Raw genomic sequence first — 144179 nt, 5'->3', positions numbered from 1 at the left:
CGGGGTTGCAGCACGGGCGGGTTTCACTGTAATTAATCCCTAAAAGCACAAGAGGCTGGCCGCGGCACACGTACCGGCTGGTTGAGGTGTTTGATTTGACAGTGTGGATGTAGCAGCAGCTCAAGTCTTTGTTGCAAAAACTTCTAACTGAGAACTGATTTAATAAATCAGCAATTTCTTCACTTTGCAGAAAAGATCTGTGTGAGAACATTAACACAGAAACAAACACAGACAACCAGAATATACATTTTACTCTACTGTGCATAAACTTGGATGTGTGATGGAAGTTTTTTTTTTATTCTGCCTCATTCACTAACAGCTGGGACTGACTCCAGACCCCCCCCCCCCCCCCCCCCCCTCCTGCAGCATGAAGTGGGTTTGGAAAGTAAACAACTGAACAAGTGCAGCTTTTTTTCCTACAAGCACAAATTCTTCTCTATTCATGCATGAACTTGGATTTCTGAGACGGATTTACTTCAGAGAAATATTCGATTTACAAATGTAACTTGTGTGATTCTTTGTGAACATTAATGTAGCAGCTTATAATCTAAAAGGATTTTAGTCTGAGCCAAGTGGATATAACAGGGCAGAAATAGTGATCTATTTAATTCTAGATATTATTTATATTAAAACTTTGGAAGGCTTTTTATTTTTGTACGTAGAATCTGGCTAAGCTTTTAATCCATAGCCAGCTAATCATTTCACAATCTTGCAAAAACACCCCGTTTCCGTCTACTCTGGTAGAGCACGGACTCATAAATATACAAGGAGGGGTTTTTGTCTTTTTTTCAGGAAGGAAGTTTACAGATTTCAAACAGCTTTTCCTCACAGAGTGAATGCATATCAGAATAAATTAATAAATGCTTCTTGTGTAGAAAAGTTCAAGGAGATGGCTCACTTTAGCTGGGAACAGACGAACTTACCAGAGAACCAATATAGCTAAAGATGTGCACAATTTCCATTAGTAATTACACTGAAATGGTACATGCTATGCTTTTAGCACAGGATTCATCTACTGATTACAGACTGACAGTATTTCAAAATGTTCTTGTAGCACGTTGCGAATGACCACAATCACCAAGTCTTGTCATGTATGTATGTCTGATCTTAGAATTGTGTGCACTGAAACAACTGAATTTCCCTCTGGGATGAATAAAGTATTTTTGAATTGAATTGAATAGAATTTTTTTCAGAGGGTCTTGACTGTGTCTCAAGTTGTTGGTGATGCATCTTCGTCTAATCGCAATTTGATCACAAAAATATCAACAAAATTTTTTCCCTTTTTCCTCTTTTCTGATTCACAGAAACAAAAATGAGAAGGACATTTTAAGTGGGCATACACTTGTTATTTCAATAAATCTGCTATGGTCTGAATGAATGCCTTGTGAGTCGTGTTCTGTGGAAAGAAAGCTCTGGCACTCTTGTTTCAGGAAGTTAGTCAGTCGGAGTAATGGGGGGTGGAAAACAGCAGGGTGTAAAGATTTGCTCGTTAATATTAAAGGCGTGCAACACTGAAAAAACATTTTCTAAATTCTATTTCTGATTATATTTGGTCACTCTGTGTTTTTAATGCAGGCATAACATGTAAATAGTCTCCTACATCAATCTCCTGAATTAGCTTCTGATAGAGAATAGACGGTGAAACGATTTGAAAAGCCTGACAGATCTACATCACACTGTCGCTTAACATTCGTGGACTCACGCATCTTGACTCGCGATGAAGGAAGGCTGTTGTTGGTAAGGCATCAAGCAGAGAACATCTCGACTTTTAGAAGCTAACCATCAGTGTTGGCAACTCCACCACACAGCTGAACTCCTCCAGGCTTGTGTTATTTGTGGAGTCAGTGGTAGAGTTGTGTTGCTGTTATCCAATCAGAAGAAAGATGTCCAAATATCAGGAAATAAGATTCCCAAACCTGCCATCTGAACCTCAACTGTGTGGTTCACTTCTAGTTCCTGGGAATGGTGCACCAGTAGATTTTACCCTGCGAGTACGACTTAAAAGGCATTAATTCCTACTAGAGACCACTGAAAATCTATTGATTAAACGAGTATTCCACACCTTTAATGATATGCAAACATCTTGCCTCTGATAGGCTAATAGCAATGGGACTCTTCCACCTTCGTTTGCTCTTCTTTCCTGGGTAAAAAATGCCATTTTACGTTTAATCTCTACGAATAGCACAAGCCTGACATTTTCCACCCTGTTGTGGAGTTGCTAATGCTAACAGTTAGCTTCTACTAGATGAGATGTGCTCTGCTCTCTTTTAGCCGCGAAATCAACACCGCCGTCTGCGTTGAAAAGCTACACTGGACTAGTCCATGAATACATATATTTCCCTGTGACGAAGAAAGAAGTGGCTTTTTCTGACGCGAGCATTTCTTCATCTTTTTTTCCTTGAGCGGCTAATGCAGGAAATAGGAGACATTGTTACATTCAGCATGCCTGTGACCAATCGCATTAAAAAAACAAGTATTATACTTTTCTAAGTACTTTTCTGGGAGCCTTGTAGCAGCAAGAGGATTATCTCTAAAACACTAGTAACGTCCTATTAAGCTTATTTTCTGACCTATTTTTTGTGTTCATTGTGTCTCCAGGTGATAAAGGTGACAAAGGAGACAAAGGCACTCCTGGAAAGCCCGGCCTGGAGGGCCCTTCTGGCCACAGAGGACCCATTGGGCCTAAAGGCAGCAAAGGCCAGGCAGGTGCCCCAGGAGATGCCTGCAAGATACCTCACTCTTCCTTTTCTGTGGGGCGTCGCAAGGCCCTGCACAGTGTGGACTACTACCAGGCGCTGATTTTCGACACAGTATTTGTCAACCTGCACGAGCACTTTAATATGTTCAAAGGCAAGTTCTACTGCTACGTACCAGGGGTCTACTTCTTCAATGTCAACATCCACACCTGGAACTTCAAGGAGACCTACCTCCACCTGATGCACAATGACAAGGAGCAGGTGATTCTTTACGCTCAGCCCAGCGAGAGGTCCATCATGCAGAGCCAGAGCGTCATGCTGGATCTGGCTCTGAACGACGAGGTCTGGGTCCGGCTGTACAAACGGGAGAGGGAGAACGCCGTTTACAGCGACGATGTCGATGTTTACATCACCTTCAACGGATACCTGGTGGCACCCAGCATCCAGTAAAAGCACGAGTGGGAATAAAATCCAGATTTGTGTTGGATTATTCACCGTTTTTCCCCCACAGACATCATTAATCGGAGGTTTAAAATGACACTGAGTATTTCCTGCAGAGTGGAGATTAAAGGAAGGGTGCTTCATGTTCAAACCCAATGAAATATTAAAAAGGAAGGCAGCACATCACTAAATTAGGGACAAAAGGTAAAATACTTCTTTGCACTACTATGATTGTTGCGGCTCAAATATTTTTTGTGGGAAAAGACATGAACATTTCTGAGATCACACATCTTTGTGACTTCATACAGATTCATGATTCACCCCTAAATAATGTTTGAGTGGTTTGGACGATTCCTGTGTTAGTTCAGATGATTCAACTTCTCAGAGAAACAGATCATTAGGTGTTTTTCCACATATCTATATTTTATATCTATATTTTATCATTTGCAGATGTGTGCCACTATTTCCCATGGTGAAAAACCATGTGAGCTGGCCATTTGAAGCACACCAACATAACGCATGTGCTGTTTTCCTACATGAGCACATGAACACCAGGGCTTCGAAAATGACACGTCGCATGTTTTCTTTTTTTTTTTTTTTTTGGTGTAAACTAAAAACTGCAGAGCAGTTTATGTAAATAATTGTATATTAACTATTTTAGCTAGTTTTCAGATGTCATACCACTAATGCTGTTGGGGCTGTAAACAATTTGAAGTCATTTTTAATCGCTATTATTAAAGTAATTTTGGGTCCCGTTGTCAATAAGCAACAAATAACGCTCTTCAATATAAAAAATAAAGGTTTTCTTAATTTCCAAAGTGTCTTTACTTTTAAAAACTAATGTTTTTATAACCAAATGTTCATCACATCACTGCTTTGACTGTTTCTTTATTTTTTTTAAATTCCTTAGATCTGACACCATCCAGCTTAGTGTTTGAGCTCACTATGAAGCCGGTTAAAGCCGAGAGGGAAACAGTGTTTGAGATTAAACCCTTTAATTTGGCAGTTTTTCCAAAATAAACAAACAAAACTCATCTCAAACTCCCAGAAGCAGCGGATGAGTCTGCAGCTCCATCTGTTTGGCCATACCTCCCTCATTAGCTGTAATTCCATCTACAGGGAGGCTTTGCTAGGGAAACACACACACACACACACACACACACACACACACACTGCAGCATTGTAAATACTTTAAGCTCTCAGTGGAGATCTGCAAAGCTCTGTTGGGAAAAAAATGGGGCATATTTCCTGGTTCGTGGACCCAGGATGATAGAGACTGTTCCAACAAGCTGTGAGCTGAGGTGAACACAGGAAGTGTTTAATCTGACCTAGTTTGGGTTTGTATAACTTTGTCTTGGTTTTGGAGATAAAATATTGATGTGGCTAAAAAACTAACAATCTAAATATGCATTTAAAGAACAAGTCACCCCCAAATCAACGTTTTCTTTCCTGATAAACTATATAAATGTGTGTCTAATTGTGCTGCAGACACGTGTTGTCAATAGTTTTGCACTTTAGTGCATTTTAGTTGAAATTTTAATTTTCTGCCTGAAACTGTCAGTGTTGTGCCGTTGTCAGGTAAAAACTGTACTGCAGTTGAATGAAAAATCTGCCATCGCTATTGGCTAAGAGGTACCCTAGAACGTTAGCTGGTACCATATGATGTCACAATGTCGTTGTGAGCCTGTGTGTGTATGTGTTAGCGGCTCTGCCCTCTCGGTCAGCTAGGCAAAAACATTTGTTGCATTTTTCAAACAGGAAGCGGGGGTTGAATAAGAATCTGGTAGGGGGTGACTTACTCTTTAAGCAGCAAAAAAAAATTCAAAAGCAATTAGATGAACTTGTGTGATTGTACTGCAGAATAATTTAGGTTAAAAAGACAACAACAGAACCAAAAGCAAACAAAAAATTTAAAATATCTTTTGGATATGTATGCAACCATCATGTTTGTTGAAAATGTTGGGTTATTAATCTAAAACATATGGCGGTGTATTACCGTCAGTTCGAGGGGAAAAAATGAAGTGATCTTGTAATAACGAGAAACTTTCTTGTTACAAACTGATGTATATATTATCAGATATAAGTTTCTCAAAATAACATATTTAATAACTTGTAATAATGAAAGATTATAATAGTAAAATGGCGGTTCTATGTTTTGGAGTTCTACTCAGAACGAACCAGGCGACTATTCCAGTTCCTGATGTTAAAACTTTAGGAAGTACAACAGCGGCAGTTAAACAACAACCGGGATAAAAGTGTCAAACAGTGATGCTTGAAACAACAAGTTACGCTCGCTAGTTCTCTTCTCTGCCAGCTGCGCCATGTACATCCCGTTGCCAAGGCAACAGAATGGCAGTTCTTCATACCTATTGTTTTTAATTGTAGGCAAATAACATTAAAACACCCACAGACTTCCCACACAGAAAGAACATGCTAAGGTAATATCAGGACATACATCATTTGTGACTGTGAAAAGATTTCAACGTTTTTAAATGTGAAAGAGCACAAACAGGAAGTCAAATTTCATGTTGAAAGCTGCATCTAAACTACAAAGCAGAACTACCGCCATTTTGCTTGGACAAGAAATCGTGAGGACTCGGGCTGTTTTCTCCGTTGTTTTCAATGTGGAGGACGAAAGTGTGGAGGAATACGTTCTTCTGACTTGTTACTGCCTCTTAAAGAAGCTCTTTTTGACTCCATTTAATTGAGTTTCTTCTGGACGGGATTCAAACATCCTTGCAGGATGTCTGTGTTTCACACGTTAGAGTTGTCTTATTATTACGAGAAAGTTTCTTGTTGAAACAAGATTTATATCAAGTTTTAATGAGTTTCTTGTTTTTACGGAATAATGACCTTTTAATTTTTTCCCCGCACTGACTGTAATATGCTTCTGCACAAAAGCATATATGGAAGCAACCAAGTAAAATTATTAAGCATTAGCAGAAATGATCTTTAATTTTCTCTGTACAACTGCCAATTTTGACTCATAAATAAAATTAATTGGTAATCCTCCAAACTGCTTTTTCATTTTCTCCTTCAGCTTTGCTCATACTGTGACTCAAAGAAAATGGTAAAGAAAAGGATATTTAATAAGATGAAATTTTCAATAAACACTCCAGCTAAAAGTGTTGTCATATTTGAAATTTAAAATTAATTTGCATAAATGAAATGAATAATAAGTCGTCCAAACATTTTTTTTCTTTTTCTTCAACTTTTGCTATATAGAAATTGATGCAGTTTTTTTATATTTGTTTTTATTTGCATTTATTCAGTAATTTTTTTAGGTTATTTTACTTTAGCTCTGGAAATAAGCAACATAAGATAATAAGTATCCATCTCCAGACAGCAACAAAATAAATATTTTCAACAGATGATTTTTTTATTATAAAATGAGGACGCACAACTGGCTTGTTCTGTTGTGTATTTGTTTACTTGTCTCTGACACGGACTTGTAAGCATTTTGAGAACTCGGTCATTAAAAAGCATCCTATTATTGCAAGAAGTTTGGGATTTTATTGCTGTATTAAAATCACCCCCATTTGTGGGCTTGATAATTGGTCTTTCTGAGCCGATCCTGGGTTTAAAGGACCATCATGTTGTTGGTCCATTTGCCTTTTAGCTTCAGCTTTCTCACAGCTGCTCTCCTTTTTATTTCATGCAGAAATCAGGAATAAAACAATGGCTGTGAACCTTTTGGTCCCAGGGGCAGACCAGCAGTTCAGACCATAACATTTCCCCAACATTGCTTCCCAGATGGTTTCAGGTCTCTTTTCTGTAAAATAATTGCTTTGCAGCAAACACACTACTTTTCTCGTAGCTGAAAAACCTGTCTTTGATTTGCCTGTCCAGAGCACATATTCCTAAAGGACCAGTCTGTTCCTTCATGTTCACTAGAAAACTGGTTCAGCTCTATTGTTTTTTGGAAACAAAAACTTTTTTACTCACAGGGTTTTAAATCGAATAATAACAGCTTTAGACGTGTTTACCATGCGGGTTCTGTGCAAACCTTGCAAGGAAATTCCAGGGATTTCAGTTAACTTCTTATTTGCAATAGAAAGTGCAACACTTAACCAAATGTGTAAAACAACCTGCTCTGGACAAATTGGCAGTCCTTTTAAAAATGCATGCTAGTTTACAGTGGAGAATTTACCAGTAAACTAAATCAGACTCATATGGAAAAATCAGTTATGTAGTCCTCTTCATTCGCCAGTCTGAACCCTTTTATAATGGCTTTATGCATCTGAAGGTGTAATAAAACAAGGAATGTCATTAATCTGTATTTTATTCCGTTTTTATATGAACATATAATATATATAACATAGTGCCACATCTAAAAGTCAAAAAATGTTTGATAAGTGTAGTGACCTGATTCCAAAGAGTATAAATTTTAGGTAATTTAGGCAAGGCAGCTTTATTAATATAATAACATTTCATTCACAGAGACAATTCAATGTGCTTTCCAGGAACAATAACAGAAAACTCAACGTGACAACATAATTAAAATACACAAATACATTTTGACCAAATTAAATTCTGAACAGAGAATCAGAACAAAGGCAAAGTTAAAGTGTCATGTTGTGATGGTGGAGATGACGGACCAAGTGTGGTGGAGCTGACCAGGAGGCAGGAATGCAGGCACGGATAAAGTAAAAATGGGTTTAATGACAGGATACGGCAGGAACGAGAACAACACGACAAACAACAATGATCCGACACAGGACATACGAGACGGGAGGTATAAATACACTGGAGAAAATCAGGAACACATGGGCATGTTAACAAGGGCAGGTGAAACCAATACGCAACTAATCAGGGCAGGAGAGAAACAGTCAGGAAGGCAGGGGCAGATTGTGACATAAAGGGTGAGCAGTTGCAGTGCAGAAGGTGCAGATGAGAAACATTCATTCAAAAGCTGATGAATACATGAAAGTTTTCTATTTTGATACTAGAGTTGAGGCACATTTGAGGTCATAAGGAAGCTGATTGCATCTGTGTGCAGCATAGTAGCTAAAAGCAGCTTCATCCTGTTTGGTTCTGACTCGGTGTTCTACCAGCTGACTATATACAGGAAGGAGATTCAACATGTATTTTGGCCCATTGCCACTGAGTGATTTTTAAACTAGTAGTAGCACTTTGAAATTGATTCTGTAGTTTACTGGTAACCAGTATAGAGATTTAAAGAGCAAGTCACCCCCTACCAGAGTATTGCTCCACTCCCACTTCCTGTTTGAAAAATGCAACAAATGCTGTTGCCTAGCAGACCGAGAGGGCGGAGCCGCTGACAAATACACACACACACACAGGCTCACAATGACATTGTGACATCATATGGTACCAGCTAACGTTCTAGGGTACCTCTTAGTCATTAGCGATGACAGATTGAAATTCAACTGCAGTGCCGAGTTTTTACCTGACAACGGCACAACACTGACAGTTTTAGGCAGAAAATTTACATTTGAACTAAAATCCACTAAAGTGCTCAACTATTGACTACACGTGTCTGCAGCATGATTAGACACGCATTTATATAGTTTATCAGAAAAAAAGTTGATTTAGGGGTGACTTGCTAAGTACAAGAGTGATGTGCTCGGTTCTCTTGGTTCTTGTTAAGACTCTAGCAGCAGTTGGATAAGCCGCAGTTGCTCCACAGTTTTTTTGGGAAGACCAGACAAAAGACCATTTGAATAAGTTTAAACTTTAAAAGCTTGTATCTTTTTATCTGTTCTTATTCATCTCAAGCGAGCTTCTCAAACTAGGTGTAAATCATTCACAAGAAATAAAGACAATTTATTTATTTAAAACTGTGATTGAGAAGGTGAAATAATGCACCACCAAGGTAACAAACTCAAACTTATATTGGTGTTATACCTTTGCATACACACATCAACAGTGTTGAAGATGCTAACACATTTTCGACATCATCTACATGCTTTCTAAAACCCTGAAATTCTTCTCTTTGAAATTTTAATTCAAGAAACTCGTCACCTGCTTCCATCTGAACCAAACTCTCACATTGTGGCTCATCAATTTCCTCCCTACTAGAGGCAGGAGGGTGTTTGTGAACAACACCTCCTCTGATGCTCTCTCACCTCATCTGCCCTTCCATTAGGCTCTTCCTTGTCACTGACGACTGATGGTGGCTCACAGCTAAAGCTAGTATAAGCAACTCACACAGTCCTTCAGTTCCTGCTTTCAGCAGAGAGTCTGAAAGGTTAAAAAAACTCCCATCTTTCATGAATGATCATGAAACTGTAGATAAATCCATGATCTTCTGAGACTGAGGTTGTTGCTAACTGCTTCCATTCAAAGCACAGAGAAAGATTTGGAAAATAATTACTGTGGCACAGTTCTTGAGAGCCTACCCGACATTCTTCTCCAATGCTGAGAAAATCATCAGAACGTAGCTTGAGTGATATCTGATCAGCTGAGGTCATTCTGGGTCAGAGGCTTCTCTGGGAATTTAATGACATCCTCTGCTGCTTTCACCTCATCGGCCAGAAGAGCAGCCAATAACTGTCTTCCAAACACTGTCAACGTCTGCACTGAAATGATCAACCACGTGTAGAAGCCTGTTGCATCTCATGCACCTAGTGTAGCGTGAAATCGGTCTGCAGGGTTTTACAGGATTTCTCATTTTTCCTTTTCCCTCTGTTTCCTTCACACTTTTGCTGCCTGTGTGGCAGAGTAAAATGAAAGTAAACACCTTTTTAGCCATGACCCCAGTTAGTGTAAAAAGTGGACATTTTTTGTCATTTTTGTAAATTACAACAGTTGGATGATCTATACGAAACACGTTCATCACATGAAGTGATTTCAGCAGTTTAATCATCGACATTTTCAGTACCTTTCAGAACGAGTTTCAGGGTTCTGTCACTTTAAAAGTGTGGATTACCCATTTAATCATTCATTTCAATTCAATTCAATTCAATTCAAGTCAATTCAAAAATACTTTATTCATCCCAGAGGGAAATTGATTGCTGTGGTAGGTCAGAATAATAATAATAATAATAATAATCAAGTCGTCAAAGAGTTGTTGTATGTTACAATGGCTGTTGGCAGGAAGGATCTCCAGTAGCGGTCAGTGTTGCAGCGAAACTGAAGAAGCCTCTGACTGAAGACACTCTTCCGTTGTCGGACAGTCTTGTGAAGAGAATGCTCAGGGTTGTCCATCATTTTCTTGATTCTCTGGAGAATCCTTCTTTGCATTATCTCCTCCAGCGGTTCAGAAACTGCCGAAACTCTGGCTGAGTCCTTGAAAGGGCTTGGAGTTCCTCCATCTTGTTGGTCAGTGATCTCACGTTGCCCGTTATGATCGATGGAAGAGATGGTTTGAATTTCCTCTTTCTCTGTCTCCGTTTTGCTCCCGCTCTGCACCCACGCTTCTTGCGTTTTAGCTCATTTGGGATTTGTGGCTTCAGTTGAGGTATTATTTCAGCCTTTCCAATGTTAATCATCAGCTGCTCCCGATTGCAAACCAGCTTGTTGCTATGGTTATGCATCATAACAAATGCTCAAAAAGTGAAAAAATAAAAAATAGCTGTAAAAATCCCCCAAGCTTCACAGCACCAGAAACAGAAATATAAAGTGTCCAAAAAAATGCCGTTTTTCTTGAGAAACCAAAAGAAAAAATGCCCAAGAAAAGGCAAAACTTACAAATAGTCAAAAGAGCTACTCCAACATGCAGCCACCCAGAGCAGCACAGTTCCGGAATAAAAAACCTGGTCTCTAGAAGGAAGGAATGCCTTGCAGGCAGAACTCAGGGCACAAAAAAGCTCACCGCGACATCACACCTCAGCTTCAGACAACAGAATTTGGAGTCTTATTTCCTGATATTTGGACATCTCGCCGCAGATTGGATAACAGCAACACAACTAACACTGACATGCAACATGGATGTTTTATCTCCACAAATAACACAAGCCTGGAGGACTAGGAGGAGATACCCATGTGGCACAAAATGATTAAAAGAGTGAGTTTTTCATAATGTGGCCCCCTTTAAAATGCATAAGATACAATTTGTTTACTAATATAACTGATCTTAACAAATCCAGGTAGACAATAAATATTCAGCTGTCCTAATTTGTAAAATTTCATGTTTTTAAACTTTATATATTGCGTTTTTTCTCTAAATCTCTGATTCTGTTACAAACGATATCCCATTCCTTTGCCTTTTCTGTTCCTGCTCATAACAGTTCAGGGTCTGTGGAGGCAAACCAGAGTACCTGGAAAACATGCGGACTGTTAAAGCGGTCGCGTAACGCAATAGTGGCGCTCCACCTGTGAGCTCGTTCCCAACCGGGAGCAATCCTGATGCAAAACGGGAGTGAAGGCGTTCCACACAGCTAATCCTGTGACATTACAAAATCAGGGGAGGATTGCAACAAGAAGAAAGACAGCTGCATGCATGAAAAATGTCCGTGTGTTATTTTCTGTCACAGAAAATCACAGGAAATGATGTACTGCACCCGACCTTTATTTTGAAGGTTTTGGGATGTTCATCACTGCTATTGTGTTTGACATCCTGTCTGGCTCAATCTAAACTGCGGAGTTTGATGTGTTTGGGAAGCGTAGCTCATCAAAAATAGACTCAAAATGTAATGATAGCGCTTCTGGGGCACGTCCAAAACTTCACTCTTCGCTGCCGGTGGAAATGAACTCATCCACTATAATGGCGGCTAATTGCTGCGTAGTACGTTTCACGGCCATTTCGCAGCGCTTTGACGTGCGGTGCAAAGTACGGGTAATTCACCAACTTTTTTCTGCAAAGTAGCAATGCTGCCAACTACGTAATTGTTCAGACCATGTCCATGATCATGATCACAGATGACTTCCTTTTAGTCTTTCAAATTAAGACAACCTGGCAGAAAAAAGAAAAACCTTTAACTTCCTGCTTCATGCTGCAAAATCAGTAAAAAAAAAACCCAAATGTCCAGCTTTCAAACTCCAGTTTTATTGCTTTCTATTACTTTTATGCAAAGGCAGAATTGCTTCTTCTTTCAGACATTTACTTTAAAGAGAAACACTCAACATTACAACCACAGAGTGCTCTTTCAGAGATTAAAACGTAAATTACAGCCTAATTGTTGTCATATTCTTTATGGGTGCATTTAGCTCTGAGCTTCATTTCTGGCCACTATGCAGTTCTATATAATCTGGGCTTTTGATATTCTTCCCCTGGGATGACTAAAGTTGTTTGAATTAAATTAGAAATGTCTGTGCATGCATGCATGCGTGTGTGTGTGTGTGTGTGTGTGTGTGTGTGTGTGTGTGTGTGTGTGTGTGTGTGTGTGTGTGTGTGTGTGTGTGAGCTATTTGAGGCCTCAGACTAAAAGAGCTTAAATACAGTTTTATTTCAGTCAGAGACTCTGAAGACTGAGCTCGAGGCTAACAGCTGTTCGCTGGGCCGACTGAACTGCAAGATGATCTCTCGTAGTTGGGAAACAGGAAGCAGCAAGGCCCAATTCGGAGGTGGCGCTCTTCCGATTACACCCACATGGCCTCTGCTCACACTCATCTGTGAGATAGATGCAGGGCTCCGGCTGCAGATGTGAAGAGAAGTAAGATGAAAGCATGCAGGCAGCAACTTGGAAGTTGAAAGCAAGAAAACTGAAGGGAAGTTAAATGAAATTATGTATGCAAACCAAATTCCTCACAGATTCCTCAAGTGCCAGAATTAGTTCTCATGGAAAACAAAACCTCAGGATATAAATGTGAGCCCGGTAGATCTACAGTGTAACTCTGCAGCATAAACAGTGCAGACAGTACAGGCAGCTAAGCTTTCATACTCCCGCCAAAGTAAACATCATTTCTGAGCATTGGAGAGTCATACCCCCTTCAGGATGGAACACAAACACCAGAGAGCGACTCTGTTTGTTATCTAATGGAGACACATTGAGGTCAATTTGACTCCTATGTTGGCTCCAGATCGCAGCTGTTTTCCTTGGGTTTGTTTTTAAACTGGCAGCAATGAATGTTTAAATTTTCTGCTGCATGTGGGATGAAGGAGGAGGATAGTGTCACATCGTGATTAGGGCTGTTGGTTACGTAAGTCTAACACTGGGAGAAAAATGCACAACAAGCTCCGTAATTGCATTTAATCTCAAGTTTTTGGAGTTCTGCTATAGATTGCAGATTTCAGTTTTTGCTAATCTGTTTGTACGTCTCAAAAATCATGTTTTGCTGGGTTTGGATTCCAATTATTTCGGTGGTAAACATCTTTTAGCCAGAAAAACAACATGGGATTGTTTTGCGAGGTGGAGTGTGTTTACCCAGTTTTCTGGGGTTTTATCTCCATGAATGTTTTCAAAATGACAAACAATGATAACCAAAGAACTTCACAGCTAAGCTATAAAGTTTGCAAACCACGACATTAACTGTCAAACAATCATCCATCCATCCAATTTCATCTGCGTATCAGGGGTTGGGTCGCAGGGGGAGCGGCCTAAGCAGGGAGGCCCAGACTTCCCTCTCCGCAGTCACTTGGACCAACTCTTCTGAGGGAATCCCAGGGCGTTCCCTGGTCAGCCGTGAGACATAGTCCCTCCAGTATGTCCTGGGTCTTCCATTAGGTCTCCTCCTGGTTGGATGTGCCCAGAAACCTCACCAGGAAGGTCCTAGCCTGGCAAACCAAACTAAATAAACATATTTATTTTATTAGAATATATATATTCTCCCACATGCAGATGATTGTTTGACAGTTAATGTCGTGACTAAATGAATATATTTAATCTAGCAATGCTTCATTGACGGCTCTCGGTCATGGGGCGGGCTCTACCGTTGTCCTTCAAACAATCTCTGCATGCTACTGGACAATGAACAACGTGACGGGCTCACCACAACGGATGTCGATAAACGAGGCAGTCTGATGTTGAAGAAGGCAATAATAAATCATTTTTTCTAAAAAAAGAACTTTAATACATCTATCTGCTCCTGATTCTAATAAAGCCCAAGTCTAAATTGTCCTAAATTTATGTAAAAGTGGTTTCACACGAGCTGTCGCCATCTTGTTCCACTATGTTGCATCATTCTGCCCACCAGACGAATAGAGGGCCCTGATAGCCCACAAAGTGGATAAAGCGCTGTGATTGGCCCACCATTATGGACCAATCACAGCTCTTTGTGTTTGAAACCCCTCTAGAGAGCTGTGATTGGCCAGCCAGAATGCTGCTAGGGGCTGCAGAGGTTCCAATGGAGCGTTCCTAGACCAAACTTTGCAAAGCAAGAATTTGGTCTTGTTCACTAGGCTAGGGAGGTCCAGGAGACATCCTAACCAGATGCCCGAGCCACCTCAACTGGCTCCTCTTGATGTGGAGGAGCGGGGGGTCAACTCTGAGCCCTTCCTGGATGACTGAGCTTCTCACCCTATCTCTAAAGGAGAGCCCTGACACCCTGTGGAGAAAACTCGTTTTGGCTGCTTATCCACAGTCATATTCCCAAAGCTCCTGGCCATAGGTGAGGGTAGGACCGTAGCGACCGGTGAATCGAAAGCTTTGCATTCCCGTTCAGCTCTCTCTTCCCCATGACAAGACGTAGCACCAATCTGCCTGTCGATCTCACGCTCCAGCTTTCCCTCACTCATGAACAAGACCCCAAGATACTTAAACTCCTCCACTTGGGGCAGGACCTCATCCTTGACCCGGAGAAGGCATCCACTGAATAAAATGGAGGAACTCACAAATCTTGTTAAAACATTGGATGTATGACAAATTTGTTTTCTATGCATTTTCTAATGAAATTCAAACAAATGAGGATGGATTTTTACTGTTGTCTGCAAAAAAAATGTCCTTTTTGTACAAAGTTCACACCAACTCTTGCAGTCGACCCAATTGAAAATGGCCACCACGTCCACCTGCCTTTGTAAAACACACAAATGATAATATTCAGCTGCAGTTTCATACAGTAGTGGCTGAGAGTAAATCACAATTCTCAGTGCTAACAGATCACTCAAGGTCACACAAATTTATTTTAGATGCTTTACCTCCATCAAGACATGTTGACATTTTTATGTCAGTAATAGTCGTTATAAGATCTACAACATGGTCATGATGGTTTTTTGCACTAAATCTCTCACATAAAGCGATTTAAGCAGTTTTATTCTTGGCGGTTTCAGTACCTTCCAGAATGAGTCATCTTAGGACTCTGTCACTTTAAACAAACAAGCTGGAGCTGGCCACACCCACCCCCCACTCAGGCTGCTATAAGCTGAGAAGCTCCGATACCAAGGAAGGGCTCAGAGTAGAGTAGAGTCGCTGCTCCTCCAGACTGAAGAGGTTAGAGGTGATTTTACATTTGTCTTCCCGCTTTTAACGTCACAAAAGGGGACTTATTGAAATGTTTCTGGAAGGTTGTTTTAGGCACATGATTCCGAAAACCAAATACTGAAAGATGAACGGGTGTTTTTCAAGTTTCAATTGTTTGTAGTGGCAGTGGAGACCCACACACGGCAGCACAAAGAGTTGAAAAAGGTGAGATTTGAATAAAAAAAATAGATCTTTCATTTTCCTGCTTTTTGTGTTTCACTTTCTACCTTAATATCTCCATTTCTGGTTTTTGTAATCACACCACTGTTGAAAAGTCTCAACCCACACATACATTTACTTTGTTGTCTGGAGCTTTTTAAATTAACTTAATTCAGGCGTCCACTCTGAAACCCAAGAGCCTTTTTTGTCCTTGTGAAGTTGTTGATGATCCTCACATAACACACATAAAAGCACCAGAAAAAAATCCACTAAGAGGAACATTTTTCCGTTGCGCTCTTTTTTTCTTGTCTTTCCTCATAAAACCCTCACTACATAAAATCTGGGCGATCCCTCTGAAGAGCACTGCAGACTGCTGTTGGGTGAGTCAGAAACAGGGAGGGGGAGGGGAGAACACAGTGCTGACAGATACTGCTCCGTGCTCAGTTAGCTCTATTTCTTCCTGTGGGGAGGGGGTCAAGACATGGTTCAGTGCCGTGTTCACGAGGTGGAATCATCAACCAGCAGAATGAGTCAGTGGTCGGGGGAGGAAATGTGCAGGGAGACTTCTTCAAAGCACGACTAAAACTTTTAATAACAAAATCTGAAGTCCGCTCACACTCAGCTCAGCTGCTGCTGCCTGGTCTGAAATGGCTTTTGATTTGCGGGGAACCTGCATTACTGGTTACTGAAAATCACCTAATAACAGATTTATTTGTTTTACTAACCCTGTCTGGTCCACACTTCCTGTAGGAAAGTGCCCCTGCTCATATACAAACCTCCAAAATCAGATTTCTGCTAGTTGTCTGCCAGTTAGTGGTCATAATTAAATGGAAATGACACATCCTGCAGAACCCTGGAAAAATCCAACAGATTAAATGTCTAGCAGTTAAACTTTCACTAAAATACAAGTTATTTAATGGTACAGAAGTATGTAGTCTGATGAACTGTGTCAACTGGAAAATTGGGCCAGTTTTTTTTCTCTGCAGAAAAGAAACTTTCCCTTAGGCTGATGTACAGCTGGGAGGGGAAAAAAGCAAACCAAAATATACATTTCTGCTCTTATCTCTCTATCAGAGGCTAATTTAGTTGTTTGGCTTTCTGAGCCAGAGAGAGCAGCTGACAGAGCGATCCTCTAGGAGATGGTTCCCCTTCTGATCCTGGCCCCAATCTGCCCCCAACGCTCGATCTCTGGGATGAAAAACAAGATGTTGGCGGTGAAAAACCGGCCCCAGGTCAAAGCTCTCATCTGTTTCCTGCATGGCGTGATTTACTGAGGTGGGAAACAGAAAAAGAATAAATCTGTGGTCGAGACAAGAAGTGGGTTTATCCATGGGGGTTCATCCATCCAGTCTGTGTGGGGAGTCCAAGGGCATTCGCTCTGGATCAAATGTTTGTCAGATTAAAAAGGCTGAGTAAAAGACTGCGGGTTTTTTTTCCTCAAGTCTTTCAAAAGTCTCAAATCCTGTAGGAACCTGCTATGTCTTGAACCAGTTAAACCTTCAGTAAAATGATCCAGAATAGGTGTTTGAAGGTAAACGTAATTATGCAGCCCTCAGTGGGGGCGGTGGCGGTGTGCAGGGCGCCTGGAGTTGTTGTCGAACACCGGAATGGGAAGACGGCCTTTATCTGTGATGCGGTTTGATAGGTTGCTGGTTGTTTGCGTGGGATATCGGGTTTCTTGGACTGTCTACTGCCTCAGGGTTCAATCCCAAATCTGCTTGGTTCCACCAGAGTTGTGATGAATAGGGTCCAGGTCAGGGGTAGGCCATCCTGGTCCTCAAGGGCCACTATCTGGTCTGGTTTTGTTGTTTCCCTGCTAATTCAGTGGTTGAATCACCTGTTCACCTGGTCATCAAGCTCTGCAGAAGCCTGCTAATCACCTACTGATTAGAATTAGTGTTGGGTATTTTTATAATTGTACCTTTTTGAGGCCTAAAAGCTGCCCATTTTGTGTTATTAACACTTCATGAATCTCTGTGTTTTGCCAACTGTGGCTGTTCATGAAAGGTTGAGCAGAGAAGCTTGTTTGCACTCAAGGATGTTGATTGTGGATTTCCAGGATGTTGATTGTAGATTTCCAAGGAAACCTCTGTACCTCTGTAACCTGAGGAGGCCCCGCCTTCTCCATCCTTTGCTGAATAAAGCCCCTGGGAAACTGAGGAGACTTGGGAGTAACGGGGGGAAAGCCTCGGAGGAGGTTTTTCCCTGCGTTAACTCTCCTTTATTTTGGGGACTCAGCGTAAAATGTCTTCCAGTTGTCAAGAGTGCTTATTTCAGGTTCCAGGGTTATGGAGATTAAATATTACCTAACATTAATTACCTAACATCTTGGTGGAGAATGTAGGCATGCAGAGCTGGAAAGCTGAAGGCTTTCCCCAGGAGCAGAGGGGGCCTGGGTAGCTCCATGGAGGGGGTTTCTGTGCCCAGCTCTCGCATGACGATTCATGGACATTACAAATAATCTCTCTCTCTGTGTGTGTCGTCCTTTAAGGTAATATGGGATAAATCTAAAATTACCTATCAATTAGGTCTGATTGAATATGGGAACAACTCAAACTTGCTGGATAGTGGCACTCGAGGACCAGGATTGCTTCCCCCTGGTCTACAGCAACAACAGAAAGCTTCCACATATGTTTGCATTCATCCAATCACTGAAAATCAGGCAGCCTCATGCTTTAAATTAAGCTAAATGTTGCATCTTCTTTTCCCTCCAGGCTGCTAAATAAGTCTCAGGAGTTCACATCTGTCAAGGCTGTAATTTACTACCATCACAGTTATCTAAAGAAAACAAGACAGGTGGTCAACACAGACAGAAGAAACCTTTAGGAATATAAAAGGATTAATTCATACAGAGCTTCAATTTGGACAGGACCTCACCAGCTAATTGTAATAACTTCTGACATGTGTGTGCTTGTATCCATTCAAGCCAAAGTAATTATTGTCTGATGTTAAAAAGTAAAATAAGATTTTGGTCAGGTGTGTAGAACTCACATATTTGCTTGAGTAGGTGAAAGACTGTTGTGAGTGTAACAACGTCATGGATGAACAGGGAGTACAAACTCATCAAGTATGCGGACAACACGACCATCGGAGGCCTGATCTCAGACGATGTTGTGGTTCCTGAGTAACTAGTGCCTGGACAACAACTTACATTTAAACATTACTAAAACCAAAGAGACACCTGTGGACAACTGGAAACAGCAAGGCCAGGAACATGAGCCCATTTGCATCAGTGGGGCAGAGGTTGAAAGGGTCAGCGTTTTAAGCTACTTGGAATAACCAAGGACCTCAAGTGGACCTCCCATACAGACGAGGAGGTCAAGAATGCCTGCAGAGGTTGAGGAAACTGGGCATGAACACCAACATCACCCTAAACCTCTACAGAGCAGTGGGCAAGAGTCTGTTGATGGGTGGCATTACTGTCTGGTACGGAAGCTGCTCTGCAAACAGTCAAAGAACAGCACAGAAAGTGAAGCACATCATAGGGAAAATACCACATCCAACTAAGACATCTATCTTCAATTGTGCCAGCATAAGGCTGTCAGTATCATCAAGAATCACAGCCATCCTGACCCCATTATCATCCAGCAGGGGTCTAACTGTCTGGACATCTAGGAATAGTTTCTACCTAGGCTTTGGGCCTTGAACAGCACCGTCCATTTACTACTGTCTGAAGACTTTTCATATGAAGACTTTAAAGAGCAAGTCAACCCCTACCAGAGTCTAACTCCACTCCCACTTCATGTTTGAAAAATGCAACAAATGCCGCTGCCTGGCAGACCGAGAAGGCGGAGCTGCTAACAAATACACACACACACAGGCTCACGACAGCATTGTGACATCATAATGTACCAGTTTACATCATAGCATACACCTTAGCCAAATAGCGGTGGCAGATTTAAATTAAAATACAGTGCAGAGTTTTTACCTGACGACGGCACAACACTGCCAGTTTTAGGCAGAATATTTAAATTTTAACTAAGATGCACTGAAATGCCAAATTATTGACGGCATGTGTCTGCAGCACGATTAGACACTCGTTTATTTAGTTTACCAGCAAAAAAAGTTTATTTGGGGGTGACTTGCTCTTTAAAGTCGTTCCTTTCTAAAAATGTTAACTTAAACTGAACATTCCTGAGTGACCTTGTTTACACAGAGTACAGAATGGATGCAGTCCGGATAGAGCAACAATCAATGAGTCCAATCAGATCCTTCACACAGACTGCAGTGTGGTGCTAATCTGGAGATCTGGAAAGTTTCAGCATGGTCCAGGTTTTACGAACGCCACATGTGGATTTCATGAAGTTATAGAAATGACATGAGCCAGACAGGAAGTAAGGTGTAGTTCAGTGTGGTGCATCTGGTATATTTCAAGGTAAAACTTATATTGCACTTTACCTTTCCAGCTCTACTTTTCATTAGTAGTGACAAGGATTTTCGTTTACTGTTTGACAGTTCACATTATTTTTACAGGTGCACTTTTAAACTTATGTCCAATTTTTAATCAGTAGGGACCTTTGTGGGACCTAATTTCTGGACACTTTTAGCACACAGCCTGCAGCTGATGTAAATGTTAGTCTAGACCGTCGTTGCAGAAGGAAAATGACTTTTGCTCTGCATGTCTGTCTGGCCACGCTCCGGGTGACCGGGGCTGCAGATTCACAGCACTCTGTTTGGTGGACGTGATATTACTGCGACTGAGCGAAACAATGATGGCTCGTTAGAAATGGCTTTGGCATCAACTTTGGACTATTTAGACTTGGGCTTTTCTTTGAGTTAAGAGCAGTTAAAGTAACTTACGTTAATTTAGAAAAATTATGTATTTTCTTCTTCTTTAACAGTGTATGGCAGACTGTCCCAGCTGACATCCGTAGAGGTGAGTACCAGTACTTCATGTTGTTGCCCAATAGAAGAAGAAGAAGAAGAAGAAGAAGAAGAAGAAGAAGAAGAAGAAGAAGAAGAAGAAGAAGAAGAAAATGTCATTTCTATAGCACCTCTCAAGAAAAATCACGAGGCACTTCACAAAAACAAAAAATGTAAAAATATAAAAAATAATTTAGAAAATGGTTAAAAATATATTTAAAATGAGCAGAAAATAGACAATTGTGATAAAAAACAAAATGTTAAGAAAGAGAGAGAGTGAATAGGAAAGAGGGAAATCAGTGGATCCTGAGGAAGGTGGAATAGGTGGGGAGAGCAGAATAAAGAGAGAGAGGTGAAGAAGGTCATACAAAAGCCAGCTTGAACAAGTGAGTCTTCAGCTGCTTTTTAAAGGAGACCACTGAGTCCACTGATCTCAGGCTCAGGGGGAGAGAGTTCCACAGTCTGGGGGCCACAGCAGCAAATGATCTGTCACCTTTGGTCTTTAGCCTGGTGCTGCACAACCAGTAGGCTTTGATCACTGGACCTCAGGGACCTGCTGGGGGTGTAGGGACTAAGAAGATCACCAATGTAAGATGGTGCTTGTCCATGTAAGGCCCTATAGACCAGAACCAGGATCTTGAAATGAACCCTGACATTGACTGGTAGCCAATGAAGCCCGAGGAGAAGCGGGGTGATGTGTGTGTGTTTGGAGGACTTGGTCAGAAGCCGAGCACAGGCGTTCTGAACCAGCTGTAGACGGTTCAGGGAGGTTCTGCTCAGACACGTGAAAAGAGAGTTACAGTAGTCTAAGCGTGAGGAGATGAAGGTGTGGAGAACTGTCTCAAGTTCAGAGCGGGACAGAATGGGACTCAGCTTAGCAATGTTCCTGAGATGGAAGAAGGAAGAGCGAACAAGAGAACTGACATGAGAATCCAGGGTGAGAGCTGGGTCAAAGGTCACGCCAAGATTCCTGACAGAAGGTTTGGTGTGGGAAGCAAGCTGACCAAGAGAGTCTCTGACTTTGGGAACCAGCTTGTCTGGGGCACAGATGAGGATCTCGGTCTTATCTTCATTCAGCTGAAGAAAGCTCCCAGCCATCCAGGTTTTGATAGAGTCTAAGCAGGTGTGTAACAGCTGCAGCTTAGACATCTCATGGGCTTAAAGGAGATGTACAGTTGGATGTCATCTGCATAAAGATGGTAGGAGATTCCTTTGAAGGAGCTCAGGATGTGCTGAAGAGGAAGCAGATAGAGGAGGAAGAGCAGAGGCCCCAGCACAGAACCTTGTGGGACACCATGGGTAAGAGAGGTGGTGGAGGACCTAAACTTGGAGACGGCCACAGAAAAGGAGCACTCAGAGAGATAAGAGGAGAACCACTCCAGAGCAGTTCCTGATAGGCCTACCCAGTCTCTCAGCCTCTCCAGTAGCAGGTGATGGTCAACAGTGTCAAAGGCTGCAGTCAGGTCCAGCAGGACCAGAACAGAACAGTCCCCTGCATCACTGTGGGTCAGAAGGTCATTAGAGACCCTAAGAAGAGCTGTTTCAGTAGAATGAGCTCTACGAAAACCTGACTGTAAGCTATCATAGATGTTATGTTCATCAAGAGCAGCTGTGAGTTGTTTAGCCACAACCTTTTCCAAGATCTTGGAGATGAACGGAAGTTTAGAGATGGGTCTGAAGCTGCTATGGAGAGAGGGGTCAAGACTCGGTTTTTTAAGAAGCGGGTGGATTACAGCATTCTTAAAGTAAGCAGGGACCTGACCAGAAACCAGAGAAGCATTAATTATAGAGAGCACGCTGGGACCGATGGACTGAAAAACACTTTCAAACAAAGACGAGGGTAAGATGTCGAGGGGGCATGCAGAGGTCTTCATAGAGTTAACTAGTTTGGTTAACTCAGGCAAAGAAACAGGAGCAAAGCTATCTAGGATGATGGGCCTGGTTGGAGTCGGGAGAGGCAGCGATAAGGCTGAAGAAGAAGAAGAAGAAGAAGAAGAAGAAAAAGAAGAAGAAGAAGAAGAAGAAGAAGAAGAAGAAGAAGAAAATATCATTTCTATAGCGCCTCTCAAGATAAAAATCACGAGGCGCTTCACAAAAACAAAAACAAAAAATATAAAAAATTGTAAAAATATAAAAAAGCACTTAGAAAATGTTTAAAAATATATTAAAATGAGCAAAAATAAGCAATTGCGGTTTAAAAGATAAAATGTTAAGAAAGAGAGAGAGAGTGAATAGGAAAGAGGGAAATCAGTGGATCCTGAGGAAGGTGGAATAGGTGGGGAGAGCAGAATAAAGAGAGAGGGGTGAAGAAGGTCATACAAAAGCCAGCTTGAACAAGTGAGTCTTCAGCTGTTTTTTGAAGGAGACCACTGAGTCCACTGATCTCAGGCTCAGGGGGAGAGAGTTCCAGAGTCTGGGGGCCACAGCAGCAAATGATCTGTCACCTTTGGTCTTTAGCCTGGTGTGCTGCACAACCAGTAGGCTTTGATCACTGGACCTCAGGGACCTGCTGGGGGTGTAGGGACTAAGAAGATCACCAATGTGAGATGGTGATCTTAATGCTGATGGTGATCGTGATGGTGATCTCGCTGAAGGAGAGATGCTAGATCTAACCTTCTTGACTTTGTCCACAAAGAAAGACAGAAAGATCTCACAGTCTGCAACAGAGTGGAAGGGGGCTGTAGGAGAGGCAGGAGACACGATGCTGCTGATGGTGTTAAACAGCACCTTGGGGTTCCCTTTGCTCTGGGACACCAGGTTGGAAAAATAGGAAACCCTAGCGTCTCTGACTGCAGAGTTAAAGGATGTCAGAAGCTCCTTTAGGTGCAGCAGATGGATGTGGAGATGGGTTTTCTTCCACAAGTGCTCAATTTTTCTGCATTGGCGCACAATAGCATGCAGAGATGGTTTGAAAGACAACAGTAGATCCCGCCCCAAAACGGAGAGCCGTCAATGGGTCATGGCCAGACTTTATATTCACGTATAAAGGATGGCTTGTCAGTCTAAGACCTGGAACCGTGAGGAAACCGGACTGTTTGCTCCATACATGTGAATGAAGCATGATTTTTTTTGTCTTTTAATGCCCTTTTAAACCAAGCCAACTCAGAGCTGAGACTACAGATCAGGAGTTACACTTTATATGCTTCTCTGCAGCTTCTTTGTTGCGGTCACCCTCTCATAACCCAGCTGTTGGTATTAATGAGAAAACTCCTTCAAGCTGTTCACATTTTCACTCAGACCGAAGGCCAAGGAGGAGAAGCAGCTGGTCTCCAATCAAGTTTCGCACTCAGCCTGATTTAGGTTTGTTTCTGTCATGCTGAGCTCAATAACACCATCATCACGCTGTCAGCTAATTAATGTAACAAGCTTGAAAATTTTTCAAAAAGCAAAACTAAAGCTAATAAATTCACTTAGAATGCTTCACCCTAATAGATGTTTGGAATAAATGAGGTGAATTTATGACAATCCTGCAGTCACAATAAACGGGTTCAAACCAGGCCCCCACAATGCAGCTCTGAAATTGAGTCAAACCGGAAGTGAAATAAATTGCAGTTCCACCCTCATCCACTGGGGGCTGGTGCCAGAAACGAGCAAATCCTCATTGACTCCCAAGTTAAAAATACCAATTTCACAGCAGAAATAAACATGTTTACAGCCTGGTACCAAAACATGTTTTTGGTTTAAATGATCTAGTTTACACTCAAGACAGCTCTGAGGGGGGTGAATTTTTTCCTCACTCTTCTGTTTAAGTGTATTAAAAGCCTAAAATTCTGTATAATTAATGAGCATCAGACCCACGTGACCACAGAGCTAGCTCCCAGGAAAGGCCTCAGTAGAGCCTCGGTCTGGCTTGGAAACTGTTCCGGGATTTTGAGTCTCTGTGTTTGTGTATTCTTGTTTGGATATTTTTTGTGCAATTGTTGGACAAAAAGACTTGCTGTGGCATTAATTGCACTGATAGAGCGTCCAAGGAGTCTCCACTTCATTTTTTTCGGTAAGTAAAATTATATTTATGTATTTTAGGTCACTGCCGAGCTGAGCTTAGATTTTAACATGTACTGTTTAACCATGAAATTTAAATGTAATAGGGTAAAACCCAGTGCATTTAACATAATGCTGCACTTTAGAAAATGGGTTGAAATATAACATGTTGGTGGAGCTGGGTTCCCACTATCGGCTTGTGGAGCTCTCGGGAGACCGATGTTTTCCACCCTTATCCCCTCCCCGCAGCCCGGTCCATCTCTGTCTGATCGCGGCTTCTGTGTGCTGCGCGGGCTGACGGCTGGTTCTTATGGCAAGCCAGAACCGCCAAAATACGCCACTTCTACCCGCAGCCCGGTCCATCTCTGTCTGTTCGCGGCTTCTGTGTGCTGCGCGGGCTGCCGGCTTGTGGAGCTCTGGGATGGAGACCTTTCCACCCGGTTCTCCCCAGCGGCAGCTCTGCGCATCTCAGATCGCAGCGGCGCTTGTCGGCTTTCAGCAGCTCCCCCTGCTGCGTCCGTCTGCTCTCGTCTGTTTTCCAGGCGAGGCGCTGCTCAACTTGAACAAGGCCATTGACAGAAGTGGTATGATGCTACTTTTTAGTATATTTTCTGTTTAACTTGACATGTCTTTCATTTGAATTAAGACTTTCACTTCACTCAGTGTGATGGAGAGATCCTAGATTTAAAGTAAAATTGTGCAACAACTTGTCTTAATCCACAAAACAGCAAGGAACCCGTTAGCTTAAGGCTAATTCACAATGGGAGTTTTGCTGATGTTTTATGTACTTTACAACTAGAAGTTTGTTTCTATAGATGACTTCAGATGTTTGATGGTTCAGTTTATGTGAGTTATGTGGTGTTTTTATATTGTTGGGCTGGCAGTTGTTACACCCTGATCCTTTGTGGCTCATCTGGAACTGAATCTGGACCGTTAACTAAATGTTTGGGCAAAAAGTGGCGCCCTTGTCTCACGCCACGACCTTAAATGACACCATCTGGTTTCAGAAAAAGCACATCCGTACATTTTCTCATAACTCGGAAAGCCCTCCCCACATCCTCCAGCTTCTGTTTTAGGGCTGTTTGATTGTTCTGAAAGTCTTCCTTCAGCCGAGTCTTCAGTTTTAACAGCTGGACTTTTATCTCCTCAGATCACAAACTAGCTGTCATTACCAAAAGCTAACAGCACAGGATAGCTGCTGTTAAGTGTAAAATAATGACTTTGTTTACAATTCATTAATTTTTGTGTCATGCAATCAGTAGTTGTTGCACTGGGTACCTTCAGATGAGTGTGAGGACACACACAGATTACCTGCAGAGTTTAATACATTTAAGTTGCTTTAAAATCAAATATTTTATTAATGAGCAGAAAAAGCAGGTGCCAGTGACCAATTAAAAAATGTTTCAATACATATCCTTCTTTATTTATCTCTAAACAGCTGAAACTCACTTAAGTGTTTGTGCACAAGCACCAAAGAGAGTTAACAAATGAATTATTTGTAAAACTGTTTTCTGCTGAATGCATTAATTCCATTTGAGTTTTCCAGCTTCAGTAACACAAATAACACCAACTCATGTTAGCTTTAAATCAGTGTTTCAGTCTGCAGGTCGAGTTGTTCAATAATACTCTTCTTGTTTAAGCAAAATCCTTAAAAACATGCAAATAAAAATTTAAATCATGTACATTCTGGGACTCATAATGAGATGCAGCAAAGTGTTTTACGGTGCTGCCCTCTAGTGACATGACTGATGATGCAAATCACTGCAATGTGAAACACACACACACACACACACACACACACACACACACACACACCAAAGGCAAAAACAAACACTGAAAATTTTAAAATTAATTTAATTATATGTCTTTGTCATAGATCTCATTATTTTTTTTCATGGTTAACATACAGCCATTCGTATAGAGAAAAAATATGTTTTTATTCATCTTTAATTAACTTAGAAATGTACACTCATCTTTTCCGACCCCCACCAGAAGAGAAAAATATCCTTTATTCAAAAGTATCATCTCTCAGTTGTCTTTTCATCCCCCACCAGGAAAAAAAAGGTTCTTTATCCTGTTTGTTCCCCTTTATTATTATTTATTATCTTACATTTCCACGTGTTCTCCTGTTCTGTATTTGGATCAGAGGGTAGAGAGGCAAGAGAACACCTGAACACACTGGCACAACGATGAACTGGTGTGGAACTGGGAGGCAAACACTAAACAACACATAAATCTCATTTAGTCGTTTACACAATCATACAGCAACACATACAAACTCTCGTTAACATTAGTTCCCATAGCAACCCATCAAATCAAATTAAAAAAATATGGGAATCGGCACAAAAAGGGAAAAAAATATCAGTCATAAAAAAATAAAACTATACAACTATTCTCAGTTCTGTTCAGTGCACAGGGACAGAGCAAGGCAAGCTTTCAGGTTTTGTATATGAAAAGAAATCAAACATTTTTCTTTAATTGGAAAAGAGCAACAGTTTCTGCAAAACAACAGTAAGACGTGGAGAAATCTTTACATGTGTAGGTTCAACCTGCTCTCATCTCAGACCAATCAGTTAAAAAAGAAAAGTGCAAAGATTTCAGTTGAAATCATATTTATCCAGGAACACACCTAAAGTCTTCCTTTTGCACTGCAAACATTTCCTTCACAAATTTGTCGTTGGTGTAAAGTTATTTCTAGCAAACCAGTTGGATGGAGAGCAGGTTTAGATCTGGAAAAACCATTCTGCATATGTCACGCTATGTGTATTTCTCCCAGTGTTCATTTACTCTACAGTTGGACAAAACAAGGAGGAAATGTTGATTTGTATAGGAAAGGGCCCCCTAGTGGTCGCTGTATAGGAACTGGCCATCGTCTTTGGGGAGTCGAAACAGCAGCAGAAAAAAATAATAAAATGCAAGAAATGGGAATTATATATATTTTTTCTACAAATTTGGAGACAAAATGGTTTTTGGTGCATCTGCATTCTCTTCAGATACCCTGAATGGAGCATATGGGTGAACATGGTACAGAACGGAGAGCAGGTGTGTCCAAAATGCGGCCTGGGGGCCATTTTTGCCCCTCGGATTGATGTTGTGCAGGCTCGATTTGGATTTAGGAAATTATGAATTTTTAATCTATGTTCAGATTTTTGCTACCATGAGGCCTGCTTTTGAGTGGAATAATAAACCAATAAGCATAAAATAATTTTTGTATTTTTTTATCCTAAAAACTTTGGACACCCCTGCCATATATGTATTTTAAATGGCATACACTGTAAAAAATAAAAGGATGAAATTATCTATCCAAGTTATGTTAAATGGTTCCACGAAACCTAGTTGCTTAAATGTAAAGCGTAATATACATTTACTTAACACAACAACATATAACAACGTAAGTTACTGTTTATATTTAAGCAGTGGAACCAGTTGGCATAACTTTGTTTAGTAAATTCAACATTTTATTTCTTACAGTGTACTTAAGTCATCTTTAATCAAAATCCAAGTACTGCATTCATAAGCAGCCTCATAATTAAGTTCTGGGCACACTCATCAGACACTGAGTCTAAATAATTTTTGGTGCTGCTTTGTGATGCTGAGCAACATAAAACATCAGTGACTTAATGAAAGTTTATAAATTATAACCCTGTACTTGTCTGACAAGCTACTGCAGCACACATCATCCATACGTATCTTTTATAAAATCATGTATGCATAAAAAAAAAAGATAAGGTGCAATTCATAAATCTGCAGGCAGTTGAGCTGTTTCTTGGCATGCACAGAAAAAGGAAAACGTTGTTTATCCATTTCAGGGGAATACAGAAGAGGATATATAACCATGTAAAGATGAACGACAGCATTTTCTTTTATCTAGGTCAAGCTTTGACCCAAAAAGTTCAACGTTTTTGGGTCACTCAAAGGCAAACCTTTGTAAATATCACATCAGAGTGAGGGCACAGACCGAGTGCCTACAGTAGTCTGGTAGTCAGACAACACACACACACAGACACGAGGTTTGTGTGTAGTGTGCCTGCTGCAATAACCTGTATTTGCCATTTCTTTTACAACAAATAAAATAAGGTATCACTAAATTAAGCTGTATGCTGTTACTGTAATGTGGACAGAATGATGTCATCAAATGAAAACGTAGGACATCAGAAGAACGCCGCGCTACTGACTCCCCGCTGCAACATCAAGGGAGGTACGAGATCTGAGAGGGAGCGAAGTCGACTCCGGCAGTAGGCGGTAACAGTGCTTACAAACGTTAATTTACATACACACACGCATGCACACACACACACACACTGCCTCAACAAGACATTGTTTAAAAAAAAGCTGCCAACTGGATAAAAATAAAGTACAAAACCAAACACCCATCCCTTCTTCTGTTTCCCAAATGTCCACCAGAAATCCACCATAAAGGAAAAGTGCAAACCGAAACAAAACGAGGAAAAAAAGACTAAACAAGTCTGTTATTGTAAGGAACATTCCCTCCCTCCATAACTCTTTCCATGGCTGCTTGTGTTTCTGTTTCTGATTGTAGGAATCCAAACCCCTCTGGAGGCTCCCAACCCTCCTCTAACCCCCGCCACCCTTCCCTCGTGCTGCCTCGGAGTCTCCGTTCAGGTCCGGCTGCCGCAGGAGAGACCGGTTTCTGAGAACTGCAGGGCGGCTCGGGTTACGGGGAAACTCTTAGCCGTAAACAAAAATTCAAATGTCTTCTCATTCGATCATGGATGTTTAGTTTGTAGCTGTAATACAAAAGGAAGGTAGAGATCTGACATACGGCAGTGACGGCTGCCCTTCCGTCACGCTTCTTTCCAAGACTGAAACAAACTTTTTTTTGTCTACAAATGATAAAACCTGACGAGCAGGAATAAATAACTAAAACAATCAGATGGAGTTGACTAGCCAGGATCTGGGTGCAGAAACAAATTTGTTGATCGATCTTTGTTTTTTTGTCCTCTTACATAGACAGGAGTCACAGGACATATAGGATAACAACAGTTTTTTAAAGAGCAAGTCAACCCCTACCAGAGTCTAACTCCACTCCCACTTCATGTTTGAAAAATGCAACACATGCTGTTGCCTGGCAGACCAAGAAGGCGGAGCCACTAACAAATACACACACACACACAGGCTCACGACAGCATTGTGACATCATAATGTACCAGTTTACATCATAGCTTACCTCTTAGCCAATAGCGGTGGCAGATTTAAATTAAAATACAGTGCAGAGTTTTTAGCTGACGACGGCACAACACTGCCAGTTTTAGGCAGAATATTTAAATTTTAACTAAGATGCACTGAAGTGCCAAATTATTGACGACACGTGTCTGCAGCACGATTAGACACTCATTTATTTAGTTTATCAGCAAAAAAAAAGTTTATTGGGGGGTGACTTGCTCTTTGTTGGGTCAAACAGTAATGACCTAATTAAGTCTCAAAGTGTGTTTTACCGTTGACTTCTATATTTGTAGAGACCTTTTTAGGACATTTCACGGCTAAAATAATAAAGCCTCGACTCGAAAAGTAAATAAAACACGCTCAACTGAAACAGGAGCGTCTGTGAACTCGAGCCGTTGCGGGTATTTTCAAACACAAACATGCACTCCGCGCTCACCTCCTGGTTTCTAGTGGCATCTGATTTGCAGCCAGGTGTCGGCCCGTCTGCCTGCCCACCTTTTGAAGCGCGTATGTGTCACCGCGCCCATCTGTCTCCGGTGTCTCACTCTTGACTTTCATCTGCTGTGTCAGAACATACGGGCTCCTGGTCGAGGATCTGTTTAATCGCCACCCTCCCAAAAAGCTACCAATCTGTCCTGGAACACACTTGGAAGTTTTATGACCAACAAACACAAACTGCACATCGCAGACACCCTCAGATGGTGAGACCGGAAGTGTTTACGGAGATGGAGCTTGGCGATCGATGATCACCGTTTCATATTCAGCGCAGCTTCGTCCAAACAGCTTGATTTAGAGGGTTTCTTGTCTGACGTGACGCAGCTTTTACTGAGGGAGCAAATGAGTTTTTATGAGCCTTTAACGCCAGCTGGCTGGTTTGCTGAACAGAACCTGACAGAGGCCAATTCATTTACTCATTAACAAAGCCATAAACTGAGGTTTTACTTCTGTCAAAACCACACTTTTAGATTATTCTTTAAGGGTTCTTAACATTTAAAATTATTTTTTTTCTCCCTCTAATGGCATCAAGCCATAGGAGTAGTTTGGATTTTGATTAGTGAAGGATTTGAAAAGTCTGCAGTGACCAGTGAGGAAAAAAATCATCAAAAAAAAAAAAAACCCTCAGCTTGAGCGTATTTCCAATGAAAAGTCAAATTACACCAAATCTTTAAAAGTTTTAAGCTCCATATTATGATATTCTACTCTAGTTTCCTACAATAGCAGCAAGAAGATGAATTTCTTGGGACATTTTACCAAATCAAAGCCTGAGAGGGATTATTTTTGAAGTGTTTCTGACTACTTACCCATTATATATCCAGAATACCCTTTATCTTAAAAAATAGATTTATATTCAACAGGATTGATAAGCTAATGGTTAGCTAAGGCTAAGCTAGTGCATCACTGCTGTTGAAAAACCTCCCATCTTAAAAAATCCATAGCAGTTCATTTGATGTGAAAGAAATCTATTTCAAGCTCAAATTAGCATTACGCCATAATAAAATCCTGTAGGACTTGCACGTGCCACATTTAGATGCTTCTAGTGATATTTGTGTTGAACACTCATTTAATCGATCCATTTGAAGTGGTCTCTAAGTAGGAAGGAACGCCTTGCCAGTCGTACTCTGAGGGAAAAAGCCCAGAAGTGCCTTTATTAGCGTGGTGAAGTCAGCTGGAGGAGAAAGCAGCTTCAGACGGCAGGATTTGGAGTCTTATTTCCTGATATTTGGACATCTTCCCTCTGATTTGCTAACAGCAATGCCACTCTACCTCTGACTCAGTTTGCTTTGCGGCGTTAATGCTTTATCTCCACAAGTAACACAAGCCTTGAGGTGCTCTGCTGTGTGGTGGAGTTACTAATGCTAACAGTTAGCTTCCGCTAGTCGAGACATGCTCTGCTGTTTCCTGGAGATTATAACAACAGCCTCCCCGTCGCGAGTCAAGACGTTTGAGTCCATACATTCTAAGTGACATTTTCACGACAAAGCGACGGATTATAATCAGAAATAACAATCTGAATGTTTTTCCAGTGGTGTACACCTTTTACACCACTGGAAAAATTACCAAACTGATGCTGGTAAAAACATTCATAAATGAACGTCGCATGAACTGCTACTAAAATAAGAGAGTGGAGCTGGTGTATGACAGCAAACACACTTTGGCCAAATGCTTTTATAGATTCACCCACCTTAACCTTTTTTTTTTTACCCCTAACTTTCTTTTAAGTGTCTATAAAAACAATTCAAGACCAGAACTGGTTTATATTTTAAGCAATGCAATGTTTAAATGTGACTTCAAGTTTGTTAGCCTTACTTTTTTTTATTAGTGCCTTCACGCTTTCCAGAGAAATCTTAAGAACCATTAGACGCAAAATAATCATTTATATTCCAGCGAACAAGAAGCCACCACGCCCTTTTAACCCTCTGATGCATGAATTATGAAATCTTCAACCATGATTTTTTAAACAATTTTTTTCATTCATCTTTAGGTGTGAATGAAACAAATTTCAACAAATATTTTTTGTACCATTTTGTTAATTTACAAATAATTTATTACATGTCCATCTCAGTGGACGGCGTGCATTCTGAACATGAAATATGGTGGCTTGACTTACTGAAGTCCAAATGAAGGGGCTCACATGCAATAAAGTCTTCAACAGCTGTGCTTAATAGCAAAAATAAAGAAAAAACAATTTTGAGTACCTGTCCACTGTAGTGACCATTATGCATCAAAGGGTTAAATAGGATTTCAGGCATGCTGTTGGCTGCCAATGTTTCTTGGAAAACATCAATTGGTGGAAGCCACAATGCTGGCAGGGGTCCATAGCCATGAAGGCATGTGAGCTCAATACATGGACCCGCTCTGTGAGCACAATAACAGATGGGGGTGTAACAGGCAGGGGGGAGCAGCACAGTCATGTAGTACATCTGTAAATAATAAACATACGTGCTGAGAGCTGAAACAATAGTAATAAATAAAAATGAGGAGAGGATGAAAGGCCGGTCCAATTAAAAACAGCTTTTGTATTTTCTTAAGTTGAAATATGAAGCATTTCGCAATTAATTAGGAAAGTATTTATTAAAATGAATGGACTCTGCTCAGGTCCAAAGTTTAATGATACTTTAGAGAATCAAGCATCTGTGTGGAAAGCACTTCGACTAAATTTAGACCTTAGAATGGTAACTTCCTGTTTGCTTGGTATCAAAGCAATTAAAGCTCAAACAAAAGTGTTTCCTAGCAACGCAACTCCAAACCTGTCTGCAGAAGTTGTCTCTTTTTTTGGGGGGGGGGGTAATACCAGTGCACCATTTCTGGGACCTAACAGTTACACAGCTGAGCTACAGGGTTTTGGAGTTATATTTCCAGATATTTGGACGTCTCGCCCCGGACTGGATAACAGCAACATGGCTCTACCACTGACTTTCAATGATGATGTTTTACCTCCACAGGTAACACAAGCCTGGAGGAGTTCTGCTGTGTGGTGGAGTTGCTAATGCTAATGGTCAGCCTAAACTGGTCAGGATGTTTCTGGATGCTAAACCAACGGCAGCCTTCCCCGTGGTGAGTCAAGATGGGTGAGTCCATGAATGTTAAGCAACAGTGTGACGTAGATCTGTCTGGATTTCAAATCCTAGAGTTTCACCGTCTATTTTCCATCAGAAGCTAATGCAGGAGACAGGTGTAGGAGACTATTTTCATGTCCAGCCTACATGAAAAACTCAGTGACTGATTATCATCAGAATAATCCTTAAAAAATGGGTTTTCAGTGAACTACACTTTTCAGGAGTGCGTTTTAAAACTCGGGCGACATGAGTCACAGAGGAAGTGTGTGGTGTCGACACGAGGAAGGAAAGTTGTGGTGAAAGTGCTGATTAACAGTTGTCTAAAGCCTGCAAGCCTTTGAGACAAACTCTAATTTAAACTGAGCCTCGCTTATTATGAAAATGATTTTTGGTCTGGTTATGACAAATATGACAACAGTTGGCTGGGAGCTGCGATTAGACTGTCCACTAACATACGTCTCTGTGCCTTTAGCTTTGCTGAGTGCCCACGATCTGCTCTTGAGCAGGACAGACCCTCAATTTGGAAATCAGCCTGTTTAAAAATCACTAGACCACCGAGGCAGCACAGAAGGCCCAAGAAAATCACGTTTCACTTGCTGAAACTTTTTCTTTTCTTTTTGCTCTATTCATCTCTGCAAACTGCAACATTTACCAGTTTTATACTCGTGGTAAATTATGCGTGGAATTAAGTGGGAAAGTGGTTCTTGACTTCTTTGACTGGTTTATCCACTGCACTCTCTCACCTCTTAAACTGCTGGCCTGCAATCTTGGCGAATGACCTAAGGCAGTAAGGGATCTCAAGAACTCATCATGGGGATTGTTACCATGGTGATAATGAAGCAACGGGCCAAGTCGAGAAATTCTAGTTCGTGTTTCAGCACCAGCCTCGCCTCGCCGTGAGCCGCTGTGGCGCATTCAGCAACCCAAACGTGGGTTCTGTTAGCACATGTGCAGCCTGCAACAGGTTCAAAATGAGGTGTCAACGTGAAATAAATTCTCCCTGGCAGGATGTAAACACAAATATGAGAAGGCATTTAGATGAAATGCATACTTTTTCCTTATTTTGTAAAGTTCATTGTGCAGATGTTGGGATGAAGTCACCACAGAGTTGGACAGAGAATATGACACGCCTGCCGTCTGAAACCACAAGCTCAGAGGGAAGGGAGGGAGGCATGTTTTATGTGTGGTGTGCATTAGTTTAGACTGTCTTGTGTTGACGATTCATATAAAACTAACCAGAGGACACATAATTGGTGTTTTCCTAGAAAACCAGTTCATAGATTCAGTAATGGATGTTCGTCAGCTTGGATGGTTGCCATAAAATCTTCAGAAAACCTGATGAATGAAGGGCTTTCATGCAAAATGTCGCCTTGAAAGGATTCAGCACCAAAACCTGCAACGCTCACTAGTTACCAAGCAGCACAACCTCATTTAAAAACTGAAAAGCATTACGTGGAGAATTCTTGACGATTTCCTTTTGAATTCAATACACAGCTATTTTCTCTGTAGCCTCCTTGAATTCAGACGGTGTTTTAGCTCTCGAATGCAACTCCAAACCCCCAACAGCTGCTGTCGCAGTCTGCACCATCATCGCAGCAGCAGAACACAACAAACATAACATTCAGATGCCTCCTGGTTGACCACATTTTCACCGCCACGAGTGTGTGTGCTGAAGGGATCTGTGCCAGAGCTTTGTTCCCAAATTATATCAAAGCTACAAAGCAAACTTTTGTAGTTCCAACCCTTGTTTTCATCCCTCAGCAGCCCCTAATTACCCCCTTGAAGTATTTTTTTTATCCTCTCTTCCTTTGAGAAGCATCAATCTTAAAATAGCTGGTGATAACCCTCAGTCTGCTCTTTATAGAATAATCCAATGTCTGTAATTTTTCTTGAACTTTGTCCATTACTTGTAAACATTCCTGTTGGGATTTCTTTGCCTTGACAGGAATAAACCCAAGAGTTACCCCACTGGCTTCAAATCACATCACGCACATCCACGATATCAAACGTTACTCACAAAATCTCCACCTGAACCACTTTTTCAGGTGGGGATTTAGACTTTCAGCCACCGTGACAGCTGTTTATAGAGGGGCGAAAGGTCGAGAGGCATGAGCACTCGTGCCATAACAGTTAAATGTTTGTGATCTTGGGGCATTGCCATGAGAGTGGTTGTCTCGTTCTTCCAGGGCAGAGGGAGAGAAATATGATGAAGACAAGGTAAACAGATGCCTGCTACTGAAAACTAGAGAAAGGGTTTGCAACTTTAACCTAAGGCAAAATGTTAAGTACAGAAATAAAAGGACATATTGCAACAATCGATCAAAAACAAAAGCATTAATGATTCATCTCTGAGAGGGAAATGCCGTGATTCATTCGGATCCGTCTGTAAGCTGTGGCACTCATGGATGTAAAAGCTATTTTTCCTCCCCTCTCCATCACCGCGTGATCCTACTTTTCTGTCATCGATCTTGCCCCCTAACTGCCTGTTCACAGCCACAAACCACACGACACAAAGACAAAGCACTCACACAGTTCACAAACACGCAGAAAAGCATAAGGTGCATGAAAATGAAGGTGATTTTTGTATGAGTGAAAACCTCTCCATTTCTGAGACCCAAGCTTAGTATAATATCTGAATATGAGTCTGGTTCTGGAAAGAGATCCCCAAAACTGATGGAGGCAGGAAGACATCTGAGAATGGAGAGTGAAGCAGGAATATCGAATTGGTCTGTAAACTTCAGTTAAAGCAACCCGAAACAAAAACGCTCTTCGCTTTCAAAGGCTTCGTTCACTGTTAAAATATCCCTGGCTTTTTTTTTTTAATAAGCTGCCTGTTTATCACAGAGCACAGGTGTGTCAAGTGGCAAATGAAGACACCAAGAAAACTGGCAAAGGGGAAAAAGCTGTCACCAAAAAAATAAAAGAAAAGGAATGAGGAAATCCATGACATTGTTTATCCAGTGGTTGTATCCTTTTTGATGCTTTCTCTGCAGATCCATAAAGGACGTGATTCAGTGTTCCCTTTCTACCCCACATTTTATTCTAAGAGGTTTTAAATTCCTGCAACATCAGTGTTGCTGGTTGGAGGTACATTTTGTTCATCAGTACCATTCCACCTCCAAAGCTCAGTGCCAAGGCCTCAAACAGGCACTACATGTTTAGTGTATTGATCTCCTAGACATCCTTTGGTCTGGGCACTTTGTTATAAGGGTTCTCCAGGAGGTAGTGATACCTGTCGTAGTGCTCCAGCATGTACTTGGGTGCGTACATATGCTCTTTAGGGTCTACGGGCGGGTATTCCTGCACGGAGCCATCAAACCAGCCCCCTGTCCGGATCAGGTCCCGGATATAATTGAGGTCGCGTTTGTCCTCGTAATCCCCCCACCGAGGGAAGTCTCCATTCTGAGCCGACACTAGCTTGAAGTAGATGCCTTCGGGTGTGAAGCACCAGGAGCAGTGCCATCCAGCAAAGTGGAAGGGGCTGCCAACCGACCACTGGACCAAGATGTGGCCAGTGTTGTTCTCGTACTTTCGGAATCCGGGCATTGTGTAGTATTCCCGACGTCGCAGTTTGATGCCGTCATTATCATAAACATCGTGGAGCATCCCCAGGGTGCAGCCAGAGATCACCTCAAGGGACCCAAACTGCTTCCAGAAAAATCCATATAGAGACTGGACACAGAGAAAATACAACAAAACACAGTTACTAACTTGCTTGACTGTCCAAGTTTCATTTAACAGCAGTACACAAAAGAATAAGACTGTACAACTATTGCTAAGATGTCGCTACTACCTTGCGCATGTGTACGGCAAAAGGTTCCGTCCAGCCATCAAACAACTTGAGGAAAATGAGGCCCTCACGTGCTGGAATTTCATCTGCATCGTTGATGATGAAGACATCATCGACTCTCCCTCCTATCACCCTGGACATACCATTACGTGTCAGGAAGGTTCGTAAGTAGTCATCGGCGATCCAGCCATCCTGCCGACCACCCTCCGGGAAATGGTCAAGAAACACATACAGGATCTTGTGACGTATGTAGTCATAAGTACCGTTAAGTAGAAGGCGCAGAAAACTAGAAGGACAAAAGGGAGAAAAGTTTATATTTTCCCTCTGTGCCGAGCAATATTTGGTTTGTTTGTTTGTTTTTACAACACAGTGGACCGATTTGTTAGTCATTATAGAGAACATACATGAGTGGATTGTGTGTATTTATAAATGTGTTTTAAGACTTGAACAGGTGTTTTACTGATAAAACTGCAACACTTTTTAAACCCAACAGCTATTAAAATGGTGGGGCAGTGATTACATTGTAAAGCCTGATTTATACTTCTCCATGAGCAGACGCACACGGAGTGTCGGAAAGGTTTATAGGTGCGCACTCCAGCACAGGCAGTGGAGTGTTGCAAAACAAATCCCCGCCATGACAACAGAGGGCGTAGCTCTTTTCTGTGGTATCCTGCCACCATAACTCATGTATCTGGTCCACGATAGTGTACTTACTAATGTTTTTTAATATATGTCAGAGACTTTATACCATGGCCAAATTTGTCCTTCATTCCCCTCCACCTGGTCATGCGATCGCCACCTCTGAACCCACGTTTCCCGTCATTTCCATCCATGTTTAGTCCGTGTTTCGTACTCCTCCAGTCACAGGTGTGTGTGTTTTAAGACTTGAACAGGTGTTCAATATATATGCATATATATATATATGTACGTGTGTGTGTGTGTGTGTGTGTATATATATATATATATATATATATATATATATATATATATATATATATATATATATATATATATATACACACACACACGTACATATTTTTGGACTTTTTCCGTGATGCGTTCTTCAATCTGTTCTGGGTCTGCTGCTAAATATCTTTTTACTTTTTAATCTTTTTAATGGGGCAATGGCGGTGCTGGTGAAGAATATACAGGACGCACCATCCTAACCAATCATAAACTTGCGGTCCCCGTCATTTTCAATGGATGTTTAAAATTTTGGACATGTCTCCGTCACCCCCTGTGAGCCCATTGGAGAGCCCTTGCGCCAAGGCATAATGGCGTTGCGAGTCTCCGCACCGATGCAGACTGATAAGTATAAATCTGTCTCATATTTGTTTTTATATCATGATTTGTGCACATTGAAGCCACACAAATGTACTAGAGGGTGTAGGCAAGCCTTTGGACAAGGCTGGAAGTGGAGGGAGGGACTTTTCGTCAAACAATCCACTATTGAAATCAATTTCTCATAGGACGGTGGAATGTATTTTTCTGAAAAAGTTATAAACAATTGATAATTTATCAGTAAACATTTTACATTTCAGCAGAGTAAAGGCTATTTTTCAAATAAGCATTTGCATTAACCACAATGAGTGGGATTGGGCATCGAGAATCGAGCATTGATTGGAAATGGGACCAACTGTCTTTAAACTGTTTCCCAGAATTGTTCAAATATTTTAATTACGACTCTAGTTTCGATTCCCAGTCCGCCGACCGAAGAAGAATCTGTGGCCGATGCCCTTGAAAAAAACATGATCTGTAAATTCTGTTCAACGCCTTTCAAATCTGATCATACCAGCTGTCTATCGCTCCTACTTGAGCCTGCAGATACCCTGAGTGCAGCATCGTCTTTTCCCTTCCCTTCACTCACACCAAGTGCCCAGTGGGTAAAATGTAAACAAACGTGTCTGGCGACTCCGCGCAGAGCAAGCTTGTTAAAATGCGTCAACACGGTGAATTAAATACAGGTTTTAAAGAACAAACTCCAGGCGGTCTGAGATGGGTTTTTGAGTTTCTCTTTTGACTGAATCACTGCTGCAGCACGTTTGTGTAGATCCTCAGTCATCCTAGACATAATCAACTTGAGAGTTTTACTTGTAAACAGCCGGACTTTTCTGGTTATCTTGAAGACATTTTGCTTCTCATCCTAGAGACTTGTTCAGTTCCCAAACTTTGGTTGTGGTCAGAAACAAACAAATTGTGCTTCCAAGTCTTTTTTCTTTCTTGAAAACTGTTTTTTTGTCTAAATTAAGGTGATGTTATTGTTCATTAGGGATGTGTATTGGTGAAATCATGGCGATATGATACATACAGGGGAGATGATACAATATATCACGATATATTGTAATGCATTCAGTCAGTCGATATTTGTTGTAGGAAAACTCAATAAACAGTCCAAACTGATACCTAACATATTTAACATGAGGCATCTGAACCATAATGGAGGGATTTACATTTAAATGGTGGAAACAAAACTCGTTGCACACTGCTTCCAACTATCGGTTGGCGTTTGAATAGCACCAAAAGAAAAGAAAATACACAAATGTTTGCATGAAAATTCTTTCAAAAATTAGATACATGGCTTTTGAATATCGATGTAATATTACATGGGGGGAAAAATCATGATATATTCAGATATCGATATTTTCAATACACAGCTTTTGAATATCGATATAATATCACTGGAAAAAATATGATATATTGCCAAATTGATCTTTTTTACATCCCTATAGTTCATAGAATTAAAATTCTTGTTGAAGTTCAGATTATTTAATCAAAAAGGACTTATGGTTAGCTGCTCATTTAAAACATGTATTGTTTATGGATCCTGCCTCGGAATTGGGAATCGAAAGAAAGAATGGTAATCAGAGCTGGAAAAATTCAATTTTATATGATGCCCAACCCTAACAATGAGATATTTGAGATTAGAGGTGTTTTAGGATGGCAGAAGCCCACTTTGGAACCAGCCTCGCTACGACGAGTACCATGCACCTATAATGTGAATGGAGACTAGGTAATCACTGTGCTTGATTACAAAGCTCAACACGTTTCAAATGCCCCCTCCCCCTGGCTCTTACAGAATGAAAACCAGTGCCTTGTGGAAAGTGAAACAGAAGAAATCCATTCAACCCATACAAACATTTGAAATACAAACCATCATGTTGCAGTGAAGAAATAAATCATGTCAGATAAAGCACTTGTTTGACAAATGGCACCTTTCAGCACAGAAACCCACTCATCATACAAAACACTTAGTGAAAGAACAACTCGATTAACCTGTTGATATGCATAGCAAAAGATGATTTTCACTGAATGCAGTGGCTTTCATGCTGTGTCACATCCTATGATTGAACACACCAATCTCTCTCCCTTCAAGGCTGCACGCAGAGTCAATCACGTCGCTCGTCACAATCTCCTGTAAAATTGCCTTCAAGGCGTTTCATGTTGTTGCCAAAAGAACCTGATTGTAATTGTTATTCAGCAGGCTGATTCTCAAGAGGCATGAAGGTAGCTGTAAACAAATGATGTAATCTGTAAATAACTATACAAAGTAACAGTAGCGGTAATTATGTCCCATTTGGAACTTATTAATATGAAAATAGAGCATAAAGTGGGCCTCTCTTGTGTAGAAGCTCAACTGATAAAAATTAACTCATTGGCCCCAGTTCAATTTTAATTTGGGGATTGATATTTTCAATCTATGCTATTTAAAAATGCACATACTCCAACAAGACCCAAACTAGGAAGATCCTAGTTCAAGCTACCAACCACCCCCATCAAATAAGTAAAAATCATACCTTAAGGGTCGTTTCTCTCCATAGGCTGTAAAGTTTGATTCACACACAAGGAACAAATCTACGGCTTGTGCAAGCTCATGAAAGCGTACGTGCAACAGGTCAAATTCATGATTGACGTTAATGGCGTTGATCACCCTTCGTGGGTTCTCTCTTGGTGTGAGTCGCTCCTTGGTTGGGAGGTTGGAGTGGTACACCATGGTGGGAACCCCACAGTAAGGTCCATGCCATCCCGGCCGACATACACACTTGACCAGCCGCTTTCCATTGCCCCTGGCTTTTGCTTTGGCCTTTGGCATTACGGACGGCTGCTGCCGAAGCTGCAAGGCTTTTCTCTGTGCGGCTCGACCTCCTTCTACAACTTCATTAGCTACAGCCCCTCCAATTTTTACAGCATATTCCTTTGGGGTAGCCACTTCAGTTCCCTGTCTGAAGCAAAGGGCTCCAGCCTTTGTGCGAACAAAATAAGATGTTTTATCATCTTGAAGTTCATGAGTGTGGGTGTGAATGTCCCCCATCAGTTGTATAGGGTCTGATGGATGACCTTTGCCTCCTAGTCGTGCTTCTGGGAGTTGTGGTCCAACAGGTTGAGCATGGTGGTCTTTAACTAGTCTCTGAGGAAAAAACAAACAAAGACGTGACCAATTCTCCAAGAAATACCAGACATCTGTAAATGTAATGAATGCCTCAACAAATGGCTCCCAAATTATTGGAGTGAGTTGTTTACAACAGTGCCCTGGCCTCCCAATGGTCACACTATAACACCACTCAAACTACATTGCATTCCATGCAAGAAAATTCATACTTTACCAACAAAAAGGCAATTTGTGTGTTTTTGTATGTATACGTGTTGAATTATTCTATAAACTTAATTTGTCCTGATGTTGTATACTTGCTATTGCTATTACTTGCCATACAGGACTTTAAAAAATAAATACAAGGCCCAATTTAATAAGAATTCCCTAAAGTTGATTTTCTTACACGAGTTAATTAATGTTAGTATAATCCTATTTATATATGGTGTAGTGGTGTAGTAGTAATGATGTATATCTTTGTAAAATTCGTCCATGTTTCCTACGACAAACTCCAACCATGAAAACTTCTACCCCAGGGTAGATCTGGCTACCCAAGTATGTTACGTACCATCAGAACTTCTGCAAATTGTTCGCAATGATTTCAACATGCCAATGTCGAGCCATTCATGTAGTCTAGCATCATTGGCCCGGCCACATCGGGTACCTACACTGGCTATGTTCAGAAAGAGACCTAGCCTAGAAATCTAGATAGACCATAACAATAGCAAGCAATAGCGGGTAAGTCTAGTCACGTTCCATTATAGCCTTGGCAGGTCTGCCATTGGCCTGAGCAGTTTTGCATCTTACCATTACAGCGCTCTACATTTGTTGGATGGGCTTAGCACTAGTGTCTCAACAAAGAAAAACTTCAAAAATGGCATCAGCTCAAGAATGGTGCTCATTTGAAATGGCTTAGGTTTACTCAGGCTTGAGCTTTTCTTTGAGACATGAGCAGATAGGCAGCCTAAAGCCGGGCATACACTGTGCGACTTTTTCACTTTTTTGAGCCGATATTCCACTCGTGCGAGAATCCACGAGAACGGGGCGAGTTTTGCGCCGAGCATCGTGTAGTGTACAGGGGGTTACGAGAGGCGATTAACACCACGTGACCAGCTACTGATCAGCAGTCGTGAGCTCGCACGGACTTCTGGCGTGTTTGATATTTTGCTCGTCCCTCGTGAGGGTATCGCACTGTTGAAGCGGCGCTGCGCGCAGCTGCGACCCAAAAAGTATCAGAACCGCTCACGGCGCATGCGCAATCCTGCATCAATGCCGCTCGCTATTTCCCTAATAACACACGCTGTTCGTTTTTGTTTCTACACGTATTTTTTACTCACAAAGATTGCCAAGAAAGCGTGTTTGTCGTGTTCATGTCAAATTAAACTGATCACAACACACAGATTTACTTTCTTTATTTCGTTTTCCTCATCCAACCCCCATAAATCCCTGTGTGTCCTCCTGCAGCACTCCCGAAGGACAACAGGCAAAACAAGACAAAAAAGTCTGACGTGTTGTGTAAAAACTGCTATTTTTAGCATATTTTTAGGGCCGACGTGTTGCTACCAGACGTACAGTGTGAGCAGTCAGGTCGCATCCGAGAACTGGGTCGTACAGTGTGAGCACATGACTCGTGAGATCTGCCCTGTGAGGAAGTCGTACAGTTTGAGCTGAAGCTGAGTGCTACGAGTGAAAAAGCCGCACAGTGTACGCCCGGCTTAAGTCTCCTCCCTTTCCAGTCGGCTCATGGGTCCCCGGAAGAACGAAAAAATTAATGCAAGTCAACGCGGCTAAAAGAACAATTTTCTAATCCGCTTCGCCTTAGACCCTGGATCGCACATATGCTGTACTGCAAATTAAATGAAACATAATGATGGGTGTTTCGACCATGCCAGCCACATACTTTGAGATTTATCACCTTGTAAAAGTTAGCAATTAGCATGACTACAAATTAGATAATGGCATGTCGCATATATGACATCACCACAGAACCTCTTCTCCTCTAGCGTAGCTGCTACTTACCAAATGGCAAGATTTATGATGTTTTATTTTTCCTCCTAAAGGAAGGATTTTAAGTTTGCTAAACTAACGGCCATTTTCCCTCTGTTTTTCTCTGTGTCTGGTTCAATGACGTCACTTTCGCAATGCACATGTGTAGTCCTGGACTTATTTTCACACAAAACCTAAAGTAACATTTCCTCCCATTGAAAATAAGCACGTTCTTGGTGACAAAATGTGCATTTAAAATTCACGGACATCATATGTGACATCCATGGGACACAACAAGCGGAATTAGAAAATACCATTTTTAGCCCCATTGACTTGCATTCATTTTTTCGTTCTTCCAGGGACCCATGGTCTGGAAGCAGATGGGTGTGACTTAGGCTCCCTAAAGAGGTACGTAGGTCCTTTATTTAGAAAATGGCTTTATTTGCTTCTTCTTCAACGGTGCATGATGGACTGGCTTGTTGACTATTTGACAAAGTGATGAATAGATCATGTTGCTCTTATTGGTGTTAGTGCTGTCCAACTGTATGTGGAGAAAGTTTAGATTCTGCCCGACGACTGGGTCGTGGCCAGACTGTATATTTACATTTGTAGGATGTCAGGCTAAGAGACCTTCGTGTTGTGAGTTAACAAAGATGTTTTTAAAGGGGATCAAATGTAGTTTTGGATACATGGTATCCACTGGATAAAAGTATGAGAAGCCAAGGTTCAGAAACTGTAACTGTAGCTTTGTTTTGGTTAGATTATACATTACTAAATCCCATGTTTTCTTAATTAATCTGTATCAGCAACATAGCTTTCATTACGTTTCACTAACTCTCAGAATAATCAACAGAGTTAATCATTTGAGCGTCTTAATTTTACCCTGCTCAGGCAGGAGTCAGCTCTTAGTTTTCAAGTTTTTGGTGATTTAAGGTATTTCTCTTGGCATAAAACACTAGATTGTAAAATATTTCTATTGTTTTTTATTTATTTTGATAGGTTTCAAGAGGAACTCATGAGCAGAGCAGTAATATGCTTTGGAAAATCTTCTGGAACATGTCAAAACTCACAAACCAGACATTCCAACACTGGTGCAGCTAAATCACTCACATCAATAAATACTAAGTTACAGCTGTGGGTTTGCAAGAAAGTCAAGACTGTTGGGGCTGGTTTAACGTTCTGGGAACTTGCAGTAAATGTACTGATTTATGTAGACATCTTACCTCATTTGATAGGTCTCCTATCAAGCTTTCTTCTGGTTTTTCCCAGGGATGTGGAGGCTCTGGTTGATCTTTTAGTCTCTCATCAATTCCCCCATGGCCAGGAATACCAGGACCTCCAACCCTGACACTATCCACTCCCAGGTCTAGGACTCCTCCTGCTCCACCTCCTAAAGAGCCCACCCCACCTCCATTTTTATTGTCTAGCTGACGAACAGGCGCTTCTTCGGGTGAGGCAGGACTGAGTGGGGTGGCAGCCACACCCTTCTCTCTCCAGAAAAATCCAGAGACCATGATGAAGGACTTGATGTTGGGGTATGGAGCGGAGAGCTCACGCAGCAAAGAAACGTAGTGGAGGGCCTTGTAGTAGTGGAGGAAGGAGATGACGCACAGACCCACCGTGCACAGCAAGAACACTCTGTGCCGTCGCATTTTCATCCTGGAAGAAAAAAAAACAAGAAGAATAAAATCAAGAAAATAATTATCTGACATATGGGAAAACACGGTTTGAAGAGTTGTTAAAACACACACACTTTGAATGTTTTACTGGGCTAATTTTCACAATATTTGAATACTGGTAATAGTCAAGTCAGATCAGGTCAAGTTTCAAGTCAAATGCAAGTCAGCCAAACAATTAAATCCTAAAATCCAAACCATTTGAACAGATCTAGCCCGAAGAATAATAACACATTCCTGACTCCTCATTCTCAACCTTGCTAACAGCATCACAAAACTGGTGTATCAGTATCCGTCGCATGGGAAGTTTTGTATTTTTGGCAGGTCATGTTCCTCCTAATTTGTGTAACTTGACACACACTGTGAATAGAGCAGCAGAATGGCGTCTGCAAGCACAAGGGCTTGTATATGCACGTCTATGACAGGAAAAAACTCAACATAGTTGCAAATTGTTGCAAAAAACCCTCAAAGATAAGTTCAATCCGTGAAGATACCTGCTTTGTGTCAATAATATACGTCATGTAGTGCCATTCCTGCAACGGTGTGGTAATATTTGCCAGTCTTGTGTGCTTTTGTGTAAAAGTAATAAATTGTTAAAGAAGTGGATTACTTGTTTAATCAACACATTTGCATTGGTAGGAATGAATGCCTTGTAAGTTGTTCTTGGGGGAAAAATATACCGGTGCACCATTTCTCTCACCTAAAAGCTGCCCACATCACAGCTGAGCTTCAGACGGAAGGTTCTGGAGTCTTATTTCCTGATATCTGGACATCTTGCCCCGGACTGGATAACAGCAATGCAACTCTACCACTGACTTGCAACATGGATGTTTTATCTCCACGAATAACTCAAGCCTGGAGGAACTTCTGCCATGTGGCGATGTTGCTAATGCTAATGATTAGCTTAAACTAGCTTTAACTAGACGTCTGCTGGTGACGTTAAAACAAAACACAGCCTTCCCTGTCGTGAGTCAAGATGGGTGTGTTTATGAATGTAATTCAGTGTGACGTAGATCTGTTAGGATTTAAAATTTTCGCTGTCTGTTTTCTATCAGAAGCTAATGCAGGAGAAAGGTGTTGGAGACTATTATTGTGATCAGCCTGCATGAATACTCAGAGATTATAATCAGAAAAAAAAATTTTTTTCAGTCAACCACACCTTTAATGAATTACTCTTGGTGTTAAGCTTCCTGAAGAGCCACTGCTGGCGACTGCTAAAATGTATGCTTAGAAATAACCACAAAGTCCTATGTAAATAACAGTAATTTAAAACTGATAATGGATGTGAAGGCTTTAAAGCTAGTGGGCAAACACTAGTTCTCTGAAGAGAGGCCATTCCAGAAATCAACCTCTGTAATCTACAACTTTTACACCGTTTGTGGAAATAAAACTCTGGATTTCTGTTTGACTGCATGTTTGAGTGTTTTAATGTGTTACACTGGGACCCTAACATTTGCATATCGTAAAAAGTATAAATCTGCGTCGTTTCCAATGAGCTGCTACATGAAAATCTTTAAGAATACTCATGAGAGTAACATACAATAACTTTTAAGTAGCAGGAGAAAACAAAAAACAGAAAAATCTCTCAACATTGTATTTATTAACATTAATTATTACCAGTAGGGATGTAAGAAAAATTGACACAATGACATAATAGCAATATTTTATGTTATGATACTGAATCAATAATGAAATGGTAAATGGCCTGTAGTTGATTTAGCACCTTCTAGAGTCCTGGAACCGCCCAAGGCACTTTACAACACAATCAGTCATTCACCCATTCACACACTGGTGAGGATGAGCTACAATGTAGCTACAGCTGCCCTGGGGCGTACTGACAGAGGCGATGCTGCTGAGCACTGGCGCCACCGGTGCCTCTGACCACCACCAGCAGGCAAGGAGGGGTTCAGTGTTTTGCCCAAGGACACAACGACGATGACAGACTGAGCAGGGCTTATCAATCAGCAGTGGGTGTGTTGGCCCTGGTCAGCCTGATGCAGACCGCCTCAGGAAGAGGGCTGAAAAACAGTCCGGTTGCACCCTGAAAAAAGGCAGGCTATGAAACTCTTTATGGCAGGGGTCCTCAATTATAATGGTTCGAGGGTGTGTGTGTGTGTGTGTGTGTGTGGGTGGGGGGTGGGGGTGTGTGCTGCTGCTGTTTGGATTGCTGGCTGTAATGCACATAACACACAAGCTTGCAATGTAAAGAAGGACAACACCTGTCCCCCTCCAGCTCGGCTGTGTGACTGCACTAACCTGTCCTGTGTGACCCTCACCATGTGACCCTCATGTCCGTGCTGTCTCTGGAGGACCAGATAGGAGACAAGATCTCCTGTAACTTAAAATGAACCAAAGCTTCCTCCCAGTTTCTCTTTAAGGTGAATTTAACGTCAGTTTATCATCATGAAACAAAAGAATAAAGTGGAACAAGAACTTCGATCTTCCATTTCTCTCTCCTTTATCTTCTCCGTGTCCCTAAATAAAAGAGACAGATGTTTACGCTGCAGCCGCCGTCACTCACCCCGCTCCCTCCCCAAGACCGGACCTCCCGACATCACAGCACTCGGTCTGACTGAGCGCATCCAGGAGAAACAATGCGTGTTTGGAGGAGCGTCCTCCGATCCCCTCTCTTGTGTGAGCAGACAATCTCCCGCTCTTTCTGTCTCAGTCGCTGATCAAGTGAGCGGAGCGCGACAACCCGCTCAATTAACATAATTTACGACCCAAATCCAACAGAACTGGTCGGGCTGATTCGATTCAGGTTCGTTCTCAGATTATAACTCCAGCGCTCAGCCCTGCAGTACCACATAAAGGCAGATCAAAGTTTCCTACCCGGTAAATGTTGAGAACACCGCTCTGACAGATTTGGATGCTGCACTGGTGCCGCTGTTGAAATAACACAACTACATTCCACTATAATTGATTCTGGTACTCGTCTATGATGCAAAACCGTTTATGCCCGCATCTCATGCATTGATTATTTGATTACTTTCCTCAGCTCAGTTAAACCTCCCGGTCGGCCGTCGGGAGTGGGGGTGGGGGGTGCGCACGGGGTTTGGGGGCCACAAAGAGAGGGCTCACGGGCCGGACGTGGCCCGCGGGCCGCCATTTGCCGACCACTGCTCTATGGTATCCAGACCCCACAGAGCCGATGCTAGTGTGAAAGGGGCATTAATTTTCAAATCACTCACAATCCCTAATTAAAAGATAGAACATTACTCAATAAGTGAATGACTGAAGGCAAAATCTACGTTCTGATGAATGTTTTATTTTATTTTATTTTGTAGTTGTGTGACAACACATTAATAAAAATAGAAAAATGGTGTTTTCCACATGTAGATCCACCACCAGAGGACATAAAACAAGTGAAGGACTGGATATAGTTGTTTTCATGAGAAGTTGTGACAATACTTTACAAGGAGTTAACCTTCCAGTCTCTGCAAATGCTGATTTAATCACAGAAATATATGTAAAACAGGCCTTTGTGTGATGGTGCAGGAATGTGGTTGAGCTAGTTAGAAACCACCGCAGGTGGCCCGTGCTGCACTACTGTCAGAAAGGTTTCTCTGCCCAAACATGTGAAATCCACACCATGTGAGTTTAATGAGAAAAACACAGTAAAAAACAAAATGTTTAGTGTTGGATGTTACAGAACCAGTCCGGTTTATACCTGAATGATGACCTCCACAAGCATCAACCCAAAACCCAAGTGCAACGAATCAACCAAATGAAAGGCAAGGAAGTAAAAAACATGCTAAATACGCCACAAAACACACTTCTTTAGCATTTCCATCAAGTATAAATTTATAACAAAATGTTTCAACCCCCCGGTAATCAATTATCATAAAATAACAAAATTTAATACAATAAAAATGTTGAATCTTTTAGTTTAACTAGTTTTATTTATGCCACTTATCCAGGTGACCATTTTTATTTTGGACAGGCAGTGTAGCATATGTTTTTATTTGCCTCAAACAAATCTTATGATCATTCTCCCGGATTTTTGTCACATTTTACTACTGGAAACACGCTGAGGCGACGCAGTTTTCATGTGTTGCCGTTTATGTTGACACTGTGTGCTTAGGAGCCTCAAACACTTCACTAACAGTTCAGGGATCATTTGGGGTGTTGGGGAATTGTTTTCAGATGAAAAAAGAACTTCAAGAGGGCTAAAAGTAAAGAGGAAAAATACAAAACTCAGTTTAAGTAAACTCTTTGTGAAACATTTTCACTGACAGAAAAAAAAGAAGGAAGATTAGTGAAAAAAGGCCCAGAAAGAGGAACACCAAATGGATACAGCCCTTCACCAATCCATATACAAAAAGCACTTACGAAAGATGGTGCCGTCGCCATTTTGTGCGTGTTGTCTGGCTGCAGGGCAGGAGTAACCCTGCCCCTTTAAGCCAAGACATGCCTGTCCAAATTAATCCAATGTGATCATGCCAGCAGTCGTTGTCAGACTGTTGCTGCAAACCTCGTCTCTCCTGCGTTGCTGCCTGTCAGATAATGCACAGGGTGGAGTTTTACAAATCACATAGTGACTGCATACCTGTGGCATTGTTGAAAGGAAAACTCAAACGCCCTCCTGTTCTGCTGGTACTTGAATGATTATTTACATGCATGTGCTTAGAATCTTTCCGAATTTTTAACCATGAGCAATGCATGAATGTTCTTTTGAAGCGCCTTGTGATTTTTAAGTTGAGACGTGCTATATCAAGAAGAAGAAGAAGAAGAAAAGATCTTTTCTATGGTGCCTCTCAAGATGAAAATCGCGAGGCGCTTCACAAAAACAAAAAAGTTGAAATATAAAAAAACAATTTAGAAAAATATTACAAATATGTTTAAAATTAGTAAAAATAGACAATTGTGATTCAAAAATGTAAAGAAGAGAGAGAGTGTGAATGGGAGAGAGGGAAATCCGTGGATCCTGAAGAAGGTGGAATCGGTAGGGAGAGCAGAATAAGGAGAGTGGTGAAGAAGGTCAAAAGCCAGCTTGAACAGCTGAGTTTTCAGCTGCTTTTTAAAGAAGACCACTGAGTCCACTGCTCTCAGGCGCAGAACTGTTATTTCTTCTTCTAAAAGTGTGTTTTTATTAGATGTTTAAATATGTGTATTAAAGTAATGTTAGCATTGGGTCAGCTGTTTGCAGGACAGCGGACATCTGCACCAGTAAGCCAGGTTAAGCACTAAATCAAGGCTGAACCGAAGGAAGGGGAAACACTTGTTTGTTTTCATTAAAACCAGCTTCAGTTCCTGTATTTACACAACTCAAAGCTTTCATTCGAGGGATGTTTGATGTTAGGCTGACGTCTTCTCCTGCATCAGTGTTTGATAGTGTTCCATTCAGATTTAATCAGACTGTAGTTTTGCCCCTGTGGGATTCTTTGAAAAAAAATTTCAAGCTTCCTCGTGAAACACTGGTACAGTTCAGAAAAGCTCAGGTCGCGCGCAAACTTGGAGAGTGCAGTTGAAGTAACAAACAACCACATAAAGTAAGAATCTGAGTATGAAGAAGAGGAATCTTTCCACTTAACTTCCTCTAATTACAGCTCGGTCGGAGTACGTGCCTTCCATGGCTGACCTTTTGCAAAATGCACTGTCACTGGGAAAGTTCAACAAGGAAATAACTAGAAAGTTCAGAAAAGATTCAGTTCTCATCATTTTGAGCCTTTAGTTCATAAGCAAGAACACATTTCAAGAGGACCACATTTACTGTAAATATACCACATTGTTTTTTTTATTTTTTGGTTTTTGAAAAGGTCTGCGGACTTGACACTGTGAACATCAAAAGTCAAGGACTAAAATGATAAAACAGTCGTATTCACAGAAAACAGCTTCCATTCAGAGAGTTTGTTGTTAAGGACTGATACGCTAACAGCTAGTACAACTAGTGATGCACCGATATGAAATTTTTGGGCCAATATCGATATTAATATCACAGTTATGGTCGATAACCGATATTTGCCAACAACAATGTACTGACGCTAATGCTTCTAAAATCAGCAGATTTTTTTATAGAATGAACATTATTAAATCTGAATTTACGTTATTGTGTACACACACCTCACACATTTATGCTTCTGAGATGATCACAATCACTGTCACATGACTAAACAAATGCACATAATCCCCCTCACCCTCTGAAACAGGCAAACAAATGGAGACAAGATGGAAAAAAATATCGGTTGTTAAGATCGGCCCGGTTTTATTTATCGGTTTTAAGTTTAGCAAACTTAAAATCCTTCCTTCAGAAGGAAAAAAACCACCATAAACCTGGCCATTTGGTAAGTAGCAGCTACGCTAGAGGACAAGAGGTTCTGTGGTGACGTCATATATGCGACGTGCCGATGTCTAATTGGTAGTCATGCTAATTATGAACTTTTACAAGCTGAAAAATCTCAAAGTACGTGACTGGCGTGGTCGAAAAACCCATCATTAGTTTTCATTTAAATTGCAGTACAACATACAGTATGTGCGATCCAGAGTCTAAGGCCAAGCGGATTAGAAAATAGCTCTTTTAGCCCCGTTGACTTGCATTCATTTTTTCGTTCTTCCGGGGACCCATGAGCCGAGCAGAAAGGGAGAAGACTTAGGCTCCCTATAGCCTTTGGTATTGGTGTCGTTAATTTATCAGTGATTATTTATAACTTTTACACAAAATCACACTAACTTAAAATAGATGAAAACTCTTAAATTTCAAAACACTTGAAAAAATAAAAATGGTGCTGCTATTCTTATATAATTTGAAGAAACACTGTTCTGAGAGAGAAACAAACTTCATAGAGTCATGCACCATTACATTCTGAACGCTGTGAAAGTGGATGGTCCATGAGAGCTGAAGGGCCACAAAGTGAAAGCCGTCTACTAAATGACACAGTTGAAAAAACTCCAGAAAAACAGAACAATAAGGCTTCCTAATAATAGACCCATGACTACATACACACACACACACACACACACACACACACACACACAAAGGGAATTTGAAGAATCTAAACAAGACTTCGATCTGAGCACCACACCTGTAGTGTACAGCGGTAGCAGAGGCGTGTCCAGATCTTTTAAAATGGGGTGGCCCAGGCGTGGCACAACTTTGTGCATGGGTGGCACCAATGGTTATGCTTTTTTTGTTTTACCCCCAAGCCTTTTGTAGACAATGAAAAGCCTATTTAAAGGTAAATTAGTGTGGTGGCACCTGGGGTGGCCAGTCAGATTCCAAGGGTGGCATGTGCTACCCCAGGCCACTCCCTGGACACGCCCCTGAGCGGTAGAATGGAAATGCAGCACACACAAACAAGAGCAGAGACACTTGAAAACACACAATCTCTCGCTGAGTGGGCTGCAGCTCTCAAAACATTGATGTGTTAGCTAAACTGTTTCACGGATGAAATGATTAAATGATCTTTCCAAAACGCCCTAAGGCATTTTTTTTCTTCATATGAAATCTAAAGGGAGATGCTGTGTGTGTGCATGCACTGTAAAACATAAGCTACTTCTGAATAAAACTGTTTATTTTTAATTCTGTATATGCACAAGTACACAGTTTTAGAACACAGGAAACTCAGTTGAGATTGTTACCGTTTCATCTAGACTCAAAAATAGGTTACACAACCACACCTCACCCAACGAGCAGACTGGAGGGACGAGGAAATAAAAATCACAACTAGGCTCCTCGGGTAGTGAGACCAAAGCTGAAGCAGAATAATCATATCATCCGACAACACTGGAGAGCTTTTTAGAAAAACAACACAAGGGTGGATCATGAGGTCCTTAACCCTCACACACTGCTGAGCACTCTTATTCCTGCTTTCATGTCAGTTCATGTGATTTTCTGATGGTGTTTTTTTTTTTGTATTTTTACATATTAATCAAACAAGATTATCAAGGGGAAAACATTATAATTTATTTGATATTATACAGGTCATTTCACTGGCTTCACAAAAATGTGGAGTGTCTGCAGACCTGCCCTGTCACACTTTTTAGTTCAACCAGTTGGTCAGGAAAACTCTTCAAGTGGGTGTTGTAATGGGACTGACTATTCTTAATCTCTTTTGCTGTCAGACTTAAGTACAAACTGTAAAATTTATTGTTACTATATTCATAAGGATAAGATAATCTGGTTTTGCTGTTTGGACATGCAAAAACAAGTTCGACTTGTTCTAAGAAAAACAAAACCTGACAACAGGGTTCATCACATCAACCTTTATTTATAAAGCACATTTAAACGGCGACAACGCCAACCAAAGTGCTGTACACGACAATACATCACCAAACTAGATATAGCAACATAAACTAGATTAAACAAATAAAAACTATAATAACAAAAAAAAAAAAAAAAAAAAAAAACAGGAAAGCACAAGGGTTAAACAATCTCAGCTGGGAAGGCCAGGGAATACAAATATGTTCAAACGTACTTTAAAAGTGGTAAGGGAGGGGGCAAGTCGGACCGTCAGGGGGAGTTGGTTCCAAAGTTTAGACACTCAAACTGAAAAAGCCTGTTCGCCACGGGCCATATAGAGGGCAGGAGGGACAAGCAGAAGGTGCTGGTCAGAGGACCTCCGGGTTCGCGCCGGAACATAGACACTCAAAAGATGTGCCTAATAAGGGGGGGGGGATTTCATGAATAGATTTGTGAACCAACAGGAGAATTTTGAACTTAATTCGAAACCAAACTGGAAGCCAGTGTAAAGTTGCCAAAACAGGGGTGATATGCTGCCGTCGGTCTATGCCCGTAAGAAACCTCGCAGCAGCATTCTGTACCAATTGGAGGCGTACCACTGAAGAGGAAGGAATACCATATAAAAGAGAATTGGCATAGTCCAGACGTTAGGGCTGGGGGTAAACGATTATTTTTAAAACGATTATTCTGACGATTATTTTATCGAATAGTCGACTATTCTAATGACTATTTAGAAAATTAATCTAATGATTATTTTTCTATTGCACAATTAACAAAAACCAGAAAATCTCAAATAAATTCCTCAAAAAAAATAGATAAATTCTTACTGTAAGAGAATAAACACTACAGGCCTTCCATTCTGTATAACACTGCTTTTATTGTGTTGCGGTTGGTTATGTTCTGGTGACGTGTAGAACTTGGGAGTGCAGGCTGCTGCCTGAGAGGTGGTTGAAGATGGAGTGTCTCCATGCTGCTTTGTTTTGGTCACTTATGTGCGTGAGGCGAGTGGTCTTACGGGTTAAACCAAACTCAGGTGATATTTTACACTAAACCGAAAACCCACAACACTCTAAATGTAATAAAAGGGAGATCTACACCACAAAAAAGATGAACTCTAAACCAAAACGTAACAGCTTATCCCAACGCAAGAAGCTGTTAGCGAAGATGCTAACAGTAGCTTTACCAACATTAAGTTCAAGTTACCAAGTTTAAATAAACCAAAAACACCCAGCAGCAAACAGACCAGCACGGAGGAGAGACTGCTACCACCAAAACAGCTCTCCTAATGTCTGAAAGAAGCTCCTTAATGAAGGGAGAAGCGCTCCCGGTGATTTTCTACATCTGCGATAGACACGAAGCAGCGCATCTGACCCCGGAAGTTGTTGTCCGTTGCCGGGAGACGAAGGGGCAAAACAGGAAAATAATCTAGTAGTGGACGGACGTTGTTCCGGGTCTTCGGTATTTGGCGGAGATGTTAGTGAAGGCGGAGAAGAGGGCGAACTAGAGGAAAAACAGGCAGATTCCTCCTCTATTTACAAACTCCTGGGGATGCAACAAGTGGGCGCGGTGCGTCGACTTCCGGATCTGACGTCGACAAATCTTTAGAATCGAGCCGTCGACTTCGTCGAGGCTTCGCTACAGCCCTACCAGACGTGATGTTACAAAAGCATGAACAACTGACTGAAGATCTTTTTTGTTCAGGACAGATTTTAGTTTGGCCAGCCGGCGAAGATGAAAGAAACACGATTTGACTACCTGATTTATCTTTGCATCCATCCATCCAGTCAGTCAGTGGTTGCACAGGGTCAGCAGATTTTAGGGCCATATAAAGCTGACAATCGTCAGCGTAGAGATGAAAATTTACCCGGAATTTTCTAAAAATGGCTGCCAAAGGTAAAATATGTAGATTAAAAAAGAAGCTGACCTAAAACGGACCCCTGGGGAACCCCACAAAAAAGCTGTGCCACTCTACAGACGCAATTCCCCAGGGCAACATTAAAACATCTGGCAGTGAAATAGGAGCGAAACCACTCTAAGGCTGTTACACAATGCCAATTAACTGCTCCAGTCGCTGTAATAGGATTGCGTGGTCGACAGTGTCAAAAGCGGCAGATAAGTCTAAAAGCACCAACAACACCAGAATAAGAGGCAAGCAAAATATCGTTAAAAACACGAATAAGAGCAGTCTCAGTGCTGTGGTGAGGACGAAAACCAGACATAAAAATATCTAAAACATTGTTGGACGCAATGAAATTAAAAATCTGGATAAAAACCATCTTCTCCAACAATTTGGAGAGGAAAGAGAGCTTAGATTTAGGACGGTACTTGTTCAAGTCCTTAGAGACCAAGCCTTGTTTTTTTAGAACAGGCTGGACCACCGCATGCTTAAACTCCTGGGGAACAATCCCCGTCCTAAGGCTTGCATTAAGGATCTCCAGGATCAGTTGAGCAATTACTTGGAAGACTTCCTTCTGGAAGCGAGGGGGCATAAAATCACAAGGAGAGCCAGAGGGCTTCATAGAAGCCACTGTCTTCCATAGGGAGGAAGAAGAGACGGGGAAAAACGCTCAAAGGAATATAATGGAGAACAAACAGGGGCTTCTGAGTGAGAGGGAGGCAGAATCTGAGCCCTAGTTGTGGCAACTTTAGAGATAAAAAAAAATGCAAAAATTGGGTGCACCTTTCCTCAGACGTATTAAGCAGAGGAACGTTGAGTGGCAAAACGGCATTAACAGTGGAGTAGAGGACTCGCTGGTTACCCGAATATTCGGTAACAATAGCAGCAAAATAGTCAAAACGGGCCTTCCGAGTGACGCGTTGGTAATTCCTCCAGGCCTCACGGAGAAGCTGGAAGGAAGCCAGAGATTTAAGCTTTATCCACCGCCGCTCACATCTCCTACATTCCCATCTAGCAGTACGGGTATGAAGGTTGAGCCAAGGGTCAGAGCGACAGCGGGAACGTCGGGATCTTAGAGGGGCAATCTGATCGAGCACGGAAGTGCAAGAGGCGGAAAAGAGGGATAGGAGAAGGAGACAGGGTTCTGCGTTTGTGGGTGGAAGGTAATATTTCCCTGCAAATGGGCAACGTAGCATGGACGTGTAGATCATGTCTACATTGAGTCCGTCGGTCCAGACCACGTCTGTAGGACGTCCAAACTAGGTCTTTGCACAGTGGGTTACTTAAAGTTCTAAAGATGCTTCTCTTGTGTGTTCTGAGTCATGACCAAGGGGCAATCTCTGCATGCCGTATCTTCTGTAGTAGCTAAAGCAATCTATTGTGCAGGGATCGATTAGTTGAGTCTGCTGAAACCTTGACTTAGTCGTGACTTAAACTTCTACTTCTGGAGCATTAATGGTGTTTAAAGTAATTTTTTTTCAAACCCGCTGATGTCTGGGATAACGTTTTACATCCTGCTCCTCCAGTGGGTAGAGATCAGTGTTTTTCCCAAATGTTCCCCTTAGCAGCGGGTCTCCCTGGCTGCCTTGTGGCTCTATTCCAGCCACTAATTGGGAATGGCTGTTCATCTATTCTTTATATTGAGGTTAGAGCAACCTGCTTTCATATGTTTTTCTATCGTTCGATCACCCAGCCCTAGCTATGACTAGGCCCGGGCGATAAATTGATTCAATGAATTAATTCTAATTTTTTGTTGAGGGCGATTAAAAAAAAAGTAAATCAAATTTTTATGCAATAGCGCCTTTTTGGTCCCCCAGAGCTTCTGTAGTGGTAGTTTCACATAACTGTGACAACAACGTCACAGCACTACACACGAAACAGCAACAGCAAGCGACTCAATGGCCACCAGTGAGAGTAGGAAGTTTGTTCCTAAAAAGGAATTAAATCATCCTTTGCTTGGAACTGGTTTGGGTTTGCTCTAATGGACGTGGAGTGTGGCACTTTTATTCCAAGAGGGTGTTCATTTATTCATTATTCATCTCAGAAACGAGGGTTACATTTGTCTTGCTTGTGATTAAATTAAAAACAAAATGTGCTTTAAGGTGCCTTCCATTTGTACTTATTGCAGTTCTTAATAATTGAGGGGGAGAGAGAAAATCGTAAATCAAATTAAAAAAAATAAAATCTGAGATTTTATTTTTAGGCCGTATCGCCCAGCCCTAGTTACCACACACACCAACGTCAGCTACAATGGCTGATGCCACAGCTAGCAGTTTGACTCGCTGATACTAAGTTTGGTTGCTTCAGCCAACGTCAACAAGGTTAGCGTCTGTCTGACAATGTCTCACCAATCAGGAGCTTAATTCCCACCACACATAGTTTGGTAAGAAGGCAAGCACACGAGTAGTTGAGGAGTAGTTTTCACTTCAGTAGTTGAAAAATTTGCCCAATGTTTACGTTCCCAAAAGGTCAGGTCTTCTGGAAGCTAAAACCACCAATCTCTTTGGCAGCAGAATTAGGAAATTCATTTCCTCTGAGCTTAGCGGTCACTGCTTTGGTGAATCAAATGTCAGGAGAAAGCCAGCTTGATAAGTGGGTTTCAATAATGCAGCAATGTTAAAGGCCTGCATGAATGAAAAAAGCTGAGAAAGTAGGGTCGAGCTGCTGTCTGAGCATCCTGGTTGAACGCGAGGACTATCACTGGTTTACTGGGCACGGGCATGCATGCGCTTGTCTTTGTGTGTGTGTGTGTGTGTGTGTGTGTGTGTGTGTGTGTGTGTGTGTGTGTGTGTGTGTGAGCTGCAGCCATGCAAAAAATGCCCACACTGAAGTGGGAGGACAGGAAAAGCCAAGGGAGTGCCTCCATTTCTCCAACCTCATCTATAATTCAGCACAAGGGCAATCCATGAGGTCTTTCTATTCTTCCATCTTCACTACAGTGAAGGTGAAGGCAAGTGCTAAAAGGCACATCTCATTGTCTCTACCCAGCTATCTACTCCAGTGAACTAGTACCTCTCCAGGGGGGCCGGCAAACATGGCAGCAGCAGTTTGGTGAACTTTCCAGAGAATAAGTCATGTTGAAGACATTAAAAAGGTGGAGAAAGTTCTCAAATACTAAATGGGAATGAAGAATAACAACAATTAGGTTCTCTGTTTATTATAGAACTGTAATGTTTTACTGTAATTTATAGAACTGTATGACAGTATTACTGTAACTTAAAGTATGAATGAATAGTGGATTATCTAAAGAGCTTTGGGTACCTTGAATTTGGGGTGCTACACAAATCAAACACACAATAATAATTATAATAATATTAAATATGGCTGGTCGATAATGACTTCTTACTAATATCTGATAAACAAAAGAGAAAATCTAACGCTTCATTTCCGATACCACAGTGCCTCGGTCTCACTGTGGAGGAATGCAGGGAATCCCTTCATGAGCTGAGGACATAGTGCGACCAGATATGGTTGGATGCGGACGTTTCAGTGTCTAAATGAGTGAACAACACAAGCACCTGGGTACGCACAAGTGGGAGTTATCAACAGCTGTTTGGAGAGGAACATGTGTGCGAGTGGCCACCGCATGTTTCATAAATTAGGATTTTGGCTTTTCGTGCGAACGTTCTAAATTCATGGGATGGAATGTAGGACAGTTTCTACAAATGTTTGATAAATGAAGGCCTAGATCTTAGATCGGTCCTATTTTGAGAGAGAAGAAATGTAAATAAAGAGTTTGATGCATAATATGTGTATGGTATGTAAAAGTTGTCATTAAAAGAGAAATCTAAAAACCAATACCGATAATTGTGTGTTTTTCTGGGCGATGGGGGCAGTAGATACCTAAATCATTGCAAGCAAGCAGTATTTTTGTGCTGGGAGTAAGACCTTACAAATGGATGCCTATTAGGGTTAAAAAGCCCTGGTGAGTGCAAACGTATAACAAGCATATATCCTTTCATCACCGGCATCAAGTAAAGAGGTATATGTGTAAAACAACAACACTTAAGAATGACGAAAGCTTTGAAACTATTTGTCTTAAATCAGTAAATGCATTTTGTCCTCATGAGCTCCCGTAGAAGGAAACATGGCCTGTAATATGACGTCACCCAGAGACTTAGACCTGCTCCCATGTATTTTAGACCAGATTTTTTTGGTTATGTTACAAAGCCGCCAACATTTTCCAACAACTGTGTATCATTTCATTCATTTTCAACAACATTTTGAAATGGAAATTTCCAGAAATTAATGGTAAACACTACACATTGTCTCTTTAAATGCAGATATAGTAAGTTGATATGGTCAGACATCCCTAATTATTACCATTAATATTGTTTTTATTCTGAGTGGTCATTTATCCCATCAACATTAGACTCAGACACGTAACACAGAAGTTGACCCTGCTGCTATGACGGGTTAATGGGTTGCACGTAGTGTGAGTAATATGGTAAATATCACAATCATGTATTTTTATTTATTTATTTTTTTTTTATAAATTTGCAATTCATTAAACAGTTCAACCAAACTGTTTTCTTGTGTGTAAAAATTCTTAAATGTAAAAATTCTTAAAGAAATAATACATAACACTGCATTTAGGCAAAGTAAAATATCTGACCAGGTTTAAACCCATTTGTGCAAATTTCCTTCTGACAGAATATTCTATTCTCTAGGGCTCATTCTATCATTGGCCAACGATCAAACAATCCAATTCACCCACTTCTAAGTGTTATAAAGCAAATGGAGACTTTCAATGGCCACATGTAATTGGAGCAGTCTTTAAAGTCTGTTTCATGCGGTGAACTCTCTTTGCTCGTAACAATACTCTTTGATTAAAAAACACCCTGTTTGTAAGAGTATTCCACTCAGACACGTAAAACACCCAGTTTCACTTACGGCGGTCTCTAGAGAATTCTCTCAGACAACAAAACACAAACAAAAGCAAATGCTTTGATGGTAGATATAATTTCAGCTGAATTGTACTAAAGACATTATTTTTCTTTTCCAGTGCATGCTTTGTGTTTGCTCTGTATAAAACTGTACTGTAGTCCCACCGTAGGGGCAGTCAAGAATATTCCCTTTTTCTCCATCAGGGCTGATTCAGCTGTTTCCCTTCTTTCTTTCCTTCCTTTCATTTCAGCTTACTCTCACTGATCTGATTCTTTGACACCAGCAGTTCACACTGGCAGCCGAGACGTCTTCACACCCCGTCCTCCCTTCAGCGTTTTTACCGTTTCTTTTCTGCTATCGGTTTCTTTTGCGTCATATCTGCAGCGTCTCAATCCTGTTGAGAAAGTAGTTTTCGCTCTGATGACACATCACCGTCCTCATAATTACATCACTTCCATTTTATAAAGGTAACTGCTGAGAGGTCAAGGCCATTTGGGAGTAATAGTTAAGAGTGATAGTTATTGAGGATGTTATAATATCTAGATGGTTTGATCTGAGCTTATGCTGTGTTTAAATCTTTAACTCTACCAGATGTGTGTATTTTAAAAATGGTGGTATTTGGTTTGATGAGTTCTCATCCAGAGGCTACACGGTAGCGCAGTGACCTCGCAGCAGGTCACGGCTTCAATCCGCGTTGCAGCCTTTCTGTACAGAGTCTGCATGTTCTGCATTCCATAAAATAATAATATTTGATAACATCTCCCCTGAAAACTGTTCTCAGCTCAGCAGGATCCAGTCATGTTGATTTAACCAGAAAATCATGAAAATATTCAATTATTTTCCTCTCCCCGAGTCTACTTGTACTAAAGATTAAGATGCAGTTGCTTTCTCCAGTGATTCACCCTTTGAGTGACTTTGAGTTTCTGTCCTCCTTATTCCACACCCACTCTCTTTCCTATTAGAGACATAAATCCGGACTGCTGCACTGATGTTGTGTCAGCCGTGTTCTCCCTCAGCTTTGTGATCGTGTCGTGCACTACGCTGACTTACGACGCTTTTGAAAGCAGAAATTCAGCTGTAATGATCAGGCTCAGCAGATCCCCTCCACTCCCAAATGAAGTATGTCGTTATTTCACAAGTAAAAAAAACACACCAATTTTTATTTATTCTGTTTTTTTTTTCACTGACGTGCGACTTTCTGCCTCCTGTTTCCCCCTCAGAAGCCTGCTGAGATATCTTTGCAGCAGAGAGACGGCCGGCTCCATCTGGGCCTGAAATACTCAAGTGATTGGTTTTATTTTTGTGTGTGAGATCACAAAAGGAGTTTACATATCCGAACTGTGTGTGAGCTTCTAACACTTCTAACATGTGAGCTTTAGTGTCTGTGTGGGAGAAGATGAAATGGCAGCAAGCAGTTTTTTATTTATTTTCTGCTTTCACCACAACATCCTTTCCGAAGTGCGCACCTGTTCACATTTTACTGTATTTCTTCCACTTAACTCATTCACTGCCAATGACGACTAAAGTTGTCATTTGCATTTTTTTTACTGTTTGAGCATCGGAACGAGCCCCTCGCGCTGAGAGAACAAACATCTCAGCCCTGAAGCCGATCTTCATCCGTATACGTCACACATCACATGATCAGGAAGCAACACATCCATGTGTTTGGAGATCGTTTTGGGCCATTCCTGTAAAAAAAAAAAGTGAGGCGCGAACCGGAAAAGCGTCTGCCGATCACAATTCGACAACGGATTATGAAAGAACGGATAACGCTCGAAACACGCGGCTTCTTCCTGATGTAAGAGGTGAGTCTCCTCTTTGTTTTGGTTGTTTTGACATTGACATCATGCTAGCGCGCAGCGTTCTGTGACTCTTTAAAAACACAGTAAAAACGGTGAGAAACGCTGGCAGCGAAGGCCGTTAGTGATGTATATATATATATATATATATATATATATATATATATATATATATATATATATATATATATATATATATACAGTTGAAGGAGTGGAGGATTAACCAACACTCCCCTATTGTCTGACCTGTAATCAGTGTTATCATGTAAACGGGAAGATTGACGCACTTTGGCGCTGGTTAGGCCTTATGGTTTCTACATTAGTGCAGTCAAGTCAGAAGCTGCAGAAAGAACAAAATCAGGCCCAGTGGACCCTGAGACGTGTGTCCAAGTGGCGCCATTGTGTCCAGTATTGTTCTGCTTCAGACATAACAGGAAACCCAGTGATGAAAATTGGCCATGTTGGTTTAAAAGGAGGCAATTTACAGTGATGAACTGAAAATGAAAGATTCTACTTACACAGTAGTTGCTTTCTGTAACCTAACTGCGTCGTGCAACAAGGTAGACGAGCGTTTTCGTGCTTTCGGCTCTGCAACAGCAGCTGAGCAGCAAATAAGTTCTGCACATAGGAAATGGCAGGCTGCACCTGAATGCACCTCAAACAGCCTGGAAAACTGTTTTTAATTAGCAACCGAGGAAAGAATGAAGAGCAGTTGATCAGTGGAAGGGAAAGAATTGTACAAACAAACACTAGAGGGAGAAAGAGGAGTAGTTTCAAGGACAAGCGCTAATATACAGGAAAAAAAAGACTTTAAATAGAGGAGCAGCTGGAAGAGTCAGAATGGAGGGAAGGATGAGGGAGGGACAGAGATAAAAATAAAGACAAGGAGAGATGTAGGCGAAGGAATCAATGGTAGAGTGGAGTTTAAAAAAGAGCCAGAAGCTGTGTGTGATTGAGATTAAAAGGAAATTGAGTATACAAAGATGAATTCAAAAGAAATATTAAAAACCTCTGGCTTTCGAGCTTTTTCTAAGCACTGCTGGGCTTAAGCTCTTGGGGATGTATTTGGTTATTATTCTGAAGAGCATCTGCAGCACCCATATAAGCACAAACTTCAAAAAATAATCCATGTTTCCCCCAATATCCCTTAAATATTTCATGTGAATGCAAAACCGGCAGAACAAATTCCTGAAGTTCTGTCCCCTCTAGCTTCGGGAGAGTCCGACCGACCAAATAACGTGGTTCACATTTGCTAGTTTCTCCCTCACTCTCAAATGTGTATTTTTTCTCATGAATTCCTGTGTTTTTGGACTCGTGCAACCAGAATAAGAAAACATTAGATTGTAAAACTAAAAGATCTGAGAATTTTCTGAAGAGCACGTCTTGTCGGACCGACTGGAACAGATTAGGTTTAAGAACTGTTTCAACCCATACCATTTTAGATGTGACACACTAAGCCTGATCACTAGCCCGATCTAAATTCTCGTACTGTGCCTTACGGTCCTCTGCAATGTGCACTTGGAGGAGGTGCAGTCGCGGAATAGGTTTCGAGTACGTAGTACCAGAGGTGGAAAGAGTACTAAAATTTCCTACTTAAGTACGAGTACAAGTACTTTGATAATTTTTGACTCAAGTACAAGTAAAAGTACTTGCCTAAATTTTTACTCAAGAACAAGTCAAAAGTATTGTAAATAAAATGTACTCAAAGTAAAAGTTACTTAGTTACATTTTTGTCAGCGTAAAGATGGTTACATTAGTGCAAAACCACAACACCAGTTCACAACACGCTCGTGTGTGCACGCACATGCACGGACACACACACAGTTTGATGGAAGGATTTCTATCTAATCAGTGAGAACAGGACGTGCACATTGATTGGACGAGTTTTTCTAGGCTTGTACGTTTCAATTGTGATTAAAATTATTCTTTATTTTGAAAAAAAAGTTAATTTTTAGATGCCATCAGTATGTGAGGTATCTCAATGTTCTCATGACAAAACTCTAACATGAGACTGTGCTCTAACCTGTCACATAACAAGCTAAATGAAAGTCAAACATTTCAGATGGACCGTATGACAGCTGCTAACGTTGGCCCTGCTCTACTTTACCTCTACATTACAGTTCCTTTATCCATGTCCATCCTAGAGCTCCTCTCTGACCTTCATGCTTATTTAGAGCAGCTGATTTTTAAAGTTAGCAGAGTTCATCCTTGGTAGTGGGTTCACTCACTCATTTAAAGATATCGGCCAGAGGCAAAATTCGTTTGAACAGCATGTGTAAATGTGTATTAAAACCTCAGATGAAAAAGGTTTTTGGATTTTGACGGCTGGAATTGTAAGAAAATCTGATGTTTGTGACCGGCGCGGGAAAAACAGTAACTAACTTCCGGTCTAAGTCCTGGGCAGCAGTTGACGTTTCACATGGAGCTCTGCTGAAACAGCTGTAGTAAACAACGCCTGACTCCGGTGTTTCTGTGTTAGCGTTATAGCAGAGAACAATGTGTCATCAATCAGATGTAGCTTCTGAAGCCTCTACTAGTCCATCAGATTTGTTTTTTCTCTGGGATACGGCGACGAGGACGAATATTGGATTACCGGAGAAGTTCAACCGAACTCCGACCCCGCCAGCTGGATATCACTACCAGAGGTGTGTGTGTGTTGTGTGTGTGTGTGTGTGTGTGTGTGTGCGTGTGTGTGTGTGTGTGTGTGTGTGTGTGTGTGTGTGTGTGTGTGTGTGTGTGTGTGTGTGTGTGTCGTAGCTTTCCCAAAGGACTTGTTCTTTCCTTACCGGAGCGAACACGGTTAGCAGTTTTGATGCAGTCATGCTAACGGGACTCGTCTAGAGTCCAGAAGTAGCGGTGCGGTTCTAGATGGGTTTATAGATGCAGGTTATTATTTTAGATCAGACCTGTTATTTAAAAATGTGTGTAGGACACAGACACATGGCTCAGACCTTTTGCTGCAGTTGTAAACACAATTTTACGTAATAATTAGGAGCATCAAAGTAAACAAATAACAGTGATTCACAACAAGCATCAGCAGCTAGCTTGTTTTACGTGCTGGAGTGACGTGTGCGAAACACAGTTCTTCACTGTCTGGAGGAGAGGATTTGGATTTTCTGTAATTATTTATGACAAAAGTCCTTAACAAAATAAAAAACTGAACCCAGTACATGTTTATATAGATGGTAAAGTGTAGTTATTCTGCATTTCTACAAATTTAATGCCAAGCCAATACCTTTAACCCTTCACCACTGAAATCAGTTTGTTCATTCCAATCCTCCTAAATAATCCTCCAATCATCCAACTGGAATCCTTAAGGGTCCCGTAACATCCATCCTGTCAGAATAGGCCTTGGGAGCCCAGGTGTTACTAGAACTAATGGTGTCTCCTCACCAGCGTGAGCCTCCAAACTGTGAAGGTTGGTCTCCAAACATGAACTTTAAATTCATGCATTTATCTCCTCTTGTAACACTTTAACATGTTTTAAAAGGCTTGTATCATGATAAATTACACCTCCCAGACCAAAGATAGGTCCAATATAAGATCAAATATTATCGTAAACACTGCAGAGACGTAATTATTTATTAAATACAAGTTATTTTCCTGAGCCATTACTTCAGCCAAGAAATAAGATGCATGGATTTGATGAAACCAGGCTGTCTCATGCAGTCCTATATGTGTAACACACACACACACACACACACACACACACACACACACACACACACACACACACACACACACACACACACACTGCAGCATGTTAGAATCATTTGAATGACTAATTTAACTACACTGAACTGCTTTTGTGATAATTAAATCTCTTATTCTGGAGTAAAATAAAGAAACAAGCTAAATCATCACATATCTGTGGCATCAAGAAGCATCTTCTGAGTTCAAACACAGGGATGGAGCACAATGTTTACAACTGAACAGTATCAGGATGTTTTAACTCACAGAGGCCTGCAGGTCTTCTGTTTTATGAGCAGAGCGCTGATAATCCGCTTGTTATGAGTGCTAAACGTTATTTTGCCGCTTCCGTGCGGAGCGGTAGGGGAACACATTTCAAACACGGAACCGAGTCCGGCTACCGAACCGAGCAGAATTCTGATTACGTCACACCGGTGCGCGAAGGTGCCGGTTCCAACCCACAGGAGAGGAGGGAGAGAGGAGGTAAACAGCGAGTGGATCACAGGGACTGAACTGATGTTTTTTGAGCAAAACTTCGGTAAAAATGGCGGTTTGTCCTCATAACCAAACAACCATCCATTGGTAAGGTCTTACTCGGACACAAAAATACCGCTTGCTCGCAATGATTTAGGTATGTACTGCCCCTTATCGCCACTGAAAATACACACTGTCACTTTAAAATGAACTACTTTCATTTGCAAATATATATTTTCAGAAAAGGAACTTGACCGGTTGCTCTGCCTTATTCTTTAAATTCCTATGAAGCAATGAATTGTGGGTAATACCGCTTACCGAAGTCTGCATCAGTGCGGATCAAGGGTGCAAAAGGGGTGTGGTTAACTTCCTTCCGTGACACCCTATGCACTCGCACATCTGAACGGGATTGCACAATTGAAGGGCGCAAGGTTGGAAGTGCGAGTATTGGGATTGGCCCACTGTGTTCAAAGAAGATGATGAACTCCTGCTTTGTTCTGCTATGGGTAATGGTGAGTTCATGATTTACTCTGCACTTGTGTGTATACCTGCAATCAATCTGAAAACATTCCAGGAAACATATCTGCTGTTTACTGAGGGATAAAGCCAACAGGAATATAAACATACTCCGAGAACTCTAACAAATGCACAATATTAAAAAATCAACCATGAAGAGCAACAATCACGGCTATTGTACCTGACAGAGTGCTGCACAACTCACTAAACCTAAAAAGTATTGGAAATTTTCCCTGTTTGTTCATGACCGATAACACTTTTTTTGGGCTCTGTTTGGGGTTTGAAATAAAAGAGTTCACCCTGACAGAGAGGTTGTTTTTCTGATCATACGGACATTTTTGTTCTGTTCCAGCAGGCTACCTGCAATTACGCTGCTGAGTACTTTGAAAACTTTTCGTCGCCTGCATGCAGCTTTGAAAGTGCACATAAAAGAATATTAAGTGGACCACTTCAAAAGGTTGGCAGCTGTGTAATTTAGCATTCATCTACCCAATCTCAGCTCCCTGTGACTTCACCTTTGTATTTGTGATTTAATTACTTTAAAGTAGAGTTATTTTTGCATTTCCACTGAGCTGTCCTCTAAGAATCGAAAAAGTCCAGCTGTTGGTTTGAACATCATATCGCAAAAGCTGCCACAGCCAGCTGTCTCCATGTTGACATACGTTTTTATAACCCTAACCCCTTCTTTCCACCGGAGCTGTCAGCAGCCGTCAGCAGCGCGAGTCGGCCGCGTCTCAGGAGCAGCATGTCGCGGCCCTTACGCGCCGGTTCCATTTTCTACACACTACGCCTCTGAAACGGGTCAAGTTCGACATTTTTGGGGAAGGAAAGACAGGAAATCGGAAGCGGAAACGGAGCGAAGCTTCCCGAGATTTTCAGAATAAAGAAACGTACTGCCTTCCGGTTGCTTTACTTAAAAAAAAAAGTTATCACCTAGCTAGCGGTCTCCTTTATTTTTTCCATAATGGACGACGAAAGGTTCATTACTGAAGTGGAGAAGAACCCGATCCTGTTTGATCCCAGTCATGTTGTAGTTGTCTCCTGCTTGTTGTTGTGTTTACTGACGAAGTCACGTGTGATTTTGCTGTCGCGTGACTTCGTGCTCTGTCGGTGACAGCGGCTCCCCTGCTGCTTCGCGTCTCGTGGGAAGGGCCAAGCAGCAGCTTACGCGAGCAAGACGTGCTGCTGCAGTAACGTGCTGCTGACGGCTCCGGTGGAAAGGAGGGGTAACTCTATAACCCTGAGTGCACGCACGCACGCACGCACACACACACACACACACACACACACTTACCTTTACAAAAATCCCTGTCTTTGCGACTCCTCATGTTGTCAAAGCCCCTATTTCCTGAGTTAGGAGTTTTCAAACCGTGTGACAGATCAATCTGCAGTTGTTCCTACTTTTCTGAGAGAGACAGTGTCCGTTCAACTCAAAGTGTTTTGATTCAAACACCCCTAATCTCTGATCATAACTTCAAGGCCTGTCTCTGCACCGTAACAGGCGCAGAACAGGAAGTTGTTGCATGCAAATTTCAGTTGCACTGATGCTGTGTGCACTTGCACAAGTGTGAAGTGCAGAAAAAGAGACACATCTTACAACCACCCTTTAACCACTCCTGTGAGGACATGCTTGTTAAAAGAGACAATCGTGTGCCACTATTTTACATCCCACCACACCCTCTTGCATACAGACTTGACATTTTAGAAATAAATTCTTGAAAAAAAAATTATGCAAACTTCTGCAGCCACAGCAATAAAATTGGAGAGAAATAAAACTCCTGAACTACGCCTCACTCCCTTCACCACAGTTTACGATGGCAAGTAGCTCCAGATCCTTAGTTTAGTTTTAAAAAATAGCAAATTTTAAAGGAAACTTCCTTTGGATTAGCTCCAGGCCTCTACATTTTGTCACCTCAGCGTAAAAAAATGTTGATTATACACAACAGCAGATAAGAAAAAAAAACAAACACACAGAAAACAAAAAGGTGAAATAAAAAAAATAGAGTTAAATGAAAACATTGTTGAGGTATCCCGAGCTTTCGCCTGCAAACTAAGCAGCATGGAGCATTTCTGATGTGAATTTGTGGCGAACACATTCCATACAACTGGTCCCACAAGTTCGCCAAATCACCGGAGATTTGCAAAATCACTCGTGATTTTGGCAGTTCACGTGCTAACAAGCAAGGGAAAAAAGCGGCAGCATGTATTCATAAAGCTCGGTGGCTATTTTCTGTTCTTTTTACCTTGGCCACAGAGGTGTCACAGGACATCACATATTTTGCACCTGATTTTTAGTTAGAAATTTTTCTGGATGCATCACACTGCTTTCGTGTTTAAATTTTCCGTCTAATCCTATCTGAGCTGCTGAGTTTGACCCATTTGGGAAGCGTAACGCATTACAAAATAAACATTTGTAATAATAGACAGATGTTACGCAGCAACACTTACACGTCCAATGGAAAGGCTTGGTTAAAGTGAAAAAAAAAACATCTAAAAATATATATTTGGTTAATGCAATAAAAATAATTCACTTGTGTGTCATTGATATGAATGACACTGATGCACAAGGAAAATCCATCCGTAAATATTTAAAAAGACAGTGTGTAGTTTTTACTGTTAATCTCTGGAAATATCCTTCGAAATGTTGATGAAAATGAATTAAATGATGCCTAGTTAATGAATAATATTGGTGGCATCGTAACATATAACCATAAAAATCGGGTCTGAAATACATAGCAGTTGGTCTACGTCTCTGTGCGATTCCATATTAGATGCCATGTTTCCTTCTACGGGAGCCTATGAGGACAAAATGCATTTACTGATTATAACAAGCAGTTACAAAATATTTGCCATTCATAAACGTTGTTGTTTAACCACATTTAGTCTGATGTGCTTGACATTTTGCTGGAAGTTGTACTCCCAGAGATTTTTGGCCCTAATGGTCATCTGTTGGTAAACTCTTACTCGAACGCAAAAATACCACTTGGTTGCAATGATTTAGGTATGTACTGCCCTCTATTGTCAGGTAAAATACACACCATCACATTAAAGAGCAGCTTTTAAATTCACTCTGATTTTAACATGAATGTGAATGTGAAAATAGTCTCCTACCCTTCTATCCCGCATCAGCTTCTGATAGAAAATAGACGAAAAAACAATTGGTTCAGAAAACCCCGACAGATCTATGTCACACTGTCACTTAACGTTCACAAACTCACCCATCTTGACTCTCGACGGGGAAGGCTATTTGTTTATTTAGCACCCAGGAAAGAGCAGAACACATCTCGACTAGAAGCTAATCATTAGAATTAGCAACTCCACAACACGGCAGAACTCCTTCAGGCTTGTGTTATTTGTAGAGATAAAACACCAACATTTCAAAGCAAACTGGGTCAGTGGTAGAGTTGTGTTGCTGTTAGCCAATCAGAGGCAAGATGACCAGAGAAAAACATACAAGGCATTTATTCCTACTAGAGACCACTGCAAATGTATTAAACATATGAGTGAACTTGATCTTTAAGAAATGTCACTGAAATGTAATTAAATCTTTCTTTGACGTTTTTTTAGATAAGGTGACCATGAAAGTTATAAAACACAGCGTTTCCAAATTAAGCAATAATTAAGCTTTGGCATAGTAAAAAGATGATAATCTTGCAAAGGAGGTAAAGGCAAGTAAGTAAGAGAAAATGTGCTGAGCTCACACAAGATATGTCTGTGAAAGCAAAGAAAAAGGACTGGACAAAAAAAGCTGTGTGACTACACACCCTTAGACCAAAAACATTCTTTAGTGAGTGGCAGAGAGGTCACAGTCTGCTGTGTCGAAGTCACTCTCAGAGATCAGAGCCCCCTCAGTCTGAGAAAAAGGCATTACAGTAACAAGAGAACAGAGGGAGAGCGAGACACACACAGACTCACTAATAGTTTCTGAGGTTTTCAGCTGCTGGTTCAGAGACTGCCGTCTGGAAGAGCTTTACCATCACAGAGACTTTCTTTATTGCTGACTATCATGGGATGTCTAAAATTGCACAAAAGTTTGCTCTTTTTTGTTAAGTGCTCTAGAGACTCGGGTTTCTATAAGTTGATAAACGTTATGCTAGTCTTTTATATGGGTTTACCCCACAGACGTTAATCATGAAAGGAACTGTATTGCGAAACGTAAAGGCAAAACAAAACAAGTGCCCCCTAGTGGCTGGGTGTAAGTCTTTTCGCCCCACACATTGAGTTTGCGGACCCTGGTTCAAAGAAGAATGGCATGGCAGCTAGTGGGGCAACGGATCAAAAAACTCACGGTTCGCATCAGATCACTGTTTTTAGTCATGGATCGGATCATTTTTCAGATCAGCAGAAAGAAAAAGAAAAGATAAATAGTGCTGCTCTCTCTTTATTTTGTAGAACACTTAGTTCAACATTTTCTGCTCAATTTGTAACTTACCTGTCCTGTTTCGCTCATCTCCCCACCTTTCTGAAGCGCTGTTTATTTTTCTTTCCTTCTCTTTTACAGATTTGTCCCCAACAACATTTACATTTTCCAAATTCACAATAGCTGCTTTAATTTAAACCATAAATGCATGCATAACAAATCTACGCAAGTACAAACAGATTCAATTATTTCATTAGTAGCACCTTATAAAAAGTCTTTAAGGTCAATGTAAGTCGGGGACTATCGGAGTACATTACTTTTCATGCAGGTCGTGTTTCCTTGACTGTTCACTTGACAAGCTCAGGCTAAATGACTGACATCTAAGGTGCTCTTATTTTGGGTGACTCCTCTTCCTCCCCTTCAGTCTAATCCTCACCAAAGTTTATGATGCAAATCAAAAAGGTCAAAAGAATAGAGGAAAAAAACAGCACTGACAAAGAAAGTGCAGAAGTAAATACAGGATGTAGGGAGGTTGGGTGTAGCACGCCCAACTGCCCTGAGGATTTTGTAAATAACCTGGGGCTGTTTGCTAGGTTCCTTCCCCAGCTAATGCTTATGCTAATCTTGTACACACACACACACACACACACACACACACACACACACACACACACACACACACACACACACACACACACACACACACACACACACACACACACACACACACACACACACACACACAATGTCACTCAGTTTCTTCCCTCCCACCTCTCCAATCCTCTCTCTTCAAGTCTTCATCTCCATTTATGCATCAAACCTATCAGTTTCTTTCCCGCTGAGATCATGTTGATGTATGTTTTCTATGTGACTGGCCATTTCTGTAATCTCACGCAACTTTAAAATAATTCTCGCAATACCCATTCGAAAAATAGTCAATGATGAACAAGAGTCTGCTTCTAGACCTGCAGAAAGAGAAAAACAAAACACAAAAAGGGACACAACAATACAACAAGAGCGAGCTATCACTGCGTCAGCCTGATGAGGAAATATAAAATCAACATTATTTTGCTGAACAATCACACGATAATAACTTACACTGTATTTAGTGCCAACCACAGCCTTAAGACGTATGTACTTATGAGAGCACCATGTGAGCACCTGTGTGCGTTCACACGCTTGTATATGTAAGGTTTCTCCAAAGGAGCATCCAATAGAGAGTGTGAGGGGCCACAGATCTGCTGAAGACGGAGGGAGCACCAAGCCCAAGAGATGCAAGAGCTGTACCCTGCAGGGACCCCAGCAAAACTGTCACCAGAGAAGCCCCAGCCCCCTCTCGAGAGAGGTGCAGAGAATTGCCCCAGGGGGTCACAACCAGCAGCCGGCAGAGTCCCGGGAGATGTCAGCAGCAAGCCCAAAGGCCCGCCCGCAGCCTCCCACCCCCAAGCCGGCCGTGCCCGGAACCCAGCGACCCGGGACCCAGGGGCGACCAGCCCCGACGGGGACCCAACAGAGCCCAAGGACTCAGATCCCACCAGGCAGCCACCGGGATCGATCAGGCAGACTCCAAAAATCTTAAACCCCCTGACCTGGGAATCGTGAACACTCATGCAGACCAAGGCACCACACTCCGCACAAAATGTGGCAGGGGAAGGGCAGGCGAAGATGTGTAGTAGCAAAGAAGTCCCAGGAGAGGGGAGGAGTCCAACACCCCACTTGTCATATACAGCCATACACAGACACATTCACACACTCCCTCCCTCATGCTCACACATACACATACAACCTAAGACTTACAAAAATGAATGCTAGACACCCACTCAAGCTCCCCATACACACCCTATTCACTCTGGTCCTGGTACTGCTGCACAAATGGTACAACCATCACTGGTTCCCAGGGTTAGCCCCTTTCTGCTGGGGTGATGATGAGTAGGCACCCCTGAACAACGCCGAGCAAAGCAACCCACCACCTCAGACCCCAACCAGACGGCCAGCTTGCACTCAAAGCCTCCAGCCCCGGGAAGCCAAGCAACAACAGAGGTGTGCTAAGACCCCTAGTCCACCCAGATCCCCACACGGGGCCAGCTGCCCCCACCCAGAACCACCCAGACCCACACAGGGGTGATGCAGCCACCAGGCAGCAGAAAATAGCTTTTATAGCCCAGTTCTCTTACATTCATTCTTATTCAGTTCCGGGGATCCATGAACCGACCGAAAGGGGAGGAGACTAAAGGTTGGTTTATGCTTGACGCGTCCGCGAGGTCCGCACGGCTCCGCGCGGAAAAGTTGCGTCATTTTGCGTCATTTTAACAACCACGCCCCTCCACCGCGTCTCCGCACGGCCCAAGATTTCCGCAACGCGCACCTCGGAAAATTTCTAACCACGCGGACGGTCGGACGCGGAAAAACATGGCGGACCGGCACGGCAGAGGTTCGTAAATACAGACATTTGTATGATTCAGCTCTCAGAGATCACCGTGATCAACATGTTGTTAATAACTCTTGGAGAGAAATAGCTCGCACTGTCGGAAAAGACGAAGACGCTGTTAAAAATGCTGAAATACCATGTTGTAAACAGTGATTTCTACTTCTACTATGGTGTAGTGTTGGATGCATGCTGTAGAGCTCCATGCTGCCCCGTTCAGTTTGGGAGAATATTGGCTCACCGCAGAGACGGGCCGCACAAACCATAAACGCTGCGAGTTGTGAAGCGCGTTCCATCCGCGAGCCGCATCACCGCGCGGAAAGTGAATGCGTCAAGCATAAACCAAGCTTTAGGCTCTCTATTTGCAATATTGCTGAAGTTATCTTCCTAAGCACCAGGTGTCACTAATGCAGAGAGCACCACTAAAATGAAGGAATGGCAACAGAAGAAGAGTTTACACTAAAAAAAAGTGTCATACACAAAGTGCATACCCATCTAACTGTTAACTTGTGTTGTTTTCATCAGTACAGAACGGATTCATCGGTTAATCTTCACACTTCTGCAGAAGAACTAGCATGTAAAACACATTTAGCAAACAGAAAAAGTCTGAGGCGCTTTTCTAGAGCTTGGTAATCACAGAATCTCCAGCCGTATAAAAGGAATTTTCACACAAAATTACACATCAAAGAAATGTGTCAGAATCACGAGGCACTCAAAGGAAGAAGTGGACAGACACAAGTGAACCGTTGCTCATTTTTTGGGTTCCAACTATGTGCAAGAAGCCATTTCTTCAACTCATACAACTGTTTCCATGGAAACAAAAAAGAAAAAGAAAATTCTTCATACCAACCAATGTGCCACAAACTATAATAAGCAAGAAAATTCTTTAAAAAACTGAAAGTGTTAGAGGGTAATTAATGTTGAGTTGACACCACAGCAACTTATTCTGGTAGCACAGCAATTTTTTTTTTGTCACTGCAGTTTTGAACTGATCATTTTGAAGTCTGATGTTAAATAGGATCATTTAAAATTTAATGAGTCTCACTGTGATTGTTGTTTTGTTGGCTTTGCAAAAGCTACATGAGCAAATTGGTGGAATAATGAAAAAAAAAAGTCTAAATCAAAGCGAGTTCTTGGAATTGGCTTTAATCTTGTGACTCGTACAATGAATCAGCAGATTCTCTTACGTCTCACGACAGCTGAATTTCCCTCACAATCACGGTCTGATTCATGGTCTGATTCTATGCAATTATAAGAAAAAAAGGTGTAACAAATTGCCTGGGTCATGTTGTAATTTAAACAGCAAAGCTGGTGTTCATTTAGCTGCAGTGTACCATGGAAATAATGTGCATAAAACACACAAATAAGCCACACCACAGGTGATGCTGATGCAGCTGCAGCACTGTCAGAAAAGGCCTCACTGGCTGCTGCATCAGCCCTCTGGAGGATGAGAGACGAGCTAAAATTACTCCTGTTTAAAATAGGATGGCTTACAATTTGTCTGTATGAAAAGCATTCCTACCATTAAAATACACATGTAAACTTAATAATCAGCGGTTGATCTACTAGAACATGGCTGAAAGATTGGAAAACCTATAGCATGAAGGGGATCATGATGCTGCTGTTCTTCTATGTTAAAATGCAACAATCACACAGAATTCTAGGCCCATTCAGACACGTCTCTTTCAAACACTGTCAGATCGCAGCAACATACAACAGAATCACACCATGATAGCACAATGCTATTGGCGTGCACATCAGAAAACCGAACTGTTACCCTACGTAGACTGCCGTTGTTTTTTTGATGCATGTAAATGCGTTACTCTTGCTGAGGGCAAACCGGTTTTAATCGTTCTGAAGCACCCAGCTAACGTGGTAGGAACCTGACTTCATCTGCTTGTAAACAGCTCTGTCAAGCTGAAACCTGTAACTTCTGGAAGTGACGAGACCGCAGAAGCGATCTTCTGATAATATCACCACCACAAAGTAAGTGGCGTAACACCATCAAAAGTACAGTACGTACCAAACAAGCTTGTTTTAGCTTTGTCTGCTTCACACTGGCCAGCGTTTTTTTTTACTATTTGTGTTGCTAGGTAACCGGAAGAAAGGGCGCATGTTGCCACCTACTGTACCAGAGTGGAATGAACTTCATTTTAGAGTTTGGTTTTCTAAAGTACATGTAAACTAGGATAAAGGCTCCCAGTTTATTACTTTAGATCGACCTAGATCGGCTTAGATATGCCAAGTTTCCCAAGCAAATTTTTTATTTTCCCGTTTAATCTGATTAATTGGTTAATCGAGTCGAGACTCCATCCGATTCATCGATGATCCAAATAATTGTTTGTTGCAGCCCTAAACAGTTGTTTACCTTTCTCCACAAAATATCCTGAGATAGCTTTCGCTGCTAGATAAATGAACTAAACTGAAAACGTGTGTCACACAAAAACCTGACTTACACGATTTTCGGGAGAATTTTCTGTTGTCAAATCGACATTTTTGCAAATGCGCACCGGTCCAATGAGACCTCTGTGGCTATCTCTGCGGAGGGGGGTGTGAGATAGGCCATTGGTGGGCAATTGTACACCTTTACCAGTAATGATCTGAGCAGTGGCTAAGTAATATTACTAGTGTAAATGGTGAGTTTAGTCATGATGTATACATAATTGTATATGGAAGGAAGAGTCGCAAGATGAACATATCGTGTCACGTTCTTGATTATACTGCATTATCAACCTTCCAGCAGTAATTCGAGCAACAACACAGGAATGAGTTTCCATGCAGCACGAAAGAGTTTACTGTTCATATCTGATGTAGATTTGTAAAAGCACAAACCTGATCATTCAAACGCGGTTAAGTTGGAAACCTGTGAGTCAGGACCCCACATTCTAACTGCCCTCAGCATTACAGCTTGTTTCATTTCCTGTTTGGATTGCTCGAGTTCAACATTTTTTGGCATCAGCAGAAAAAAATGAGCTTCCTGTCTTGGATCAACTAACATCGCAAAGAGCTCAGCTGCACATAAACAGAAAAGGAACACTAAATAGCTTCTGGGATTTAAAACGGTATGCAGAGATGAGGCAAAAGGCCAAAAGGTGGACATTAAAGGGAATAACTGCTGTGAATGTAGTCAATAAGGTGTGGCTGAGTGGTGCAACAAGATGTCACTGTTCACCCTACAGCAGCCTCAACAAGGACGAGACAGTAATACCACTGTCAGTATTCATTTGTCTCCATCTCAGCTGCACGTCATTGGGAGCATTTCTTGATTTGATGCTAATTAGATATCTCATTAAGGAGACAAAGACAGTCTTGACCTGAAACACGATGACAAATTCCTGAATTAGGCGGACAATGGAGAAGCAGTCCGTCCGGTTAAATGGTGGCACAATTTGAACACAAACCCGCAGCTGTATACTAAAACAGATAAATACCATCATTTAGATGCTCAGACAGCCTCTCTTGTCTCAGATCAAATGCAGCATTATGCTCCTGAAATGGTGATGGGTACAGAACAGTGGGGGTCTTTACTCCAAATTCATGCCTTGTCACTTAAGTCTTTACGAGCAAATTATGGACATTCAAATGCGCCCACAGATTCTGCTGCACACCAACTTATTCTAACACGCAAAAAATGTTTTATATATGTTTTTAAGATGCTGTCTATCAAACTACAACTTGGAAAAAGTTTTCAATTTACTGCCAAATAATGAACCATAGCTTCACACAGCTCTGCAAACATATCCATCAATCATTCTCCCCAAAATGGATCATTGTGTTACTAAAGTCATCATGCGACTAATAATTACATAGAATTGTGTTTTTTCTTTATGGTTTTAGAAACATTTGAAATGTTCACCTCACTTTAATGCTTTCAGCTAGCGCCCTTTTAATGGCAGATGAGAATGTTTTTGCCTCTTTGACAAAAAGGGGAGCCTAAGTCATGGCCATATATTTTCGGACCATTGGTCCTCGGAAGAATAAAATAAATGAATGCAAGTCAATGGGGCTAAAAACGCCATTTTCTAATCCCCTTTGTTACTTCACATATGATGTCCATGAATTTTAAAGGTGTGGTTTACTTGTTTATTCAATACATTTGCAGTGCTCTCTAGTGTAAATCAATGCTTTATGAGTAATAAAAAAATAATCTATGATGCTCCTGTTCTGAGATGCAGAAGAGCGCTGAAAATAACATGATTGCTCATTATTATTACTGATTTGCACACACCTTGTTTCTGACAGGCTAACAGAATGTGTTAAGCCATGTTGCAAAGTCACTATCACCAACACACTCTCCTCTCTGCAAAACATTTTTAAAAAAGCCTTCCTGTGGGCAGGCGCCAGCCAATGAATGCTAATTCCGTGTGACATCAGAGTGTGAGGATTTTCAAATCCTAGCTTTTCATTGTTTATTTTCCCCCTAACCATTGGTGGGCCAATCCCAGCAGAGGGTGCATTGTGATAAGTAGGTTGGGGCACACAACTGAAGATGTGTCGCGCCGGTTTCACCACGAAATCAATGGCAAAGCTCACTCCACCAAGTTTTCATTCAATTGTTGTGCTAAAAGGGATCTTTAACAACTAGTCCTATTAAAAATCTATCAGAAGGTAACGCAGGAGATAGGTGTAGGAGACTATTATCATGTTCAGCCAGCATGAAAAACTCTGAGTGAACCAATTCTAATTAGAAATAATCATTAAAAATGTTTTTTTTTCAGTCAATCACACCTTTAAATAGAGTGTTTATTTTTGAATGGGGGAAAAGATATTTTAGGTTTTGATTGAAAATATATCCAGGACTACAAATGCATTTACCAAATTCACGTCATCAAACCAGATATGGAGAAAAGCAGAAGAAAAATGGCTGTAAGTTTAGCAAACTTCAAATCCTTACTTCAGGAGGGAAAGACCCCATAAATCTCTCCATAGTGTAAATAGCAGCTACGCTAGGACAGAGGAGATTCTGTGGGGACGTCATATATGCGGCATGCCGACGTCTGATCTGTGTTTATGGGAATTACGAATTTTTACAAGCTGATAAATTTCAAAGTGAGTGACAGGCAAGGTGGAAACACGCATCATTACTTCTCATTTGAAATTGAAGTACAACATGTGTGCGATCCAGGGCGTAAGGCAAAGCGAATTAGAAGAGTTATTTTAGTCCCATTGTCTCCCTATCCCAGCCTGGCCGGGACTGAGAGCTGTGAAGGCCGCTGAATCATTCCAGGAGTCACTGTGCCCTCTAAACCCAACAACCTCCCACCCCTGTCCAGACTGAGGTGACTAGCGCTGCTTATCACAGCTGCATTCACTGACTTGTGGACAGTCCCAAACCCTACCACCCCACCTAATGGACACTTATGTTGTGTTATGTCTGAAGTCTGTTGCATTTCTGTTTGAGGTGTTTTTTGCATAGCAAAGCTGCTCTCCCTGTGGAGGGTAACTCTGAAGTGCCGTTTTTTTCCTCCACCTGAACCCATCCTCATGCAACCCCTCTGATCTCTATTAAGGTAGTGCGACTCAGGGTTGCGACTGACCACAGTCACCAATTCTCGCCATGTGTCTTTGCCTATGTATGTCTGATCTCTGAATTGTGTGTACTGAAACTCTAATTTCCCTCTGGGATTAATAAAGTATCTTTGAATCCGAATTGAATTTGAATTTAGGCTCCCAATAGCCCAGGAACTGACACAGAAAAACGCTTTGCAATTCCAAGTCACAAAATATCCACTGAGGCTCTGATAAAACCAAGCAAATTGACACAACATCTGCAGCAACATTGTAGCTGAAGAGAAATGGAAAAATGCCAAGATGTTGAGTGTGTATTGGGACTTTACAGAGTGCTATGTAGTTGTGTATGGCAATAGCCAATGGTCTTCATTTGAGGGCTGATAAAACTTTCTTTCAGCTGCCTCTGTTGCAATCGATGAAAATCACTAATGGCAGACAGGCAGTAATGGCAGGAGGTGAACAGGAAAGAAAAGGCAGTTCAGCAGAGTCAGGAAAAGAGGGAGACAAAAATAGAAAGAGAGTTAGTTAACATGGAGGAGTGTGAATTATTACGAACGAGCAGACTACTGATCACGGACCTGACATTGTGATTGCAAACACCTTAGCTACAAGGGGAGGAATAGCTTCACTAGCACTTGGATCCCAGACCAAACGAACCAAATGGAGCAACTGGAATTTTTTTGTTTTTTTCCCAAATTGGAACATCTACTCTCAGGTGAAATCTCCAAACAGCCAGGAAAAAACCCCAGGATATTTTTAGGTGTAGAAGCAGCTGTTCGGGTCTGATTAAAGTTGCTGGAATCAGGTTTACTGAAGCAGCTTAAGTGTGTGTTGGATGAGGCGTAGGAGGAATTAAACTACCCAAACATGACCACCACCACATGAGGAAATTCTCCACGCTAGCTGCTGAAAGCCAGAAAGGAATGTCTTTAAAGATATTTCCCTTTTTTTTTTTTTTTGCAGCGTATTTGGTGTGTGGTGCTCAAAGCAGACACCCTGCCAAAATTTCAACAACGGTGACTCAGTCATCTGGGTGAAAAACACATCGATGGATTTGCTTCAGATGGCTTGATTGTCTGTCTTTCATTCAAATAAAGCCAGCCAAGTGAAAGTAAACTGCAGTTTTACTGATCATCATTAGTGATTGGTAGAGCAAGTAAACAGGTAGTGAGCCCTTAACTGAAGAGGAAGTTGCAACATGTCAAACAACACCCATGGTGCATTTTTAAAACTTAACGCTGAATGATTTAAATTCTGTTTGCACAGTCAGCAGACAGACCATTCAGTCTATTTTCCCTTGTTGGTTGATTTATTCATAAGTGTGTCTTATTTTCCAAGTAGAGATCAATCGATATTGTTTTTTTATTGCCGATACCAATGCTAGTAAGTAAGTAAATTGTATTTATATAGCACTTATTACAGACATAGAATCACAAAGTGCTTCACATAGGTCAAAACAAAATAAAAAACAAAGTCATAAAATCATAAATACATTAACATCATAAAATCAAAATGCTCTCAAAACAGAATCAGATAAACATCAGAAAAAATAAAGTCATAAAATTATAACATTTCACAAACAGATGAAAGATTAAAAATTTGAGTGAAAAATAAGAAAATAAAAGGTTTAGTTAAAAGCAGCTTTAAATAAAAGGGTCTTTAGCTGTTTTTTAAAAGTGTCCAGACTGTCAATGCTGCGTGAGGATTAAGGAAGATCATTCCAGAGTGGGGGTGCAACAGTCTGGAAGGAGTGATCACCTCAACTTTTGTATCTGGTCTATGGAACTTCTAGAAGGTTCTGGTGTGTGGACCTGAGGGCTCGGGTTGGAGCATAAGGCTTTAACAGTTCAGTAATATAGGGAGGAGCTTGACCATGTAGAACATTGAAAGTTATAATCAGGATTCTAAAATGAACTCTAAAATTAACTGGTAACCAGTGCAGAGACATTAGAATAGGAGTGATGTGAGCTCTTCTGTTGGCTCCAGTTAGGAGCCTTGCTGCAGAGTTCAGGACCAACTGAAGGCGGCCAAGTGCTTTTTTGTTAAAACATGTGAAGAGTGTGTTACAGTAATCTAGACGGGAGGAGATAAAGGCATGGATAACCATTTCTAGCTCATGTTTTGGCACCAACCTTCACAGTTTGGAGATATTTCTTAAATGATAAAAACAGTTTCGGACCAACGTTTTTGAGTGACCTTCAAGAGACATCGATTGGTCAAAAATAACACCCAAATTCCTTAAGTTTGTCTTGATGGCAGAGGATAAATGACCACGTTTTATACTAATCAGGGGAACCATGCTCTCAGGGGCGATAATCAGACATTCAGTCTTTTCAGAGTTTAACTGAAGGAAGCTATCTTCTAACCAGCTGGTGAGAGCTGAAAGGCACTAGTAATTCCGACGGTTTATAGAACTCAGAATCCTTAAAGGAGCAGTACAGCTGAATATCATCTGCATATAGGTGATAAGAGACATTTTGAAAAAAATCAAGTATCTGTCCAAGAGGGTGTGTGTACAGCAGAAACAACAGCGGACCCAAAACAGAGCCTTGGGGTACCCCACAGAACAGATCAGTAGAATCTGACATGATTTGGTTTATACAGACACTGTAACTTCTGTTAGAAAGGTACGATCTAAACCAGTCTAGAACCGTTCCAGAGATCCCCTCCGAGTCACAAAGTCTGTTACTTAAGGTGCTGTGATCAACAGTGTCAAAAGCTGCCGAAAGATCTAACAATACTAACACTGTGAACTCCCCGTTGTCTGCAGCCATCATGATGTCACTGGAAACTTTAAGCAACGCTGTTTCCGTTGAATGCTTTTTACAAAAACCAGACTGGAATTTATCAAAACTGTTGTGTAGTTCCAGAAAAGTAATCAGTTGATCTGTCACAACCTTTTCCAATATTTTAGAGATAAAGGGTCATTTAGAAATGGGTCTGTAATGTTTAGGCTGAGATGAGTCCAAACTTGATTTTTTAAGGATGGGTTCAATAACTGCATGTTTGAAAACAGATGGTACAGAGCAAGACTGTAGAGATAAATTAATAAAATCTACAATGCAAGGGCCGATTTGGTCAAACATCCTGATTAACAAGGTAGTAGGAATGAAATCAGCAGGGCATGAGGTTGGTTTCATGTGTTTCTGAATGAGGCAAATATCCTGGAAATCTACAGGAGTTAAGACAGAACATGATTGAGAGGGAGGGAGTTGGGTGGGGGGGTAGGACGTAGATGGGGGTGAAAAACTTGCCCTGATATTTCTGATTTTATCCTGAAAGAATGCTAGAAAGTTGTTACAGTCAGACATTGAGTAAACTGGCAAAAGAGGGGCGTGAGGTGAAATAATCTGGTTTATGGTGTCAAACAGGACTTTAGAGTTATTTTTGTTTACAGCAATCAGCTGAGCAAAGTAAGTGGCCCTGGAAGTTTTCACCATCTCATTTAGAGATATTATCAGTTCTTTAAAGTGCAGCCTGTGACTTTCTAATCTAGTTGACGTCCAACGCCTCTCGGCTCTGCGGCATGTCCTTCTGAGACTGTAAATATTTATTTTTCTCTTGCTAGAAAAAGTTATCTGCTTAACAGGAGCCATTTTGACCTAAGATACTGCAGCATTGTTTATCCAATAACTGGATGAACAAGCTTGGATCGTCACCCTAAACTGAGCTGCTGTCAAATAAACTAGAAAATCCATCCACTGCTGACTGATTAATGATACGTCTCTTTGATTTTAGGTTGTGAGGGACAGATTCAACATTAGATAGGACAATAAAGAAAATGCAGCTGTGGTCACTCACATGAACCTCTTCAACATGTAAATGACTGATTTTTTGTCCCAAAGAGAAAACAAGATCTAGAGTGTGGCCCATTTTGTGTGTGGGGCCGGAAACATGCTGCTCTAAGTTAAAAGACTCCATAAGAGACATGAACTCCACTGCTGTGCTACAATTAGGATAATTAATGTGTAAGTTAAAATAACCAAGGATTAAAACTTTTTCTAGTTTGATCATTGATGATAGTGTGACATCACGAAATCGTCTGATTTTCAGATCCCACAGGTCACATGCACTGCCAGATCAAATAACCCTGGCTACGACATGTTCTGCTGTATTTTTCCTTGACAGGAGACTGGAGTCTGCACGTAGGCGCTTTAATCAGATGACTTCATTAGCGGGACTGCAGCTCAAACAGATAATAACGACGAACAGTAGCATTCTTTCCCCAAGGTTCTTCACAGAGAACCCCTTTTAAAATGAACTCTTTATTCCCAGAAGAAAGAAGATTTAATACTTAAGAATAATCATTACATATTGCCATGTATAATTATAGGCAATGAAATGTTCATGAATCTGTACTCAAGGATTGTTTAAGTATGTTTATTGGATTTGGTCATCACCATCTGCTCACACAGACAAGAAGTAAAAAATGGGAAAAAATGACTTCCTGTGTCACATTTGCTCTCATTGTTCTCTAATCAACTGGCTGAAACTTTGAAAAAGTGAATAAAACTATGTTTAAAATAAGCAAAAATAGACAATTGAGATTGAAAAATGCAAAGAGAGAGAGAGTGAATAGGAAAGAGGGAAATCAGTGGATCCTGGGGAGAGCAGAATAAGGAGAGGGTGGTGACGAAGGTCACACCAAAACCAGCCTGAACAGGTGAGTCTTCAGCAGCTTTTTTTATAAGGAGACCATTGAGTCCACTGATCTCAGGCTCAGGGGGAGAGAGGTCCAGAGTCTGGGAGCCACAGCAGCAAATGATCTGTCACCTTTGACCTTTAGCCTGGTGCTGCACAACCAGTAGGCTTTGATCACTGGACCTCAGGGACCTGCTGGGGGTGTAGGGACTAAGAAGATCACCAATGTAAGATGGTGCTTGTTCATGTAAGGCCCTATAGACCAGAACCAGGATCTTGAAATGAACCCTGAAGTTGACTGGCAGCCAGTGAAGCTGGAGGAGAAGCGGGGTGATGTGGGTGTGTTTGGAGAACTTGGTCTGTAGCAAGGAACATGAGCGGTGTCAGCCGCGTGGCATTATTTTTTGTTGAAGTCGTTTAAAAAAAACTGTGTGGTCAGTTTCCCTCCATAATGATATTTTTCATAATTTCATAATAATTTTCCTCCATAATGATAATTTGTTTATTACAAATGGTGCAGCTCAGCTTTACAAATGACTGAATCAGATATTTATGTGTCACACTGACAACACCAACTGATATATATATAGGTCGGCCGATATATCTGGCCAATATTGAATGTTTTTTTATTTATTTTATACATCGGCATCAGCCGATATTTGTCCTTAAAACTGATTGAAAGTCAGGCACATCCTCGGACAGCCCGGTCCTGTTGCATAATTTAATTTAAATGTATTTTTACATTCACTAATGATATCTGCATAATAATTACTCTAAATGTACTTTATTTAGGGGTCTGACTTTAACACCGAGAAATGCACAAAGTTTTTGCCAACAGTTCAATCAGAATTCAACACCTGATTAATCTTCGGAAATGTTGTACATCAATGTTATTAGTGACATTGTAGCATGAAAATAAGGTGGAAAATGTCTAGATGTTGGCCATGAAAATCAGCTCATACCTATCAGCCATTGGCTGCCCATGTCTCCAGCATATCAGCATTGGTCACAGTTCCCATAATGTCGTCTTTTGCTGACAAACCCAAAAGTTTCCCTATTCCAGTTCATTTATCAACCAGCAAAGACATAAGGGTTAGGGTTACGCTAAAGCAGACCCTCAGAGCTGTCGATGGTCCCTGACTGCTGACGTGTGGACCAGCCGTGCTACAAAGGCGTACCTTGATGTGTCCTGCTATTTCCTGAGTTAAGATTGGAAGAAGAAGCGCTTCAACCTTGCCACCATGCCTCTTGTGAACACAAGTCATTTTTGGTTTTAGGTGTCTACCTCCATGTGGTTGTAGCATTTGTATCAACAGGTTACAAGTTAATTAAAGTTGTTTGATAAGCTAACATCTTGTCTTTATTATTAGATGACCCATAGCTGATCACAGTTCAGACTAGAAGCTAATGATGGTATATTAGTGCATCCTGGTGCAATAAGCTAAACTTTTATAAATGGAACGATTAGTCGACCACTAAAATAGTCGTTTGTGGCAGACCTAAAGACGTTGCAGCGAGAAGAGGCGGAGAAAAAAATCAAAATACCAAAAATAAAATGGCCAGGGGTGCACGTAAAATATTTTCTACAATTTTAATATATTTTTCAATAATTATCGAAATCGATCGATATAAATCGTTTTTTATTGATATACTTTTTTGCTATATCGTCCAGCCCTAACTACAGGTATGCGCAGAAACAAAAGTTGTCCATAAGATGGGGCTGTCACATGTATTACGTTGCTTCTTAAAGGAACATGAACGCTGCCAACATACACACATTTTTTCATTTTTTTGATCAAATTTATTGACATGGGAAAAATTATCACGATAAGACTCAGAAATTTCGATAACGAGAAATTTTCGATTTATTGCCCAGCCCTACTTTAGACCGAGCTGCACAATGTCATTTAACAGCTTCCTGCAGGAATACAGTTGACTGTTTATGCTCAGAGAAGAATTTTGACCATGTTAGCAATTGTGACGCCTGGGAAAAACATCCCACTGCACATTACCACCAAACTTTGCCTCTCCTGAAGCACAAAAAGAACAGGGACACTTCAGTAAAAGCAGGAATAAAAAGGTTTTAAGCAAGTGTTGAAATTAGATTCGCCCTTGAGCCCTGAAACAACCTGATCTCTTACACAACCTTTCCACTTAAACAACCATTCCTGCCAGAAGAAAACAATTAGTATCTCTGTTACCTTCCACATTTACACCTGAGGTTTAGAGCTAGTGGGTGTGGTGTACACCGACACCGTCTTTACAAAATGACGCACATTCAGTTGTGTGAGGCGTCAAACAGAAAGACAATATCATCTTATGGGAGAACAAATGAGGAAGCTTGGGAAGGAAACTGTAAAAGAGGAGTTTTGTTGTGGGGGGAAAACAAGGTAGTAAAACAGGTTTAAATAAGTAGAAATACTTTCTGACAAACATTTACTGGCAGATATTTTTCCAGTATGCAAAATGCTAAAGTAAACTAAGCTGAAAGCAAATGTGATAAATGTGGGACAAGCTTGTATTTAATTTTAAATCTTACATTAAATTAGTTTTTATGCATGTAGCGCAGTAGTCCTCAAACTGGGATCTACAACACCCCAAGCTGAGGTTGTGCGCTTACCAAGATATAATTGTCTAAATGACATGTATACAATTCCAATAACACACCCAATAGTATAATCAGAACTCTGTCTGTATAAAGTTTGTAATTAATCACTTTAAATGTGTGTGTGCCAGTTGTAGTCCTGGCTTTTCTGGGACACAGATAAGGGGGTCCTTGACAAAATAAGGTTGGGAACCACCAAAGACAAGCCAAAAGAATAAGATTATTTATGTAATTTGTACATACTTGCATATTTTTATAAGCAACTTTTGTGTTTATGTGAACCTTTTCGGCTTTTAGTTGTACCTGTATTTTTTGTATTTCCCAATCACTAAACACTAAATTTTCAACGGTTCAGTTTAAACTGAAAGTCATTTTCTTGCTGCCGTTCCTGTTGCCAGATACAGATCAGCACCAGAAGATTCTAGATGGTAAGCGAAGACGAGTAATATACAGTAAGTTGAAGCAGATAAATACATTGTTATATCTCTATCTATATTGGCTGTCTTGCATGTTTTAAAGTAGGGAGCCCTTACTACACTTATTACGGTACTATTTCACCTGCACCGGAGGAAATGTGGTTGTTTACCACCTTGCTGTTAGCTTGCTGTTATTGTTCTGAATGACTCATTAAAGGAAGTAAAACGCCACAATTGACTCATTATTCACTTCACACATACAGTTCACTGTAATAAAGAGCTGTTGGTAACTGAAAAAGGTAGCTTAAGATGTGAATATGAATAATATCAATAACAATGAATATAAGAGATGAATATTTGTTTCTAACTCACCGTTAGCATTAATAGCTCAATGATCTGTCCTTCTTTACCGAATATTAGAGTAAAACAAAAGATACCGTGGCTTCTTAGGGGTATAACAAATAACTTCTGGGCCGCTCTTGTTTACTGGCTTTGGTTCTTTAAACAACTCTAGAACATTTTGCCTGCTGATGTCAAATTACAAATGCTGGCATAGCAGCGTTAGCTGTGTCAACCTCAAAAACTCACCTATTGTAAACAATGACCACACCCCGCTTTATTTATTTATTTTTTTGATAGGAGAAAAACTGGCAACCCCCCCCCCCCCCCCCCACCTAAAATGTTACTGAAATGTAGGTCAAAAATGTAAAAATATCTTTAACTATAAAATCAGATGGGAAAAAGGGAGCTAAACACAAATCTAATGCATATTATTGAGCCTTGTATAATGTTTTGCCTTCAAAAAAGTGAGGCAGTTGAGTATGCATGTGCTGGCGCATGGTCAGGATGGTACCACCTCTGCCTCAGTTTGAGCCAGGAGAAACCTTGATATGTTATTAGTCTAAATTGATTATCGAAAAACGAATCATCTGTTTCTGGTTTTGCCGACATCCTTGTCTGATCTCTGAGGACTGCTCAGATGTAAAACCACAGATTTTCTATGTAAATGTAACCTCCGGTGGGACCCTGTACTTGAATTCTGGGATAGGCTTGGTCTGGTTCCACATCATCAACTCACTCCAGGACTTATATTCTTTATAACTTGTGCACGAGTAGCCAGTGCAGTTAATGGTTTCTCATTTTATTGGGTTTACAAGTGCCCTTCAATCTGTACCAACAGCTTCCACAGCAACAATATTTTATTACACCATTCTGGCAGTTTTGAAGACGCATTCCCCCTCCCCCCCCCCCCCCCCCCACACACACACACACACACACCATCACCACCACACACACCGCTCACACAAACAAAAAAAGAAGATCTCACTCATAGGCACTTGAGATCTCAAATCAACATGTTTTTTTACATCTGACCTCAAGTGTCCAACTACAAGTGAGGAATGCAAAGCATCAAGCTGCTATTCCGGCTCTCTCGCTGGCTGCGGCCTTGCTGGTGGGCCAGAGTTTGGGGATGCACAAAGAATAAACTGTGTAATCAAGTGGGAGGAATTCCAGTGAGATTCAACAAAGGAAGCGGACAAATAACCCTCACGAAGATTCATACACACAATTTCATGGCCTCATACAGAATGACCCGGTAGCCGTCTCTTTATGGAAGGACCACTGTGCTTCAAGTGGACCACAAGAGGGGTTTTCCAGAAAAGCGTTTCCAGTTTCTACATCTCCTGTGAGGCAGCATGCTTTGTGCTGTGTGTTCAGTAAGCAATGGGTTGATTTCCCAAATGATATTCTACTGCAGGATAATCTTGATGAATATGTCTTTTCTCATCCTCTCTCTCTCCATATCCCATTTCTACATCAGTCAATGCAAGCTTTTCCATCTACTCTCCCATCTTTGTTCACGTCTCATTTTCCAAATTGTATCAGTAACAGTAATTCTCACTGACAAATGCATCTCTCAGCAGCAAAAGAGAAAAGTAATGTGATAACTGTGCATCATTTCTACAAAGCCAAATAGCCAAGCTGCAGTTTTGTTGCTCAGAATGAATCATAATCCCAAGCTTCAAACTGCCTCCTTCAGTCTCTTCTCTGCGGCTTTTACCTTGGCCTCTAAAGATCTGTTCAGATTCTTCTGTTTGCATATCATCTTGATCACATCTCTTAGTGCAAGTTAGAAACGTTCTGATAATATCTTTCTAGCCGTGACGCCAAATGGCAAAACATAATAGTTAAAACTGAAGCTTTTTGAACAAAACCAGCTTGGGTTTTATTATTTTGAAAAGAAATGCCTCACTTTGTTGTCAGGCAATGAATCTGCAGCAAAACACTAAAAGGTTAATGTTATCTGCAAGAACACTCTGATCCCAGTATGACAGCATGTTAAGGCTGCTCAGAAAAAAGCAAGAAGGAAATGTTGAGGGAAAATTTCTAATTTGAAAAAAAGCCTAAATATGAGGACATGGTTTTTGTTGAACTGAAAATACTTCCCCACTCATCTAGGAAAAATATTGGGCCCACACCACCTTGTTTTCAGCAAAAATATAAAAATAAAATAAAAAATTATTATTATCCAGTGCATTAGCACATATATAGACATGCCAAGCCTGTAGGTGGCAGTAGTTCCCCAAATTGTCAGCGTCTTTGCCTATTCCTTGGACGTGAAATATTTAGGTGGTGGGCCCTTAACATATTTTATATAGCGTAGTTATTAAGCTGCTAACAATTAAGCAAGTGTAAGCACAGGTTGCACATGTGATGTCATCACCCCCGGACTTTCGCATGGGCTTACCTGGGCTACAGCCCTGGGCCCCTGCGTGCTGGAGGCCCCGCCCTCTGTCCAGAAAGCATTTTTATTTTTGTATGTAATTCTCTAACAAGATGCTACCATTTAGCTGAGAAGCACTGGGATTTGTTTTGGCAAACATCTGTCATGACTGCTTATAATTGGTCCAAGTTTTCTCACACTTCTTACATCACGGCGGGCGTTTGCAGCCTGACCGAGCCTGACGTGTGCGGCAGCGGATGTCATTTATGTAATGAGCAATGATCCAAAACCCTGATTATTTACATCCACAAACAAATGCTGACATTGGAGAATTGCCAAATCTCCACCTTGGTCAGAGGTTTTTTTAAAATCCATTGCATTTTAAAACACATTCATAGGCATGCCAAACCTGTAGGTGGCAGTAGTTCCCCAAATAGTCAGCGTCTTAGCTGAATCATTCCTTAGACGTGAAATGAATAGATGGTGGGCAATAACTGCCCTTAACATCAACCCTCCCATGTGGTCTTCTACATGGCGCCGCAATAAAGCTTGTAAAAGACACAAGCGTGTCCAAGCACAAGTCGTACATGTGATGTCATTTTTATCACAGGCAATGACGTAGCAAACCTAAAACTCTGATTATTTATGTCCACAAACAAATGCTGACCATGGAGAATTCGCAAATCTCCACCTTAGTCTGAGGTTTTTGAAAGAATAATTTTTGTTGCTGTATATCTTCCATGTGGATGACGGGTCAAATCGTTGAAAAATATCTTCTTTTGTAGGATACCCAGCTACGTGTGTACAGAGACTAAGCTGAAATGCTGTTTCCAAGATTAAAGTCTGACGGTAGAAAAAAAAAAAGAAATATTTCAAGAATAAAGCTATTTGGTGTTGTGCAATGGATTTTGGTACCCAAAATGCTATGAATAAATAAACAGTCATGACTTTACAGTTATAGGTTTAAATAATTAAGAAAATATTTTGATGCACATAAACGTTAACTTGTGCCTGGACTAGATACACATGCTTGAAAAACTTTCCAAGCGGTTAAGGTGGAGTTTGAGTTTTAAAGGAAAACAAACCGTTTTCTACACCTCTGTTTTGACATGCTTATTTATGCTTGAGGCGCTCATTGTGAAAGAGTGAAATAAGTCATTTCAGTTGGGCTGCAGGGGTGAAAACTGGACCCTGCATTCAAGTCGATGCTTGTTTTTATTATTATTTTACTTGGGGGCAGGGAGGGGGTAGTTTTACTTAGTTACAGCTCAGCCATAACACGGTTAGCATAATAATAGAACAGGCAGCTTATGAAACATGCTGGGGCTCTAATTTCACCTTAAAGGTGTGAAACTAAGAAAAAAAACATGTTTTTAATGATTATTTCTGATTATACTTAGTGACTGAGTTTTTCCATGCAGGCTGAACATGAAAATAGTCTCATACACCTATCTTCTGCATTAGCTTCTGCTAACATGGACAAGCTTCCTTTACTCAAAACGTTGGTTTTGCCTCCAAGAGAGAGCTGAGTGTGTCTCGGCTGGTTGAAGCTAACTGTTAGCATTAGCAACACAACCACACAGAAAAAACTCCTTCAGGCTTGTGTTATTTGTTGAGATAAAACATCCACATTGTAAGTCAGTGGTAGAGTTGTGTTGCTGTCATCCAGTTCGACGTGAGATGTCCAAATATCAGGAAATAAGACTCCAAAACGGACTGTCTGAAGCTCAGCTGTAATGTGGCTCACTTATAGTTCCTAGAAATTATGTACCAATGTTTCTTGCCCGCCGAGAAAGACTTACGCCGGGGACACACCGGCCGCGGAAGCACCGCGAAGCACCGACAAGCGAATCGCTCACGAAATTCGGCCGCTGCTCGCCGCTCCTCTGTTCAGATCAGACGCGCCCCAGTTGAGGCGTGCCTCGGCTCAGCTGTAGTTTTTCTTTTAAACACTTGGTGTCCTCCATTTCCTCTCTGCCTTTTCTCAGCTCTTTTCCTCTACGTTTGAGTGTTTGTGCGTGCGTGTGTGTGCGTGTGTGTGTGTGTGTGTGTGTGTGTGTGTGTGTGTGTGTGTGTGTGTGTGTGTGTGTGTGTGTGTGTGTGTGTGAACCTATAGTATGGTATGAGTTGTTTCTGCCAGTTGAATCTCTTGGAACCCGCTCCAATTCTGCAGCTGTATCCTAGCAGTTTCTTCCGATATGGGTACGTAAATAACCGTGTTTTTCGGGGGTCGTACAGCTCCTTGTGTTTCTCAACAACTTCCATAATTAATTTAAAGTCATCCATCTTAACTGCTTGCCTCAGACTTTCTGCATCTCTGTCCTGTTTGCTCCGGTGAAAAGACACCCAAAACCACACCCCCCTTCACGTGGTCACACACGCACACAAGTTCGATGTGTGTGTGTGTGTGTGTGTGTGTGTGTGTGTGTGTGTGTGTGTGTGTGTGTGTGTGTGTGTGTGTGTGTGTGTGTGTGTGTGTGTGTGTGTGTGTGTGTGTGTGTGTGTGAACCTATAGTATGGTATGAGTTGTTTCTGCCAGTTGAATCTCTTGGAACCCGCTCCAATTCTGCAGCTGTATCCTAGCAGTTTCTTCCGATATGGGTACGTAAATAACCGTGTTTTTCGGGGGTCGTACAGCTCCTTGTGTTTCTCAACAACTTCCATAATTAATTTAAAGTCATCCATCTTAACTGCTTGCCTCAGACTTTCTGCATCTCTGTCCTGTTTGCTCCGGTGAAAAGACACCCAAAACCACACCCCCCTTCACGTGGTCACACACGCACACAAGTTCGATGTGTGTGTGTGTGTGTGTGTGTGTGTGTGTGTGTGTGTGTGTGTGTGTGTGTGTGTGTGTGTGTGTGTGTGTGTGTGTGTGTGTGTGTGTGTGTGAACCTATAGTATGGTATGAGTTGTTTCTGCCAGTTGAATCTCTTGGAACCCGCTCCAATTCTGCAGCTGTATCCTAGCAGTTTCTTCCGATATGGGTACGTAAATAACCGTGTTTTTCGGGGGTCGTACAGCTCCTTGTGTTTCTCAACAACTTCCATAATTAATTTAAAGTCATCCATCTTAACTGCTTGCCTCAGACTTTCTGCATCTCTGTCCTGTTTGCTCCGGTGAAAAGACACCCAAAACCACACCCCCCTTCACGTGGTCACACACGCACACAAGTTCGATGTGTGTGTGTGTGTGTGTGTGTGTGTGTGTGTGTGTGTGTGTGTGTGCGTGTTCGTGTGGTTTTTCTGCAGTGTCTGTTTACGAACACATTTGACTATTGCGGAATTTTATTTTGAAATGCTTTATTTTGTTAACTTTACCGGCCTGCCTCTTATGTCTAGGTTTGACTTCCTGCCAGAATTGACGCGATTCACCCGCGGCTCGCGAAAAAAATAGAGCCAACGCCGAAATGATCGCTGCACGGCGCGGGCTGGGGCGCCGCCGTGCGCCGGCGCGAGGTGATTTGCGGCGCTTCGGCGGCCCATGTGGTCTATAGAATAGCTTAACAAGGGCGCCGAATGAAGGTGGACCCATTTTCGCGGCGCTTCCGCGGCCAGTGTGTCCCAGGCGTTACAAGGCATTCGTTCCTACTAGGTACCACGGCAAATGTATTGATTAAACGAGTGTTCAACATCTTTAAAATAATTAGCGTTTTAGTCTGGAAATAGTATGTCAGCTTTTTTTTTACCAATTTCTACTTATTTAGTTCAAAGTTTTTTTTCTTATTTCATGGATTATTATGTAAATGTATAACCTTTTATTTATTTGCAGTTTTACGCTGTCACAAAATAATATTGGTGGCCTAAAACGGTCTCAAAATGTCAATAACGACACCCTTTCTTGCACAGTGAGTTGCTCAAACCAAAGAAGCTGTGGTGACAAACCTAAAGTGTTCCTCATGAGTTCAAACATTCATCAGAGGCTGAGCTGAAGACAAACACAGACACTGTGTGCATCCATTGCTGTCTAGCCCTCAGCAAACATCTGCACCATTAATACACAGGCTGACTGGGGAAAATTAATGGCTTTATGGTTTATACCCCAGTGAAATTCACATTCTATTAGCTTTCAGGCTGAAAACACCTTCACTTCTGAAAGAAAAAAGTACATGGTAAAAATTAAATCTGTGATGAGCGTGCACAAAGTTTACATTTTTAGCTCAAGACAGCAGATTTTAGAGACAACTAAAACTGTGCTATTTCTGTCCAATGAGCAGCAAATGAAGACTATAAAGTGAAAATTTTTACGCATTCTTTAAGCGTTTAGCTCTAAACACAAACCATCTGCTGCACCACCAAGACAGATTTGCATATTTTTCCCTGACCCTGTCGTGACTTGTGCTGCATTTCCAACTGGCACCAGACGTCTCATATGAATCGTGCAGCAGAGATAAATTCCAGGGTTGCAGTCTCAATAAACACACGTGCCATGGGTCGGGAACAGGTCAGGGCCATGTTTCTGTGCTAGGTGGGTCTTCTAAGGTCTACCAGTGTCTGCGATGAGGTAGAGGTGACCAGTGGGATTACAGGGTGGTGGGCTGAGAAGTAAAGGAGAGATGTGTCCTAAAAGGACAGACGTCTATTCTGACCTGGTTTTAAAGTCAGCTTGGCTGTCTGACAACAGCACAATGCCGTGTGTGTCTACGTGTGTGTGGGAGAACGCTGCGGGGGAGGAGGGAGAGCACGGAAGAATAACAGCCTCAGTTAGACAAGGGAAACACGTTTTAAAATAGAAAGAGTGGACGAAAAAGGACATGGGAAGCAAAAGTTACAAGTTGCTTCTGTGGGACATAATGGGCAGGATGTTTGGTTCCGTCCTGTTTGAATAGCTTTAGTGACAAGTGCTCTTTACTCACCAAAAGCTCTACTGCATTTAGTTTCACCTGCCAGACCGGAAATCTTCACTTAACCATCCTAACAAGTGCTCCTAAAACCTTTCCTTAGAGACACTGTCTGTGTTTGTGTGTAGGAGGCTACAGAGCAACAATAGTCTACATTTTGTAAAAGTAAAGACTTTCAAGAGCCAGTTTAGGACTGACGACAGATCCAGCTTTAACTGGTTCTATCAAGCACTAGGAACTGGCTTGATGTGCTACATCAGCATTCAACAGATAAACCAAAACATAGTTTAAAAGTCACATTACTGTATTCTGAATTTCCGTAGAAGACCAAAGTGCAAGGGGACAGCGTTACACCATTGGGCTTGTCTCATTTTCCCAACTGACAGACTAATTATAAACTGTTTAAAAGAAGAAAGCAATCTCGGTGAGCACTCTTACAGTCCTGAATTACATCTGTGATCACTGCCTGGTATTCATAAGCAACTCCGCAAACATGGTTTAATCCGTGTTTATAAATGGTAGCTAGTGTTATTTAAAGATATGATGGCATTTATGAATTAGGTTGCAAGCAGCGTTCATTGGTTCAGCCCAAATAGGCATTTTAAGACCCTTTGTGCCATTTTAACTGGTGTTGCTGCAGCCATTCATAGTTCTTATAACTAGGTCTTATTTTCTAGGTCCTGCTTTGCGGTAGGCCTTTTCTTAGCTCGGTCAGGACTCTAGACTGACGTAAGAGGTTGTGGTTGATCCATATAAAACTGTACTTTGATTGTTAGAGCCAACTTAACAATCTTCCAAAACAATTAAACCTGTATCTGTTTCACTAAAGTGGAAGCTGGTTAACTGCTGTCGTTGTCTGCTATGATGTGCTTATCTTTGAACATGCACAAAGCAGGCTGAGCTGGTGTATGAGTATTGGCTTTTGGAACTTTCTTCTGAATGTTTGTAGCGTTCTTTCAAATAGACCAAAAACCCACATCACACAACTACAACGATGGTGTTCTCTGTTGTTCGTGAATGCCTTGTACATGAGTTGGGCACTATCCAGCCACTGTAGAAGCAAAGGCATAGGTTCTTAGTAGCCACACCATGGTGGAACTAGTCCTTTCAATTCTTAAGAGTTCTTATATTCCTGTTTGATTCAAAAAATGCATAATGTCTCATGCTAACACAACTTCCAATGATGAACCAGTGTTGCAAATATTTCAGTCATTTTCAGGTTGCAAAGGTAGCAAATGCAGAAGGGAAACCAAGACTTTGCTCACACAAATGACACCTTCCAGCTCCTCTTGAGGGATCTAAGGTATTCTCAGATCGTAAAGGATATATAAATTCCTCCAGCAAGTATCAGGTCAGTAATGGACCCAAATAACTTCCAGTAGGAATTGAAGAGGAAGCATCCTAATGAGATCACCAAACCACTTCAATTGACTTCTTTCAACAAGGAATAGTAGCAACTCTATTCTGAAGCTGTTTTTACAGGGCCATAGCGTTTGCAAAACGGGATTTGTCGCGGCTCCCTGGGGAGGATTTTGGCATTTATAGTAGCAAAGCTGAAGCTAGAATAAACTGCCATCAGGCACCTCTCAAACCAAGACGGGATAAAGGGAGGTCACTGGGCGCCCCCACCCCCCGCATGTGACGTACAGGGTCGCGCATTCAGCGTCAGACGGAAGACACGTCAGACTGATGAAATTTCTTTAGCTTTGAAGTGACCTGCTTTTTGTCCCGCTTGCTCAGCCAGTGTTTTCACCACTCTGTCGAACAGCTCGCTGACTCTCACCGTCCCCGTAAAAAGGCGACTAATCTTTTCGTCCGCTCGCACGGTCAAAAGCTCCATGGTCTCCGCGTCCGTCCAGTTTGCCATGTTGTAGGTGGTTGAAAGATACTAGTGAGAGGCCATGTTTATCTGTGTTTATATCCCTTCCGGCCGGCACTCAGCGCGCAGTTTACGTCACTAACGTGACCACCCTCTTTTGCGGGGGGGCCTCCCACAGTCGTCCCAAAGGGATTAGCGGGGCTGACATGCGTTTAGCCATCAGAGGAGAGGGGCTCATGCGGCAATATTACTACGAGGCTAAGCTCATCAGAATCGAGTTTTATCACCTTTCCCCTTTACTCCTTGCCGCATTTACGAGACCCACAAATTCTGATTTATCACTCTGTAATGACGCGATGGTCTGTCTTATAAAAGAGGCTTGAGAGATCTCATTCTTGTGGTTGTGATCCAAATCTAAAGACCACGGGTGAGGGTCAGAATGCAGACAAGCCAGTCATTTGAGTCTTTTGCCTTCCGATGACATTTTTTCTTCATCGTGAAACATTGGAGTCACACCCTTAGTACTAAAAGTGAAGCTCCATCCTATGCAACCATGTTTTGTGAACAATTTACCAAGATAATGTGTATCCTTAACCAAAAGTAAAGATTCATCCCAACCAAATAACATCTTATTAATTCAGTCTTTATGTGTGATAAAATAGAGTTGTACATAAGATAAAAAAACGGAATTGTTAACCCTCCCACTGTCTTTATGGGTAACCCCGTGAGGAAAGTTGACCATTGAGCTGGATTGATGGTTTATCCCTTGAGGTCCACGTGGCAGGGGTGAGGTGGTGCTCACTCCTCACCCCTGCCACGTGGACCCAAGGGATAAACCATCAAGCCTGCTCAATGGTCAACTTTCCTCGCGGGGTCACGCCCATTAGGACAGTGGGAGGGTTAAACATTGCCTTGAGGCTTTGCGTCGAATAATTAATGCCAAAATTAGAGATGGTGGAAATACCTTAAGTGCATCCTGTGTAACACTGGTTATTCTACCTCTGTACTGCATCCCTTACCAAATAGCATGCCTCACATAGAAAAATTAAATGCACCAGTCTCACAGTGTCTGAGGTAAGATGTAAGCGCTCAGCAGAGCACCATGGTGTTCCCTTTAATATGCTGTATGATATTTTATCTGCACAGCTTGTGCAGTCACAGGTTAGTGACTGGAAAACTCTTGAGCCGTTTATGCATGGAGCCATCAAACACCGACTGACTAATGAGGGCTGTGGACACTCATCGCTAAGGCAGGAGAGATGCACGTAGGCTGAAACCTGTTCTGTCTTTTCGACTCCCTCTGTACTTCAGTGTGCTGTCTCTAAACACAACACGGGATTTGCAGTACGCGTGAGCAGGGGATGATTATAATGCTTGTACATGTAGGAGATTCAACACGCATTTAGGAGAGCTGTAGGCAGAAGGGGGAAATGGGATTGGAAGAACAGCACTGGAAGATTAATATGTGAAATGGAAGCACGGAGCAGATGTCAAAAAAGAAAGAGACGTTACATGTGTGCTTGTCACTCCCCTCTCTTTCCAAGAATAGAGTGAGGAAGGAAGCATTGCAGTACATGTCCATGAATGTGTGCGTGCCCACAGATGCCAGATCAGAGGTTGAACACAGATTAATACCCAGAGCAGCAGTAGCAGCAGCATGCAGGCTGTGCTCTGGTGAACGTAACCTGTTAGCATCAAGCAGTCTGAACGTCTTGAAGCCCGAGATAACCTCTCCTTGCTCCAAACAACACAGATTAACGACAGGGAGGTAATGATGCGTAGAAAAAACAGCTGCACAAAAAGATCCAGGTCATAATATACAACATGCTGCAAAAAACAACAAATAAAACATAGAATATTTAGTAAGTGTTTTAAAGCACTTCTTCGTGCTGCTAACTTGTTCTTTTATTTTTTTCATCCTACAGAACTGGATCATAAAAGCTTCACAGCACATTTTTACCGTTGTGCATCAGCAATAGAAATAACACTTTGTCAGATAGAGTATCTGTGAATGACCAGTATCTGAGTGGTGTCAGCTTCTCAGATACTGGTCATTCATGAAATAACTGTATGTATTCCACAGATGACTCAATCGTAAATTTTTGACCAAATGCTTTTATCTTCACATCAGCTGTTTTCAAAAACAGCTGATGTAAATTGTTGTGATGTAACACGCAAGCCCGTCTGCAATATGGAAGTATTTAGAAACGGAAAATAACGGTAGCTCGGTCGTGTCGGGTACTTCTCATGGCAGAAGAACCACATTCAATACCACCAACTTAATGAGTCGCTTACACCATAATGTTGATACCCTTTAGTATAAAAGGAACCTGTGTGTTTCACTTGTTGGGATTACCAGGAGGATCCTGCAAAAATACCAAAGGACTAAACAAAAACCAAAGCTAATACTGAACTCTGCATCAGCCGACACCATCTTAAATGAGTTGGATTGGTAGATAGCACTAAAGCAGTGGCAATAAAGGACCCCCATTACCACTGTCCTTCATGGTTTAGTGTAGTGTATTGGTTTAGGTTTTATCCCTGTGGACAGAGACAACATGCAATACAATCAATGACTGTGCTTTCCATCTTTGTCCAAATAATTCCATGACTAGCATCCGAACCCGAACACACACAGGACACAACTAAAGTTCAGCGTCAAAACGGAGAACGTCTATTAATGTGAGTCCCAGCCTGAGGTCTTCCCTGCAGCTAGCCGCTAGCGCTAGTTCCGATGGCTGATGCTGCATGTCAATCAAATCTAACCATTCATAAATTCAAGTATTTATTTACACCTAAACAGAAGAGTTATAAAAAAGGTCACCCCCCTCAGTGTTGTGAAGACTGTAGCTCTATTAAACCTAAAGTGTTTTTGAACCAGGCTGTAAACACGTTTATTTCCGCTGTGAAATTAGCATTTTTAACAAAGGAGTCAATGAGGATTCGCCAAGCCCCCATAATTCGGGTCTGAAAATGAAGCCAATGCGGACGTGACAAAAATTGCAGTTCCACCCTCATCCGCTGGGGGCTGGTGTCAGAAACGAGCAAATCCTCATTGACTCCCATGTTAAAAATACAAATTTCACAGCAGAAATAAACATGTTTACAGCCTGGTACCAAAACATGTTTTAGGTTTAATAGATCTAGTTTACAATCATGACACCTCTGAGGGGGGTGAATTTTTTTGTCACTCTTCTGTTTAAGTGTATTAAATGCCTACAATTCTGAATAATTAATGAGCATCAGACCCACGTGACCGCAGAGCTAGCTCCGAGGAAAGGCCTCAGTCTGAGCCTCGGCCTCGCCTTAAAACTGTTCCGCGATTTTTTAGTCTCTCAACTTAGACCATTAGTTGTGCCGTTTGTGTATTCTTTTTTGGACATTTTTAGTGCAATTGTTGGACAAAATGACTTGCTGTGGTATTAATTGCACTAATAGAGCATCCAAGGAGTCTCCACTTCATTTTTTTCGGTAAGTATTTTAGGTCACTGCCGCTCTTGCACTAGCTTAGCTTAGATTTTAACATGTACTGTTTAACCATGAAATAGCATTTAACATAACGCTGCATTTTTGAAAATGGGTTGAAATATGACATGTTGGTGGAGCTGGGTTCCAAATATTGGTATGGACTCCCTCCCTTCAGCGGCAGCTCGGCGCATCTCTGATCGCAGTGCCTGTCTGCTGTGTGGGATGCCGGCTTGTGGAGCTCTCGGATGGAAACCAATGTTTTCCACCCGGTTCTCCTCAGCGGCAGCTCGACGCATCTCTGATCGCAGCGGCGCCTGTCTGCTGTGTGGCTGCCGGCTTGTGGAGCTCTCAGAAGACCTCTGTGTTCACCCGGTTTTACCCAGCGGTCAGCCCGGCGTATCTCTGACTAAGAAACTCCGGTGTTGTGCACAGTTAACTCCGGTTGTAGCTACGTAGCTACCCCCGTTTGCTTAGCTCCCACCTCCAGGTTAGCTTGGGGTTAGCTTTTAGCTACATCGCTTCAGTTCGACGGGTGCCATCATTTGATCCTAGCCTTACAGCCCTACCCTCAGCTCCGCCTCTTTTCCCTTTTGTGGAATTGTCTGGGCTTGACGGAACCTGTGACACGGTCAAAATGGCGGTGGTGGCCACCTCCCATTTTGGCTCAAAAACTTATTATTGGAGCCTATGGAAATGCATTGTCCGGTATATATGTTGATGGGATTCGCTCGTTTCTGATGCCAGCCCCTACTGCAGGGGTGGGCAATTATTTTTTCCACGGGGCCACATGAGAAATAGAAAATATTGTGGAGGGCCAGGCCAAAAGGCTGAAGTCAATTATGCATAATATTAATGGTATTTCTTTATAAAAAGCAGTAAATACCATCGTTTTTTCAAGCTGGTAAGAGTAGACTAAATGTTATGAATGAGCAAAAAGGAAAAAGTGAGGTTGTCTTACAAAAATGTGATTTATTCAAATTTCCCAAGGCAATGGTAAACAAAGTGTGCACATTTGGTTTTTGTTAAACATTTGTGACTTATATTAGTTAACAATTTCAGTCACATTCACTCCAAAACACATTCTGAGTTTCAAATATTGTTGGAAAGAGGTTCTTAGCATTCTACAGACACGCAGTATTGTCTGTAAAATAAAATCACTGAACTGTGATCTTGAGAAAGAGGTTTAAAAAAAGTGTCCCAGTTCACTGCTAGTTGCCTACATTTGTGGTCCAAACACCTTATTTCGTGTTTTTAAGCAATTTTTTTCTTATTCATTGAGAGAAATCTAGTCTCTGCTGGGCTTTAACGAGTGCATCAAAGTCAGGTTGAATGTCTGAGGTGGAGATGCGAAGCACAGCTGACACATGATCATCAGTGAGAGAGGATCTTTACCTGGATTTTGTAAACTTCATCATGAAAATGTTTGTTCACAAATGTAGGTAGAGCCAAAGAGAACCAACATCTTCTGAGCACGTCTCCTCAGGTTTGGAAAGTTCTCCTCCTTAAGAGAAGATTAGAAATCCAGCAGAGATCCTGAATCTCTGCTTTCGAGTCCCAAACCCTCTTCAGCACTCTCCCCAGGCTGAGCCATCTGACAGCTGTGTGGAGTCCTCCAAAAGAGCCACAAACTGTCTGTGATTCATCGCCCGCGCCCTGATGAAGTTTATTATTTTAGTAACAACATCAGTAACATGGTTGATTTTTAGCACTGACTTGCACAACACATGTTGGTGTATAATACAATGCAAAAACACCAATTTTTGATCTGCATCGATTTCTGTCACTTTATCTTGCATACGTTTCAAAAGTCCGACATTTTTCCCTGTAAGATTTGGACAACCGTCTGTTGTGACACCTGACAGTCTCTCCCCTTTCAATCCCAGAGTGTCCGTGCACGCATTTACCTCTGTAAAAACATCACTCCCTGTCGTTGTCCCTTTCACCGACCGCATTGCTGCCAGCTCCTCTGTGAGCTTGAAGTCCGTTATCCCCCAGACAAATACGAGCAGCTGGGCTGTGTCCCGGACATCACAGCTCCCGTCTAATGAGAAAAAGTCAAAACTTGCCACTTCACGTTGCAGCTGAAGCTCCAGGTTCCCCGCAATGTCCTCGATCCTCCTGGTCACGGTTCGCCTGGACAGCGGGATTTGCTCAAATGCGCCTTTTATTTCAGGGCATATTAGTGCGGCAGAGTCCACCATGCACTCTGACAAACTCTCCCTCCGAAAACGACTTGCTGTTTTTAGCTATTTTGTGGGATATCACAAAGCTGGTCCTGGTTGCTGCATCCCTGGATGTGTGAAGCTTAGTAAAACAGCCTTGCTGCTTTTGCAACTTTGCTAGCAAAGCTTCGGATGTCCGTGCCCTCTCAGCATCAGATGAGTTCTTGTATTTTTCCGAGTGTTTCTTGTCGTAATGCCGACTCAAATTGTAGTCCTTAAACACGGCAATCTCCTCCCCGCAAACCAAACACACGGCTTTACCTCCGACTTCAGTAAAAAAAATACTTAGCAGTCCAATTTTTATTGAAAATCCTGCATTCGGCATCTTTCTTTTTTTTTTCCATGAGCGGACATTTCTCGGGCTACAATCACCATGTCAACCGCGGGCACTTGTGGCTATACGTATTGCGTCATTGTGCACGTAAAAAACAACTTCAAAATAAAAGCAATGCAGCCTTAGCCCATGCATGAGGTAAAATGAGAAAATACATTTATTTTGTAATTTCCAATTAACCTTACGCGGGCCGGTCAAAGTCAACCAAAGGGCCGGATGTGGCCCGCGGGCCGTAAAATGCCCAGGTCTGCCCTAGTGGATGAGGGCGGAACTGCTTTTTTGTTACTTCCGGGCTAGCTTCAGGTCTGGGTCCGTGGGGCCCCCCTTGAGTCCAATGGCCCTTATGGACCAAGGAAGGACATCCCTGGGAATTGTTGAGTATTCACACCTTAGAACAACAGTTTAACACAATGCTTTCCTCTAGTTTTAATTTGAAACAAAAGCATAAAGTTACAACCAAAAGTAACAACTTGTGTGCATACTAGTTTGACTCTAAATAGTACCTTCAGAAAGTGGGAACTAACAGGAACACAAATGTTTTGTTTGCGACATTTTTCACAGTTAGTTAAGAAATTTGTTTCTTACTCAATTTCCGAAAGTCTGTTTTGTTTCCTAACTTGAACCCCTCTAAACCCAAACCACATGTTTCATGGCTTAAATGTGATGGAATAACGACTTGTTTTTTAATTAATTGGGGGGGGGGGGGGGGTCCTCTGTTTGGCTTTTCACACATCTCCAGTTCCCATCAAACCAAGGTTTGTGAGCAAAAGCCATTTCCCAGGTAGCTCCCTTGATGTTGATAGTAGAGATTTCCTTCAGAGATGGCAAACAGATTCTCCTGCCCTTTGCTGTCCTTCACTGGCATTGACACATAACAGGATATCAGATGTCTGCCTCCTTCTGCGTATAACAACAAGCCCAGTTTGTGCTCATTTCCTGCAGATACTCACACTTTCCCCACCATACAAGCTGCAACTTTGGCAAAGGGAATTCGCTCTTATGCGTTTTCAAGCATTTATGACCTGACTGTAGCCTAAATTTAGAATTCATCTGATTAAACATCTACAACTCTGAGCACCATCTTTTTGGTTTTATTTTCTCTCAGACGTATTTGTTTGTTTTTGAAGGAAAGTTAGAATCAAAATCACTGCACTCCCTTGTGACTGTTGGCAATATCATCTGCTACACAGCTTCTCTGTGTGCCAGCAAAGCCATTTGGGTCAGCCCTGCAACTCGAGTGACGGGCACTGAAAAGAGGGTCCGATATAATGAAAGATCTGTGTGGGGAAAGAACCGGAGATGTGATTAAATGGGAAAGGTCATTAGTGAATTTTGGTGCATATTGCTGATTAGATAAGGGAAACGGTGGCAAGATTAATACACTATTTTTGTTTGGTCTTTACGTTAAGTTTAAACATTAACTCAAGATGCTTAAAATAAAGAAAACTGATGATTATTTTCCCATTTTTGGAAAGACAAAAGTTAAAACCGTGCAAGATCAGCAAGCTGAGCATGTGTCACGGGAGGAAAAAAACATCGGAAGTCAAGAAGTGATCTCGGTCCGAATTTCGCTGCCTTTAAGTAATAGCTTGACATTTTGGGGATTGCATTTAATGGCTTTCTTGTAAAGCTGGCTGAGATTAATTCTCAAAAGAGCAGGGAGTAAAATGTAATATGTATTGTTATCTGAGGTTCTTAAACATTGTTGCTGAGTTAGCTGGAAGTTAAAATGCCTGACTCAAAAAACAAAAACAAGGCCCATCTCTCCATGAAATGGAACACAGGCTCTATAACAAAAAGGTTCTGCATGACAAATCAAAGATATCATCATTATAGTATAAAAGTATGCAACATTATCACAGAAGACTGCTTCAACTGCAATAAATTGTAGGTTTTAATAGTTCAAAGTGCCGTATAGTCAAGTTCTAGACATGCTTTTGAAACATTGCGTGAAACTAAAAGAGTGTTCTTTACGATTTTGTCATTTGTTCCTTTTGTTTAGTCATCCACTAAACATCGTGCCCACACAGGGGTACTGACAAGTCGCAACAATAAATCTGATTCACAGGAAAACTGAGAATTTTCTAGACAGACAGAGGAAACCATGATTGTGTCCTTAATCAAATCTGGCAAAGGAGTGAGCTTCAGCTGTGGGGCTCAGGTGGACTTCCCCGAGTCTGCACATTGACTGAATAACATAATTTTGCCTGTCCCTCGGGGATCACTCAATCAGACTTCTCTTTAATAGTACACATTTATCACGTCTTTGTCTTAACAATTCAAAAATCTAATTCATCAGCACGGAGCAAAGCTGCAGTGGCTAAGCTCCGAGATGGAGCACAAAAAACTTTAAATGTTTTTCTCCTCTCCTTTTTCTGCAAAGACCCAAACAAGGATTCTTGCATCAGCCAGCTTGTCGTTCAGCATCTGCATCAGTGTGAAGTGAAAAAGGCCAACGTCTACGTGAGTTGCCATTGTTGTTGATGTAAGATGTGGAGCTCTGAGAGATTTGTGCAGGGCATCGTTGAGCCTTTGGAGGAGACGGCGAGACAACTTCCATGAGTGGTACCCAACATCTCTGATTCTGCTTCTATTTCTAAAAGCAAAGATGGAGCGGCACATTTGGATAAGTGGATCCACAATGGTTACCTCCCCTTTGGGGAAAACAACTCCATCATATGTTGGGCCATTTATTTTACTGAAGGGATCAGACCACTCTAACATGAGGTACATTTTGTTTTGTTGCTAATGTAAAAATAATCGTCCAAAAAAAAATACATATACCGTATTTTCACGACCATAGGGCGCACCGGGTTATAGGGCGCGGGCACGGTAAAACGTACCGGTAAAACATCTGTGCGGGCTCGGGACTCGGAACATATCAGTGCAAACCAGACATTGTGAAAATTATAAACAGCCAGAAGCATGCTTCACTTTACTGGTCTAGTCCTGGTTCAGACCTGGTTAGAGCGCACGTGCACTTCCTCACTGCGTGCGCTGACGGCTCGTGCTCTTCTAATGGGCTCGACACACGGGAGGCAACTTCGCCTCTCCTCCATTCATTTTCAATGAGACATGCGTGACAAAGCGATAATGGCGGGTCTCCCTCCTACTAAAGCCGGGCGTACACCGGGAGTGCTGCAGGAGGACACACAGGGATTTATGGGGGCTGGATGAGGAAAACGAAATAAAGAAAGTAAATCTGTGTTTTGTGATCAGTTTAATTTGACATGAACACGACAAACACGCTTTCTTGACAATCTTTGTGAGTAAAAAACGTGTAGAAATAAAAACGAACAGCGTGTGTTATTAGGGAAATAGCGGGCGAGCAGTGTCGATGCGTGATTGCACATGCGCCGTGAGCGGTTCTGGTACTTTGTGGGTCGCAGCTGCTCGCAGCGCCGCTTCAAACGCTGTGTTGAAGTTCAGAATGTGTTTACCGGTAGTTGGTGGATTTAACCACATAAACTTTCCACATGAACAAAATCATATGTGTGTTATTAATAGGCCTAAGAAAATAGTGTGATTTGAGTTGTGTTTTATTAACCCTCTGGGGTCCACGGACGCGTATCCGCGTCTTTTGAACAGGTCTGATTTGGGACGCTGTAGCTGCAAGACTCCGCCTCCCTGAGTTTCGGTTTCAATTCAGCTTTAAAAAGGAGATTATAAACTACACCCCAGTTTTTAAATTTTGTTAACAGGCAACGTAAAAGCGGAGTTATACTAAACTAAAAAACCAACTATTTTTAGACAATCTGATAACTTGTCAAAACAGCAGTTTAGTAATCCGTGAGAGGGAATGTGCTTGTGAACATAAAAACCCACAAAAACATGAGATCCTGTTGGTGGACGTCTCACATGTTCATTGATAAAAAGTATCATTATGTAGCTGAGAGAGGAAGGGTGCACGAGTAACGAGATGTGCCCAAAAAGGAGCCGCTTCGGGGAAAGGAGTGGCGCGAACGGAGTAACAACAAACAATTAGACAGATATTGACGGTAAACTTCATATTTAGGAGCGATCCGGACAGATATATTGTCTCTGCAGTTTAGTAGGCTTTTATTAGGCTTTAATAAAGGATGATGAGAAGGATAAATGTCCACCAGGCAGTTCAGATAGTACGGCTGTTTTTTGAACTGGAAGCAGAGGAAGTCTGAGGCAAACAGCGAGGATGTTGATGACGATGTGGCAGATCCACAGGTCTGTCTTCGCTCACGTCCGCATGTTCACGCCACGCCCCTTGTCTTCTTCTACATTCGCGTCTCACAGCAAAGCAATAGGCGCACCGCACCATAGGGCGCGGCGTACATTTTGGAGAAAATTTAAGACTTTTAGGTGCATCTTATGGTCGTGAAAATACGGTATATTTCTTTTTTTTATATTTTCTGCATAACAGCTTGTTGTGTCAAAATAAATACATAAACACAGACGCACCATACATCTGACCAGATAAACCAGAAAAGAACATGAATAAATAACCAGGAATGAGAATTGTCCATCCACGTTTCATCGTATGTACCACTGCCAACAACTGCGCTGCCACTTTTTATGTCTCTTCCAGAGAATATCTGAGATTTATGATCTGGGGGGGGGGGGGGGATACCACGTAGCGAGCTAATCCCAATATCCAGACTCTTTGAAAGTCCCGGTTTAATTTCCATAATTCAATCCCACAAATGTGGGTAGCCTGAAACCCCTCCCATTCACCATGGTAACACATGCTAAGTATAATTATATATCAGCTTTGTCTGAGATAAAGAACGTGCTGTCGTTTTTATGAATACGTTAAAATAGTCTTAAAGTACCTTACAACTGCTAACATAATACATACAAAAGGAAATACTTTGATGTGACTATACATTTTAACAGCTTGTACTCTGGTCACATGTGGCAAACACTGTAATATTTGTTTGAAATGGCATACGTGATGTTTTCCTTGGTATGTAATGAGCGCTACATGTATTTGTGACAAACGGTTTACAGCATTACTTTAGGGTTACATTTTTCAAACAAAGTCATCAAGCCTCTAAACATCCAGACTCTGGAACAGAACATGAAAATGACACATAAATGATGAAAACTTAAATAAATTTTGTGGAGAAACAGAACTGAAACGGACTTCCAGCATTGCCGTGGAAAGAAGTAAACACTGAGCATTCTAACTAAATAGCGCCAGTTACACAGCTGGTGGTTTTTGTTTTAGCTATGATATCTTAGGGATGTCCCGTTCTGATATTGATATCGGAAATTGGTCCGATATCGGCCCAAAAAAACTGTATCGGATTAAATTGGACTGCATCGAAAATCTCTGATGTATGCAGTCCATTCTGCTTTAACTTCCATTCCAGCAACTTTTTCTAGGACTGCCACAATTTGTCGACTCGCCACAACGACGTCGACAAATAAAATAGTCGATACGTCGTTTATTTACAACATTTTTTTTAAATCTTGCACGTTCTGCCTTTCTGCTCAGCCGCCGCTTTCGCTCCAAGGCGCATGGATGGCAGTGGCCATCCGGATCAGCATTCGTCACCGGAGATATACAACATGGCGAGTCGGCAACGCAGCTCTAAAGTTTGGGAGCATTATACAAAGACAAAAGAAAGACCAGTAGAGCGCAAACTCTGCAAAGTGAAACTGTCCTTTCACAGGAATTGTTTTGCAACAATTCCCAGCTGATGGAGAAGTCTGAAAGCAAAACGTCTCTGTCAGTATGTGTGTCTCCCCCTCGCGGAGAGTATAAATTAGCCTTTACTTGTGAAAGAACAAAGTGATGTTACTCTGCTCCACTCTATTTATTGTAACACACATTTTAAATTGTGGCAACTAAATTTTCATGTCATTAAGACACCATTGTCCAAAGAAACCTCGCTGGTTTAACTGGACAAATAAAGAAAAGAACAGTGAATTTACATGTTTTCAAAGAAATGTAATAAAAAATGTCCGCTCTAGCATTGTTTTTTTTTTTAATGCTTCCACACAGCAATAGTCCTGGGGGAGCAGACAGATTCTGCTCATTAGTGAAGCCCTACTACACACATTTACACCTGCCAGGGGTACAGTCTAATACCGCTGCACAACTTAACACTTTTTAGAGTTATTGTTGAGTAATTGCTCCGCTTTAAGGCAACACGTCGAGGAAAATACAGAGTGGTGCATGTGCATGATCCACATCCAGATTCATGCAGTTTATTCCTTCCTTTTCTACAGCTTCCAGGGTCATCCCATCCCCCCCCCCCCCCCCCCCCAAAAAAAAAAAAAAAAAAAACACCACCCCTCATATATGCACCCCTCTATGCAAGCTTTAGATCAATACATGACCCCTGAGCACAGCCAAGCCAGGGTGCAGGAGCAGGCTCTCACGGGAAATTAAAAATGGATTCAGCACAGAGTAGTGGCGGGTTTTGGTTTCAGTCGACTATCTGCAAGATGAAAATAGAATCTGTCAGCTATGGCTTGCAGCCGGCACATGCACAACACAGCCGCCAGGGGCAGGGTGTTTCAAACATGGTGAGGTGATGGGTGGCATGGCTTTCTTCTGGGAAGCAAGATGAAAAGGTGACTAATCTGAGCATGTGGGTGCCTTTTTTTTTGACAGAAAACGAGATGTGTGGTGAGTATGAAAAAGTAGTCTGTAGAGCAAGATAGTGACATTAAGGAGCTCCACAAGTTTAATAACACGGATGAGCCAACATAATCACATCATAAACTCTGCTAATGAAGTCTCTTTCTAGGGTTTGTGATTTATTTATTTATTTATTTTTGCTTTATTTTGCATTCTAATAGGCTCAAGACTGTTCATGTCAAATCCCAGATGTCAAAATAAAACAACAGAAATGAATGACAAAAAAGCAGGTCCAAACTGGAGTAAACCCCATGATTAGTTCCTCCCATCATCATAACGTGAGACAACTTCATCAGCACCACCAGCAAATGATGCACCCCCTTCAATTTTGCAGCCCTGTTAAGAGGCAACCTTCACATTTACCAACAAAAATAAATACATAAATAAATAAACAATGGCAGAGCATCTCCTCTTACCCATCTGTGCCTGTGTCAGATGTCTTTCAGAGGTTCATGGTGGAGGAGAGCGCTGCTGCTCGGTCTGACTCAAGCCTTTTGCCGCAGAAGCCACCGTGCCATCGCATTATTCGGTACCGGAGATTCGGTGATATCAGGGGGGGTTCGGTGCCTCTGCTTCAGCCGGGTTACTCTACGTTCATCCCGGCTCTGCTTTCACCTCCTCCCTCCCTGGTGTTGGTGTCCGCCGGATCGCAGGCGCCGCGTCCCGAGCAGCAGGGCGCACTTGGGGGAATCCTGTCGATCTGATCGTGGTGATGGAACAACCTCCTGACTGGGAGCAGGATGGGATATTTGAGGGGGGAATGAAAGGATGGAAATGTTGAGGGACGCGGTGAGGACGGCGGGGGGTGATAGCCGCCTGTCTGCTGTCCTATTCCCGGTTTTACGTCGTGTTTACGATCCGCTGTCGCCTCCTCCCTCCGCCTTCCACCGCCCGTGATGCGTCTCTCTCGGTTCCGTGCTCTGGACACGCCGTAACGCCTGTTCCGCTCGGACAAAAATAAAGAAACACCAGTCCCGTAATCTCCCTGTTATTTCACGCCTTTTTCATCTCCCCGAGCTGCAAGAACGAGAAGGTGGACACGAGACGAGCGTTTGTGTGAGGGGGGCAAGTGGAAGAAACCGAAGGGAGCGGAAGGAGGAGCCCCGGAGAGGAGAGCTCCACCCCGTTATGCTGCTTTATCAGCGGGAGGAAGGGGGCGCAGATCGGGAGAAATATGAGTGAAGGGGGTGGGAATGAGCACAACGGACTGGTATTTCTCCAGTCATGCACACACACACTCCACTCGCTTTCTGCACAACTGAGGGGTAAAATTTAAACTTAACACACCGGAAACAGTCATGGCCGAGCCGTGGTGCTCGGTGCATACTAAACCAAATGCTGCAGATGTAGGATGATGCTATTTGTGGACTGTTCTTGGCTAAACTAATAACCTGAGGGGGCGCTAGTGGAGCAGTTTGGTGTGATTCACAGAAACTGATAGCATCACTCATGCGACATTGTATTTTAGTTATTACTTCTAATGTATGAATCTATGAATGTGCACCCCCCTTGTGTTTGTCAGCAACTGTCTACTGGTTGGGCTTTGAAACTCTCACAAAGCGACCATTGGAATGGACCATCTACAACTGTGGAGTGCAACAACACATCAATCTGTATCAATGATGTAGCGACCGATCCAGAATGACAAACATCTATAGAATAACTATTCATCAAATGCACTTTTTTTTTTACAAAAAAGCTTAATTTTGAAGTTCCACTGACATGCACCTTCCACCTTTTCCTGCACATCATTAAACATGTTAAAAGAAAAGCTAGCCTCGTCATGGCGAGTGTTCAGAAAGTAGTCAGTGAAGAAACTTTCCCTCCCCTGGGAAATTATGATTATGTTCAATCACTTGTAATATTGTTTCATATCGATTGGCGGATCACATAAAAATGATATTGTGACTGGATTTGGGATATCGGCAAACACCAGATTGCAATCCACTGTTTCGATTTGACGTATCGTGATCAAACTAGTGATTAACACCCCTACTGATTACCTGCTGAAATTAACACAATTCAAGATGGTCACCATGATGACTGGCAGTAGAAAAAACCAAAAAGTGCTACAACTCAATTCATTTTTCAGATGTTGCGATACAATGCACGATGTATCGGCATCAACATCAGAATTGGTCAATGATGGTCATTTTTTAACTTCTCAGTATCGGTCCAATAAGTAAAACTGGGCCGATATTAACAACTGATGTTGCCATTTTGTTGCCGTTCGCATTTGCATTTCAGGGAGAGGATGGGATTGGCCACATAGTATTTGTTTGGTCATGCTGACATTGGTAGTGATGCAGTGCCAGATAGTTGGTGTGTTTAACAGAAGCACAGAAGCAATGCAGATGTTGCCACTTTTTTTGATGTTGGAAGTCTAAGGAAATAAAAAATCTTGGTAAATATTAGTGATTGGTCATCACAGAAGTATTGATATTGATACTATATTGGTATTTAATTCAAGTTTATTTATACAGTGCCAAGTCACATCAAGAGCCGTCTCAAGGCACTTCACATAGTAAACATTCCAATACAGGTCAGTTCATTAAGCCAATCAGAAAAAAAGTTTCCTATATAAGGAACCCAGCAAATTGCATCAAGTCACTGACTAGTGTCAGTGACTTTACAGCAATCCTCATACTAAGCAAGCATTTAGCGACAGTGGAGAGGAAAACTCCCTTTTAACAGGAAGAAACCGCCAGAGGATCCTGGCTCAGTATAAGCAGCCATCCACCACGACTCACTGGGGATCGAGAAGACAGAGCAGACACACGCATACACCAACACCAACCCACCCACACGCAAACACACACACACACACACACACACACACACACACACACACACACACACACACACACACACACACACACACACACTATATATACCAAGTAAAGTTTCTATGTTTACATTGTGATTTCTTTGTAAACACTCTATTTGGTGAGAGGTAAACTTTATTGTATTTATCCTAATGAATCTATGATTAAACAGGTAAACTAGTGGTAGCACATTCAATTCAATTCAACTTTATTAATCCCAGAGGGAAATTGATTAAATGACAAAGAAAGTAAAATGTTATTATCAGAAGAGGGAGAATGTTTAAATGGTTAGCAACAGTGTTCAAGCCGATGGCCCCCTCCATGAGGCCACCACAGCTCAGCAGAACATTATTGTACCTTCTTCTGGGGAGAAAAACACTTAGAGAAAAACTAAAGTTAACAGCTGAAATAGCAGGAAATAATACAGTTAAAGAGCATATTGTAGAACAAAGTAGTTGAGTGTGGAAAGTGGTCAGTGTGTCCTCCAGCAGTCTAAGCTGTCTAAGCAGCATAACTACAGAGATAACTCTGGATAACCTAGCCTTTTAAACGGAGGCATGTTAGATGCAAGGGGGAGCCGTCTTTACCGACTGTACACTCCACCTCCCTCTACTCCCCCACTTGTCCAGATGTAGGCTAACATCAGATTTTAACCATAGGCCCTATCAAATAAAAATGTTTTAAGCCTATTCTTAAAAGTAGACAAGGTGTCTGCCTCACGGACTAAAGCTGGGAGCTGGTTCCACAGGAGAGGAGCCTGATACCTAAAAGATCTGCCCCCCATCCTATTTTTAGATATTCTGGGAACCACCAGTAAACCTGCAGTCTCAGAGCAAAGTGCTCGATTAGGAACATCTGGAACAATCAGGTCACTGATATACGATGGAGATTGATTATTAAGAGCTTTATATGTGAGAAGGAGGATCTTAAAATCTATTCTGAATTTAACAGGTAGCCAATGTAGGGAAGCTAAGACAGGAGAGACATAATCTCTTTTTTTAATCCTCATCAGAACTCTAGCTGCAGCATTTTGGACAAGCTGAAGACTTTTAACTACATTCTGTGGACTTCCTGAGAGTAATGAATTACAGTAATCCAGTCTTGATGTAATAAATGCATGAACTAGTTTTTCAGCATCACTCCTGGAAAGGATGCTTCTAATCTTAGCAATTCCAAAGGTGGAAAAAGGAAATCCGACAAACTTGTTTAACCTGGAATTTGAACGACATGTCCTGGTCAAAGATAACACCAAGGTTCCTTACTTTGTTCTCAGAGATTAATTAAATGCCATTCAGGTCAGGTGATTGACTAAGCAATTTCCTTTTCAGAATTTCAGGTATTTATTTTGATATCAGCCCAAATTGTCATATTGATGCATCCTTAATGACGTATTATGTTCAATGCATAATCCAATATTTTGCAAGACCGTCCCAACTTTTCCATTAAGTCAACCATTCGCCCATTTGAACCCCATTTTTGCGTAAGCAAATTTCTCACAAACCAAAAGTCAGACTTCACTGAAACCTTTACAACATAAACAAATGTATAACTGATAACATTTTGTAGTCATTACAATTCCAATGGATGAGGGCAACTCAAGACAAACAATGTTAGAAAACACAAATTTTGCTATAAGTCAGTCAACCGTACAGATACTAAGCTAAAATTTTACAATTGTTAATTTGTTCATAACTCTAGATTATCTATTGCATTATTTTCAAGATTTGACCAAAATGGTTATGACTCCATCATTTCTCAATATAAATGGATTCTTTCAAGGGATGTTGGACACATTAATTTAAAACCTAATGCAAATCTCACCTAATGCATTCTACCTCTGAAGGACTGGTTTTATAAAAACAAAAAAAATGTTCTTGACAAATGTAATAGTGTGCTTTAATGTAATAGTGTGCTTTAGTTTTTATGTATTAGTAAAAAAAAAAAAGCTCTGTAATTTTGCAAAGATCTATGGTTTGTTTATTTAGTTGGATAATGTTTTACACAAGAGGTTCTTATAATCACTTAAACACCGAAGTGGATCGATCGCAGCTGATTACCACTGTACGGTAACTGCACGCTCAAGTTTCTGTTAAAGTACAAAACAGGAACCCTTCTCTGTGCCAGTGAATGTGTCTGCAGCTAAAAAGCGTCCCTGCTATTTAAAGATTAGTCCTTTTAATAACAGTCTAGGCTACACACTGTCATGCTCTGTGTCTCTCTCAGTGCAGATGAAGTTGCTGATTGGACGAAAAAGGAATTATCAGTATTTTCTAACATAGTTCCATAGATAGTCTTGTGAACACAAGTCCATGTGAATGCCGCTATGCAGATTTGACACCTTGAGGTTTCATAATTACAGTAGAAGTTGGCATTTATCTCAGCTCAGTTAGCAGTTGTGTTACATACTGGTTGTTGAGAACTGTGTTAGGTTTATTACGTTTATGAATCTGTAGCCAAGCAGAAACCATCAGCAGTGCCTGAAGCTGGACAACTAAAATAGGAACTGACACATTTGAGACAATGTCATTTATTTACTGACCTTTTCATAAATACCTAGTTCAACTTTCTGTTCTTATAAAGCAGGTCTTTTTGGTTGGCTGCAGTTTACAGAACTTTACCATCAGGAACTTTGATATGCAACTTCAAATATGCACGTGTACATAATTAGTCATTCTATGCAATTAATTAAATAAATAAATAAAACCATCCGAGCCTTCTCTGGGTCAGGGGTGAGGTCCTGCCTCAAATGGAGGAGTGTTAGAATCTTGGGGTCTTGTACAAGAGTGAGGGAAACATGGAGCTCGAGATCGATTGGCGGATTGGTGCTGCACCTGCAGTGATGCGGGTGTTGTACTAGTCTGTCGTGGTTAAGATTAGGGTAGATCTACATTCCAACCCTCAACTACGGTCACGAGCTTTAGGTAGTGGCCAAAAGAATGAGATTGCAGATACAAGCAACCAAAATTAGTTTTTTTTTCTCGTTGGGAGTCTGGCCTCTCTCATAGAGATAGGGTGAGTAGCTCGATCTTCCGGGAGGGGCTCGGAGTAGACCTGCTGCTCCTCCATGTTGAGAGGAGCCAGTTGAGGTGGTTTGGGTGTCTGATTAGGATGCCTCACTGGTTAGGGTTTCCAGGCACGTCCAATTGGGAGGAGACCTAAAGGAAGACCCAGGACTTGCAGGAGAGATCATGTTTCTCAGCTGGCCAGGGAACACTTGGGATTCCCCCAGAGGAGCTGGCCCAAGTGGCTAGGGAGAGGGAAGTCTGGACCTCTCTGCTTAGACTGCTGCCCCTGAGACCCAACCCCTGACAAGTGGATGAAAATGGATGGATGGATGGATGGATAAATAAATCAATAAATAACACCATAATTATGTGCAGGGAGCGTTTCAGAGTGAGCACACTGTGGGTCCAATGAAACAAAATGGTCATTGTCAAATGAAATATCTGTCATGGTCTGTGTCTGTGTCTTCCTTCATGTGTCTCCTGATGTTTCTCCATCCCTCTCTGGATTCCCTTCTGTGTCTCATGGCGCCCTCATGTGTCTTTTGTCTGCGTCTCAGTTAAGTGTCTTATGTTGTTACCCTTTTTAATCATTCCTCCCAGGTCAGCTCCAGCCTCTTTGTCCCCAGCTCAGTGTGTGTGTGTGTGTGTGTGTGTGTGTGTGTGTGTGTGTGTGTGTGTGTGTGTGTGTGTGTGTGTGTGTGTGTGTGTGTGTGTGTGTGTGTGTGCGTGTCCTCCTCCAGCTAGTTTGTGTGAGCCCTTCCCTCTGTCTTTAGATAATTGTTGTTTAGTTTTGTGTTTAGGTATTTGCCCTCCTCTGTTTCTGTTTTCCCACTTAGATTATTATCCCACCTGTCTTCCCTCCAGCCCTCACTCCACACACCTGCTGCCATTTTCCCTAATTACTCCTCCCTGTGTATTTAAGCCCTGTCTTGTCTCTGTCTTGTGTCGGTCCATTGTGGTAATTCTGTCAGTCTCTCGTTCCTAGTCTCTAGTGCTTCTCGTGTCTCAGTTGGATCTCTAGTCTATTTGCTCCCTGCCCTGGATTTATTCTTCTTTTCATCCTTCAAAAATAAAGGATTTTACTTTACATCATCTCCTGCGTCGTGTCATCCTGGGTACTGCATTTTGGGTCCAACAAACCTCGTATCGTGACAATATCCTGGTTTCACCTTTCAGCAACAGAAGATGGAGAAATGAAGATTTCTTGTCTGTGGTATCTAGAACAAAGCTTAAGTATTTTTTTAAATAAACTGGCTCAACTGACACACCAACAAGCTAGTGTAGGTGTTAGTAAGTACCATGCAAATGTGACCAAGGGACAACACACTTCCAATATCTTTCAGTAAGCTTTACATTCCCAATAATCTTCAAAAAGCAAATTGACTGACTTAAAAGTTTTTAAGGTTATTTAATGATGACTATTTTGCAAACCTTAGCATTCCCTATCAATGCCGAGGAAAAGTTTTAGCATTAATTTCCGATACTCTGTGTCTTAATCTGATATCTGCATTTACACAATAATATTTTGTATTTCAAAGCCACAAAACACAAAATTTTCTTAACCTACCAACTTGATGAAACATATTTCATTTAACCTTAATACTTGCTTTAATCCCTGAACCTTTTCAATAAACCCAAACAAACGGTTGTGAATACAAGTGAAACGAAATCAATGCTTTTTGTCAAGTTAGGTTTATTTTTGGCTGGTTTTGTCACTTTTCTCTATTCTTATTTCAGCTCTCTCATAAAACACTAAGGCCTTGCATCAGGTACAAAGGTCAATAGATGTGTAACGGAATGAAATGACTGTTTTCCACCAAAAGTCATTTTCCCCCTCTCCTCTGACACAGAACTAGTCTGCATGAGATATGGCCTCAAGGTCTCCTGCATTTGCTTCTAAACTGAACTCTATTTTTAATAAAGCTAATAAAACAAAGTGTTAGTCAAAAATAAGATGTGACCAATCTGTGAAATCAAAATATCAATTACTTTATTATAATCCTATAGAATATAATACGTAATATGACTTAAAATGTTTCCAATAGGACTGATCTCACGTAGCGTTAAGACATGACACAATGCTTTTACTGATCCAATCAGAATCTGCCAGATCTGACGGAGGCGTGGTTTTGGTGATGCTTGGTAAATCTGCCATCTTTTCATTCAACCATAAACCAAAACGTCCGAAGTATAAAACTATGCCCACATCATCTTTAACGCCAGTTCAAAGCGTTCTAGAGAAGTTGTCGGAGTGGCCAATCCGTAACTTTCCTCTTCAGCCGAAAGAACCAACGACAAGCTGGATAAAATCTGTTGCTGTTCCAACTGCTGCAACGGTTCCTTTCAGAATAAAAGCCGAACCATCACGACCCCATTTTGGGCCTCGCTAGATGCCAACAAAACTGTCGTGACCCAGAAGTATCTTAGAGACTGGTCTGGTCGGCAACCGCTGCTTTTCCTACCGGCTTCGGTTCCAGAGAGGGTCAAGCTGGACCTCAACATTCCTGATCTAACAGGGACTTCCAAAAGGGTATGTAGGCCAACAGAATGGCGTCGAATGCGTTTATGAATCTCCTAACCAAAGCTTAGCGCGAAGACATCACCTTCACTCCCATCAGAACTAATCGTTTCTTCGGATTTGCTGGTTCTGAGCAACATTCCACACTACACCATTCTCCATCTCCTTCACCTTAGTTACACCATACATTTAGTGTTAAAGTTAGTGTCGTTTTAATTTGTTTAGTAATAAATCTTTAAACTTTTAAACTTGACTCTATCTTCTGTTGTCTCTGAGTTAAAACTCAGCTGTTACCTAATCCCTGCAATAAAAAGTTCCAATCTTCTGGTTGAACAGTACCCACAGATCCATTAGGTTGATCTCATATTTACTATAGAATCTTATGGCTTATTAAATAACATGTAAATTAACTCATTACAGATGTAAAATGTTTACTCTGATGTCCAAGAAAGAGCAACCGACTGTTGTAAGAAACAATTTATATTAGCTAATTTTATGTGTGCTAGGTATAATATTAACCATGATAGTTTGAGTCTAGTGCATGCTTTTACCAGCTTATGCACACTAATCTATTAAGCCAGTTGCAAAGTTTTGTTTACATTTTATTACTGTACTGATGGCACAAAAAACACTAACATTTTAACACATTTAAAATATGCAAAACCATAATAATACAAAATGTGTCCATTATTAGGTGATATTTGAAACATAGAGTATTTATTTACTGTATGAGTTGTAGGAAAAATGACTCAAGTTAGTGGTTAAAAAATCATAAAGATTCTACATGTCAATTACTTTTTTCAACATTTTGTACAGATTTGGAGAGTATGATAAGTCATAAATAAATGTGACAAAAATATGTTTGAAAGATACCGGACAAGCCCCCAATTTGTCAATACCTGAAAAAAACTAATTAAAGCACAAAAAAAATATTTAAATAACAAAGCAAACCAATTGAGAATGATCATAATTGATATAATTGATATGATGACAATCAGAGCGACTGCCTTTATCTGTTGCTGCAGGTTATGTAGCTCTGGAGCAAACCCTGGAAGGAAGTTTTGTTCCAAAGTCCTTTCCACAATGATATAATGTGTTTTATGAGGAAGTTAACTTACAAGTTTGAGCTTGTCAGGACACTTAGTCAGACCAGATTGGGACTTTTTACAGCCATAAAAAAACATATTTTACAGACATCTTTTTTCTGAGATCATTGTTAAGGAAAGTAGAAATGCATGTATTGTGACATAATTTTCCGTTTACCAAAACACAAATTAAATCAAACGATAAAAATGACTTTAACTAAGAACTTCAGCCGTAGTGTCATGTTACACTGCAATGTTCCCTGGTCTATCTGGAGGGAAGCTGTTCTCTCATGGTGCTTGTTATTTAGCAGCTGTTCAGACTTGAAGAGGCCTATGATGACTCATTACTTTTTTGTCTGCATCAGTAAAGTTGGCAACACCTCATGTTCTTATTAATGCAGTTTATCCAGCTGGTGGCGGAGCCTCCTGGAGTGAAACATCCCTCGGATCAGTGTGGGATCTCCAAGCTCAAAGCCTACATTAGTTCACCCTCTGAGCCACCGCTTGCCATTAGAGGCAGGTTTAGTAACTCCACATATCATGCTGCTTTCCTGCTTCATCAAATATTGATATCAGCCAGTCAGTTTTACCCACAGTGTGTGCGTGGTCTTTCTTCTGTCTTTGACAATAGAAAACAAATGCAGAATAGTTTCAATGTTCAGAATCAAAAGCTGAGAAAAATCTGGATTGATGAGTTTTTTTTTCCACACACCTAAATCACAGAAACAACACAGCCGAAAAAGGATCCTTCCCTAATTTCCTTTCGTCCTGTTCTCATGTGGCAACTTTCTCTTTGCTTCATAAAAAAGTACATTCATACTGATTTCAAAAGCAAAGTTTTTCGTCTTGTAGTAATGCTGTTTTAGTACGATCGCTGGAATATTCATATCAATTATGTGACACACGTTTATTTTCAGTTTCACTTCTAATAGCTAGCCAGATTCTTATTTCTTCTTTTACATTCCCGCTACGTCTGTCACTATTAGCAGTGTTTTTACTGTCTTTTCTACACCCACCATGTCCTGAAATTAGCTTTGGATCATGTGTTCGCTGTTTACTCTCATGAAGCACACCAACTTTCTGTTGTTGCTGCATGGCTGCAGCATCACTTTCTTTCTTACTAGACCAGTGAATATCCTTGTCAGAAGATGAATATTCCTCTTCAGAATCAGTCAGCCATTATAACAAAAAGCTTTGTCAACAACAAACAGACCTGTCAGCATTGTAAGCTTTTCTTCTCATCTCCTCTCCTTTCGGTGCATCCCTGATATTCAACGATGTTAGAACATTGAGAAACATGAAAAAAATGTTTTACATTAAATTGTTTTCCATATTTGCCATTGCAGCTTTAACATATGTTAAAAACACCACTGTGGCCAATTAAAATGCTGCATAAGAAACTCAAGACATGAAACTTTTGTGCTTGAGAAAAAAAAACACTTCAAAGTTGAAGACCAAATGAAAGCTTGTGCCAATTCTCAACATGCAGCTACTGATTCACCACTCATGCACAATTTAAAACATCCAGCAGAGAAGCCCTCTCAGATGGCATGACAGATATACGTGACTTTGATCAGCTTAGAAATACATTACTGTCACAGCTCTCTTGAAATTCCACCTCCGCGGCCACAGAGCTTTAAGCCGTTAAAAAATAAGTAAATAAAATAAAATAAAAACTAGCAAATCTGAATTCATGAAGTGCATGCAGGAAGACGGCAAACGCATAAAGTTCATGTACGAGGGATGAAACACTTCCCCGTCTTTACCTGTCTTCTTGCTGATGATAATAAAGGCACGGAAGATGGAATCACATGCTGAAAGTCGGGTGAATTTTAAACACATGGTGTAAAAAAAGCTTTCATAACTAAAGGACTCTGGAGTGCCTTCAAAGGGTAGTAGCGATTGCTGAGTGTCCTTAAGATATTCCAGAATATCTAAGTGTTAACTGTTGCACGTCTGAATGCAAGCGTTTTTCCAGTTTTTACTAAACGTCAGAAATGTCAAAATACTTACTGTGTTGCAAGTAAAAAATAAGTAGTGACAGTCATAACCAAGGGGAAAACTTCGCCCACTGAAAGTGAATCCAACGCGGATCCTGAAGAGAGCAAGTACCCATCGACTCCTGTGTTAACATGTCTACAGCCTGGTTCAAAATACATTTTAGGTTTAATAGGTCAAGTTTACCTTCATTGTAACTCTTTTGTAACTCGTCCATTTAGATGTAATTAAATGCTTGAAATTATGAATAATTGGGGGCGTGTCCTTTTGATTGATGTCAGTGCTAGCACTAGCAGCTTAGCTTCCTGCTTGTCCCTGGGAAGGTGTCACGTTTAAACTGTTACAGTCTAGAAGGTAGCAGTCGCTCAACTAGTTATCTGGCTGAAAGCGCCTGCCAACCTTTATTAGCTTTGGTTAGCTTATAGCTACATCAGCTCATTGTATGTTGGGTGCCACAGCCCCTCAGCTCCATTTTTGTATAATCGGGGAGGAGTGACGCACGCGGCCAAGATGGCGGTGGTGGGAACCTCCTAATTCTATGGTCATAATCTAACTGCATCTGATTTTGTTTGAAAAGCCTTCTTGTTTGATGTCATGAACGCATGTCTGGTTCGATCAGGGTTCGTTGTTTCTGTAAAACTAGCAGTCGTGCAAAGTTAAACAAACCCGCCTGCATAAAGAAAAAAACCAACAACATGCAGTAACAAAGATTACATGGTTCCCCAGACACTGCTGTATGCTGCGTTACGCCTGCAACACACATGCGCCGACATGTCAGTTTGTTACAAACATGAAGTCGAACTCTTACCTTTCAAGTTCTTTTTAATGAAACAGACGAATCAGATAATCCGGTGTTTCAAACCTGCGTCCTGTTGGTTGAGTTCTGCTTTGACTCCTGCTTCCAGGTGACAGTTAATGTGTTTATAGCAGGCTGAGGAAACACTGACAAGGCCTCGGTTAATATTGTACTTTTAACAAGTGTGATTACATCTGGGACACGCCCACCCCAAACATGCCCAGAGAGATGAGCCCAATGACCAATGTTTAAACCAAAACAGAGAAAAAAACGAATCGTTATTTATGGGAAAGATGATTCGTCTTTTCAAACTAGCTCCCACTGGACAACCTGAAGGTGAAATAAACCTGTCTGTGTAGTTTAAAGACCAAGTTCACACATTTTGTTCTACACATTTGCAGTGGTCTCTAGTATGAATAAATGCGTTGTGAGGCAATTTCTGTGGCGCCCGTTTCAGGAAGTAGAAGTTATTCTGAGCAGAAAATGAGAGGATTTGGACTCTTACTCATTATAATTCACAACATTGTGACCTCTTGCCTCTTGACTAGCAAACAGAAGCACAACTCTTCAACGTTGATGTTTTATCTCCACAAATAACACAAGTAGAGCCCTGCACTGAAGCCCTAGGCCCTCGGGTCGGGCTTCAGGCCAACGACTGTGTAATTACCTCGGACACGGGCCGGGCGCCTTTATTTTTAATCAAATTCATAAAAAAAATTTAAACACTTAAACCAGGGGTCGGCAACCTGTTCCCATCAAAGAGCCATTATTACCCGTTTCCCACAGTTAAGAAAACACTGGGAGCCACAGCAGCCGCGGCGTTGTGGGCGGGGCCTACCCTCAGACAGCAGAGAGCTGCTCACAACAGGTGACAGCAGCCAGTACCGGTCGCTCGTGTACGTCAAAGTTATCTTTCATAAGACGATAATCAATAAAACGATTTATATAAAGTGGATCCAGAAGTTGTAGCCCGTCTCTGCCTACAATATTTAGATATTTTTCACCCTGTTGGTGGTTTTACTGAGCAGGTGCCACTTTTGTCATACGTTTCTTTTTAAAACATGTTTAGACTGTTCAGAATACAAATCCAGGCTCTGTCACGTTTGATTGTTGTAATTAAACTTTGTAGGTGGGGAAGGTCAGAAAAGGATCCGATCAATTTGTTTTTCCCTCGTTTACAGTGACGGAGATAACGGCGCAGTGCGCCTGGCTCAGGTGATAATCAAGTTTAATTTAATCTATTTTCACAAAAAAACTGAACAGTTAAAAGCAGGGCTTGTGTTGACCGGATAGTTCCCGTATTTGACCGTTTATTTTGACGGAGAAAGAATAGAAAGAATTACCGCGACACATGCAAATGAACTGACATTTTATTCTACGCACATCGCAGATGTAGCTAAATCACTCAAGAAAAGATTCCCATCTGAACATCTGAGCTGGACACTGCTCAGCGCAGCTCACTGTCAGCGTGTACTACATAAGGTACACAGCGAGCTGAAGATGTGGAGAGGGGCTTGGAGCACGTCACAGAACCAGAGCGCATGCGGGAACGCTGATCTGAATCTGATGCGGCTCTCTGTGCTTGTAAAATAATGAATGGATATTTAAATAAAATGCTTTATATTTTACTGAATTAATTTTATATCTGTAAGTCAATTCTATGTAAAGATTGTCTGCATAAACCTGAACAGGTCCAAACCAGTCTTACTGTGAGACCGGGTTGACGGGTCACGCTTGTGCTTAATCATAGGCGCTTCCTGAGCTGAAGATGTGAGATTCTGGGCTTCTCCTCAGACGGCTCCTGGATGCGTCGCCACATTGGAGACAGGAACAAGCGCTATTCAGCCAAAGTTTCATAATCGGGGAACATTTTCTAAGTGACAAGTCTCTCTGAGAGACCGGGTTTGGAAAACACTCGCTTCAGTGGGAGGAAGCTTCCCGCATGCACTCTGGTTCTGCAACTCGCTCCAAGCCAATCTCCACAACTTCAGCTCGCTGTGCACATATGCGCTGAGAGCGAGCTGCGCTGAGCAGGGCCCAGCTCAGATGTTCAGATGGGAATCTTGTCTTGGGTGATTTAGCTACATCTGCGATGTGCGTAGAATAAAATGTCAGTTCGTCTGCATGCGTCGCAGTAATTCTTTCTATTCTTTCTCCGTCAAAATAAACGATCAAATACATAAACTATCCGGTCAACACAAGCCCTGCTTTTGACTGTTTTGTTTTCTTGTGAAAACTGTTGGAAAGAGATAAAATTTAACTTGATTAACACCAGAGCCAGTGCGCCGTCATCTCCGTGACGGTAAACGAGGGAAAAACAAATTGATCGGATTCTGCACGTCTTTTAACACATTGGTCAGGATTGATGCACTTTGTTTTCATTTAGTTGGTTAAAATAAAGTCGGGCTCGGGTCGGGCCAGAGAATCCTGAAAACCTTTTCGGGCCGGGTCGGGCTCCACCCCCTCGGGCAGCGCCGGGCACGGGCTCAGATTTTAGGCCCGTGCAGGGCTCTAAACACAAGCCTGAAGGGGTATGGCCATGTGGTGGGGTTGCTAATGCTAACGGTTAGCTTCTACTAATTGAGACACTATTTAGTTAACACTAAATAAACAGCAGCCTTCTGCAGCTGCAAGCCAAGATGGGTGAGTCCATGAATGCTAACTTACGGTGTGACATAGATCTGTGTGACTTTTCCTGCCCTGAGCATTTCCTTTCTATTACATTTGGCAGCTAATGAAGGAAATAGGGGTAAAAGACTATTTTCACATTCAGCCTGCATGTGAAAAAAAAACAAGTAAAAATGGGTTTATCAGTGAACTTGCTCTTTAAATAGCATTTTTTTGCTGCTAAAACAAAGAGGTGAAAATACAGAAAAAATAAAATGTATTTTTGTATATGGTTTAGATGTTCTGTTTACGTTTTTTATGTGCCATCACTTTCATCTTACCATCCACACCTGAGTCTTTCTTCTAAAACAAATTATCGCCAGTTTAATAAACAACCATTTATCTGGTTACAACCATAGTTACGGACATTCCTTTCATAATTATTCTTCTGCAAAAGTGTGAATTTATCGACTTTTCATAAAATTTAAATAATCAGTTCATGAGAACAGTGTTCAAAATCAAACAGGATAACCTCTACATTCAGAGATATATAGTATTTAATTACAAATAAAACACTATCACATGCATCCATTTATTACATTTTAAGGCCCTGCAACATGTAATGAGTATATATTGCTAAAGTCATGGTTACAGGTATTTAGTCATGATTGTTTATCTGTTCCAAAAGGGGCCAACACATTTACAGGTGTGTCATGACACGTCTGCTCAGTTTAATTATTTTGCATCACATTGCAAAAATGACGAAAAGCCATCTTAGTTCTGTTAAAATACAACTTTAGGTCTTTAAATTTCTGCTGCAATAGTTCATTCCACATATTTCTTAAAACCTGTCTCTTGACAGTCCATGTGTCTTTCTCCAGTACGTCGTCCTTCTCCTCACTGTGGTCCAAGGCCTCCCTGCGTGCTCTGGCTGTCGCTGTGGTCGCTTCCCCAAAGTCGGTAAAACTGGCTGAAGTCCACGTAGGGTGGGACCCTGCCTGTCTCATCAGGCTGCGCCACTTGGTTCCCTCTCTGGCTCTGGAACAGACCTCCATCCCCTGAGCTGGAGCTGGAGCTCTGGGTCTGGTTGTTGGTGGACTGCAGGGTGGCTGTGGGGCTCTGACTAGTGGGGAGAGAAGAGGAGGAGAAAGGTGGGTGGTTGGGAAATATAGAGGAGCAGGAGGAGGACACAGGTATAAGCATTGGAATAGAGGAGGACGACGTGGGGGCATTAAAAGAAGCAACGAAGGCCGTGTCGTCGGTGGAGAAACAAAATAAAGAAGTAAAAAGAGGAAGGGGTTGGGCAGGAAGAGGGGGAGAAAAGGGGGAGGTGGAGGGAGAGAGAGGTGGATGCTGGGAAAGCTGGAGTTTCATTAGGGGCTGCAGGATGTCAACAGAAGCTTGGGAGGGAGTCGGGTGAAGCGTGCTAAAGGAGAAAAGAAGAGGACAACGACGAGCCAGGATCCACGAAGAAGAGGAACATACAGATGCGAGTCAGCGAGAGAAGCGGGAGTAGAAATCCTTCAGGGTGACTCAGAAAAGTGAGGAAAAGAGGAGAAAGGAAAGGTGCACGTGCAGCTCCATTTATTCTGTTTAATCAAACACGAAGGGTTAGTCACAGGTTTCATGCAGCGAGTCGTTTCAGACGAGGACAAATGCAGAAGCGTTCAAATTGCACAAACAGATGCCGATAGATAAATTCCCTTTATGAATATATTCTACAGCCTTACGCTGTAAAAAAGCACATCTGAACCTGTGACATCGACCAGCTTTCATTATTGTTTGTTTGGGCTGTAGGAGGAGGGAGGAGTGGAGGGACGCGGTAGGTGAAAACCAAGCTTACCAAAAATAAATGCAGCAGGGGAGGAACAAGGAGGTCTTTAACTGGCTTATTTAAAATCAAACCAAAACAAACTCAGGAGCTAAAATAAAGCTCAGCCAACCGAGCAGCAGCAGAGCAAAGGAGGGCAATCAAGTCTGACTTAAGAGAACTCTCGGGCTTACCTTGGTGTAGGGGTGCCTTCCTCTAGGGTGGAGGCGGTGTTGGTTCCATTGGTGAGGGTATTTTGTGAGGGCATAACCAGTGAAAGAGTGACGCTGGTTTTACTGGTGCTCTGGCTGTTGGAGTACGGCACCGACACGGGATAGATACGACCTCCTGGAGGAAGAGTTAGGGTTTGTTTGTCACGTGGCTGATTTAACCGGTTTTTTTTTTTTATTATTTCACTGCAGAAGAAAACTTTATTGTCACTGAACGAGCATCCCGGTACAGCAAAATTACATAATGCTCCTTTAATACGTTACTTATCAAAATACTAGAGATCCTGATGACTTAGTGCAAAGCCGATTTGGTGGAATCCATTATAGACTTGATCTGCAATCAGTGTTAAGCCGAGATAGAAAGGAAATGAACTTCGGTTTACAAATAACATAAAAATTGGATTTGTTTTAAAATCTTCTGAAGTCAAAATGATTTAAACCTTTTGCTTATCCACCATTTTCTGTGACTGATACCTTTATGATGTGATTCTAAACTATAGATATACAGTGAACCAGGAACACTGTCGTGGCGTCGCCATGACAAAGACGTAAAACTTCCTACCATGTGTGGGCGTGTGCACCGCATCGGCCAGCGGGTAGTTGAGTGTGCGGATGAGAAGGGTCATGTCCTCGTGCCGAGAGCAGTAGGGCGCCCTCTGACGTCCCGACACATAGACGTCATGGTGAAGCCTCTTGACCCGCTCCACCACGGACTGAGCCACTGCCTCCAAATTGGTCTGCTGGGCCAGCTCCGCTGCTACCATGGCAACAATCTCCTACCACAGCAGCATCAAAAAGAGGATGAATGTTACATAAAAAAGGAAGAACGATAATTAAAAATAACGAAATGTTGGAAGGAAGGAGAAGAAAATAGAACAAGAACAAAAAAAGTAAACAGTTGTGATTTTTGGGTTCAAGTGGACTGCACAAAAAGCTAATCAGCCACAAAAAATACGCCAAACGAGCAGAAAGTGTTTAGAAATTAAAGGATTAAATTATTTGAGTATTTTCCAGCAGGAAGAAACAAATGGAGGTGGCTGCTGACCTGATTGACCTGCTCAGGACCGTGCGCAGACTCAAGGGCGTTTATCAGACCCTCTGACATCAGCAACAGAAAGCCTGTCACGCCCTCCAAAGACTGGCTGCCGTGAATCTCTGGCTCGGCGATGATGGGCCTTGACTTGGCCGCACTGATGGGAGAAAAAGCCACAGAGGGAAAGAAATGTTGATTATAAAATTATAAGCTGAACAAGGTGGATCAAAAATAATAATAATCATTTAAAAATAAACCCGTGAAGGAATGTTGGGAAAACTCTGAATCAGAATTGTAAAAACCCCTGAGTGCATCTGACCTACAGGCAACATATCCTCGCTGATCTTATTGATCCCAAAAAATCTGCTACATTTTGTCTGAGCTTTATTTAATCTTCTGCACTCTCTTTTATAGAATTAGAGATCGCTTTGTAAAGCTACCATAGTGTCTGACGGTTGGGTTGTAACTAGAAACATGTAAATTCAAGTGGATGGAACAGGAACGAAGGGAAGTAACGGAAGCAACCGTCACTCTACTCTGAGAAGACTGAAGCTGAAAACCATAAAAAGGTACCAGTCCTTGATGTCCCTCAAATAATTCCAAATCTTATGTCGGATCACAAATAGTAATGGAGTGACATTTACAATTATTTTATATATCTGCATCAACCGATAAACCTGCTTTGTTGAGCCGATTTAAAGTCAGGCACATTCATGGACATCTCAGTAATAACGCTGAATTTCACTTAAATGTATATTTACGTTCCTAGAAAAACATCTGCTTAATAAATAAAATAAATAAAATTTTATTGTCGACTGATTTTTTAAACGTATTTATGTTTTAGATTTAAAGGCACGCTTGGCAGTTTTGCTTATATTTAGCACCCCCTAGTGTCTGGTATCAATTCTCTTTGGTTAAACCGAAAATGAAACATACCTCCTCGCTATGCGTTCGTCTTTTTAACACCTTAATCTAACAGCAGAAGTGTCTCCCCAGCCTTCATTAGTGTCTACAGGAGTGTTCATCTCTAAATGAAACACATCAGCTGTGTTCACGATCTAAAACCTACAAGAAACATGTTGGAAAAAGACTGTTAGGGTTGTTTTGGTTCTACAAACGGACACTAGAGGGTGCTAAAAACAAGCCAAAACTGCCCTGTTGCCCTTTAACCCTGTAATGGGTCATTTTAGCTCACATTGGTTCAGTGATTTGCATAGTATCCCTTTAACACTTGCTCAATTAACTGGTTTGTTTGTTTAACTTTGGTTAAATGTTGGATTTTAATGCTGAGCACAGAATTAAGATTCAACAGTGGGTTAAATTGGGTGTTTAAAAACGGATTCAGGTTAATAAATATTGTGCATCAGCTGTTATTAAAAAATTTCAGCAGGTAAATAATGTGGAAAAACTTAGGCCACGGAAATCGACAGCACATATCGGCCAACGGCTGACCGTGACCTCTACATATCGGCATCGGCATAGAAAAACAGTTGATCTCCCATCCCAAACACTGACAATAAAGTTGGAAAAAAAAGACTCAAAATTTAAATGAGGTAACGCAGCAAAGAGAAATCTGTTAGTATGAGCTTAGAAAGTTCATAACAACCTGAAATACAAATTTATCACAAATTAAAACTTACTTCTGCAGGAACGTTTACAAAATTCTCTCGAAAATAATAATGCAAGTTTGATAACAGCGTAAAGGTCTAAAAAGTTTGCTGTGAAATTTTGGAGATAGACAGTAACACGTCAGCCCAGATAACACACATTTTACAGTGCAATTCATAGAAATCAGAATCTAGAAATCATCGTAGTAATTTGTTTTCATATGGATCAGAATAATTAAGAAGACATGAATGTGACCTAAATTAACAGAACGGGTCAGCAGCCAAAGACACAACGAAGTAAAGGGACCGTGGGAAGTTCTCAGTCAGTGTCGGCAGCACGGGCGTCACCTGAGCAGATCGATTTCACTGTAGTTAAACTTGACTCTGTAGTCGCCGAGCCTCCTCACGCTGCTCTGTCCGGCTATCTGTCCCGCTTGTCTCACTCGAGCTGCATCCACACCTGCAAAACAGGACACGCCATGCAGACACATCAGAGCAGATGGAGGAGGCTCCTCCATACCGGAACTGAGCTGTCTGACATTTAGTAATCCAAAGGGTTCAAATTAAGGCTACTGGACTCCTTTGGTTTCTTGAAGACGTTTCGCTTCTCATCTGAGGAGTTCTGTCATTTATGACCGGAATTTGGGAGAGTCCAGAAACTACTTATGAATTGACCCCCCCACCCCCACCCCCAAGAAAACAGATGGGCCATTCCCATCTGTACCGGGTCGGCCCGGGCCGGGTAGCGTAGGTTGTTTACATATCTGGGTGGCCTGGTATTTTTCCGGGCCAACCAAGGCTCATTCTCAGCCCTCTTCTCGAGGTGGTCTGCTTCAGGCCGACCAGGGCCAACACGCCCACTGCTGACAGCAAATTCACACCTTCCATTAGAGCAAGCCTCTGATTGGTGGGTAGAATCAGCCCACATGGGCTTAAGGCAAGGATGTGTGGAATCAACCAGGCCAGGCTGGGGCCGACTGGGGCTACCCGGCCCGGGCCGACCCGGTACTGATGGGAATGGCCCATGAAAGCTCCATCTCTATTGGTGCAGAGTCAGTTGCTAAAATATTAATGCACCAAGTTCCCCATTATATCCCTAAATTCCATCCGGAATGTTTGGATGTGTTTTCTGTTACATTTACTCTTCTCATTCCTGGACCATTAGCTGAGTTGTTCTCCATGGATCAATGACTCCAAGTGTGTCTGTGAAACAGTTGCTGCTCCGACAGCTGCACTCCACCCACACGGAAGAAGGTGGCGGCGTCTGCTAATACAGCATTTCACTACAACTACAATACGAACGAAGTTGAATACATTGATTTGAATTTGCTTTTCACAGACAAAACAAGAAGCCCTACAAGTAATACATCCATAAATATGATTTAATGTACATGTGAAGTACACAAAAGAGGGTAAACAAAGACATGATTTGACTTTCCATTTCCATCATGTCTCTGTAAACACACGAGTGCATCTCACCTAGCGCTGCCAGTCTCTGCAGCTCATCCTCGTTGTCGGTACTGTGAGGTCGACCGATCTGAAGGACCTGGTTCTGACCGTCGACGCTTGACTTGCAGAGCAGGGCTCGGTTGGTACCTGGAGCCACACATATTTGTTAAGAGTCAACATCAAGAAAAAAGGAGAAAGGAAATCCTAGCATTCCTTGAAGGAATGCAACATTCATCCCAGTGTATACAATAAAATCCTTTTATGTAGAGAAAGAACAAAGTTTCAGTCATTTTTGGTCAAATCTTGTAAATTATTTTATTTAAAAAGTGAATTACATGAAGATCTGTGAAGCAGTAAGTACTATTTTTCTGTATCTGTACTTAAAGGTGTGGAACTCTGAAAAAAAAACAGTTTTTAATGGTTATTTCTGATTATAATCAGTCACTCTGAGTTTGTGTGCAGACTGAAAATGAAAATAGTCTCCTACACCTATCTCCTGCATTAGCTTCTCTGAGAAAATAGGCGGTGAAACTAGGATTTAAAAAGCCTGACAGATCTACGTCACACTGTCACCTAACATTGGTGGACTCACCCATCTTGACTAACTACGGGGATGGCTGTTATAATGAATGACCCACACTTGTACAGTGCTTGTCAGAGTCTGAAGACTCCAAAGCTCTTTACACTACAGTCTATCATTCACCCATTCACACACACACATTCACACACTGGTGGTGATGAGCTACAATGTAGCCACAGCTGGGGCACACTGACAGGGACAGGTCTGCCTTACACAGGCGCCGCCGGTCCCTCCGAACACCACCAGCAGGCTAGGTGGGTTAAGTGTCTTGTCCAAGGACACAATGAAAACGGCGGGGCTCAAACCTGCAAACTTCAGATTACGGGACGGGCACTTAACTTCATGTGCTACTGTCGCCCACAGGTAGAAGCTAACCTTTAGCAATATCGACACCATCACACGTAAAAACTCCAGGGTTGAGTTATTTGTGGAGATAAAACATCAACGTTGCAAGTCAGCGGTTGAGTCGAGTTGCTGTTGTCCAATCCAAGGCGAGATGTCCAAATATCAACAAATAAGACTCCAGGGGCCTCATTTATCAAGCTTGCTCACACACAAAACGGGGTCGGAAAACTGCGTAAGCAACTTTCCACGCAAACTTTGGGATTAATGAAAGAAAAATGTGCGCAACTTTAAGTTGACGAAGGACCTGGCTTAGGCACATGTTGGACATGGAGAGCACCTGCAGTGCTGCTGCTGAGAAGGATAAAATTATGAAATCCTGCAGCATTATCTCTTGTACTGCTTCGTTTTCACACAGAACAAGACCCCCCACACGCACACACACGCGCGCACACAGCCTGAAGCGCAGAATACGGAATGCAGAATATCAGCAGGGGGACTGAGTGAGACAGAATGTCATGCGTCTGTGACAGTGTGTGTCCTGTCGCTGTGACCCGATTGTTCATGCGCCCTGGCTACTTGGACAAGGGAGATCTCCGTTTGGGTGACTGGATAACACGTGACTTTCACCCAGGAGTCTGGAGATCGAATCCTGATTGGACCATTTTTTTTAATATCTGCCATGGATCTCTCTGAAGAACTCAACATTGACGGCTTCAGCAACGCTGTGCCACTCCGTGGATTTTCTCTTGTTTTGCAAAAGCACTTCCTTTCATTTCTCCACCTCACCCACAAGTACCTCAAATTATGCTTGTGAAATAGCACTTCCGTGATCTGCCTTGATCTACGGTCGCCATTGGCGGAGCGCTGCAACAGCTGTCTTATGTACGTGCATGAGATCCACAAGGCACTTTGCAAGCGGAGATTGCGTGCAGCTGTGCGTACTCCATGTTTGATAGATCACAAACCTACTTGGCGTAAGTAAATTTTTTTTGCTGAGCTTAAGTACGGTTTTAGTAAGGATTCTACGCAATGTTTGATAAATGAGACCCCAGTTCCTGCCAGGTTGTGCCACTCTCTGCTGCAGCAGACTTGTCCCTGCTGATCCAAGCGCTTCTGGGCTTTTTTTGCCCTGAGTACGGCTTGAAAGGTATTCATTCCTACCAGAGAGCACTGCAAACATGCTGATTAAACGACTTTCCCACATCTTTACGTTTTCTTTTGAGGCCTACTTTTTTACTTACTACATTTTAAGCAAATATCTATACTTCCGTTACATTTTCTAAAAAGTTTCAAAAGTAAAAGTACTTTACTTTGTGTTTTGTCCGACTCCCACCTCACCCCCCCCCCAATCCGATGGAGACCGGCAGCGCACTCCCTTGTCTACACCGAACAGCAGTTCCAAAGGTAATAGTACTTTAACTTGAGTTTTGCCCCGCCCCCCACAATCCGACAGCACACTTCTATACACACAACACATTTTGAATGTTAGTTGTAATACTTTTACTTTTGAGTACACTTGAAAACGTATACTTAATACTTTTACTTAAGTCAAAATCGTCTCTTTCTTTACTTTAGTATTTTTTTTTCTCCTTTATCTGTACTTACCTACTCCATGAAGACTCTTAGAGTAATGATACTTTTCTGCAGAAGACAAAAACCTATTCTCATCTAAAGGTGATTTCTTTAGTGGAATATGTAGAAATGTAAAATAAAATAAAATAAAAAGTTTATTTTCATTTGAGCTAGTGGTGTGACCTACACAAGAGGCTACTCTCATTACTGAAATTCCTCCACAATGACATTTATTAACATTTAAATTTCATTTGGGAGAGTTGGGATGTGTTTGTTGTGTTTTTATTAACATACAAATGTTTAACAAGTCAACACATGTTCAATTAAAAGGCCACTCAGGTCACCTTTAATTTTAAGTGTCAGACAGACGGCTAGCATCGCTTAAACAAAACAAGCACACAAAGGGACGTGTCTTTATATTTGATTAAAAAGTCTAAAATAGGAACCTTTGTGGTGTTTTTTAAAACTAAATCAATGTTTTGTGGATGAAGCCAAACAAAAGCTGGCCCCAAAACAGATCAATGATTAATTAACTTCCATAGTTACTCTTCTGGGCCGCTGAGCAGAGCATTGATGCATTTTCAGACCAACCCCACCCAAGTTTCATCATCTGAAAGAGTCTGAAACCATGTGTGACCCCTAATCTAATCAAGACGATACTGAGGATCCAGATCCGGATAAGGATCAGAGCCAGGTGTTGGAATAGACACCGTGGTCACAAAACCATCTACTCTTTTGAGTTTTAGATGGTTTTGGAGCTTCATTCATTCAGGTTTCCTTGATTGGAACACTATATTTATTAGATGGTTTTGGAGCCACACACACACACACACACACACACACACACACACACACACACACACACACACACACACACACACACACACACACACACACACACACACACACACACACACACAAAATAGTGATGAGATCAGAAAAAAAACAAAGCTCAGTGACAACGTTTACAGTAATGTTGGTAATCTGTAACACTTTAATTGGGAAGACTTTTAGGAAACTGAAGTTAAAACAAAAAAAGAATAAAATGTACTAAATACAACAAATACTGGCCCTCAGGCCCACAATTGAACACTGCTGATCTAAAGGCTCAGGAACCCTTTACATGTGTTTAGGATTCATTAGCTGATTACCGTGTGACACTTTGAGTCTAGAACACTGAACCTTTTCACAAAATTCTAATTGTGTGAAATTCTGAATGTGGGGTTTTCAGCTGTAAATCAAAACCATCACAATTATAACAAATAACGGCCTAAAATATATGGCTCTACATGGAATAATTCTGACTTTAGATAAGTTTCACCTTTAAGTTGAATTTCTGACACAAATGAACTTTTGCACCAGATTCTAATTTTTCGAGTTTCACCTGTACCTTCCTCTGTAAAGGTTTTTCATGCTAAAAGCAGCAGATTCTTGTGGACCAGAAATGTAATCACTAAGGGAATGGTGGTTGATATTAGGGATGTGTATTGGTGAAATTCTGGCAATACAATATGCATCACGATACGGGGGAGACGATACAATATATCACAATATATTGCGATACATTCAGTCAGACAATAGTAGCGATTTTTTAGACTGAATCTATTGTAGGAAATTTCAATTAACTGTCCAAACTGATATTTAACATGTTTATCGTGATGTATCTGAACCATAATAAAGAGATTTACATTTCAATAGTGGAAACAAAACCCACTGCACACTGCTGCCAACTAGAAGTCGGCGTTTGAATTGCACCAAAGGAAATGAAAATACACAAATGTTTGCATGTGAATTCTTCCCAAAAGTCGATACACGGCTTTTGAATATCGATATAATATTGCAGGAAACAATATCACGATATATTGCCATATCGATATTTTCTTACATCCCTAGTTGATATAATGTGATGCTGCTTACTCATAACCTTATCTTTATGTGAATATGTTTAGGCAACATTAAGTTCAGGACTTTTTATATATTTTATTCAAATTAAATACCTATAACAAGTCCCGTCCCAAACATGGTAGCACCCTAAATCTGCTCTCTCCTGAACCGGACTCTCTACTGGATGCGTTAGCGGCGCATTGCATTATTGATGCATTTTACCCACAAGCTCCCTTCCCACCAGGAGCGTTTCAGACGAAAGTAGGCAGCAAAAGCGTTCCACACAGCTGGTTCTGCGAGGTCACAAAATCACAGGAGTATTTCAAGACCACACATGATTCTGGAAGTTAACGCAATAACAAGCAAGAAGAAAGATGGCTGCATGTATTATTTTCCGTGTACCTTGACTACAAAATGTTCACAGGCCGCGTACATTTTAAAAGTTAACCAACTGGATATCAGGAACTTGCTTATTTTGAAAGTTACAAGATGTTTTACACTTAGTTTTTTCTTTCTGTCCGGCATCAATCTGAATTCTGGAAGAGTAGTGCGTAAAAAACAGACTTGAAGCATAAGTGACACATCCTGACATTCATAGGACGCTTCCAAAATGTGTTGCTTTGTGGCCGCTTACCGGATATCCACTACAGCGATGGCTCATTGCAGTGTGCTACGTTTCGTGTCTGGCAGAACAGCACGGTCAGAGTCCCATCCTTTCTTTGAAGCCCAAATTAGAAGGGATCAAAATAAAAATTCTGACTATTAATATGTAAAGAGTACAAAAACTTGACCCATTTCTGACTCGGGGAATAGAGTTACAAAAAAAAAGTACTAAAGCATTAACAGCTTGTTTCACTCTATAACCGATAGGGATGGGTACCTTTGACATTTGAATCGATCCGGTACTAATTCCCGGTACCTACGAATCGATACCGGTACTTAACGGTACCAATTTTCGATACTTTTGAGTGTTTATTATTTTAATTCTCTTTTATAATTAAATATATATTTTTCTCAATATATAACAATATTTGATAAATATCACGATAAATAACATACAACTGTTTGTACTTTAACATCGTCCTTGTAGTTTTATAAGCTGATAATTAAACTGAAGCAAACATCTTTACTGTGAACTAAATTTACTGTGTATCTTCATTCCTTTTGCCGTCTTTTTTCATTTGATTTTTCCTATTGGGAAGTCAGAATTTCCGAGGAGAAAGCGAACGCACCATTAGCTGATAACAATGGTAGCAATGGAAGCTAACATACCAAGCTAACGTTATCTTAAAGAGTTTATTTAGTTGCTGGAGCAGATTAAAACAATGATGCCTCACAATTAGATCGTTGTCACTGGTTTCGTCTTCACCCGTCACATTTAGTAAAGTGAAGCCAAACTTTAGAGCGCGTTCATGTTCTTCTAGTCGAGAATTCGGAGTTCCGAGGAGAAAGCGAACGCACCATTAGCGAAACGGAAGCTAACATATCAAGCTAATTATATTTACCTACCGGAGCAGATTAAGATGAGGATGGCTCACTTAGATCGTTGTCGCTGGTTTCATCATCACCCAGTTACCCATCACATTTAGTGAAGTGGACCCAAGCTTTAGCGTGCGTTCTTTCTACCATGCTGCTCTGTTTACAACTGGCTCGCAGCGAGCGACGACATAACGCTCTTGCGCAAGCGCAGCTGTCTTGGCAAGTTCTCATTATGATGGACGGGTACCGAAACGAGGCACCGTTTCAAATTACGTGAATCGGTGCTCGGTCGGTACTATGGAATTCGGTCGGTACCTTAAAAAGTACCGAATTCGGTACCCATCCCTAATAACCGATGACCAGTAAAGCAAGAGAAAATTCACTTTAAGTTCATATTTCAGAGGCAAAATGAATGAACGAACGAACAAACGAACGAACGAGTAATCTATTTCAAACTAAAAAACAAACAAAACATAAACCACATGTGGAAACAAAATCCACACTGACACTGTTAGCACGCTAAAATGTAGACGCATCCTTGTGGCCAATTCCAGTGAAGTTGGAAATCATCAGTTTTATTTATTCTTGTTTTTGTTTAACAGTAAAATCATATTATAAATCTCATTACTATCTAAATCATTAAATAATCTTTATTTTTAGAAAGTTTGTGATGAGTTTGTAAACTTTTGGACCCTCTAGGATCATGAGGAAGCACGGGAAGGTTTTAGATGATTTTTTTTTGACCACTTAATAGATTTGTTTGGTTAATTTAAGTTGGATTCCGTTTAGGTTGAAGATGAAAGACATTGCTGGATGATTTTGAGCTGAAGTAATCTCTGCATTACAATGGGCCAAACTCAAACCTGCACAAAGTCTGACATCTGCTGGTTTAAATGAGGCAGTGACCTGTCTGATATCAGACACACGTCAACACTAGTCACCTGCTGCTTTTACTTAGAATTAAACCTCTGCTTCATTTAAAACAAATTCAAAATGATCCTTCTTGAATCTTGAACTCAGCGGAGACAAATCAAGCCCATGTACGCACCGACATTGGCGATGTAGAGCTTGTTGTCCAGAATCAGCGCCACCACAGCCGTAGCTCCTCCTGACACTTCCTGCTCCAGATCCTTCAGGCGCTCCTGCACCTTCTGATTCTGAGGAGAGAGCTGATGGAAGGACACATTCTGACCAGCCGGGACAAAAAGGGTGGAGAGAAAGACAATTCCATTATGAATGGAAGGAGGACATAGGAATGAGACAGGAGTGGGAAAAAAGGGAGACTGGTGGAAAATAGAGAAATTCAAAAAAGGGTTGTATATTCTTACATGGACAATGACAATCATTAAAGATTAGGTAAACAAGATCAAAGGCAACTGGAAACAGGAGAAAGAGGAAAATTGTGAGATGACATCAGGCGAGGAAAAAAAAAACACAGAAGTGGATCCAGAGAAAATGAGCTGAGATGGATCCATCTTTACAAACAGGCTAATGAGACCACTAAAACACAACAAGCTCATCTTTGGTGTGTTCTTACTGTGTCTAGTTTCTATTTCCATTTTTGGTTCTTTTTAAAACACAGGAAAGGTTTCTCTTTACCCTGCTGACGTACGTTTCGTTTGCCGACTGCAAAACATCCTCAGAGCTGACGCTGATGGTGGCGTCACCTCCTACTCCGTTTATCCGCGGGCAGCAGAGGACGTTGTCGCCCTCTGCTGCCCGCTCTCCCCTCTCCGATGATGCAGTCCCATGCGCGATCCAATGAGTAAACTCCATCGTCTCTGTTCATGGTCCCGCATCCACGTCTCCTTATCTCTATAGCTTCTATTGTTCGTGTGTTGAGTTGGTGTCCGGTTTCTCCTATGTATGTTTTATTGCAGAGTTTGCATTCAATAGAACAATAGAAAGGAGTGCGAGAAAGAAACTAGTCGAAGACACACAAGAGCAGCAAAACAAGAAGCAGAAAGCACAATGAAGAAGTCAGCCGTAACAGATCACTCCACAAGAGAAAACCATGTAATGGACTGGGACAACACAAGGATCATAAACACCGAACAACAGAAATACAAAAGATGGATAAAAGAAGCTATAGAGATAAGGAGACGTGGATGCAGGGCCATGAACAGAGACGACGGAGTTTACTCATTGGATCGCGCATGGGACTGCATCATCGGAGAGGGGAGAGCGGGCAGCAGAGGGCGACAACATCCTCTGCTGCCCGCGGATAAATGGAGTAGGAAGTGACGCCACCATCAGTGTCAGCTCGGAGGATGTTTTGCAGTCGGCAAACGAAACTTACGTTAGCAGGGTAAAGAGAAACCTTTCCTGTGTTTTAAAAAGAACCAAAAATGGAACGACAAGCTCATTCTTACGAGTGACTTAAATGTGAGGTCACTATGGAAACACGCTCTGTTTAATGTAACGGTAACATGTCAGAATGCTTTACCTCCTTGTGAGAGGACAGGAGAGCCTTTTCAGCCAGAGCATCATCTATTGTTTCAAAGAAGCTCCTCTCCACCACATCAAAGGCCTGCAACAAGCCAGCGCGCGAGCACATAAACTCCATCACTTAGTGGTTTAGAAAGGTGTCGAACAAGCATCAAGACACAAGTCAGAAAAATGAGAAAACACATTTTTAAAGTCTTAACGGCAGAAATTTGAATCTTACTAAATATTTTTCAAGATTTGCAAACATCTTGCACCCTGATTGGCTAGCAACACGACTCTTCTGCTGCCTCCGTTCGCTCTTCTTTCTTGGGTATAAAATGCATTGTTGATGTTTATTCCCCACAAATAACAAAAGCCTGAATCTGTTCCGCTATGTTGTGGAGTTGATAATGTTTACTGTTAGCCTCTACTGAGACGTGCTCTGCTCTCTGCTGGATGCTAAATCAACACAAGCTTCTGCGGTTGCAGGTAACATTGTAGGTGTTGGACTCGTGGGGACCGGGCTTTCTCAGTCCTAGCTCCATCACTCTGGAACCAGTTGCCACCCTGGCTGTCCCCATCTCAGCTGATTTTTAAGAGTCGCCTGAAAACCCACTTACTTCTTCCACTCTGCGTTCCCTGAACATGTTTGAGGTCGGCCCTCTTTTATATTGATTTTATTTCCTGTTTTTATTGGTCACTTTATTCCTTGTTTTATCTACTTGTTTTCTACTCTAATGTTTAATCCCCTTTGCACGATTTTATTTGCTTTTATTATCTACTTATTCATTGTGATTTGCATTTCTCATGTATTGTGTTCAGCGCCTTGGGCTCTCTGACAGGGTTGCGGAAGACGCTTTATAAATAAAGCTTTGATTGATTGGTTGAAGCGAGGCAGGTGAGTCCATGATTGCACATGAAACAGTGTGACATGAAGGTGTGTGGCTTTCTCTGACCTGAGTGTTTCCCCGTCTGTTTTCTTTTGGCGGCTTACGCCGGGGACACACCGGCCGCCGAAGCGCCGCAAAAAGGGGGCCGCCTTCATTCGGCGCCCTTGTTTTCCTATTCTATGGACCACATGGGCCGCCGAAGCGCTGCGCGCCGGCGCTCCAGCCCGCGTCGTGCAGCGATCGTTTCGGCGTCTGCTCTATTTTTTTTTCGCGAGCCGCGAGTGGACCGCGTCAATTCTGGCAGGAAAACAAACCTAGACGTAAGAGGCAGGCCGGTAAATTTAACAAAATAAAGCATTTCAAAATAAAATTCCGCGATATTCAAATGTGTTCGTAAACAGACACTGCATAAAAACCACATGAACACGAACACACACACACACACACACACACACACACACACACACACACACACACACACACACAGCGAACTTGCGTGTGTGTGACCACGTGAAGGGGGTGTGGTTTTGGGTGTCTTTCAACCGGAGCAAACAGAACAGAGAGGCAGAAAGTTGTAGGCCAGCTATTAACAACTGGTTCACACACACACACACACACGTACAAACACACACACAAACAGCAAGGGGAAGGGGGGTAGAGGGAAAGAGCAGAGAAAAGGCAGAGGGGAAAATGGAGGACACCAAGTGGTTAAAAGAAAAACTACGAGGCGCGTCTCGACCGGAGCGCAGAAGCAAGCGTCTGGTCTGAACTGAGGAGCAGCGGCCGAATTTCGTGAGCGCTTCGCCTCCCTGCGCTTCGGCGGCCGGCGTGTCCCCGGCATTAAACGTTTTTCAGTGAACCTCCTCTTTAACAAAATCCCACAGATTATGGCAGCTCAAATCCCAAACATAATTCCTGCAGATATCTGTTAAGGTAACAGGTGCTAGACTGATTTCTCCCTGGAATTAACATTTTGTCTCACTTTAAATGAGCATTTTAAAATGTTTATGTTACCCCAAACAAATCAGTATTTTTAGTATTTCCTATTTGTTTAAACAAACATTGTACCCTCATTTGCAAGGTGCAAAAACTCGAGTTTTCCAATGACTTCACTGCACCTATAACATGAGCATTGTTTTGTTTTGGTCTTTACTTACATAGATCTAAAGACGTTTTTCTTAGTCACACATTCATATGATACTTTGCACTACATCTTTCCTAGCCTATATATGCTGCATTGTAGAGGCTGACCGACGTGGTTTTTTAAGGCTGATGCCAATACAGATTTTTAAAGAATTTTGTTGCCGATGGCTGATACCTAAAGCTGATTATTTAGGCCGATAGATATGCGTGTTAACAGAACATTGATTGATTAGACAACTTAACACTCACTGTGTGCAATATGAATTAAATAAGTCAATAAATCTCTTACTATTTATTGAACTTAAAATATAAAACAAACTCAAAACGTAAAAAATCGGTGTTGGCGTCCTTTCTTCAGTCTAGTAGTGGTGGCAGTTGGCCATACAGGTGCCTGATTTATTTATTTATTTGTTTATCGGCTTTTAAAAACAAATTCAGCCGATGGCCGATATAGAAAAATTTAATATATCGGTCGGCCTCTGCTGCATCTTTTTTTTTTCTCACCTATACATCAATGGGTATACAAAGGTCTTACCCAAAGACCAAGTTTTAATATTAACATTTAAAGATCAAGCTGATGTTTCTGAATTAATCTGTAAAAATATAAAGAAAGATGAATAGTTTGTTTTTCTTTTTTTTAAAGAGGATGTGATTAAACCAAATTACAAACAAAAGTATTCTTGAAATTCTTAGAATTGTTTGAGATGAGCATTGAACAGGAGAGAAACAGACCTGCGTAAGGATTCTATGGACGTCTTTGTCTGTGTGACTGGAGTTCAGTTGTCCAAGAAGAAGCTCAGCCGTCAGACGCTGGGCAGCAAAGTTGGCCACTCTGCTGCCATCATAACCATTAAAAACCCCATAAAGGAAACAGCCATCCTCGCCTCTGGTTGGTTGACAAACAACAAGAGAAAAAAAATAAAAATAAAAGAGAAACACTATTTGTGTTGTTTTACAAGAGAACAGAAAGTGCAGATGGTGGTAGACTACTGAGCACTCTTCTATGACTAAGAAGTAAATAGATTTTTTTTCTTTTTAAAGGGACTTTACGGAGTTTTGAACTTTTATGCTCGCGATTGCCTCCTCAGGCCAAATGCGTAACGGCAGCTTCAATAGTAGGCTCGTGCACGGGGCGCACAGGCTGTACGTGCACACTCCTTAACGAAAATAACAGCTGAGACAGTCCCGTGTGTGTGTGTGTGTGTGTGTGTGTGTGTGTGTGTGTGTGTGTGTGTGTGTGTGTGTGTGTGTAAATAACAGCTGAGACAGTCCCTTGTGTGTGTGTGTGTGTGTGTGTGTGTGTGTGTGTGCGTGCGTGCGTGCGTGTGTGTATGTGTGTGTGTAAATAACAGCTGAGACAGTCCCTTGTGTGTGTGTGTGTGTGTGTGTGTGTGTGTGTGTGTGCGTGCGTGCGTGCGTGCGTGCGTGTGTGTGTGTGTGTGTGTGTGGCCCAGAGGACAGAGGACAGGAGAACGCGCAGCTAATTAAATAATGTGGTTCTGTACCTTTCTCTTCAGCACAGCCGACAAAGGTTTATGATGGGTCAGTCCTCCTGCATGCTCAGATCATTCCCTTCCCTTGCTTGAAAAATTGTTCCAAAATGAAAGTTGAACCCACATCTTTTTTATCTGTGAATTCAATGCCGTTCGGCGAGTCTCAAATAAAAATTTGGGCATCTTACTGTAAAAAATATACCATTAGTGTAAAAAAGAAACTCTAAAACAACTATGTTCACATCCAGAATCGAACCCAGGTCTTCTGCACATAAGTCCAACATCTTTCTAGGCGAGCTAAAGCACCAGTGACATCCTTTGTATCTGTAACATTTACATCCTTGATGACAGCTGAAACAACATTCATAGAACGGTTCGGAGGGCTATGCCTGAGCGTGAACGCGCATGAAGCAGCCTGCTCGACCCGAACATCTCTCTTTTTCTGTTACAGAAAAACAGGCGATCACAGTAAAAACGCCAGGGCTCATTCTACAGGACCAGGGCATTGCAGGAGAATGTATGAAGAAGAAATTTAATATTTCTATACATGTGTTGGCTGTCAAACTTCCATAATGCCCCTTTAAAACTGTTTTGAACTGTAATGGGTATTATTAGGAGTCTTTGTGTAAGCTTAGACAGTAGACACTTAGTATTTGGTAACAAATGCAGCATAACTTGTATTAGTTGTAGGGTTGTCACGGTAACCGGTGTAGCGGTAAACCCCGGTAAAAAAGTTGACAATAATAATAACCGTCTTGTTTTTACAAAAACTATATTATCTCAGTGGGTTTACCGTGGCTGCGTTGTAGGCGCGGTGACCCTTACCAGCCACCGTATCATCTGCTGAAGTTGCCGGCGGCACATGCGCGCTTTGTTGTTTACAACCAAAACTTTCTTGAAGCTAAAGCTGAAATAATGGCCAAAGGATGAGACGGCAGCACTCAGGAGGACATTTTTTATCCCTCAAAGAAGACAAAGTGGGAAGTACAGGCATTTTTTGGATATTTGAAGAATGCCGAGGGACAGTTGATAGAAGACGGCTATCCTGTTTGCAGCACGTGCAGAAAAAGTGTCTGTGAAAGGCAGCAACGCTTCATATCTCATGACACATCTGCATGACGATCACCCACAACTCTACAGTCAACGCAAGGCAAGCTAACGTTAGCGTTTTAGCTAAAATGCGTGATCCGAGGATTTGGGTTGAGGGAGAATGCAACGAGTCGCTATATAAAGCAGCCGCAGCGCCGCTACCTGCATATAAACCGTGTCGCGGACACCCCCATATTGAAATGACGCTATGCATTACGGGGCTCCCAGGGGCAGATAAGAGTTGGTCTCTCTCCGAGAATAATTATGAATTTAACAAAGATTACTGCCTGATGACATTTTCCCAAATCTGCAAAGCTCACTGGAAGGACACAAACCGAGGACAATATTTTCCTGATATAGGGGTTATTACTCAAGTAAGGGTAAAAAAGTATCTGATTAGAAGGCTACTTGAGTACTGAGTATCATCTGATCTAATATTTTTAAAATGATGACATCAAACAGACAAAAATAAGAAGTTATGGGCAAATATTGGTATTTTAAAGACTAAAGGGAAAAAATGTAAACAAATAAACAACATAATTACAAACTAACATATTTTAGGCAAAATTTAGAAACAAACTGAGGACAATATTTCCTGACATACAGGGTTTATTCTATTGTGTGAAAATGTAACACATTTAAAAAAAATACCGCGATAATACCGAAAACTGTGATAATTTTGGTCACAATAACCGTGAGATAAAATTTTCACACCGTGACAACCCTAATTAGTAGTAGAATAAATACTTATAAATTTTCCATTTTATATATGATAGGCATAAAAAACAAATTTATCCTGCACCTGACTTTTTTTTTTTTGTCTTTTGTTTACCTGAATCTGAGGTGCCCATCCTCCATAGGGTGGGCCTGGGACCCTTTACTATCCGGGCTGTACACGCAGTTGGGGGCGGTACCGACCCCACACATCTGACATGAGGGCAGATCATCTGTCCAGCTTTGATGCTGCTCAAGGCAAAGTACATGAAGATGGGTCAAAACTCCCTCTAATAAATCATACAGCTGCCTGTATCTGAAACTCTTCGCAAGTTAGCTTGTGGTATAGTGCAACTGAGTAGATCTTTACGTTCCTACTCAGATCTGTGGCTTGCGCTTACTTTTGCACATTCACTCTCCTAAACAATTCTAACGATATTACACTAAAACGGTGACTTTTCTCCTGCTTGCACCCACATGGTTTGATCTTTGAATTCAGATGATTTCTTCAGCGTTTAGTTAACAGTAAACCACTTTATGTTCATTTATTACTTAGCTAACTGTTAGCAAAACACACAGTAACACGCAACTGGCATTGCAGAATAATCAAAATGGACACTGCACGGAAGAAAAGCAACAACACTGAAGACTAATACATACTACCGGAAGTAAACAAACCATTTGTAACAACAAAATTGTCTCGCAAAGGCAATAATAAACAGTTCATACATACGCTTTGCATCAACATTCTGCGCTGCGCGGCCATGTTGGATGACCCGTGTTGCGTTCACGATCATCGTTCAGTGTCCGAAATATTAGCTTTAAAAACTACTCATGACAATTTCATTAATTTTGAATCAAAACGATACAAAATGAAAATAAGAATAAAAAATATGCTTAAATGACACAGTCAATATTTGTTAAATTTGCACTGGTTGTTGTCTTGAGATATTTTTTAGTTAACGATAATTTAATAAATTCCGGATGCTTCTGAAAGCAGCAGGCTCCTGAAGCTCATTCATCTTAAAAAATAGAGAAGAAATGTAAATTTAACGAACAAATGCCTTAACACATATAGATGATGTTCATTTTCACGCCATTAAAAAATAGTTTGTTGAAAATATCCAATAAATGCAGTTTCCTGTTTATGACTGCACCGAGTTGCTTTGAAA

At 41.5% G+C, this 144179-nt stretch overlaps 3 protein-coding genes across 7 annotated transcripts in view; 1 reads left to right on the top strand and 2 right to left on the bottom strand.

Moving 5' to 3' along the window:
- The window catches only part of c1qtnf6b (C1q and TNF related 6b), a 14896-nt gene extending 8743 nt beyond the window's left edge, over positions 1-6153 (top strand). Inside the window, exon 3 of the mRNA XM_015943542.3 lies at positions 2599-6153. Within this exon, the coding sequence (XP_015799028.1) occupies positions 2599-3146 (548 nt within the window). The 3' untranslated portion in view covers positions 3147-6153. The remainder of the gene's footprint in view (positions 1-2598) is intronic.
- A 20123-nt stretch (positions 6154-26276) lies between these two features.
- On the bottom strand, positions 26277-120815 carry mgat3b (beta-1,4-mannosyl-glycoprotein 4-beta-N-acetylglucosaminyltransferase b). Of its 4 annotated transcripts, none has more exons than XM_054744755.2 (6): positions 120668-120815; positions 49331-49494; positions 44546-44981; positions 40765-41375; positions 36974-37256; positions 26277-36852 (listed from the first exon to the last, which is right to left on the bottom strand). In XM_054744755.2, the coding sequence occupies exons 2-6, from the start codon at positions 49408-49410 to the stop codon at positions 36355-36357; spliced, it is 1908 nt and encodes a 635-aa protein (XP_054600730.1). In that variant the 5' UTR covers positions 49411-49494; positions 120668-120815; the 3' UTR covers positions 26277-36354. The 4 variants fall into 4 exon arrangements, with proteins under 4 accessions (XP_054600730.1, XP_054600731.1, XP_054600732.1 ...); XM_054744756.2 differs by lacking the exon at positions 120668-120815 and adding an exon at positions 108845-111173; XM_054744757.2 differs by lacking the exon at positions 49331-49494.
- A 3132-nt stretch (positions 120816-123947) lies between these two features.
- On the bottom strand, positions 123948-143836 carry tab1 (TGF-beta activated kinase 1/MAP3K7 binding protein 1). Of its 2 annotated transcripts, none has more exons than XM_015943537.3 (11): positions 143741-143836; positions 143126-143256; positions 140444-140597; positions 137698-137781; positions 136300-136438; positions 129422-129538; positions 128291-128402; positions 126348-126492; positions 125865-126078; positions 125267-125420; positions 123948-124385 (listed from the first exon to the last, which is right to left on the bottom strand). In XM_015943537.3, exons 1-11 carry the CDS (start codon positions 143771-143773, stop codon positions 124160-124162), a joined length of 1509 nt encoding a protein of 502 aa, XP_015799023.1. In that variant the 5' UTR covers positions 143774-143836; the 3' UTR covers positions 123948-124159. The 2 variants fall into 2 exon arrangements, with proteins under 2 accessions (XP_015799023.1, XP_054600733.1); XM_054744758.2 differs by having other exon boundaries at positions 136300-136420.
- Positions 143837-144179: the final 343 nt, after the last annotated feature.

The sequence above is a fragment of the Nothobranchius furzeri genome, chromosome 6 (genome assembly GCF_043380555.1).
Source record: "Nothobranchius furzeri strain GRZ-AD chromosome 6, NfurGRZ-RIMD1, whole genome shotgun sequence".
Lineage (NCBI taxonomy): Eukaryota > Metazoa > Chordata > Actinopteri > Cyprinodontiformes > Nothobranchiidae > Nothobranchius > Nothobranchius furzeri.
This window is presented reverse-complemented; position numbering and strand designations above follow the sequence as displayed.

Excerpts from the sequence above, each read along its gene's own strand:
- tab1 (XM_015943537.3), bottom strand. The coding sequence starts at position 143,773 with ATGGCCGCGCAGCGCAGAATGTTGATGCAAAGC. Across the intron at positions 143,257-143,740 it reads GCAGAATGTTGATGCAAAGC|CATCAAAGCTGGACAGATGA; the intron begins GTATGTATGAAC and ends TGCCTTGAGCAG. Across the intron at positions 128,403-129,421 it reads GCAGAGACTGGCAGCGCTAG|GTGTGGATGCAGCTCGAGTG; the intron begins GTGAGATGCACT and ends CCTGTTTTGCAG.
- mgat3b (XM_054744755.2), bottom strand. The coding sequence starts at position 49,410 with ATGTCTTGGCTTAAAGGGGCAGGGTTACTCCTGCCCTGCAGCCAGACA. Across the intron at positions 44,982-49,330 it reads TGGCGACGGCACCATCTTTC|GATGAAAATGCGACGGCACA; the intron begins GTAAGTGCTTTT and ends TTTTTCTTCCAG. Across the intron at positions 37,257-40,764 it reads GGAGAGAAACGACCCTTAAG|TTTTCTGCGCCTTCTACTTA; the intron begins GTATGATTTTTA and ends TTGTCCTTCTAG.